Source organism: Musa acuminata, chromosome BXJ3-5 (assembly GCF_036884655.1).
Source record: "Musa acuminata AAA Group cultivar baxijiao chromosome BXJ3-5, Cavendish_Baxijiao_AAA, whole genome shotgun sequence".
Taxonomy (NCBI): domain Eukaryota; kingdom Viridiplantae; phylum Streptophyta; class Magnoliopsida; order Zingiberales; family Musaceae; genus Musa; species Musa acuminata.
In genome coordinates, this window is record NC_088353.1 from 694,022 (window position 1) to 815,917 (window position 121,896).

Below are 121,896 nucleotides of genomic sequence, written 5' to 3' on the forward strand. Positions count from 1 at the left end.
TGAGTCAAACTAGTCAAATTAACATTCATTGCATTTAACACAAAGTCAATCCAAATGCTAAGGCTTATTATTAAGTTGTGATTCAAACCTAATATATGTAACCCAACTCTTCCGATCCTTAACAATGTGGAATTATTCTCTCAATCATTTTCCAATCCCTATCTCTCTCACATGAATATTCCTTAACATTGACAACATCAATTTCCATTTCAGCACGAAGTTGAATGTTTTTAGATACAGACATTCAAGATTCTGCCGTCTCCACTGGCTTCACCTCGAAACAATGGCATTCAGACAGATGAGACCGCAAGTCATAGATTACAGTATATTAGTCATCGATTCAGTACTTATCCTGTCGTCTGTCGACAGAGGGTGGAAAAAGTTTTGATCTTTCTGTTCAACAAGAGGAAGAAACAACAAATCCACCTTACCTGAAGGGCATCCGCATCCGGCATGGCACGCTTCCGCCTCCTGTAAGTAATCAAACCCTCGCCAGGCGATTCTTCCGGCTTAAAGAACTTGCTGCCTTCCAAAGCCATAACCGACGCTTAAAATTTCCCCCCGTGGGCAACTAGGGTTTCGCTCGACTTCATCACCTCCCAGACGCCGGATCCAGCGACCAACCACACCACAGGTCGCCAAAGACCAAATTGAAGTTAGCAGAAATCAAGAAAGAGGGTCCGCCAACGGGTAAAAATGGGAAAGATAGGATCTTCCTGAGCTAGGGATCGACGACGACGGCAGGAAAGGGGGAAGAAGACGAAGAAGAGGGTTAGGACAAGAAGCCTATATTTTTGGGTTGGGTGGATTTGAATGTGGTAAACACGGGAGAGAGAGAGAGAGCAGGGAGTCAAAGACATGAGAAGCGGGCGGGTGGCCCCACCACGGCAACACAACCTCGAGTAGGGCGAAATATTTGGGTAACTCTTACAGTCTCTACAAGAAAGAATAAATAATCATGGCCATTTCGTCCCATCGGAGTTCCAATTCCATCATCATCAATTGTGACACACCAACATAAATCCATAGCACAAAGATTATGACCAAAGAATGTGCAATATTCATCTAATGATATCATAGTTTTCTTGATAACAACGTTTTAGGTGATATGATTCATATTTTAATTGGTGATTTGATCCATTTTCTATTTGCTAATGGATGGTTGATATGATAAAGATAATATCATAGTTCATATCAAAGTTAAAAGAAAAGCTTTTTTGAAGAAATAATTGTTGGCAATGTTAATAATGCCAGAGCAATTGTTATGGCTAATATTTCCTTTAAAAAGGACACATGTATACATAAAAGAGAAATAATGGTATGATATTTCAGTAATTTCATACATATATATATATATATATTTATTTATATTACATCAAGTTTATGGCTACCAAAGGAATGACAACGTGACAAATGAACACAATAATAAAAAAACACACATGAATATCTTCATTAGATGAAGGAATTCAAATTTGATCACCAAACTAAATTAGCACAAAAAATAATTAACTCTCTTATCAGTTCCTTGATCTTCGTTCACAAACAATTGAGAAAATATCAATGATTCCAAAAATAGGTGAATTCTAAAGCAAGAACTATACACAAAGTGTATAGTTTGCCAAGGAATCAGAAAAAATGAACACTATACAGAAATTGCATGATGAATGGCTCCTTCCACATTGCAAGTAGTTCTCAATAGAAATGCTCGCGGTTAGAGAAGCAAATTTGTGATCGCTGCTGCTGATCGAGATCGGGTAATCCTAATGCGTGACTAAGGTGGGATTGGATGTCAGATTCTGGGTTTGATACTTCATCATGAAACATAGCTTGCCCATTTAACAGCAGCATCATCTCCTTGGAGTAGTCTTTAAAACCTGCAGTCAAAGAAGCTCATGAAACAAGATAAACTTTGCAATCAGGAGTTTGGAATGGGATGTTTTGATAGCTCAACTTTAAAATGTCCAACTTAGTGAATCCACAGCTGTTTAGTAGCTTAAATGTTGTATTTGAAATGACTTCAATCCACAACTCAACCCCTTATAAACATAGCTAGCTACTATGTCTTTCCCAAGTTCAAGATACCCTTAAATTTGTGCTAGATATAAAGACAGATTACATATACATATTGTAGAATTTAGCTGGTAAGAATAAGATCATGAGCTCGGAAAAGGAATTGAGATCTTACAAGTGTTATGTGAGGTCAAATTCGATGAAGCCACCTTACACACAAGGAAGAAGCTATGATCATCCTTTCCACTTGATCACTATTAACTGCTACATCTTGTAAGATTGGCTTTGCCTGCAATTACATGGAGAAAATAAATAAGAGAACCAGAGTTGGATTATCTACAATAGGATTTACCAACAAAATGTATACTCAAATAGATATTACAAAGCTAAATGCAAAGTATTTCCAACAAAATATAATACTTGGAGCTTGAGAAGAACAACACCCAAAACATATACATCGACCTTTTCATTAACTTTGCCATATAAAATGTATTCAGGAGCTAAGTGAGGTTGTCACTTGGGATGTTGATCTAACATTTAGCAAATAAATCGATCTATTGCTGCACAAAGAGCACAGATCCAAAAGTCCCTGCAATGTCACTGCAAATTGGTCGTGATGTTGACGCTGATAACCATTTTGCCAATTCAAAGTCAGGCAACTGAAACATTTTGAAGAAGAAAAACATGACACACATATTTATAAGAGATGCGATGCAAGAAGCACATCATAGAAGAAACAGGAACTGCAGGCTGAAATCCTCAGAGAGAAGCATGTTTGAGGACTTTACATCACTATGGATCACAGGATCAATGCTATTGCCACCTTGAATCTTTCAGGCCAACTGAGAAAATGCTTGTTCTATTTGTCACCTAACAAATAAATATTAGGAGACGAGACATGACTTAGACAAAGTGAATCAAATGAATAGAAAAATTAGCAACTCATGTTTGCAAAATGCATACCATGGAGGATTTGTTCTAAGCTATCCCTTGATACATAGTCATAGACGAATATTAGACAGTTATTCTCAAAGCAAAACCTGAGCAGCGAAATAATGTTTTTGTGATGCAAGGGTAGTGGCAATCTCAATCTCTGAAACAGAACTCTTTTGTTGCATCTTCAGAGGGCTTCAAGATTTTTAAAGCCAATTCCTTGCCATCTGAAAGACTGGCATTATAAACACTGCTAATTCTTCCCTTCCCAATCAGAAACCGGCATTGCAAACTTGATTAACATAAGAAATGTTCATGAATTAAACGCGATTAGCATGACAAAATTTCAGAAATAACTGCGTGAGAAGTTGGTTGTTGCTCGTGTGAGTTCCATGCAGCTGAAAAATCTGCAAACAGATAAATGCTTCTAATGGAGAGACTTCAACTCATAAGACAGCCCCCTGTGGTGGTGAATCAGGTCCAACCGGAACAATGGCCCTGCTGATCTCTCCATATCGTTTTTGTGTAATACTTCGATCCAACTTCCTAGAATTGTAACCCATTGGACTAAAGAGATCTTGTGCTTCTCCATGGAAACAGTCTTCCTGCTTGTTAGGACCGGGCTTCTAAGAGAAGACCAACCAGGTTGAGATTCCGCCATATCATAGGCACAGAGCCATTCAGTGGAGCTTCACAGATTTCTCCAATGGCACCAAGGCCGATGACTCTTCGTCCTTCAACCTATTCAAGAGAGCAGAATCCGATTCAGGCGCAGGTATGGAACAGTTGCTTCTTAGCGAGCTGTTAACGACGGTGGGTGAGTTGTTCTCATCAGTTCCAAGTGCTACAACCATTCAACTCATTTCTTGGCAGAATAGTTAGCTACAGAGACCAACAAAGAAAGATCTGAAAGAGGCCGAAGTACCTCAAAATAGTGAATCTTTGGCAAAAGCAGTCTCCAGCACAGAACTTAGAGAAACCAGTGAAACATTCTACGGCGTAGCTGTTCTCAGCGACCCCAAGAACGAGTTTTGACACTGCGAAAGCTCTCCTCTCTCGCGTCAGAACCCTACGGACGGTGGAACGCTTGCAAAAAATTCAGCTTTAGGTCGATCAACCGGGGAAATCGACGAGATCGATGAAGGTCCGGCTTTGAGCATAAAGACTGGATTTTGAGGTGCGGGAAAGGGGCCTGCTGAAGGTCGCAGAAGCCCTCGTAGACGGCGAGCATGGCGCCCAAGTCCTTGGCGAGAGAGAACAAAGCGGGCGGCTGACCGCCAGAATCCTTGCACGCTGAAGCGCTGCCGCCGCAGCATGGCGACGAGGAGACAGGACGCGGACGACGACGACACTACCGCCAGGGTAGCGAGGACTTCTCGGCTCTGCGAGTCCACTCTAAGGCCGACCACCACTGCCTTCCCTCCTCCTCCTCCCCCTCCCCCTCAAAGCTCTCTCTCTCTCCGTCATCTAATCTTCGATCGTCGTCATCATCGCTTTCATCGTCCTTAGCTCTCATGTGTCATTCTTTTTTTCCTCTCTTCTCGTCTCATTAACTTTTTAATATAAAATATCTAAAATTTAAAGTAAATTTTAACTTATTAAAAATGATAAATTTATCAAAAGAACGAAGAATTTGTAGTGTCCTTTTGAGTTTTACTCATACAAACAATTGATCCATCCAACATGCTTTTCATATAACCAGATGAAATGAAGTCAGAACAATGGCTTCTGCATCTGTTCTCCTACACTTTTGTCATCATCTTTTCAGTAAGCAGACTAGTAATCTAAGAACATGAACAATAAATATTTTTTGAGAAAACCTTTAATTTCAGATACATCAAATAAAGAACCATTTTCCAACCTCTTTTCAGGTTTATAATTACCTATCATTTACAGCAGAAAAATGAGCTGTTCGTTCTCTATGAACTCCAACATTAATCTCTGCTTACGCATGACCTGTTGACGAGAGCGCCATGGATCTCTGCGTGTATGCTTCTCAGAATAAATGCAGTGTGTTGGTCAGCCAACATTGAACCTGTAATACGATTCAAAAGGACGATAATAATTGCCACAAGTGATAGCAATAAGTGAAGAGTGAGAAAGAGAGAGAGAGGAGAGGAAAGAACAACTCCAGTTATAAATGCCGTGTACGACGACGACTCACTGCCTGACTCGAGTCACGACCGCATGTCCATTGCTGGTCGTGGCTTAGATCGTGAGTAACTGCTTCTCCTTTCCATGGCCCAGCTTTTTTCTTTGTGAAGACATATTCAATTAATTAGATGTGGAGCCTAAGATATTGATTTCCCTAAGAAAAATAGAATTATCTTTACATAAATTATGAAAAAACTCACGGCCCAGATTATTGATCTAGAAGGTGTTAGATCAATAATATTGCATTAGAAATATATCCGATAAGATTACTTTGATATTTAAGTTAGTAGAGATAAAATAATTTAATTAAATATTGAGTCTATAAAAACAATAATTAGCTATAGAATTTTTAAAGCATGGTGTAATAGTCTAACCAACAATGAGATATGAAGTAACTATTTGTTGAGTCAATTTTCTCGTCTAACATTACATTATTTGTTTTGTGATATGTATATTTATATGATTTCAAATCCTTCATGAATTTTAATTATTAATTAGATAATTTATCGTAACACCTTCCGAATTACACAAACCTATATATTTGATAAATTCTCACGAAGTATTCTAATTTTAAAAAAATTATAAAATATCATTTATTATTTTAAAAAATAATTTTACTTCTAATCCCATCGATGTCTTCACCCTTACGCAAGGAAAGAAGGGTCGCAGAAGGTTTAGCTACTCTCGTATCTCTTATTTTCTCATGAGAGGGTCGTGAACAATGATATTAATCGTTTGTGTAATGAGCAAGATGATAAAGAAGCGATGAACACGATGATAAGTTTGATAGTACAGGAAAAACGATGATGGGCGAAGATAAAAGATAAAATTATGATCTAAACTCTTCGATAATTTCTTAAAGATAAGATATTTCTAAAAATATTATAGTACCGTAGTGACATTATTATGGCGTGAAGGTAGTAATAAAAAAAAAAAAAAAAAGATATATTATATATTCCTCTTACCTCAGTGAAGAAGCCATTACTTGGTATGTACGGGGAAGCCACGTGATGGGCCCCAAGCATCATCTCATCCATGTGATGCCTTCTCATGCATCACTAGGACGGATACAGTGGTCTCCTCCACGAGCCCCCTATGATGTTGATCTCGTACTTTAAATGTCGTACCATCTCATCAGCGACATCCTTAAAGCAAGGGATGTCAAGATCGTCTGTCTCAGTCGAGTTACGAGACACTAACACACCCTTTCCGAACTCCCTATGCTTTCCCTCTCCCTTTCGCGAGCGCTTAAACCAGAGGGCGGTTTCAGTACTTCCCCCGAAAGTTCCTTCCTTTACAAGCCCAGGATGGAAAGCTCGCCTCTTTATCTCCGTTTGCTCTCTCCCCATTCCCTCTCTCACCACTTGCCGATCTCCGATCTCTTCTTGTTGTTGTTCTTGTGGTGGTGGTGGTGGTTGTAGGGTGAGAGGAGGAGGAGGAGGAGGATATGGGGCGAGGGAAGATTGAGATCAAGCGGATCGAGAACTCAACCAACCGGCAGGTGACCTTCTCCAAGCGGCGCAACGGGATCATCAAGAAGGCCAGGGAGATCAGCATCCTGTGCGAGGCCCAGGTCTCCGTTGTCATCTTCTCCAGCTCCGGCAAGATGTCGGAGTACTGCAGCCCCGCTGCCACGTGAGCGTGTTTCTTCTCTTTCTCTCTCTCTCTCTCTCTCTCTATATATATTTTTTATCTTTGCCATTTTTCTTGTTGGATTTCGGGGTATTGACGGTGCTGCTGGTGAATCGGTGGAAGGTTGCCGAAAATCTTGGAGAGGTACCAGCAGAACTCCGGGAGGAAGCTCTGGGATGCCAAGCATGAGGTAGCGCCTCGCAAAATCTCCTCTTTCACGGTGCTTTGTCTTTAAAAACCTATGTTTCAAAGTGATTACAAGGCGGAGTTCTCCTATCGGAAATCTCGTCTTGCTCCCAGAAAAGCTTCTTCTTCTTTCCTTTTTGATGAAGACAAGTGATAAAAAATGGGAACTTTAGGGAGTTGCTCACCAGTTTACGGGTGTGTATGGCAGAGTCTGAGTGCTGAGATCGATCGGATTAAGAAAGAGAACGACAACATGCAGATCGAGTTGAGGTATGTTGTGCCATCTCATAGTTTCTCTCAATAGAAGAATTTTGTGGTTTTTTTTATTTTGGCTTTTGTTTGTGGATGATTAGGCATCTGAAGGGTGAGGATCTCAACTCACTCAACCCCAAGGAGCTGATCCCTATCGAAGATGCCCTCCAGATTGGGCTCACCAGCGTGAGGGATAAGCAAGTGAGATCCCTTATTTTTATTCAATTGACCTGTTCAACCGAGATGGTTGTTGTGATGCTACTGATGAGCTGTGTTCCTTTTGTAGATGGAGATCTGGAAGTTGCACAAGAAGAATGTAAAGTTTCATTGATCATTTGATTAATTTATGGACTTCCATTTCTCCTCCAATCCATAATTTCCACACTATGTGCAGGAAAGGTTGCTTGAGGAGGAGAACAAACAACTTACTTATATGTTGGTAATACTCTTATCAGATGATCTTTACGTTTCAGATACCATCTATCTATATATATATACATATGTCAGGATTTACTTTGAGATTTGGTTATCCACAAATCAACTCTGTGTGCTGGAATTCCATCATTCCATAACTCACTTTTTTTAGAGGCACGAGTACATTAGACCATGTTCGTCGATATGATTTAAACATACTGAGCTAAGAAAGTAAGGATGCATTTTTCTTGTAATCCTCCCAGATGCATAAATTATATTTAAGACATGGGACTTGAACCATCTCTGTTTATATAATTTGCTGAAGAAAAAGAAAATCTCTTGTTATATCTTGTGCAGTTCAATTTGGTGAAATATTTAGATATCAGAATGGTCCTGGTTACTGCAGCTTGGAACATTTTACTGATTTTGGGAATGAGCTTATTGCATTTTTCGGACTTCACTTGAAATTCATTGCATTTCATATGTGAAAATAATTCTCCTATTTCTCCTTGATCTTCATAAATTTAGCATCACCAGCAACTGGCGATGGATGGAAATGTCCGAGAACTGGAGATTGGGTATCACCAGAAAGGCAGGGAGTTTGCCCCCCACATGACGACGATGGCCTTTCATGTGCAACCGATCCAACCCAACTTGCAGGAAAATAAATGATGATAAGATCTAGTCATTTGTCAGTTGATCCTGTTGCTGCTATATTATCTGTAGAAGAACTATCTTTCCTTGTTTTCTTTAACATGGCCTCTTTCTCACTGTGTCCGAACTATTATGCTACCGAATGCTTGCCATAAAACTTTACCAGATAAAAGTTATTACTTTTTGATATGGCAATGTGGCTTATGTAACTCATCATGCTGCACTTTTGTTGATTCATGATGTTGTTTCTTGGTAATCTGGATATCTGCCTGATAGTATTTATTAGAAAGTAGAACTGAAACTTCTGTTTTCAGCTCTGTTAATCAAGATCCCTTGGTGAGCTTTTTTTGTGCTAATTTCTTTTTTATGCTTGTAGATCCTATCTGAGATCTGAACAGTTAAGGTGACAGTGATACATAACAGCTTGATATTGCTTTAAAGCAAAGGAGAGGAGAGATTAAACTAATTCTCTTTGCGCAATATAACCTTGAAGAAGGAACTAATTTTATGCAGACTCCACAATCAATATGATTCAAGCATGTTGGTGCCAAACCCCAACATCAAAATTTATGCTGAAAGGTTGTTATTGAGGGTGACATCTTTTGTGTGCCACAATTAAGAGACGTATGCCTTGAGAGTTCTCTCTTACCTGATATAATAAGCATGTGATGCTTGTGCACTTCAAGCTTTTTTTTAGATGAACAATGAATGTGGTGGAAGTCTCTCTCTCTCTGTGCCCTGAAAATGTTCATCCTGGAGACTGGCTCAAGATGATGAACACCCCAAATGCAACCAGCATCTTGGTGATGAAGATGGTTTTCAAAATTCTCTCCGATCAAGAAGGAAGTGAGCCTCCTGAGTAGCCATGGCTGCTGATGTGCTGCAACTAAGCGGAAATGCTGAGAAAAGTCATCCATGCCAGGTTTTTTCCAGCTGCTGCTGGAGCTGCTCCATAGCCAAAGCAGTCACCAGGCCAAGCAAAGAGACTGTAATTGTCCTGTGTGATCTCTGTGCCTTGATTCCTGTAAGAATTGAAGTGTCAGTTGTTTGTAGTCCATGAAGAATCCTGCCTTGATCTTTGTATATAACAGTATAATTTGTTACATAGCTTATGCACATGAATCTGCAGCTAATTCAACTTCATTTTCTGCACCAAGTGATGTCTGATGCTTTGCAGTATATCTTTCTGAGGCGAGCAAAATTGCATTCCCCTGCTAGTAGCAGGTGGTAGATTGCCTCACCGTTTGCCGAGTTACTTTATGCATCATCATCACCTTCATTTTGTTTTAGCAAAAGAGGGTGGCTTCCATCTCCATTCTACCTAACATCATCACTTGGACTCACAAAGAACACAAAGTACATTACTAGGAAATCAATATGGATCATACAAATATCAATTAATTGGACAACAATTATCCAAAATCACTAACAAGATGAATTCTTCTATAATTTGCCTATTTTGCAGACTAACAGGAACTAAACACATTGAAGGAGTGATTATAGAACAATTAGAGTAAGCTTAAGCTTTCGATAAAGAGTATAAATCAAGTTTTTTGCATCTAATAATTCAATATTGCAAAAGGTGTACTATAAAACCTAGAATTTGCCTTGTAGTTGCTACATGTCTTTCCTTGTATTGATCATAGAAATCTATGAATGCCATATACTTTTTGGGCGTCAGATGAAGTTGAGTGTTCTCATTGAATCGATGGGTAAATGTACTCCAATTCTTTGCAACATGTGCATTTCTATGGTGATCTCAAAATACATTTCCTACTAAAGATTCATTGGTGGTTTGCCAGGCAAATTTTCTCTTAGTTGACACATCAAAAGAAACCTGAGGATCCATCATTTAATGATGAAGAACCTGTTCTCAATACATTGAACTATTTTATTCACTGAGAAGAATGACACCCTAAGATAAGAAGGAAAAGAGCGTCATTTATCACATATTTATGGGGCATATAACTACATTTCAGTGCCAGCAATACAGTTCTTGTTTTACAGTGGATCATGCCCTGTGAATGGCTGTAACGTTGCTCAAGGTCTGTTCTTACACAGAGACAGAGGGAGAGAGAGAGAGAGAGAGAGCTTTCATGGTGCGCCTGTTGAAGGGAAGGCAGAGTATGCCGCCTTCATGGTGTGACTCCTTTTTCTTGTTTCTTTGAGATGCGTGCGTTGGCTTACTAGCTTCTTGTAGATTCGTGGCGGACGGTGGAAATCCGGCTCAACATGTCAGGCCCGAAGGCTTCTATGCCGGTCCAACCCAGTTCGCCTCGCGGTCCAGGCACGCATCGTAAAGCCTCGATGAATGGAAGCACTCATCTCAAAGCGTGACGGGCCTGCGCCCTTCATTTGTTTCCCCTTGTCGATCGTTCTCGCCCATGGCTTTCCAACCCGTAGAAACGAACTTGCAGTGAGAGGAGAGTGGTAGCGAGGAGGAGGAGGAGGCGGTGGGGATGTCGAAGAGCTTGGTGCAGCCCATTGGGCAGAAGCGGCTGACTGCCATCGCGATCGTCCGCCTCAAGAAGCACGGCGTCCGGTTCGAGATCGCCTGCTACAACAACAAGGTCCTTTCCGGGCGATCGAGGGTGTAAGCAACCTACTCTCCTCCCTAACAACGATCAAAAGGCCTAACTCAAGATTCAAGAATCGCCTCGTAGTTTGATTTTGTTGGCGCTCTATCTGCTGCTTAAATATTTTGGGAAGATTCCTGTTCTATTGATTCAATGTTTAGTCTTTAATATTCGCGTTCAAATCCTTGGTTATAAGAGAACTTCCATATGGGTTTGCTTGAGCTATTGTCTCTACCCAACTCAGTTAGATGTTTGCTTGAACCTCTATCTGTGTGTTAGCATTAGCACTTGGACGATGTTTGCTTGGGTGCTTGATGCAGAGAGAAGGATTTGGATGAATTGCTGCAGTCGCACACTGTTTATTCGAACGTGTCGAAAGGTTGGTTGCGGATTTTGGCGCTAATGACCGATCCAAAATATGCCTGGAGGTAAGCTTGGTGCTTATACTAGCTTGAGATTGTATCTTGTTTCCTTCTAATCGTGTTATAGGAAATGCAATTCTAAAAAATATCATACTTCTGTTAGTATAGTTTATTTTTTGTGGTAAGTTTTCCCTTTGTTTGGTATGAGAAATTATGCTTCACAAGTGATAGATCACTAGATTTTTTTCTACATGATGGAGATAGGCATGCTCGAAACCCATAAGCTCAAGATTCAAGACAATCCAATGACAAAAGAAATTTGTTTGTTCAATTGGCTCAGTATCTTGTCACTTCCACATACTTTTAGCTTTACTTAAGGTAGATATATCTACTGAACAACTACTTCTTTGTTCTTAAGTGAGTCCCTCTCTTTTTTAACCTTGCCTTGGCTAGAAAATGGTACGAGTTTTAGAGGCTTGACAGTAGGGTGGTAGTATGTTTAATGAAGCCTTCTTGATTTTGAATTATACTATGTGGGCAACCTCACCAAAAGGAAAATGGTGTGGATCATGTTGTTTTATTATTTTCTTGTATGCCTATCTCTACCCATATTATTGACATAAGATCTGCCTTTATTCTAAGCTCATTGAAAGCTATTGACTAAATGTTTTGGAAGGATAGGAACCATATTGTAAGATTCTTCCATTTAGTATTTTAAACTTTTCTTTTCTGACCTAGCTTTAGAAGTTACTAAAAGACAAATTTCTGGGCAAGGCGTTTACAGCGTCGACCTTGTTATTTACTACCTTTTGGTGGGTACAAGATAATCAACCTTCATAAAATCTTAATTTCATGTCAAATTTGCAAATTTCAATTCAATTATCTAGATTGTTAGCATAGGTTTTTGCTAATCCTAATGGATTCTTAGTGGATTTCTTTAGGTGATGGTAACTTCTCTGTGGATTTTCTTAGGTGATGATAATTTTTCTATTTCCCATCTGCAGATTTCAGTTAAATAAACATGATGCCTCCAAGTTTCTTGCTTCATTTCAGCCTCAAAATGTTTGATGGAAATTTCCAATTCCGTACCTTTTATATGTAGGATACTTATTTATGTGTATTAACCTGATCAGGCATAGAAATTCTAGCTTTTATGAATTGTGGCAGTTCTCACAGAGCTGTTAGGTTTCAGACAAAGGAGAGCTTCAAGTTGCTGGGAAGGAAAGAGAGTCTCAGCTATCAAGTTGGTTCTGGGATATTGCAAGTTTGCAACTATTGTAATGCAGAAAACTATCGATCCAGAAACTTAACGTCCTTATACAATCACCATGGTAGAATTACTCATGCATGACATACATATTATTGCAGATTCTAATAAAAGCTTGAAAAAACAGGTATGTACTTGTCATTAGAGAACTTGTTTTATAATGGTTCTAGTTTTTCTAGTCTGTTTTTTGGCAAATATGATGGGAGTTTCTGCTGTCTAAGTGTGTTTTACTGCTTTCTGTTCTGTGATGTTTAACAGCTGAGGATAAGTCTTATGCTTGCGTAAGATCTTTCTCCATAGCAATTACGTTTTGATCTAATAATGTTGTACCATAGTGGAAAAGATCCTTTCAGTGGTCCATTGCAGCAGAGCTGATATCATTTCTTAGCCAAACAACTAGATTAATTCTTTAAGAGCATCGAATCTCTTGTCTAGGTACTTAGTAGGTATAATAAAGAAAAACTTCGCGAGCTTTGAAAACATTTGAAAACTGTTAAAAAATGAGGAAAATTATGACATTTTCTAGGAAATAAAATTTTAGGATGTGTCATATCACCTGGATGTCAGATATGACAGAATTAAAATGAATAATTTTATTTCTTGTATAAGGAGCATGCCAATAATAGTTGGTGTGATAGCTGATAGTTTAATGAAAACACACACACACACACACACATAGACATGTGTATATGTATATGCACATATACATACACACACACACATATATATGTATATGTATATGTATACATATACATATATATATGTATATGTATATGTTGGTGAACAGAACTTTTACCCTCTTTTCCATTGCAGGCATTAGAAATTATAGGGGAGCTTCAAAAGCATTTCCCCACGAAGAGATCCCCTATGCAATTGCAGCTTATTGTACTTGAGAAAAATATTCCTATTCTTATCAAGAAACTCAATTGTTGTAATGCTAATATTACTTCAAAGGATGGTAGTCACCCACCCATTGTAAGTCTAAGTGTTGGAGAAATGCAAACCCATGATTAGGTTTGTATTTTTCTTTACAACTAAATTTATTTACACCAAATTTTCTTTGTAAAATGGAAAGCATAGCTCTCATTACTATGGGGTATAGGAAGGGGCAACGTATGAAGTTTTACCCTTTCAAGTTGAGAAATTGTTGTTTTTACTTGAATTTTGATCATGTAGTTTGTCAAGCACTCCTTCTCATGCTTTTCTAGATGTTAGACTCATGAATAAACTATTGCGGTGTTAAAATTAACCAAGATACCGAAGATCCGTTTGAAAGATGACTCATGATAGCAACAAGTCTTAAAAGTTTTTCATTGGAGCGGGAATTCTTATTTGTTTAGCAATGCTGCTTCTGCCACAGTAGATGTTGCATTTTCCTGTTTCATGATGTTCATGTTCTTCATACAATGAAACCCCCTTCTATTGAATGCATCCCATGTTTAAGCTGGCTCCATTTTTTTATTTGTTGATAAAGTTGGTAGCAGATTTAATGAGAAATCCTTGATTTGCATGAAAAGATATTTCTGGGAAGTGGAAGAATACCATCAGACTTATCACAAATAGAAATCAGTAACTGTTGCAAAAACAATATAAAAAAATTTGATCATATAAGTTAGGTTAAGGTTTATAATCAGAAGTATATACTAGCTATCAGATCTGGGATGCTGACGATATGTTAGATTAATTGTGTAGTTTTGAGATTGTTTCAAATGATGAGAATAGAATGGGCAGATAGACAAACATTGGTAGATGATGTTACATCAGATTTGGAAAAATCTTAACTTGGATGCTGCATTCAGGCCTCATGTTGAGTATAGCTTACAAAGCCAACCAACATAATTCAGTGAAGACTTTGTTAAACTTATTTGCGGCACATTATTGAGGACAACTAACCAAATCTTGAGCTTGCAATTGTAATATTCACCAATTGTTGTGCAGGCTTGTGAGATGGAACCAGGTCTTTCTCATGATTGTGATGCTGTCATGAGGAACTTGCATGGGAGGTTGAAAGTACTTGGTTGTTTCAGAGCATATGGACTAAACTTGCTGGACTAAACTCCTTTGTGTTTTCGAAGTTTATATGTATCATGAGAACAATTTCTTTGCTTGTAAATATTATTTTGACCTACATTGTTTCATCATATTACATTGCGCTTTAATATTGTTTTGGAGTGCTCTCTCTTTCAGTGAGCTCTTTGTTCGTCCTTGCGAATATAACAGGGGCAAAAAGCTGATCTCGTGATTGGGGCCACGCCATTGTATCGTAACTTCAATCGGGACGTGAGTCGCGGGTTTGAGGTTGGACTCGGGCTCACATGCATGGAGGACAGTGTCGGTCCCGCACGCATTGAGGAGGACGGTGTCGGTCGTGTTGTATTACTCACCTAATATGCTCAAGACAATGATTACTGATACGCCAACCCAACCTTAACCATGGTTAATAGTGGTTTTATCCAACCTACTTATTTTTAAACCATTATATATATATATATATATATATGTATATTCTTTCAACATTTCAAAGAATATATATATATATATATATATATATATATATATGTATATATATTTATTTATTTTTGACTGATACAAATATTGAAGGGGTCTTCTCCAAAACATCCCCCACATAATTCTAGTGATCACAGATCAAACTAATTTTGGTCGGTCTTGAAAGTAGTAAGCACAAGATTAAATCAAACCTCAATGCTTCATTCATATATGACAACTACAGACAAATCCCAGGGGGTTGTAATAACATCATCATCATCATCATCATCAAATCCTTGTGATTAGCTTACAGAAATCACAGGCAATAAAAATTGTACAAGGGAACAGAAAAAAGACCATAAGCGGATGCAGTTACCGTCTCACTGCACACTCTAACACCTGTTCTTCCATGGGGTGGTGATGCGTCTTCTCCGCGCTCACGGCGTCGTTCTTTGGAGGCTTCTCTCCGTTCATCTCTACCATCTTGCCATCGGCGTCGCCGCCTCCCTTGTTCTTCCTGTAGACCGCGTACAGCACCAGCTGCATCGCCCCCAACGCGCTGCCGCACCCATTCGGCACCTGTTCGACAGAATTCCCGAGCATGACGATGATAGCCGGATTCACTAACAGTCCTCCATGATCGAAGGAATTACCGTCACAAATGGATCATGGCCAAGCAATCCGTAGATGAACCACAATGTGCCGCACACGAACACGAACAAGGAGAGCAGGAATGGCATGTACTCCACGCTTTTGGTCCTGATCACCAATCTCTGCGCACGGAGTAAGAAGCCTAAACAACAGTGTCTACGGCATGGAGGAGGGAGGAGTAAAGGGACGCTTACTGACCATGATGGACAGGGGCGAGGCGTACATGCAGATGGAGAAGAAGGTGGCGGCGACGCCACAGAAGACCTTGCGGTCCTGGCCACGAAGGGCGAGCAGGGAGACGAGAGCGATGACGGCGAAGATGGAGAGCACCAACGCAAAGAGCCCCCCCATGCGAGCCCTCACCTTCTTGGGAGCAAACGCGAGGAAGATGATCACGTACACCGCCTCGATGGCTGCCCCGGTGCCGTTGATCGTCGACACCAGGATGTTGTTTGGTGACACGAATGGCAATCCATACCTTCACGGTAATGTCAGCCATGCTTACAAGCATCGAAGAAGAAGAAGATGATGATGAAGAAGAAGAGAATGCATACCAAGCAAAGAGGAGGCAATTGAGGAAGGTCACGTTGTAGGGAACACCTGAGAAGTCCTCGGTCGATCGTTTCCTGACGATCCTCCGGAACGTGACACTACAGGATAACATTTTGCCGAAGAATTCCTCATCAAATCTCAGCAATCACAAGGAGAAGGAAGAGAGAACAGAGGCGAGAACGCAAAGAACTCACACTGGAGATAAGAACAGGAAAAGAGCAGTGGCATTACCTGCTCAAATACCACAAAGAAATCACTCAGATGCATGATAATAGCAGTAGCAGAAAAGGAGTGAGAGAAACACAGAGGAAGCAGACCACCCACCAAAGATGCCAAACAGAAACTTCAACACCTCCATCTCCTGCAGAGAAACTACGCAGGAATCCTCCAAAGAGCAACTCAAATTACCCCTCGTCGAATGATCAAACACCTTCTACAGATCTATTAGGGCTGTCGTGGTGGGTGCTCGAGTGTGGTATATATAGGTAGAGTGTGCCATTTAGTTCTTTCTTATCTACTCACCACCTCAATAAACGCTTTGACTCTCTCTCACAGAAATCTTACGACAGTAATTGTAGATATCCGTGTTGGTGAAGAGGAGAAATGTTCACCTTCTGCACTGTTCAGAATGTGAGAGGACGAGCAAAGGTGGACAAACGCTGCCTACTGCAGGGAGCAAAAAAGTGCAGCTTTTGCCGTGACTACTTGTCGGCTACCAGCAACAAAAAGCGTGACCCAACAGCACAGAGCAGTGTGCAGCAACGAAGGCAAGCCATTGGGAATCCAACACGGTAGGGTTTTGCCAGTTTGGACGACAGCCATATATATCCATGGAGGAGCTCTCTCTCATGGCGGATTAATGTCCCTGTGCATGCATGAACCGAATATGGTGTCCCCAAAAGGCTTCACAAGGCATTCCTAATCCATCTCTTCACCATGACCGCTTCGCACTTGAGACAGCGGCTGGGACATAAAGCTGAAAGCTCACGGACCTTCCTGTATCAGAAGGTCACAGCCATGCAAGGGGAAAACGTGGGGTTTGCGGGGGCCGATCAAGGAAGGTGTGAGCAGCATGAGGATGCAAATGCTGCATCATTTAGCTTCTCTTTGCTGTGATGCTTTTTGGAAGTCACCTTCGTGTGCTGCTACAGCATGCAAGTTCTAACACCTCGTCGTGCAGCTGCAGAAAGATGTTGGGTCTCTTACATGCACAACCAGCAGCAGTTCAACAAGAGTATGAACTCTCAGCAAATTTGTGCTACCCTACAGCTCATGGTATGCATCACCGAAGCCATAACATCTCAATTACAGCTTCACGAACCAAGTTTCATTCGAGAGAATGAAATTGCAGCAAATTTGTGCTCATGGGAGCCATCAACAAAGCCATAACATGTCGATTACAGCTTCATGAACTACAAGTTTCATTCGAGAGAATGAAGTTGCAGCAAATTAATTTGTGCCACCCTACAGCTCGTGGTAGGCATCACCAAAGCCATCATATGTCAATTATTGATGTCCTTTCCAGCTCTCTCTTTAATGCTCTGTCCGATTTCGATGGTTTGGAGATTGTCACTGTGGAGGTCTCTGGTAGCTCCTACCATATGCCCCCATAACCCACCCTCTTTGGAATGGCCAACTGATTGCAACTTGATGATGGTCACTGTTGGTGATATCAGTCTCTTAATTCCAAAGAATTTTACTGTCATGGTATCTAATTGTAAGGTTGATCAGTATTTTTGGATTTTTGGAGTTAATATGTTTTAATGATACAGAACTCTTTAATTTAATGGGATGTGAGATTTTTGTATACTCCTAATTTTTTGTTAGTAGATCGACGAGATGACGAATGAAATTAATATAAAGAGATTTATTTCTGAATTTGGGTTAATTCAAAGAATTTATAATTTATTTTCTAGGTTTGCATTGTATCACTCATTCTCTAGATTGTTACTCGGATATCAAAGTCTTCTTCTCCTCATCCTATTAGGCATCAAATTGCTTGGAGAATTAGATTACTTAAATGACAAGAATTTGAAGTATAAAAATAAACCTTATATTATCGTTCAATCGTTCAATAAATAACTTATATATTTCAAGGATTTCATGAGGAAAAGAAAACTTGGGTTGACCTAATAAGATATGATCGACACCAGTTAAAACCAGTATAGAACCACATAATAGTCTTCACCAATCTTACTGTGAGCACTGCAATGTGTCAGCCGAGGTTTGAGATCGGCACGAGTCATACTTGTCTTTCTCTATCACCTTCAGCTAGGTTACATCTTACTAGCCATGCTTTGTAAAGAAGGCACATGTGTGCTTCTTCCCATCGACACAGAGTGCATGTTTCGATGTCATGCATTCGATCAATCGACGGGCGGAGCAGCATTTAGAGATTGAAGTGGAAGAAGACAAACTCGAACACAGAGTGCTACACGGTGGAAGAGCTTGAAGAGGAAGAGGTGCCATGACCGCATGCAATAGATAGACATCGAGCATCCAAGAACACTGTTTAGACATTCAGATTGCAATGTGTTTATTAGGATCCACGATGTACAAGTGTTTGCTACTTCAATCAATGGATGCAACATATGTATAATTATGAACGATCTCTTAAGATCATTTTTATGTACCTTGTTCCCTTGAGGGTGTTTTCATTCAGGAAATTAACATGATGAAGTGTTAATTTACTCTAATCATGTTACAGACATCAGTAAACTCAAGTTGTTGAGCAGACTATAACAAAGCCAAATGAACAGAAGCTCACAGCTCACTAACCCTTTGTCAGTTTAGCAACATTAGCAGTTGCATCAATCGATGATCATTTCAAAGGTTAATCTCATGTATCGCATAGTTACAGTGTTCACAAAACATAGGAGCTAACTGTGTCAAAATGAATTCTTATTGGAATCAAAATGAAGTGGCACATGAGCAAACATTGAAGGTGTTCAGATAGAAACCTAGAATTCCAACGCTATCAAACTTAAATGTTGCATGCTGTTTCAGAATACATTGCTCCGATATCAAGAAAACCAGACATGTAAGCATTGCAGATCAAGTTAGGATCCAAGAACAAGCATCCCAAAAGTAAATATCAGTGCGGCAAAGGCAAGTGAAGACAGTATTCAGCTAACTCTGCATTCACCAATGGCTTCCCTGACTCCCATCAAGAAATAAATGCTTGGTTTATTTTATTTGGATCATATTAAGTTATTAGCTTTTGTTTGAAAGAATGCTGATCTTGTGGTCCTTTAAGACAATGTGCAAGCTTGCTTCTCAGGAGGAAGAAGCTGATCTGAACTATCGAACCTGACTGATACTGCCATATGCTTCTTTAATTAATGAAATCTTCATTTATCTGGACTCGATTGCTTAACTATAAAAATAATTATTGGACTTTCAAAATATTCAAACAATCTTCTCATATGAAGAGAGAGAGAGAGAGAGAGAGAGAGAGAGAGAGAGAGAGAGAGAAGACACCTGGAGTTCTCACTCACAAAGTCTACCAGTTCAAACAATAAAATTCCCCACAAAAGAAGGTGGAGAACATGGAAAGCAATTTGAATAGAACTCATTTGGGTCAGAATAAAAACCTCTGCGTTTTACCAAGTTCTTAACATATTTTTCCTCCAACACTTAGGAATCACTTCTCACACACTCGTCTCTTTCTTAAGAGCTCCTACAAAGAAAACTTTGGAATGTTCTTCTCTTGAACCAATTTGGAGAGCAATGAAGATGGTGTCAACCTTTTCATGAGCAAAGCACAGCACTCAACAACTCCTTTCGAACCTCATCCAATGGCTTATGCATGAAATTGGAGTTTGTGCCCACTTCTCCTCTCCAACTTCTTCAACATTTTTACTTCACCGAGACAAATCAGTAGCTTGAATTGTAGGAATCGTTGGTCTGTCTCCTTGTAAGGACCCAGGATTTCGTTGCTCTGATCTGTTTTATGTACAAATAGTGAAGAACTTGATACTTATGATTCTGGTCATGGAAAAAGGATCAATTGATTGGATCTTGTTCCAAGTTAGAATCTTAGATCGCATTCAGTTTAGGATAACCATGACAAGGGTCTTCAATAGAATCTACAGATTGTCCCATCAACAATCCATTTTTGCTTTAATCATTTGACAATTACCTGGCTGTTTTCCTTTCCTCTTACTTTCAGGAAAGTTACTGAAAACTTGCTGCAATGCACTTTAATTCAATCACAAAATAGGATATAGCACACTTTTTTCCTTTGTAAGCAATCAAGCTCAGTTTTTCCATGCATGTACTGCATTATTTGTAATTTTTATGTTTCATCATCATCATCATCATCTTCTACACTTCTCTAGAGTAGAGCCTCCTGTTTCAGATACCATTTAAGGAGTAGGTGAACAATATGTGAATATTTTTGTATGATAGACTAGTTTGATGACTGCATTCTGTCAGCAAGCATCTCTTTCATTGTTTATGACTGGTGTGCTAAATGGGGGAATCCACCAGCTGATGAAACAATGAATCTGCTACTCTGCAGCTGCACAAGTAATAATGTCCAGGGTAGGTAATATGTAGTATAGTGACACATTTATGAAGCACTAAACTGTATAACATATTCAACTAAGTGGTGAAGACAGAATTTAATCTCAAGACTTTATTTTCTGTAGTTAAACTTTATCATATTAAGAGGATCTATTGTATTACTACTAAATTAATGTTTTAAATATAAATTTATCATATTTTGGAATCATCCTAAATCCTAGTAAGAGTATCCAAATTTGATTTAAGCATGTTGAGAAACTCTTTTTAGAATCATTCTTAACCCAGAAGTTGGAAAGAGCTTTTTTTAGGTCAAGATTGCATTGGTTTGTGTTTGAATTCTTCATTGAAATGCTGGGGATTACTGACTCTTGAAGAGGACATGACACCTTGCAGTTCCCAAAGGAAACTAGAAAAGAGTATCCTCACCTGAGCTAAGTGACACCAGACCTCAACTTTCCAACCCTTTGCTGATCCAAAGTCTCTTTCTATAGTCACATCTGTCTTTGCAGCTTTTCTTCCTCTTCCTCCAAACATGTCTTCTTTTTATTGAGGGAGAAGTCAACTGAAACCTACTCTCCTTGGCATATCAAGAAGGGTGCTGAGGTAGAACCTATCTCAAGGGAAGACACCTACTCAAGCCATGATTTCATTACTACAATGTTGTCATTGAGCACTCCAAGCTGGTCATCATCATCCATCCCCAATTGTCTCACCTCATTTGAGAAACTTTTGATTTGTTGAATGCATTGGCCACTTTATGTACTACGAAATATATTTGTTTTCCTTATAAATTAGTTCAAATGAATGCTCTTAAAATTTTATCAAAATTAATAGTTGAAATGTTAAATTATTTTTTATTAAGGTATAATCTGATGAGATAACTAACTCATATCTTGATAAACCTATATTACTAATCAAAATTACTTTAATCTAAGTTAATAATAATAAATCCGTCTAACAATATACATATATATAAACAAACTAGAAGCTTTTATCATCTTTTTGAAGCTAGATCATGATACCACAATCTCTCTAACTTGACTTAGAGATTAAGATATCCTATATATTACAAACTTAAAATTTATCATCTTCGCTTAGAATCATATTCTTATATGATGCACATACGATGTTACTTATGATATCATCACGCTATCTGTCTATCTAATACTATGTTTGCTTTCATCTCTAAGAAAGAGTGACATATCGAATGTAATATTATCACGTGGGCTACACGTCATTGACGGGTCAATTGTCAAATAACACAAGGATTACACGTGACCAACAGGAAATGGTCGGATCGTGAGACACGTACTTATCATGAAGTGATATGAGATCGAATGATCGATCGTCCAAACTCATGATTGGTGCGACTAGCCTAGGCAAGCGCTAGATTGAATTCAAGAATTGACTTGATTGTCAAAGGATCATTAATCAGGAATGCTTTCCGCTTAGTTTTATAAGTTTGACACTCTTAGATCGAGACTAATTTAAAATAAATTTCAATTGGATCCGAATTACCATCCTAACTCAAACAATCGGTAACAGATCACATCAATACCCTTGATATATTGATCTTTCAACTTTTTGTTACGAAGCATAATATTGAAAAGATGAAACATATCGAGTTTTTTCTTCGAAATCTACGTCAAAACAACGTAAAGATTCTTTCTGAAACCTTATCTTTTTACGAGTAATATGTTACAAGTAAATAGCATAGATTAAATATATGATTTTTTATCGATGCAAATGATGGTAAAAAAATCCTGAGTAATTCATATTATTATTATAATTATAATGTATATGAAATATTTATATAAGAATAATAAATAATAATAATATTCTCTTTTTCAAAGCATATATATAAGTATATATTATTCCAAAAATGGCACCACTTTTTTTTTTAAAATAATTTGAAAAGAAAGGGGGTAATAAAATTGATGACAATTTGGCCCTAAAACTATCATATCAATTTAGCATACCAAAAGTGAAAATTACACATTAATGAAGTCAATAAATTCAAAACAAACTCCGTCTACATAATTACCAACTTCCAAAATGTGTCACGTTTTCAAAATTTACCAAATTACCCTTCTACTTGTCAGCTATTTAATCTCCGTCCCTTCGCCACCATCCTCGGAGCGCGGCCTCTCCACTCCGCCACATTCCTCTCTTTTCGCTGCCACCGGCGCGAGATCTCGAGCTAGAGTTGGCGTTTCCGTTAACGAGAAGTGGCATGGGCGGTTGAAGGGGGTGTATCGTGAGGAGGATCGGGTTTGATTTCTGTGTCTCTCCCCTCTCGATCCTTTGTCCTCTGTAAATTTTGTCGCCCGGTGTAGAAATCGGACCTTCTGTGCTCAAAATCGGATTTTGACTCACGTATCGTCCAGTTCACGGCTCTGGGATGGTGGAAAATGGGTTTTTGTTGCTCGTCGGGATTGGGTTGGGATCAAGAACCGGCGGTTTCGTCGCCTGTTGGCTGATCTTGGGTGGAACCGACCGATCCCTCAGTTCTTGAGGTCGATTTGATCTTCGTTGGAAGATAGGGTGGTTCTTCGATCTTTCTGCAGCTGCGATGCGATGGTGAACGGTACTTTTAGCAGGAGTGCTTCGGCTAGACTTACGCCTCGGAGTGTGGGCAGTCCTAGGGTTTCGGCTCATCGGAAATGGTGGGTGGCGCCAGGGCCATCCTTCAGTTACCTGGCAGTGATCTTCTGTTTGGCCTCGGTGCTACTTGTCGTTGGATGTGTTATTTATCTCTATGCTTTCCGATACCCCAGTCGTGGGAGGTTGGTTGCAGGGTTCTATGATGAGTCCGATGTCTGTGATGTCTTTGACGGTAGCTGGGTTCCAGATAGCTCATATCCGCTGTACAATGGCACGGAATGCCCATTTGCCGAGAGGGGGTTCAATTGCTTGGCAAATGGGAGACAAGATAAAAACTATCTTAAGTGGAGGTGGAAGCCTCGACACTGTGATATTCCCAAGTTTGACGTACATGAAATCTTGCAACGGCTCAGAGGGAAGCGAGTTGTCTTTGTGGGTGATTCGATGAGTCGCACACAGTGGGAGTCTCTCATATGCATGCTTATGACCGGGGTGCAGGATCCCAAAACTGTTTATGAAGTGAATGGAAATAAGATCTCGAAAACAATTCGATTCTTGGGTGTTAAGTTCCAAACATTCAACCTGAGTGTAGAGTTCTTCCGCTCAGTGTTCCTAGTGCAGCAGGGCTTGCCACCGACAAATGGGCCGAGGAGGATCCATATGACACTCAAACTGGACAAGATGGATGAGATTAATCAGAGGTGGATTGATTCAGATGTTCTGATCTTCAACTCAGGTCATTGGTGGACTCCAAGTAAACTCTTTGATGTGTAAGTTTTTGCATTTGGCTCTTAGGTTTTTCCCCTAGTTTCCTTAATGTTGTTTAAAAGCTCGATCATAGTAGTCTCCTGTTGGACATGATCTTATATTTTATTTGAAAATTTGTTCTATAAATCTCTTTGTAAAGAACTCGGGATGAGGTCTTTGTCTTATACATTCCAAATTACAAGCGGTGTAGGACAAGAATCATTCTAAATGGAGATAGGTCTACGGACTCAACAATCTTCAATGGCTCTGTGAAGAGTTTCAACTATATGAAACAAGTCGGGAGGAAAAATTCCTGACTGAAAAGCCACTCGATGAACACAGCCTGAGCATCAAGAAGCCTATAACACTTGGGGCCTAGAATCAGTAGATGAAAGCAGGTCATGTAGTTGCCGACTTGCTACAGATTGGAACAAATATGTTAAATTGCAGATGTTACCAAGTATCTTACTGATCTATCTTTTTGAGAAATATGTCATCCTATCATAACTCGTAGAAGAAATTTTTTCAGGAGAGAAAAACTTGTGAAGGGATTACCATCGTTAAGAGTGTACAGTATGTCAACTTCTTAATCAAAAATCTAATTTTCAACTAGTAGAGTGAGCAGTGTGTAAAGCCACTTGCATGAAGAGTCCACCATGGTTCAACATTGTATGAGAACCCTTTGTATTTTAAAAATGAGATTTAGTGAGGAACGCTTTGAACTGATTTACTAATTTTTTTTATATTGTGATAGTGGTAGAAAGCTGATGGGTTTGAGGTGTTGAAAGGCAATAGAAGTCCCCTTCCAGGATGATGATGTATTATGGTGCAAAATAAGTTCTTTAGCTTATAATTGTGTGAATCGTAGGACGTAGATAAGAGTGAAAAGAATGGGAGACTGTGCAAGTTTGGGTGATGAACAGTTGCATGCATGTCATTGAAGTATACTAGAACATATTAAGTACTGGACTCTCGCCCTCAACAGCTATTAATCAGAAAAATAATGCCTCAGATTCCTACTAGGATCAAAATAAAATTTGAATATATGTGCATCCTAAGCAGCAATAATGAATATAGACTTTTTCCCACTTTTATTTCCCATCAAGAGCCAAAGGCACCCGTGATAGAAGTCCTAATGAGCCTTCTTTTCTTATTACCTAACATAATGCATTTACAGTTTTGGTTACTTGAAATTAATTTAATGAGAAAGAATATCAACAGCCTTAAAACCATCATATCATGACCCAAAGCCCAAGATTTTTTTGTCAGTAGATCCTGACCAAGCTCATGAGGATTCTGCCAATATAAAGCAGCCAGATTTTGTAGATGGAGTAAGTCATGCTACAGTCACCTTCAGAGCATGAACTGTTCTTGCTAGGATCTCAGCTGACAATTTAGTTGGATAAGACCCGAATCACTTGCTATTCCAGTAGTATCATACTTGTACTGTGAACCATTTTGGTTTTATTAATATGTCCTGAAGCTATGGTCTAGCTCTGCTGTTATAATCTTCAAAGCCTGCAGATCAGATAACAATCATCGTTTGTCCTGAGGAGAACAACATGATGTTGAAATGTTGATAGCTTCAAGAGTGATCTGAAGATTAACATATCAGGCATATTAGTTTTCAACAATCTCAAGCTATATTATTTATCATTTTATATGCAACTTTGCAATCAGAACTTAAGATATTTAAGTAGTTTTCACTAAAAACAAATCCTAAATGATCTGCTCTGCAGGGGTTGTTATTTCCAGGTTGGAGGAGTATTGAAGCTCGGAAAGTCCATCAGTTCTGCCTTCAGGATGGCCTTGGACACCTGGGCAACATGGGTTGAAACAATGGTTAACACAAACAGAACTCATGTCTTCTTCCGAACATTCGAACCTTCCCACTGGAGGTATTTATTTCATACCAATATGTTGAACTTCTAATTAGAGAGGTGTTAGTTATTCCTAGTTTTAAAATTTTAGATTGTATACTTTACTGGTTTACAAGTGGCATTTTCTGAACTAAACTAAATTAGGTAAATATGACATCTAAGTACCTTTAATATTTCATTTGTTACACGTTTTGTGTAGACAGATCTTTTACAGCCTGAATTTTATTTTAGCTCATATTACTTACATTGTTCTCATTGCCCCCATAGCTACTACATTTTCAAGAATACAATGATATAGACCATAGGTTTCTGTAATAACCAAGTTGGATGTGGATCACCTGATCAATAGTTGTCTCGGTCAAAGCCAATCCAATTTCGACCAATCTTTCAGCTTTATAAACAGATTGATCGGAACTTGTCAGAATCAGATTATAAACTGATCAGGCTTGGTTAGAGTTGGCAAATTTCGATCAGTTCCGGAAAAATATTCAACCTCAAACAAAAGAAGAGATAGAAGGTTGACTGCTGCAACAGGTGTCAGCCTTTAAAGAAGATGAAAGCAGAGGAAGACTAGGAATTGTGATAAAAAAATATGAATATTATTGTGAAGCAGAGGATGTGGCATCTTTGTTTAGCAATTGCCACCATTGCATTTGTCACTATTTCAATGGTCGTCATCCAACAATGTGTGAATAGAGAGGTAGGAGTACAGGCAAATAGAAGTGAAATAGTAGTTCTTAGCTGAATACATATGTTATGACAAGGAAGAGAGATATTATGGCATTTGAGATCTCGATCTCATCTATCTGATCCAACCATTCTCATTCATCGTGATTTTGTTCCAACCAATTTTGCTGTTCCTGATTTTTTTGCCCCCAGTCTGTCTGGATCACGGTCTCAATCCTAATCTTGCTAACCATGATATTGATAGAAAGGCCACCTAGAATTCAATATGATCTTTTTTTAGTATAAATTCATCCATTGCTTAGACTTGATTTATTATTGCATATCTGTCTCGATTTTCATTTGAAAGGGTCAATTTAGACTAAATGTTATCTAAGAGTTATTGAGGTGTCTAATCCGGGGTCTTTGTTTTCTTCAAGGTTATACTAGAAATATAACTTGTTCACGTTGCTTATGTTCTCCTATCTTCTAGAGTCCTGGATGAACACCTGCTGGTTGTAAATAAAGCTTCCAGCTTTTCTATATCATCCTTTTTCGTTATGTGTTGTCCTTTACTCTTTTATCTGAGTTCCTTCTAGAAACTAAATCTGACTCGAAGATGGATGAATGCATCCCTGATCTAGGCTACATTTAGCTACTAGAACAGAATTAGATGGGTTTGTAGTCTAAATTAGAAATCAGTGTCTTGGTTCTGTTTAGATATCTAAGCATGCTAATTGAATTAGAAAATTTTCACTCTTATTGAACTGGTTATTTGACCGCAAAGAACTTGTACTGAAGTGCTCTGATCTTTTGGTAGCCAGTTTTTCTATTACTATTTTTGATTTTATATGCCGTAGGCAGAGAGAAGAAAAAGAAAACAAATTATCTTCTATCCTATTTCAACAGAAACCATCCTAACAGTGGTCTTGATGGATGCTTACCCTGTTGGAGGGTTAACTTCTTAACAAGGTTACATCATATGAACATATATGAGAATTTCATTTCAAGATGTGTTTTTCTATGTAAAGTAGATATTAGTGCACCAAAACTAAGTCTATATGGAAACTTTTGCACTATATTAGACCCGATTCTCACAATCATTCCACAGTGACCAATTCTGGACTGTTGAAATGCCAAGGCAATGTGATAATCTTTCTCTTACCCTGTAATTCAATCAGCAATTGTGCACACAACTGTGAACGAGTAGTTGTTCTGGTATCCTCAAAGTGAGAGTAATGGGTCTACCTAGTATGGAAAACAAGCTAGCTAAGATACTCACATGTGAAGGCAGGTTCATCGAATAATTGAGATTCTTCTAAAGCTATCGCTTGGAATCTAAATTGTTCCTAATATTCATCTACTTAAAAGTGTCGAGCGATATTCTTACAGTTTTAAGAGACAACCACTTTGCTACGAAGAGTTAGTGCTGATGCCTGCATCTGTCAACTAATTAGGCTTATAAGATGTTTCTCTGTGTCTTCGGACATCCATGTAAGAGGAAATCATGTGGGTTGGCAGAATTGGTTACTTTTGTTGATTTGCCGCACACATTCTTTTTATGTCACTGTCCAATGCAAGACACATTCTGTGCTCATGTTTGACCTGCTTGCCACTTGGTTAATTTTCATTTGTTCTGTTAAAAGTATAGGATTAACTCCTCGTAACATTACTTGTATGGATTATGGTGTTTCAGTGGCTTAAACCAAAAGGCCTGTGAGGTAACCGAGCAACCTCTCGCCGTGGCCAAAGCTAATGACAGGAGTGAGTTTGCTGATATATTAGCTGAGGTAGTTGCAAATATGACAGTTCCTGTTACCGTCCTCAATGTAACATTAATGGGTGCGTCTAGGAGCGACGCCCACATCGGCACTTGGAGCCACCCATCTTCCATTCTTGATTGCAGCCACTGGTGTCTTCCTGGAGTCCCCGATGCTTGGAACGAGCTTGTATTCTCTTATCTTCTGACGAATGGTGAGTCTCCGTTATTGTCTCCACTATGCAGTACACTTGCAGCCACAAAGCTTGCATTAATACTTCCCAATTCATCTCCGGATAAGGAAACAAAACAATTGATCATATTAGAACATACTAATGTGAGTAGTGAATCTTAATTTCCATGTCATGCATAACGAGACATCCCTTTTCCTATCTGCAGGGTGGAAACAGATAGGTAGATGACACTGAGGAATGATGGCCTTTTATTTTTCACATATTATAGATTCTTTCTGGTTTCGCCTCACAGGGGATGCTGAAAGGGGAAGAGTTGTCTCTAACACAGACGCATTTTGTTAGGGGAAATCAGTTCACATCCATTCTTTTGAATAATTCTTTGTCTTTTTTGGTCCTGTGACGAGCTTTTGGAGTAACACCAAGCCGTAGAATCTTATATTTCTTTTTGATTTGTTTTTGTTCCTTTTTGAACCTCAGTAATTGCAGAAATGAATGTAATGATGACATGGTTAACATTTACAAATGAAAATATCAATTTTGTTTTTTTGTTTGTTTTTGTTTTGTTGTTTTACGCTAGAGATATGTCTGATAAATTGTGGGTTTGAAGGTCAGTGGTTGGTTGCATTGCTTGATTCATTTTCCAAAATTTAAGTTTCTGATGTATATTTATACCTTAATGGATGTTTACCTTTTATAAATCCTTGCAACAAATCCTTGCTATGAGATAATCCGACCTGGTCCTGATTTGAAACTCAAATCTTGAGGTAAGACAAATCTCGTGTTTTCAAGGTAAATTATAGGGAGAAGAGAAAGATCCCCATGTTATATTTGTTGGAATGATACTTGTTTATAATTTGGATTATGGTGAGAAGAGAGATCCTCAACTCATGGTCGGAATGATACTACTTATTTATAATTCGGATCTCAAACTGTATCATTCTTGATATGAAGAATATTTTGGGTCACCATTTGTAATGACATGACAGATTTAATCAGCTTGTAATTCTATGGTGACAAATATTGACCATAAATAGGTGTTAAGCATGAGATTGCATCCAGTTTCATCATGTTCTTCCTTGCACATATTGTAACTGCTGCAATAAATAGAGTTACCAACCTGATCCATGGGAAGTTGCCAGTCTATGTCCAAGTCTTCATGGTTTCTCCTGTGCTTGTCCAGAGAAGAAGGAAATCTCTCAGCAGCTCATAAACTTGAGGCAGTTCCTGTCATCACCAACATCTACTGAAGACTGAGCTGAACTACTCCAAGAAGTGCACTGTTTTCTCTTTTCTGTCAGAGGCTGGTCAAGATAAAATTATTGTTGGTCCACTAACAGCTTAACTCTCTCTCTCTCTCTCTCTCTCTCTCTCTCTCTCTCTCTCTCTCTCTCTCTCTCTGTGAAACTTTCTTGCAATAAATTAGGAACATTGCATCAATTCTTCCTAGTCAGCAAGCTTCAAGCTCCTGATAGAAAAATATCACTCTTCAACACTAATCTTTCACTGCCAATATCTGCAATCTTTTAATCTAATTTACATGTAAAATGTTTTCAAAGTGTAATTATTAAGCAAAAATCTTTGTACATTTATATAAAGGATATGACTTCCAAATACAAATTACACTTTATGTGAAACTTAGAGTAGTCATGTTATTGGGAACTTATCCATCCCTGATCAAGTTATTGGAATCTCATTATTGATTACATAAATACCTCTAATTAAATAAATAATTTATTAAAATTATTTTAGGGTTTTCATTATCTCTCTTTAGATCACTACTCATAATTATCAGTAATTAATGAATTTTTTTTCTATAATTTACCAGCATTAGCACCTAATTGACCATAAATAAATAAATTAGTCGACCCTAACTAATTAGACTTTATGTTTGAAGTGCAAAGCACAAGAACATGAAACCCTTTTAATTTCTTTAATCGGTTCAAAAATAAACTATAATCCGATTCTACTTTCAAATATCAAAAATTGGTTCGAAATCATCAAATCGATTACTTGATTCACTTTTGATTTTTATTCGAGTCATACTCGAATTAAACATTGTCACAAATCGAAACTTGCAAATTCCATTTTTCTATTTCAATTTGATTCAGATTCAGATTAAAATTAAAATTAAACGCTAAACCGGGATGAGGAGTATCATCACCTCTAAATCCAAAGTACACACAGAGTATACTGATGTATCACTGCATAAAGTCCACCTGATCCTCACGTGCCATTCATGTGTCTTCACGTACTACTGCTGCTGCATGTACACCATCGGTCATTACCGATAAGTACACTGATACATCAGTGGGTAACATTCACTTGTCACTCATGTGGGCAATCTGAGCACTCTCATGGAATCATGCATGCATGCATGCCATGCCGTGCCGTGCCATGTAAAAGAGGCCAACTCAAACAGCCGGAGATGATAAGCTAACAGTAGAGAAGACAGTGGTGACGGAATGTTTGGGTTCACGAGGCCATGCAGATGCAGGTGGGATGTGTCTACAGCCAGGAGGGATCGCCACCCGTGGAGTTCGCCAGTGTACGTGACTCTCTCTCTCTCTCTCTCTCTCTCTCTCTCTCTCTGCTGCTTCCTTCTCTTTTTATATTTGGTAGTTTTCTTTGATTTCAGCAGCGGGGGAAGACAGATCTCGGGAGGATCCGATTACAGATGGAAATAATTTATTGCATGATTCGTTGTGGCTGATCTGAATTTAATGTTCTGCAACTTGTTTCGTCACTGTCATTCTGCATCCCTCTCTCTCTCTCTTTATCTATCTATCTATCTATCTATCTATCTATCTGTCTGTCTTTTTGTTTGTGTGAGTGCGTGCATGGATGCATTAGAAAAGAGATCATACATTAAGTACATTGAGAAAGATGCTTGCAAAGTTGTATAGACATTAAAATTACATGTTAAATACAAATGTTATGTAGAAATAGAATCTCATGTTATATGTGCTAAATTACTTTGCAGGAATAAGTTTGAAGCTTAATTATATTATTTTGGGATGAATATATGGTTCTTTTATCACTATTCAATTTAGTAAAATATTATTATACCTTTATTTAATTCAAGAATACTTATATCCATCTTATTTTCTTATAAACTTCACACATCCATCCGTATATTGTTTCGAGTCAACAACATCCATCCGTATTTAGTCAATAAAAGGGTATTCGATAATCATACAAACTCTTCGTTTCGTGCCCATTTAATCATTTTATTTTTATTTTATGAATAATATTTTCATCAAAATCGATTCAACGTACCTAAAAGTGCTTTTAAGAATTTTAATTTTTTTTGTTCGACTATGAGAATACAGAATTATGCATAATGAAGATGAAATAGTTTCTTTAAAGAAAGAATTTGATGAGCACAGAAATAGAGAGAGATTTAATACATAGATTGTACATATAATCAGATTTTAGTCTTCAAAGATGAATGTAAATCATTTCATTAGAGATGAAATGATTTGTGGAACAGAAAAAGGATTACAGATGGAGGATATTCTATTGATATTCATGTGTATGCATGCAATCACACTCATAGGACAATTATATGTAGTCATATCCATCATATAACATCAATATCATCAGATATAAAGATGGTGTCTCAAGTACCTATGCAAATTGACTTGTAGTGGGAAGACAAAAGATGATTGATTTGATTCTGAGTCACTACGATTCCCATGTTTCTGATATGTATGTGACCCATACTTGTAAGTCATATATGGTTTTCTTCAAAAGGTTATACACAGACCACACACATATATATTATATCTCATTTTCGATGTATGCTTTTGATGTGTTCTCTTTTTATCCTTTTTCTTTCTTATATGTTGGGATAAACTCATCACCTTCTTCTTTCCCACCGAAGAAACTCTCCCCAACTGACTTCCAACATAGCAATCATGAGTTGTAACATCAAACGATTCATATGATAATGTGCATATATATATATATATATATATTCTTCTTATATGATGTATTATAGCACATGAAAGGAATCATACACACTTACGTGAGCCAAAGGAAAGCTGTGTCATGATAAAGGCCATGGAGTCAACCAAATTGTAGCAAGATGGTATCTATCGTATGATCAACACACATGATATGATCGATTAGCCAAATAGGTGGGGGGGGGTTGTATGTACACCGACGACACTTATGTGTTATGCTTTAGATCCTTTTAGCTACACCATCAAATGGGATATTTATGCGCTATGCTTAGCTATGAATCACCTGTTGAAGCTCAGTGCATTGGCTCGAGGCCAAACCCTAATGCGGGAGGAGCTGCCATGGCGGAGGAGGAAGAGGAGGAGGAGGAGGCGGCGGCGGCGGCGGGTGCTGCAGCTTGTGGCTGGGCTGGGGTGGGCTGCAGCTCCTGCACCTGTCTCTTGAGGAACTTGACGTAGCGGATGGCCTCGTCGAGCATGGAGGCGGTGTCCATCTTGGTGCCGCCGGGGACGAGGCGCTGCAGGATGCGGATCCGCTCGCTGATGCGCTCCCGCCGGTGCCGCGCCGCTACGCTCTGCGGGTCGTCGCTGATCCGCACGTTGCGCCGCCGAGGCTTCTTGATGGTGGAGGGGTCGACGTCCACCGGCTGCATGGCCGCCATCCTGTACATCATCTCCTTCATGGCCCCTAAAGCTTCTTCCTCCGCCTCTTCTCCTTCCACCTCTCTCTGTGCGCTCATGTGGGTGCCTGGGAAGGTCGGCGAATGGACATGAGCAAGGAATGGGTCTGTGGGCTGAAACAACTCGGAGGGGATGTGATCCGAAAGAAACTGATTCCCCATGCTCATCTCAAGATCCCAAGAGCTACTACTGTTGTTGCTGGTGTTATCCATAAAGAGAAGCTATTGGTATGGGCCTTCTGCAAAGAGAGAGAGAGTGTGTTTGCTGATGATCGGAGAGCCCTAACAAAGAAGAGGTTATATAAGCCAAAAGAGGTCGACCAAAGAGATGATGGTGGTAATTGGGTGGAAGTTAAGGTTAGGGGAAGAGAGAGGGGGATAGGGATGATCACACTCAAGACTTATGACATGTTTGGCTTGCTGAATTGGGTCCGGTGAGGACAATAAAATAATGGGGTGGGAGAGAGAAAGTTAGAGAAGGCACCAAATGATCAACCCTACAGCTGTGCTCCTCGTGAAGCATTGCAGGCTTTTACACATCCCTAGAGTTCCTCTCTCTCTCTCTCTCTCTCTCACAAATTCTTCTTTTCCATCAATGACGAATGCAAGCAATTAATGCCAAGGTATCTTTCTATATATTATGTGGCATCAGCTGCATTGGGTCAAATGCTTAGACCTTTTTCGTTCTGTTGGGCAATGCATTCTGTTGGGAAATGTTCCTGTGGAGTGTGAAGATTACAGATCGATACAGACTAATTGAGAGATTTAGCACTCAGTGTTCGATTTCAATGACAACTAATACTGCTTTAGGCCATCAAAGAGTATTGTAATATACATAATCTGAATCCAGGAAACAATTCCTAATGTTTGTTTGTGCATTATAATTCCAATTCGACACCATAGATTCTGCCAATATAAAGGACCTTCTCATAAAGCCAACAGCTCTTCTAGCTTTTTTTTTTTGTTCTTATGACAAAATTGTTCTCTTTAAAGACATTCTTTTTATCTTCTTTTCAGAAATGCTCGAGACATATCATCGATCATCAATGAGATTTTTACTGCACGAGTACAAGTAAATTGTATAGTCCTGGCATTAATATCAAATGGCATTGCAGCAATACTTGCATTAGCAGCAGTACAAGTAGATCATCCTTGACAAAACAAAGCAATTGAACTAAAACAATTTGATAGCTGAATCAGAAACTCCGGGCTAGTAGGCAATGTCAACAACAATCTTTCCGTGAGCTCACCATTCGAATTGCTGAGCATGATTGAGACTGACAATTATTGACAGTGGCTGATGTTGATGTCGGTGGTGGCAGACTCAAAGTCGTTGACGAGTTCGACTTGGCTTAAATTTGACTTGTGAGATCAATATCGAGTGGGATTGGGATTCTCGATACGATTCCTTCGATGTTTAAATTAATTTTTTAAAATAAGTTAAATTATGAAAAGCAGAAAAGGTCAAGCCTTATTAACAGTGCTTATGTTCGTCGTTTATAGTCGATCTTCACTAATAATAAGTGATAAGAAAAATATTTCTTGCGCCTAAAAATATTCAGAGAATATTTTCTATTGAGATTTTGGTTGATGTGTCACATTTGCATAGTTTTGCTTTGTCATTTTCTGCTGACTGAGATGCGAGTTTTGGGTGGAGACGAATATTTTTTCTATCAATTATAAGGATGATTATGATAATATATATAATTAATTAATTTAAATGCTATGATCAACCTGATATTTTGAAAGCATAGCCCCAAGTTATTAGCTGACTACATGGATAAATATTGTCTTGTTTATGGAAATAAACCTTTTATAATGTCAGAGAGAAAGAATCTTTGACAATAAGAATATTATTGGATTGATGTTATAGCATCATCCATGAGAGAAAGAAGTAATGACTAGGAGAAGAAATGTGACATCATTTATAGCAGCAACTCACAGCATTTTGCAAGCTTCATTATCACGAGTTAGACATCCAATTCAATGTCTTGGAAGTCACAACTTCAAGCTTAAGTTGATACTGTGGCACACTCTTATGTATGCAAAGCTTAATTGTGTCTTAGGTTAGGTCAAGTTACCAAAAACTAATGCAGCAAAAGTCAATAGATTCATGTAATAGTGCAGTAAGTAGTGTAGATAACAAACACCTCATATATGTTGGTCATGGACACTAGCCTGGATGAAAAGAAAAAGTATATTTCTGTAGCTTAGAATTAGATAAGGTTTAATATCAAAATCTAACGCAATTAAACAGTGAAAACAACTGGTATATATATATATATATATATATATATATATATATATGTATGTTCATGCCACATTCTCAGCTTAATTGCTAGGATTTACAGCTTGTGATAGAGTTCTTCCTGAAGCTGTAGAAACTCTACATGCATCTAAATATGCCAATAAAACCCTAATCTTTCATGCACGGCAAGTCAATAAACTTGACATGATTTGGAATATGAAAATAAAGATACTGTGTTCTAGTTGTTCATGGGTTTTGTTCTGAAACCATTTGACTGAATCATTCTTTTCTTCCTTCATTGAACATTAGGGTTAGGTAGCAAGTCCATGTCTTCTTCATTGAACACTAAAGCAGTGTCTTAGCTTTATATTGGGTGCATGCATATCTCTGCTTGCCCTAATCTTCCACACACACGCACTCAGAGATTTAGAGAGAGAGAGAGAGAGAGAGAGAGGATATAAAGAGGAGATCATGGAATGCAAGCCATTCACACTGAAGAATAAAGGGAAGATAAGATCATGTCAGAATAATTTCCAAGAACGTGCATTCGAGGCCTAGGCATGGTCCATAGTCTAGGCAGAGAGGTGGATGCTCCAACAGTGTGTTCAGCAAGAAATCATTCATCTGATCTGACAATGTTGGAGTGGAAAACCTCCCCCGACATTTCTTCTTCACCCTCCCTCCCTCCCTCCCTCTCTACTCATCCCTCTGATATATTACATATGCTTTCATGCATTAGGATTGATTTGCAATGCGAGAAACCTTCATGGTTGTTCAACATGGTGTGTTCAAATGTGTGTGTGAGAGAGAGAGAGAGAGAGAGAGATGTTGGTAAAAAAGAGCTGCCTCAAGTCTTCCACTTTGTCACAGTCTTTACTAGTAAAGGAAAGACAAGTTCCAAGGTGGATTGGACAAAATCTCACCACAGGAGAGGAAAAAGAAGTGAAGTAGGTATTTGATGGTGAAAGGGGAAGGGAAGGAAAACACGCACGCATCGAATTTAATGTTCCCATAGAGTTCCTGAAGAATGGAGTTTCTGATTAGTGTAGCTTTCAACTCGCCTAATTATTGGAAGTAAGGAAAAAGAGAGGTAATTTGAGGGTGGCAATGGGACAAATGGCTGATGACAGCAGCAATGAATCCAACAAGGGGAAGAAGAGTAAGGGTTAAGATTCCCAGGTACACTGTACATCTTTTAAAGCTTATCATCATTCTTAGGGTTCACAATGTCTCTTCTTTATTCTTTTTTCTTCTTTTTTATGTCTCTACAAAAGTCTATCAATGAACATGATCATCATACTAACATGTTTAATCTGTGATTATAAGAGACATTGTTATTCTGTAATTAGAATAAATATCAGCATCAATGTTTTTAAGGTAATTAGCAACATCACAAGCTACCACCAATACGCTAATGATGTTTATCATGTCAACATCAAATCTTAATGGGAATATTATTAGAATAAGATGTTATACATCAAATCTTCTCTGATATTAGGACGAAAGGAGTTCTCCAAGATTTTCTTTCTCTTTCACAAAACACACACACACATGTATCTGAAATTTTTTTTCCAATATTTCATGAAAAATGTATCTGAAATAAGTCTTTTCCTAATGAGAGAAAGTACAGGAAATATGACTTGATAACTCTCACATCAACTGCTTCAGCTGCCACACTATTAGCCTACTTAAGATTAATGATATCCTCAAGAATAGGAACACAGCGCTTGCCTTCAAACCTCTTATGCTAAAGCAAAGATATCACTGTTGCAGAATAAATGTATTTTGTGCACATAAATACTGGTAATGTATGTGTTCTTTTTTGTCTATGTCGTTTAGAAGTTATTGGGCAATATGTGTTGTTACTTCATGTGAATTTTCATCAGCCAATTTTTTTCTCAGCATTTAATTCATATTAAGAGTTGGAAATTCATCTTTATATATTTAGCCTATTTAATCAAATTAAAAGAATATATGTATGTATATAAAGTTACTAGTGGCATGTCAACACCACAAACACTACTAGTGTTGTCTCTTATGCTCATTAAAATATAAATTAACATTGTGTCTCATCTAATTTATCCATGTCACACATAAAAAAAAAAATCTTCTATTAATTTTCATGTGTTGGTCATACATCACTCTCAGTATTAGGAATATATTTTAAGATTATGTCTTATCTACCGGCCATTTTCAGGCACACTTTTGAAGGGCATTTATGCTGACTACTTACTTATTCATGGAAACAATGAAAGATGATCCACAAATATAAGAATCATAGTTATAAACCCTATGAGGCATGTGTTATATGGAACTGTGCTTTCCACCAAGTCTTGGGGTTGCAATACATATTTGAACATTGCAAAACCTCTCTCTCTCTCTCTCTCTCTCTCTCTCTCTCTCTCTCTCTCTCAGAGGGACTAGTAAGTACATTCCACCACTACTTATACAAGGCTCAATACTCTAGAAAGCTAAATAGAGAAGAGATGATGTAGATTGTAAGCAGGGTATAATGGCCCTCGTTGTTTCACGGGCCTCATAAATCCCAGTAGGATTCTTGTGTTAATACGAATATTCATATATGAGAGAAATTAAAATTTCAAAAAATAATTTTGTATTAATGGATTAAAAGAGTCGAATCGCATATATTGGATTTGGTTCATAATTTAATAAATTTAAAATTTTATATTAATTGTGACAAATATTATATTATGTTATCCTAGTCAATTTGATCTAGGCTCGATAAACTTAAACATCTCAAAAGAATAATAAAAGGGTTAGAATTAATCGATGACAAAGAATATAGGTCTAGTTATATTTTTGACTTTTTATTACGAATAAGGGGTCCGATAATTGAATCAAAATGTTAAAAAAATATTTATGTACGAGAGATATAGAAAGAATAGGCTTGCATTCAAATAGTCGACTAGTTTTAATATGCCCGATCTCACATATTTTGACTATGAATCAGCTTGTCTTTGACTTAGGAATCTAAACAAATCAAAGGCGGAGTAAGATTTTGGCAATCTTCATTTCATTCGGCTGGATTTGATTGAAGATAACAACATCCATCTTTGCCTTTGAGATGATGGAGAGAAAGACGAGTTCAAAATTAGTTTCATTCACATTGCTACGTAGTTCTCATTTTTTAGATTATATTGGTGCAAAGGATTCCATCCGAACTAGAATTCTAGAAGACATAAACATAACAATTCCTTGAGAGTTCACAGCACAACTGTTTGGCTGTTCGTGACACTTTTGACTAGTTCATGGGGAGGGATTGGTAAGTTTGGATAAGGATTTTGAAGGAGTTTTAATTATATTTTAACTACTTAGGAAGAGTATTAATTAGATTCAAATTTATCGTAGGATTTGGATTTGGATTTAGACTAGGAATTCAAATAGAAAAAGTACTAGGAATTCAAATTTTTTTGTTATTGAACTCTGGATTTTTCTTTTGCTTGTGAGGTCTCTCTTTAATCTTTTTCGACGAAAACAAAATTCAAGCATAGAATCTTATAATAAATTATTAAATATTTTTATTAATTAAATTAATAAAAATAAATTATTATATATATATATATATATATATATATATATATATATATATATATATATATATATATATATATATATATATATATATATATATATATATCAGATAAGATTTGATAACGAAAGAAGCATACGAGTGGCTGCCATTCTTTTCATTATGATGATTTCTTATCGTAGGGTAAAGGATTAGGTGTTGGATTAGATGCATTTTTAAACAGTGCATGGATCCTTTTTCTTTCGATTAATTCATCGATAAATAAGTGCACGTGATACATTCGATCATTTATATCATCGCACATGTGAGACACGTGATTAAATAGTCAAATCATTGTCGGACACGGGTCGTCTCAGGGGTCAATCGAGACTCCCTACTTCAAACATCGTCGTTAGTTGGAGTTGTTGGTTGATCTTCTTAGATAGATGTCACTTCATTTTAAGACGAGCTTCTTCTAAAAACATATCGAGTTTGCGATCAAAATGGTGGATCCTAATATTAAGCAACAATGAATTGGCAATCTTCGACAAATTGGCTAACGTTGACCGTCACGATGAGAGGGGGTCAATAACCTATTTTTGGAAAGACTGACAACAGGTCAACATCCCCGTTGTCGGTGGGATTTGATACCAATAACATAACGAGAGAAACTCTCCTCCTCTCGTCGTCGCTCTGTTGACAGACACATCCATCCCTCACCTCAAAGCAAGCAAGACGCAACGCTTGGAGAGTCTGCAAGCACGGGACGACTCCTCCACCACGATCTCCTTTGGGGGACCTAACCTTCGTCTCCCCCTCTCTACCTTCCCTCTTATCATACTTCCGTTCCTTCTTCCTTCTCTCCGCCTCTCTCGATGGCTTCCTCCTCTGCCCTCCATCTCCTGGTCGCTGTCGTCCTCCTGCTCTCCACCCCCTCCTCCGCCGCCCATAGCCGCCACCCTCACGCCCATCACCACAAGCACAAGGCCAACGCCACATCCCCTTCTACGCCCATCCACCAGGCTTGCCGTGCCGCCCTCTCCCCGGACGTCTGCGAGTCCGTCCTCTCCCAGCTATCTATCTCCCTCCCTCCCGATCCCTCCGGCTCTGACGTCGCCCTCGCCGCTCTTTCCGCCGCCTCCCGTGGCCACCAGACCGCCCGGAGCAACGCCCAGTCCATCCTCGACGCCGCCGGATCCGACCGCAACCGCTCCACCGCCGCCCGCAATTGCCTCGAGCTACTCTCCCTCTCCGACCACCGCATTTCCGCAGCTATCAAGGCCCTCCCCGCCGGCGCCCTCGCCGACTCCCGTACCTTCTCTGGCGCCGCCGAGCTCTACCAGTACGCCTGCCGGGCCGGCCTTACGAAGGTCAACGACACCCAGATAGTGGTCGACGCCATGGCCTTCCTGGAGAGGCTCACCAACCTCACTACCAGCGCAACCGCCATGGTAGCCGCGCTGCAGCGCTACGGCCCCGACACCTCGCGCTGGGGCCCGCCGCAGACGGAGCGGGACGGGTACTGGCCGGACGCGGCCGCGGCCGGGTCTGGGTCCGGAGGAGGAAAAGCCCGGAAGAGTTTCCCGCGGCCGGGAGCGCCGGCGGACGCGACGGTGTGCAAGGGCAGCGAGTGCCGGTACCGGTCGGTTCAAGCGGCGGTGGACGCGGCGCCGGAGAACTCGACGAGGCCGTTCGTCATCCACATAAAGGAAGGGGTCTACGAGGAGACGGTTCGAGTGCCGTTCGAGAAGACCAACTTGGTATTTTTTGGGGACGGCATGGGCAAAACGGTCATTACGGGCTCCCTCAGTGCCGACATGGTCGGCGTCTCCACGTACAACACGGCCACCGTCGGTGAGGACCATAATTCGCATCTCTTTCTATCTCCATTTGCAAACGCCATAGTTCGCGACGTGTCCTTTAATATGTCCTGATCAACGACATGCACCGCGAGGCAATGCACGTATCAATGGTGTCAGCTCACGGAGATCTCGACTTCTCTGCACATGGAAGAGAACGTGACATGTCGGGTTGCGTCGTTGACAGGTGTGACGGGCGATGGATTCATGGCGAGGGACCTGACGATGGCCAACACGGCCGGGCCGGACGCCCACCAGGCCGTGGCCTACCGGTCCGACAGCGACCTCTCGGTGCTGGAGCACGTCGAGTTCTTGGGCCACCAGGACACCTTATACGCCTCCTCCCTCCGCCAGTTCTACCAGTCCTGCCGCGTCTCCGGCACCGTCGATTTCATCTTCGGCAACGCCGCCGCCGTCTTCCGCGACTGCAGCATCCTCGTGGTCCCCCGCCAGCTCGACCCCGAGCACGGGGAGACCAACACGGTCACCGCGCACGGCCGCTCCGACCCCGCCCAGTCCACCGGCTTCGTGTTCGACCGCTGCGTCGTCAACGGGAGCGACGAGTACCTCGCACTCTACAAGTCGAACCCGGCGGTCCACCTGACGTACCTGGGGAGGCCATGGAAGGAGTACTCGAGAACGGTGTTCATCGACTGCTCCATGGGGGAGATCGTGAGGCCGGAGGGGTGGACGCCGTGGAGCGGGGACTTCGCGCTGCCGACGCTGTACTTTGGGGAGTCTGGGAGCTCGGGGCCCGGCGGTAAGGCGACGGCGAGGGTGCCGTGGAGCAGCAAGATACCGGCAGAGCACTTGGGGGCGTACTCTTTGGAAAGCTTCATACAGGGAGATCAGTGGATACCCGATGACTCAGAGCACAAAAACTGATGATTTCTACTGCAATTTGAGCGAGGAAAACGATGAAGATGTCCGCATATTGTGATCGCATGCTGTGACCAAATCTACTTCGCTAAAATGCTCATCACACTGTTCCTTGGTCTGAATTGATCGGTAGCCACTGTTATGTTCTTAAACGAGGGGAATAGAAAAGAGCAATCTTATTATATGATGTTGAAATATTGTTGAAATAAAAATATGATGTTGTAGTGTGTTTTCGTATTGTCGAAAACATCGTGATGCAGTATAATAACGAATTTACCTTATGGATGATCGGTCCATAGAGATATAAAAGAAAAATGATAGGTGACTAAGAGAATTTCAAGTAGTAGGTAAAAAAATAAAGTGATGTTGGAAAATTCTAGAAACACAGGGCAATATCCGTAAAAAAAAAAAATCCTAATATTTATGGAAGATGACTTGGGAAATTAATATACGACAACAAATGTAATTTGTCAACTTCAGTTTATAATGTGAGTAGATTTGTTGACATTATTTGTCACGGTCAACTGACCAACTCTTGGAGACAAAGGCACCATCGAAAACACTAAAAGAAATATACGACAACAACTGCCTGCCAATTTTGAAGTCTCTAACAATCCTCTTTGCCTTCCGACGAATGCACGCCATCGTCGTTAGAAGCCAAACGACTCTATTAAACCAGACGACGTATTATGCCTTCCACCCCATTCTTCTCACCCTACCCCTTCCTCATGGCTTCTCGTCCATCTAATCCTTCCCCTTCTCTCCTATTCCTCTTCCTCTTCATGATCAGCAGCGGAATTGCAGCTCAGAAGACGACCCACCTCCACTTCTACTTCCACGAGACCGTACGTGGCCCCGACGCGACATCCATCGTCGTGGCGAGCCTCCACAAGAACTCCTCCACCTTCGGCGACATACACGTGTTCGACAACGCCCTCCGAGAGAGCGCCGACCCGAGCTCGAAGCTCATCGGGCGAGCGCAGGGCCTCGCCACCAGCTCATCCCTCACGGACCTGTCGGCGCTGACGGCCATCAACTTGGTGTTCACGGCGGGGGAACTCAACGGGAGCACGCTGTCGCTGTTCGGGAGGGTGGAGGGCGTCACAGGCCCGGATGACCGGAGCATCGTCGGCGGCAGCGGGCTGTTCCGCCTTGCACGGGGCTTCGCGCTCAGCAGAACCGTCAATATTTCGTCCACGGGATACATCGTCGAGTTCGACGTTTATGTCAAGCATTATTACTAGGTTGAGTTCTACTTGTAAGCTGTGGTGTGGATGCGTCGTGGACGAATAATATGGCTGTTCTAAGCCATCAAATTGGAGAAGATGCTGCAGCAAAGTCTGCATCTTTGACTAGTATTTGTCGTCTCTGTGAATTCCACGCCATGGCGGAGAAGTCTGCGTCTTCGATTGACTAGAATCATCCATGGATAATATTTGCTGTATCACTTCTGATCTTGTTCAGAGTTTCTACTTCCAGCTTTGAGCAGTTGGTGTGCTGTCATCGAAAGATTTTTTGGTTTTTTCCTGCTAAATTGATCTTGCGTCACGTAAAAGTCAAAGAACAATATTCAATTCAACAGCCGGACACAAAATCATTTTCCACTTTTAAAGATATCATATTATATGGGGCCCAATTTCCAAAAAATCTATCTTTTTTGTTTTTTTTTCTTAGAGAAGCCCACATTTTCAGAATTTTCGAATAATATTTTTTAACCTAATACCTGAAATGTTATATATATATATATATAGTGGGGGAGAGAGAGAGATTATAAACGCCACCTAACCCCAATTAGTTACACACTTTTGACTAGTCAAACCATGAATGACGTAATGGTAGCTCAGCAATCAATTCTTCACCTGTCTCAATTCTACCACCTAACTCAGAAAGAACAGTGTTTGTTCTTCTTGTTGACTCTACTCGCAATCCAACTTTGACGGGACTTCGTGAGCTTCTCTGCAGCCAAAGAAAACAAACATACGGCATGCCTTAACAGTATAAAGCGTATGGGCCATGTGGTAGCTTTGCCTCGTCTCCACTAAGTGCAATGGCCTCAGCTACGACCAACTCCTGCCTCTTCTTCTTCCTTCTCGTCCTCGTCTCGGCAGTGGCTGCCTCCGCCGATGACAAGTTCACCCACCTGCACTTCTACTTCCACGAGACGGACAGCGGGCCCAACGCAACGCTGGTGACGGCGGTGGAGCCTCCGAAGAACTCGACCACCTCATTCGGCAGCATCGTGGTGTACGACAACGTCCTCAGGGAGGGGGCCGACCCCGCCTCGGCGCTCATCGGCAGGGCCCAGGGGATCGGGGCCATCTCGGCGCTCGACGGCGGGAGCGGGCTGGCGGCGATGAACCTGGTGTTCACGACGGGGGAGTACAACGGGAGCACGCTGGCGTTGCTGGGGCGGTTCGTGGCCGGGGCCGTGTCAGAGCGCGGCATCGTCGGCGGAAGCGGGCGCTTCCGCCTCGCTCGGGGCTTCTCGTTGAGCAAGGTCGTCAGCTCCACCGCCACAACGGCGGTTGCCGAGTTTGACGTTTACGTCACGCATTATTATTGAGTTAGCTCAAGTCTCGCCATCACCATACGTATTATGAATTACAAATCTTCTTTTTTTTTATGTGAACTTGTAATAAATTGCTCATAAAAGATGAACGACTCCGAGTTAAGCTGATGTATTGGACACCAATTAAACTCGGAACCTTAGATTCATCCAGTTATGAGTTAATTCAACATATATCATATTTACTCCATTCAATCAGTTGCGGGAGGGAAGAAAAATTAATAATCAGATATTGATAATCAAAATAATAATATCAAAAAATTGATATAAAATTTAATATAATTCAATAAATTTTACTTGTATCCATGAAGAAAAACTATTTTTTTATGACATAAGATCAATTACAAGATCTTAAGTTATCCTCATTCAAACATTACTTCTTTATATATGCTCATACATCAAATTTAAAAAATTAGATAATTTTCTTTTATTCTCTTTATAAACTTAAGAGTACTTTCTATAGATTCTCTAAAAAAAACTCTCAATGCTAAAATTAATCCTTTAATCTTTAACTATCGAACATTTAGGCTCTTATACTACTTATTGGGGTGGGAGAGAGAAAAACTAAAAACTAAAAAAGAAATCTATTGAAGATTAACAATCAACAGAATATATTAGAAAGCTATAAGATATTTATAGAAGAATCAAATTCTAATCACCAGAGTTTCTTTCTTGTACAATTGGCATCGATTACTTTGATACGAATCATTTTTATAGTGAATTGAATTAGAAAAAACATTTGGCTGTATGGACTGGAGTATTATTTTAGTATTTTATGTTAAGCTTGATGTCTATATGATTTTATTATTTTTTGTATTTTAATGAAATTATTTATATAAAATTGTAAAATAATTAATCAAGCAGGGAATGGTGCACCTCTATTCCACTCGAGGTTATCGTCAAAGGTCATGTCACCCGTGGAAACTTTCACGGACGATTTAGCCCAGCACCTTTGAATCTCGTTCTCACACGTCACCCGTGAAAACGTTTCAGGGGTGATCTAGTCCGCCCAAGCAACCCCTTTTTTGTGTGCGTTTTGCGGGTACCGGGACGACTCGTCAATATCCGAGAGCGCAGGCGCCGAAAGCAAGAGCGCAGATCACCTGTCCTACCCAACGCAGGAAACGTGATTACCCTCTTGCAAAAACCAGTCTTTATGTTGGGACCCACAGCTCCAGGATTCATGACTTCGTCTCAGGAATCTCCGTGTTCCCTCCCTATCTTTCCATTTCCAGTCCGAAATCCGCCTCGCCTTGTTCCTGCGGCCTCAGCGAACGGTGGGCCACCGTTCTCTGCTTGCTGTCTCGGGTCATTTAAGACACACCATTCCCCGACCCCACAGCATGCAGTCATCAGAAGCCATCTCACACGTGTACCACAACACCAAGATCGAGCGAGGGAGAGAATGGCCGCATTGTTGAAAGCATGTCAGATACACTCTCTGGTGCTCTTTAAAATAGCTCGAGGTGATGGACGAAGAGTGCTGCTTCCGCTTCCAGCCATCTTTGACGGAGGAGAGCAGAGGTTTTGTGTTCTTCGTGCAAGAAGGGAGGAGATGGACATGGCGGATGACGACGGTCGCATTAGAACTGGTCTGTCCTTAATTCTTACCTCCGAGCATGCCAACTCTGTTGGTTCCGTAGATTTCATTCATTATGTGCTGCCCAACGGAACACAGACATGAATCTGTTCGACCTTGCTAATAGCCGAAACCATGGATTTATTCTCCGTTTCGATCTGCTCTTTCTCTCTATCTTCGTTCTTCCTGTTATTATCCATCTGCCAAAAAGATTCTATTACTCTTTACTGCCTTTTTCTATCTTCTTTCTTGAATACATATGTATTGCATGACCATGGAACACAGACTGCGTCATATATATCATGTACTTGGGAATATGAATTGCTGGATCTTTGGGCCCTTGAGACTTTTGATTTGGTCATTGCATCATGAACCCTAATCATTTTAGTGCAAAAGGCTCATGGATTTGAGAACCATCTAGTGTTTAATCTTTGGCACTCGAGACTACCTTTTGCATTGTAGCTTGCATATCTTTCAAGATCTCATTATTGCACAAAGCGACACAAAGAAAGGGTACTTTTGCTCATGAGTTAATTTGGCATGCATGTAGTTCACAAGACCAAATAAGAATTCAGAGGATGCCAAAACATCCTAACATGAGAAGCAGGTCAATGAGAAGCTGCTCCTGCTTTGATTCTGGAGGCAACAACCATGATTCTTCAGATTTCTCAATGTTCAAGGCCTCTAAGCTTTCCAAGAAAATTGATGGAACTCACAAGTGCTTTGAGTGGACCCTCCACCTCTGAGGAATCTTCTTTGCATCATAATTTAATTGCTTTACTGAAACTGAAACCAGCAACGATTCGATGTGTGGGTGCAAATGGTGGTCCATGATTTCTGAATCACTGATGGTGTCTGCTTGGTGGAATCCATCGTATTCGAGAGTGATGGTGGGGTTTGATCAGTAGTGATTTAGCATAAAATAGACTCACTTTTCGCTACTTCAACCATTAACAGTAACTCTGCTTTATCATCCAATAGGCTCCTTTAAGTGTGCCTTATAATGCTTATCATTTACCTTTATATGCGATGCTTTAGCTTGGCATTTGTTTATGGTCGCTTTCCTGAAACTTTGATATTAGATTAAGAATGCACTTATGTAGTGGATTGGCTGGTGCAACACAGCTGGGCTCGGATTGTGTTTCGGTCTTAGATGATGTCTATTATTGGGTTCTCTGATACCAACAAAATTCAAGCCTCTCAGCTTATGGTTAAACATGGAATTGGACAATGAGACTTTGTGGATCACTTACCTAAATAAACGGAATCAAAATGGACCCAACTAGTGACCCAACTTGTTGAAGTGACATTAAAGTCTTAGGGTTATTAAAGCATGTGAACTAATTTGGTTGGTGAAGCACTATTAATATGGATGAACATTGGGTCCATCCAGTTAGTGAAGATGAGATGGATACAATTAATATGGATGATCAGTTTGTTTGGTGGAGTTGTTGCGGAATTCTCTAATGAATAACAAAGAAAACAGATTAGTATAAAGAGATCAAAATCTTCAAATTTCTCCCCGTCCTTATCGTTTAACCAAAAATATAGTAAAATGAAGTTATTAATTCTTGTCGAATTATTTCAAGACATTTCCTCAAAGGAACAGAGATCTTAAAGGACCAAAACATTCAGATTTCGCTGCATTCGCTGTGACCATTTCATTTGTTCTGATCTTTTACAATTCTATCTAGGGACGGTGTGGACTGCCACAACACATGCTATTACCGCAGTCATCGGATCTGGAGTGCTTGCATTACCTTGGAGTGTTGCTCAGATGGGATGGATCATGGGCCCTATTGCTCTCGCTGCATGTGCCTATGTAACTTACTACACTGCCATTCTACTCACTGATTGCTACAGGACCCCTGATCCAGTGAAGGGCAGGAGGAACTACACATACATGGATGTCGTTCGATCATGTCTCGGTAGTTATCAGGAAGATGAGTTGATGCATTTGGTATAACCACTGAAAGTTTACTGTTCCTCTTTTTTCTTTTCCTAAATGGTTTATGGAACTTATTTTAGGACCCAGAGATGTATTCATTTGCGGCGTTACACAATACGTGATGCTATGGGGAACTATGATCGGGTACACTATCACAGCTGCAACAAGCATGATGTGAGTCGTTTCACTTGCATGGTAAATTCAATAAAACAGACAATTAATGATTTACTATTATCTCTTCTAGGTTTCATTATGTCTGAATATTGTAGGTTTTCATTTATAAGTAGTCGATAATTCATTCGTGATTTTCTTTTCTTGTGCAGAAAAGTTTAGATTGATTTTTTAGTTGCATATGATTATTTTTATTGAATTATTGGTTTTAGGATATTGAACAGCTTTGATCGACATTAACAGGGCAGTTGTGCGCTCAAACTGCTACCATTACAAGGGCCATAATGCAAGTTGTAGTTCATCAGGAACCTTGTACATGATCATATTCGGCATACTCGAAATAGTGTTGTCACAGTTCCCAAACTTGGAGAAGATAACACTGATATCGGTTGTGGCTGCAGTAATGTCGTTTGCCTACTCGTTCATCGGGTTGTTCTTGTGCATCATGAAGTTTGCTTCACACCATTCAATCGGAGGGACAATTCTCGGAGTTAAGGTCGGGGTTGATAGTGTTTCTGCATCGACCAAAGCCTGGCACTCTTTGCAGGCTCTTGGAAATATATCATTTGCATACACTTATGCCATGCTTTTGATAGAAATCCAGGTACTATGTTTCTGAGCAATATCAGTATTATTTTTTGGCATCAAGCATTTTTGCAATGATTTGTGCGACTCAATTTTCAAGTGTCTGTCACAATTTATAAGGATACACTTAAATCACCTCCACCGGAGAACCAGACAATGAAGAGAGCTACCTTTTATGGAATTGGCATAACAACAGTCTTCTATGTTTCACTTGGTTGCATTGGATATGCTGCTTTCGGAAACGATGCTCCCGGGAACGTCCTCACTGGATTCCAAGAACCCTTTTGGCTTGTCGACATAGCTAACATTGCAGTCCTCATTCATTTAATTGGAGCTTACCAGGTACTGAAAATTTTCATCTACTTGGAGTGTATCGATTCGTATGTACTGCCATGAATTTGCAAATTAGTGTAGGCTACTAACTCCATGCGTTGGATCGATTCAGGTGTATGGGCAACCAATCTATGCCAAGTATGAGGGCTGGCTTGCTAAGAAGTGGCCAGAATCAGTTTTCTTCCACCATGTATACACATTGCAGCTTCCTTTACTCAAAGGCCAAGCTCTCCAGTTTACGCCGTGCAGGCTCGTTTTCCGCACAGTCTTTGTCGTCGTAACAACAGTGATATCTCTCATGCTACCATTCTTCAATGCAATTCTGGGACTGCTAGGAGCAGTTGCATTCTGGCCACTGACGGTGTACTACCCAGTGACAGTGTACATGGCACAGGCCAAGATCAAAAGAGGAGAGTGGACATGGGTGATCCTCCAGTGCTTAAGCATGGCAGCACTGGTGGTTTCTCTGTTGGCCGCTATCGGCTCGGTCGCCGACATTGCACAACGTTTCAAGCACGTGACCATCTTCAAGATCGAGCTTTAGGCGGTATCGTCACAGTGCTATCTATTACCACAAAATTTGGAGACTCAAGTCTCAGATTTGTTGCTGCATTATGAAGGTATAGAATGTCACTTTTCATCAACAATAAATGGCACTTGCAGGATTATAGTCCTCAACAAAGCTCATCGGGAGGAGAATTGGGACCTTGAGCTTGTTGTTCTGCTGAAGTTGACGTTCTTGGTTGTTTAGCTCAGTTGATGGCATTATGATATGGTCATCATCATCATCTCTGTTGGTGTTTTCATTTGCAAGTTGGAAGACATTAGATGTAAATGATTTGGACCTTCATCTTCTTGTTGCTCTAAAGTGGTTGCTAGCGCATCATGTTGCGAGTAGAATTCATGAAGCTTACTTGGTCAACTCACCATGTAGCTGTGAACAAGGACAAGTGCTAGTGCTGATGGCTGTGGCATCCAACTTGATTCATGGTGGGGTGGCCAAAAGGTAGAAGACAGAGTGGTCGTTCACATCACATGGATTGTGGATTGGGTGACCACAAGGCAGATGGATGTGTCACCCCTGTAGGGTTTCAGAGATGATGTGGTCTCTGATCGAGGAAAAGAACATCATTTTGGTACAATCAGATTGAGGATCGAAAATGATATATTATATTAATTATAATAAATATAATTAACACTTATTATTATTATTTTTTTTCCAAACTTGACACATTTTCACTAATTTTATTAAGAATAAAAGAAAAAAAAAGAACCAATGAGAAAGAATGTAGTTTTTGTGGGATGATCAATCACATAACCCTTTCAAAAATGCTGCAAGTCCGAGAAAAATAAGTCAAAAAAGAAAGAGAAAAAGTAATGCGTGGGATATATCTGTGCTGCGTTTTCTATCACGCAGATTACATAAAGCTCGGCGCACGTGACAACGCCCTGCGTCCGCCGCCCGGCTCGGACCGGGACTCGACCCGGTCGGCGCAGGCCGCGACGGCCCGTTCCAGGGCCCCGACCACTTCCCCCATGGTCGGCCGGTCCTGCCCCTCCGCCCGCACGCATTCCGCCGCCACGTACGCCACGTACGCCACCGCCTCCAGCTCCTCCGCAGACGCCGGCGGCATTCTCCTGTCCATCACCACCGCCACGTCGTCCGCCTCGATGTACGGCACCGCCATCTCCACCACGTTCCGCGGCGTCGTGCTGCCTTCCCCACCTTCCACCTCCTGGGCCCGGTGGATGGCCTTGAACCCCGTCACCAACTCGAGCAACACCACCCCGAAGCTGTAGACATCGCTCTTCTCCGTCAGCCGCCGCAGCCGGTAGTACTCGGGGTCCATGTAGCCCACCGTGCCGGCGGCGACGCTCCCCTCGTTGTCGGGGCTCGTCAGCGACACCCCGAAGTCCGCCACCTTGGCCGTCCACACCCCGTCGAGCAGGATGTTGGTGGACTTGATGTCGCGGTGGATGATGGCCGGCACGGCGTAGGCGTGCAGGTATTCGATCCCTCGCGCGGCGTCCAGCGCCAGCCGCAGCCGCGCGGCCCACGAGCTCAGCGGCGACGACGGGACTATCGGCCGCCGGTGGAGGTGGTCGTGCAAGGTGCCGTTGGCCATGTACTCGTACACCAGCACGCGCTCCCCGCGCTCCCGGCAGAAGCCCAGCAGCAGGACCAGGTTCCTGTGGTTGATGCGCGACAGCAGAGCCAGCTCGGAGTGGAAGGCACGCTCCCGCTGCTCCTCGCTCCACCGCCGCAGTTGCTCGTGCCGCCGCGACGCGGACGGCGCCGCGGCCGCATGGACGTCGGCGCGCTTGATCGCTACCTCGCGCCCGCCCGGCAGCGTCGCGCGGTAGACCGCGCCGAAGCTACCGGATCCGATCTTGTGCGCCTCGGCAAAGTTGTCGGTGATCTCGTACAGAGACTGTAGCGAGAACTCTTCGACGGTCCCGCCTCCGAGCCGGCTGTCGAGAGGCAGCTCCGCCAGGGAAGGCGGTGCCGCCGGATGCCGCCTCCATCGTCTCCACCACACCGTGCGGTGAACCGGACCACTTCTCTGGCTCTTGAGAGCGAGATAGACAAGGAAGCTCGATAAGGCCAACAAGCCCAAGCCGAGTCCCACCGTGCCTAGCACCAACAACAGTGTTCTCCTTTTGCTACCACTGCTTGCTTGTTGCGATGATGGCGAGCTATTGGAGGAGTTGGAGCTGAGTTGGAACTTGCAGGACTGGCAGATGCCCTCGTCGGAGGGGCACATGGTGCCGGAGCCCGGCAGCACCCCGCAGCCACAGCTCGAGATAGGCGAGCAGGTCCCGGGCAGGACGCTGCGGTAGATGGTGTGGTTCCGCCGGAACAGCTCGTTCCCCCAGCAAACCACCGAGAAGTTGATCGCCAAAATGCCGCAGATGGCGTCGCCCCTGCCCTGGATTGCGACGAATTGCTCGCCGGCGAGGGAGTCCGGCGGCCGGGAGCCCTCCCCCCAGCACAGGACTGTTCCGTTTGACTGCAGGACGCAGGTCTTGCTCTCCCCCAAAGCCATGGAGACGATGTCGAGGGTGAGATTCGAATCCACTTGCGGCGCCTCCTCGCCCCAGCAGGTCAGCTGGCGGCCGTCGGAGGAGGCGCCGCAGGCGTGTCGGGTCCCTGCGGCGACCATGCTGAAGCTCCCGTTCGGCTCCCTCCCGACGACTGCCGTGTCGTTCCCGAAGCAGCGGATCGCCCCGCAGCCGAGTCGCCCGCAGACGAAGTCCCGCCCGACGGCGATCTCGGAGAGGTTCACCCCTTCGGGGATGACCAAATCGCCCCACCGCCAGCAATGCGGCCGGTGCGCGTTGCCGATCAGGGCGCAGACGTGCGTGTCGCCGGAGGCGAGCGCCGCGAGCGGGGGCCCCCGGTAGATCTGCTTCTCGTAGTCCTCGTATCCATGGGCGGGGAGCGCCCACCACCGCATGGTAGCGTTGGAGCGGTGGGCTGGCAGGGTGAGGCCGCAGAGGAAGCCATTGCCCGCGGCGACCGCGGCGTAAGGCGTGCGGCCGGCCGGGTACCACCGCTGCTCCCGGGTGCAGGCGCTGGTGCAATTCAGTTCGTACCGGTAGGCCACGGGCGACGGCACGAGCGCGCAGACGATGGTGACATTGGACGACTGCGAGATGGCGACGGTGGAGAAAGGTGAAGCGGCGGCCGGGAGGCACAGAAGGACTAGACGCAGGAGGAAGAAGAAGGGTTCGGTGGCATTTGAAGGAGACATTGATGGGTGGCAGAGGATCTCATGGTAACTTGCGTGTGAGAGAGAGAGAGATGGGAGGAGGAGAAGACTCAGATTGAGTGCATGATGAACTGAGACACCTGTAGCTGGTTGAAAGAGCAAGGGAAGCTTATGAACACTTGGATTTGTCTTCCTTTGGTGAGATCCATGAGGACTCAAGGATTTGTCAGCTCCACCAAAGTCTCTACATTAGATCCTGGCAAAATCTGCAGCAGCAACAGACAAAGAGGATCAGAATTTGAGGAGTAGCTTTACTCGATCTAAGCATTTGCAACCAATGTTGGGAAGTGCCAAGTGAGTTCAGGCCATGAAGTTTCGTTGACTATTCGAAGGCCGGTGGTTTTCTTTTCTTTTCTTTTCTTTTTTTTCCCTACATTTTCTTTTTCTACTATTTTCTTTTGAAACTTTACATTTTACTATAATTATCGGATTGCACCGTCATGTTCTTTTATTATTATTATTATTATTATTATTATTATTATTATCTAGGAGTGGTTTTTTTTTATTTGGACGAAAATACTCTCAGTCTTTTACTGAAAAAATCAAAAATTAATAATTTTTATTTTATAAAATAAAAAATGATATTAATCATCTTAGAATCATTAGTACTATTTTTTTATTTTTTTAAAATATATTAACAATATCAAAATTATATTAACAATATATTTTTGAATTGATTCAAAAGTCAATTTATATATTTTTTTAGATAATTGTTACTCAAATAATATGTCACAGTATTTTTTTTATATTATTTTATTAGTTTTGTTATGTATACATAGATAAAATTTTATATTTAAAATATTTATATAAAAGAGAAATGTGAACACACATCTTATCCAATATCTATCTTTACTCTAAACTATTCAATGAATCTATGCCCTTTAATAAATATTCTAGTGTTCAATATGCTTATGAATGCATCTTTTATATCGTTTAATATAATAATTAAAATTATCTCTATTAAAATATTTTAATTGATTATTGTATTATTTCACAAAGTGATAAGTGGTATGTTCAAATCCATGTATAAGTATCATATACGTAATTTAATCGAATAAAAATATTTTTTTTTATTTTTTAGTAAAAATATATAATAAATATAATAATTAAAAAAAAGTTATCTACCATAAATTTTTATTTATTGCAAGTTGTGGCAAAATCACTCCACTATCTTTTTTTCCCATGTTTTTGTCCTTTAACTGATTTCTTTATTATTTGTAAACATTTTTATGCAAGCATAAAAATAATATTACAATGGCTGCTGTTTTCTACTTTAAAATCAATTTCTAGTAAAAATATTACTATATTAAACATGCTAATCGAATACTAACTTAGAAGACCAGTCTCGGCCGTTCATCTTGCCACGTGTACATATACACAGACACACGATCTCTAGGGTTCCCCATGCCGTTGATCGGAACACAGAACACCAATCGACGCCGTCCATTTCACTATATCTACACGAAGCTCCAGGGTTTTCCATGCGGGCTGATCGAAACATAGGACGCCTAATCTCGGCCGTCCATTTTCCTTTATATTTCGTTCGTTTCGGTAGGGTTTCAGTCGGCCGTTTTTGTTTCGCGTGCTCCTCTCTTTACGATCTCTGGCGATCGAGGTAATATCCTCCCGTTTCTTGCCCGATTCAGATCTGGCCTCTCGAATCTCTCCTGCTTGGTCGTTTCTCCTCGCAAATCTGTATTTTGCGCGGTGCTCTTCGATCGTAATTATTTTTTCTGGAATTAAATAGAACTTTAACAGTTTTGTGGTATGATTTATAAAGCGTTCGCGGTTCATCGATCTGATCATATAAGCTTTAATGGTATGCTATTTACCGGTTTTGTTTGATTAATAAAGCTCTTTTGTTTTTTTCTTTGTTTATATATTGTTTACAATCATTATGTTTTATCATTATAATCTTGGTTTCTTGTTTATTTTTAGTATGATTTACATATATTATTTACTTCATGATGGAGCAAAGTGAGATGCCAATTAAATTCTTCTTAGTTGTGATTTATTATCATGTTAACGAAAAAAGTAATCTTGTTTTGATGCTGTCATAGTTGATTTATTTACTATTTGTTTCAGTAATCATTTGATTTAATGTGTCATGGATGCTTGGGGCATTCCTGTGATTTTGTGGGTAACATGCATGATGGCCTTCTGTGGAGCATTAGTATACCTCCACTTCTGGTATTGGCAAGATTAGTCCCCCAAAAACAACGCTATATTGAATCAAGGTCGGAGTCTCTTAAGAGCTCTTTCTGCCAAAACCCATTGTGGGGAATTGGAAAGGCATACCAGAGAGCATGAGAATTGGCATATATCAGTGCCATAGGCCTTTGGTTGCGGGGGATTATTATGCCATGTTACTTGAGCTGGTGGTTCTCACTGATGCTTTTCAGTTAAGGTTACTCTGCTAGTTACTCATAGACAATTCCCTAACTAACATTTATGTCTATGTAACATGTAAATATCTTTGCATAATGTTGTTGAGTACGCAAAAATGATGGTTTCAGAATATTTGCAAATGCTAAAACTGTATTTTTAAATAAAATTTTCTCTTTCTAGGTTAAGTTCAGGCAAAAACTTTTTCCCTCAGTTTCATCCTGTTTGCTTATGTAATCCTACTTTCTTGAATCTTGCATTATGCAATTGTGACTATTTTATTATTGTTAGTTGCTTGTTTTTAGCTTGCTGGCTTCTATGATATCTGTCTTGTTTTCCAATTGATCTTAATGCTAATTCTTAGTAAGAGTTGGATTGTTTATAATTCTTTTGTTTGTTTAAATGCTACATTTTTTAACTTTTGTTTGTTTAAATGCTATATATATATATATATATATATAGAGTTCTTTTAGTTTAGTGAACTTATGCTCCATTTGTTATATATTTTATTTGGCATTAAAATGTGTAAGTTCTCATGAAAAGATACTTGAATTGTTATAGTTGCATAGTTGTGAAGGACTAAAGACACAATGTCTCATCGCAAATTTGAGCATCCGCGTCATGGTTCTCTTGGGTTCCTTCCTAGAAAAAGAGCCTCCCGTCACAGAGGAAAAGGTTTCAGCTTATAATTCAAGTTTCTTCAAATTTCTTGTCTTAAGCATTCATGCTCCAAAGGAGCAGTCCATTTGATTTGTATGATTCTTTGTGTTAGTACATCTTGTCTCTTTGTAGTTTGATGTTTATTTTTATTTTTCGCAATATGCTATCAATAAGATGCAAATGCTTGTGGTTCACTTTGTCATGCTCTCAATATGCTTCCTCAGGGTACATTTTTTATTTGATTGGTCACAGATTGTGTGTAAATAATCTTCATTGACATAATGTTTTTAGTTGTTAATCATAGTGTCCAAACTGATGTTGTAGACCCTTCGACAGCTGAGTTGGTTATATGTTTAAAGTAGTCTGCCATATTGAATCGTACTGCCCTGCACGGTACGGGCGGTATGTACCGGTTTGACAGGCCAGCGGTATGTCGACCGACCGTCCGACTGTCGCAGTACACTGTAGTAATGCACTCTAGTGGCAGCAGTGCAGTACACTGTTGCAATGTACTGTAATACTGTAACAGTATAGTTACTGTTGCAATACACTGTTATAAGAGCAGTACATTGTGTCAGTACACTATAGTAATGCACTGTAGCAGTGCTACACCGCTCGGTACACCGTACTGTACTGGTACCGAGCCTAGATCGAAATGCAGATACGGTACGGTATTACGAACCTTGGTTTAAACAAGACGTGATCATCAAATTTTGTATCATTCCCTTTATCATGTAACTAATTGTGCAAGTGGCTGTAACCAATAAACCCTTCATCATATACCAGACTTCAGGTTTTGATATATTTTTTTTGTTGCCGTATATTTGATGCAGTGAAGTCATTCCCAAAGGATGACCCAAGCAAGCTGCCCGGGCCAACTGCCTTTGTAGCATACAAGTCTGGGATGACTCACATAGTCCGGGAGGTTGATAAGCCTGGATCCAGTAAGTTGCTTTTTGTTTTTTTTAATACTGATGCCTTACAATACACAATGACACTGAAAGGACGCATTTCTTTTTTCTTTTAATAAATGCATGCTCTATTATGCTTCCGCTGGTGTAATAATAAAAATTAATATCATTGGAACTGAATAATCTAGTACTTCTGATAGTATGTCCTTGACTTGAATCTAGGTTCACTTCATATTTTAATTTCCCTTGGCTTAGATTACAAAGTATGTATTCAGTGTCATGTATCATCTCCTTGGATTTGTTAGTGGTAAAGTTTAGAAAAGTAATAAGCTACACATCAACCACTAAAATTGAAGGTAGTTAAAACTTTTTTTATATAGCATAACTACACATCAACAACTATCAAGAAAGGCTGCAGCAGCACTTATTTGGCATTTCTCTGATCATGGTACATGAAGTTGTATAGTTAAGTTTCCATTGTCTTTTATATCAAGGTATGCATTTTATTAATACATTTGGCCTACTAACTTACATTAGGAAGAGAATACATTTGATCTTTGCAAATTGTGTTGTTGTGTTTGGAACAATTTTTCCACCATTTTTTGTAATTCCATTTGTCTATGCAGAGCTTCATAAGAAGGAGACTTGTGAAGCAGTGACAATCATTGAAGCACCCCCAATGGTTGTAGTTGGCGTTGTTGCTTATGTGAAGACTCCCCGTGGCCTCCGGTCATTGAACACTGTTTGGGCTCAGCATCTTAGTGAGGAAGTGAAAAGGAGATTTTACAAAAACTGGTCCAAGTCAAAGAAGAAGGCGTTTGTTAAGTACTCAAAGAAGTATGAAACTGAGGAAGGCAAAAAAGAAATCCAGGCACAGCTGGAGAAGATGAAGAAGTATGCCTCTGTAATTCGTGTTTTGGCTCACACACAGGTATTGATATATGCTTATCCTTTTCTTCCTTGTATCACTCTTTTTGTTGGTTACCTGGTGGGTCCAACCAGTAAAGCAAAGATATGCCTACTGATGTTGTTATGTTTTGTATCACCAATTTTCTATTCTTATAAGTTAAAAAATATTGTTTCCTATGAAACTTTTGCTAGACTGTGATTAATCTTTGCTGTGACCTACTGACTGCATCAACTGGATTCATGATATTTATGTCTAAAATTTCACCAACAATTTTAGAATACAGACATCCATCTTATTCTGTCTTTGTCCACATTGTTAAATAATATTTTAATGTGATTATTGTGGTGCTCTATGTTGGTGCATAGAATTTGTATTTGCAATATAACCTGTTTATCCATTTGGGCCATGATCAGTTAGTTCAAGATCTTCATTTTGGTCTTTCTTTCTGTTCTTCTCAGTTTGCATACTGAAACTTGCCTGAAGCGACTTGTGTTTTTGTTTACAGATTAGAAAACTAAAAGGGTTGAAGCAGAAGAAGGCTCACCTGATGGAGATCCAGGTTAATGGAGGAGATATTGCTGCAAAGGTTGACTATGCTTACAAATTCTTCGAGAAACAGATTCCTGTGGATGCTGTCTTTCAGAAGGATGAGATGATTGACATCATAGGAGTCACAAAGGGTAAGGGCTATGAGGGTGTGGTTACTCGTTGGGGTGTCACTCGTCTCCCTCGGAAGACCCATCGTGGCCTGCGCAAGGTGGCTTGTATCGGTGCATGGCACCCAGCTAGGGTCTCATACACAGTTGCCAGGGCTGGCCAGAATGGTTACCACCATCGTACCGAGATGAATAAGAAGATATATAAGCTTGGAAAGGCTGGTGAGGAGTCTCACTTGGCAACCACAGAGTTTGACAGGTTAACGCCATGCTGTACTTTGGACTTGCTGCATCTTTCTCTTATAGTTTATATATCTATGGATAGCAATCATAAATTCCAGAAAAGATTGATCTGTTTAATTTAGAATTGTATTAAGTAGTTTCTGGGGTGCTCTGATTAAGTATTTAATATTCTTCATGCTTTATGTTCATCCTTCTGTTGGCGGATGTTGATGGTTCTTGTAGGACTGAGAAGGGGATAACACCAATGGGAGGGTTTCCACATTATGGAGTGGTCAAGGATGATTACCTTCTGATCAAGGGATGCTGTGTTGGTCCTAAGAAGAGGGTAGTGACCCTGAGGCAGTCGTTGCTGAAGCAGACATCAAGAGTCGCAATGGAAGAGATCAAGCTCAAGTTCGTTGACACGTCTTCCAAGTTTGGGCACGGCCGCTTCCAGACCACCGAAGAGAAGGCAAAGTTTTACGGAAAGCTCAAAGCTTGAAGACACAGAATGTTGCTTGAAACGTCAGATGAACAGTTTTTTTTTCTGTAGAATTGTGGATCTCCACATCGGTTTCTTGATGAATTTGCCAGAGTTTGATTCTATTCAAAGTAGTTCTTTTGTGTTTGGTCAAGTTTCTATTGCTTTATCAAATCTTTGATGTTTTGAATTGTTGTCATGTGGAAGTTTGTTTGTGATGCTTGAAATTGTTCTCTCTAAAAATATTTGAAGACAAAAATTAAGGTCCCAACATGCTTTAAATTGTTTGGTCCCATAACTTATCTAAAATATTTATCTTAGGTTTCATTTTAATAGGTAATTTTTTAATAATTAAGATCCTAAAGGATGAAATAGAATAAAACTAATGTATTCATTGCTTTTTCATTTTTTTAAAACAAAAAAAGAGCTGAATTACACTTGTTTGGTTAACACTTGTTTTATTTTTTTTGTTTTAGGACTCGTCTACAAATGCGAGATTCCCATCACCCTTCATTTCATATTTGATATCCGGAATAAATTAACATCCCATCGACAAGTATGTTCCATCACTTGCTTGACCTCTTAACCTTAGCACATATCAAACACCTCCTTGTACATCAAATGATCCAATGAGACATATAAATTACCCGACTTATATCATTATATTTGATTATATCGTAAAAATTATTTTTATTATATATATAATTTATTTATTTTTTTAAAACAATATCGATCTTAAGTTTAGATGAAAAGTTTTATTAGGTCACTAACAATCAAAATAAAAATATATTAAATCTCATAAAATTTATCGATCATAAATGGTTTGGACTCATGATTTTATTATTGTTATCGTTATAATTTAGATGGCCAAACAAAGGCAAAGGCTAATATAATAAATCGGGTTTCGAAAGCGTGTCTTAGTAATAATATTTCTATTTAATATATATATTAAAATTATAAATATAGCTTTCATAGCTCAGTTGGTTAGAGCACCCGTTTAGTAAGCGGGAGGTCTTGAGTTCAAATCTCAATGAAAGCAATTTAAGTTGTTTTTATTATAACTTCAGCTCCAACAAAAAGATTTGTGATGCAATTGATGGCATCCAGTCAAAGTTCCAACAGTCGTCTCGATCCGTTCTCTTTATGCATAGAGAAGGATGAACAGAATAAAAGATCTCCATCTCCATCTCCATCTGCGCAGGTGGTCAACAATGGGGACCAGAGAGGAGAAGAGCATGTGGCCACGCTCGTCTCTGCCCACGTTAACCTGCATCGCCTCGCTTCTAATGCCTGTGGAGCTCGTGCTTCGACAACCGAGCTCCCCGGTGTCGTGATGCGGTGCCACTAACACCTCGCGCATTTCCACAAACACCTATCACTGCGCTCTGCGACTCCACCGACGATTTCCGTCACGAATCATCGGGTGGTGCGTTAAGTCGGTGCCGATGGTGTGGGGGCCGTTCACGCGTCATTACTTGGCGCCCTCTGCTCGGATTTGTATTCCGGTCACGTCTGTTCGAGCAGATTGGCATGCATGAAAATAGTACAAATAATTGATTTGGTGATCGACTTTATCTTATACATTTCAAATCTCAATCTACACATTTTTAGTACGCCTAAATAATTGATCTAATAATGAATGTACTCGATTTCATTAGTTGCTCAATCAAATCCTCATTCCACAAATCTTAGCTACTTAAAATATATATATATATATATATATATATATATATATATATATATATAATTTGGTGATAATATATATACCTTATCCATCTAATCTTAGTGTTAATCCAGATTCTGATCATTTAACGTGTTTATCATCTTCTCATATTATATAAATAACGAATCAAATTTTATCTTCGCCATCTTATTATTTGGATTATATAATAATAATAATAATAATCATCATCATCATCATCATCACCATCTGGCCTAAAATTTAAGATCATCGATCGATCGATCGATCAAGTTTATGCACGCATCTTAAAGCAAAACGATGCAGATCCATCATTCCACACGCGCGCGCGCACATGTCTGTGTATAGATTGACCGCCGTGTTTCCAAGCAAAACGATGCGACTCGGTCCATCTCTCGGTTTTATAACCCAGAGTCGTCGACTGCACGTTCCACTCTCCCACATTTCCTACTCCAAACCACCATCACTCTTTCCTCATCCCCACACTTTTGCACCACCCAAAACGCCACTGCCACTTCCACCAGATCTATGACGACTGTTCCTGCTCCACTTCCATGTCTCCTCTGACCGTCTTCCACCACACTGTGATTTGAAGCCACAACATCACTCCTTGCAGCGAGCGACATGGGTGGATACTCCAGGATGGGAGTGGTCACGGGCTCCACGGCCAAGTCAAGATCCATGGAGTTCTCAGATCCCACCTTCTTCTCTCCCCCACCGAAAGAAGCCCCAGAGCCTCAACAAAAAGAAGCTGCTGATGTCATCAAGCCTGTCGACCACTTCTCGTGGCTGCAGCAGCAGGAGGAGGAGGAGGAGGAGGAGGAGGAGGAGGAAGGCGGGCAGAGGTTTGGGGTGATACTCAGCAGGACCTGCTCCTCTGCCTCTCAGAGGTTCTCTAATGGCTCCACCGGCCTTCAGAGTGCGGTCATGAGGGCCTTCTCCATGAGGAGGTCCTCCTCGGTCAGAGAGGGCTACTGGAGGATCCATGACACTGGTGACGAAGATGGCGGTGCTGACTTAATGGAGGAGGAGGAGCAGCAGATGAGGTATTCCAGGAAGAAGAAGAAGAACAAGGGAAAGTTCCTAAGGGCATGCAAGAGGCTCCTTGGATTCTAATGGTGTCGTGTTTCTTGCATCATCTTACTATATACTCTCTCTATCTGCTTCCTTCTTTCCTTCCTTCCTTCCCTCCCCAACTCTCGCTCATAGGAATTTGCAGTTTCATCTGGACCTAATGGGTTTGCATCGACCCACTTTTTTCGGTTTTGGGCTCTCATGTCTCTGAGCAAATGAGAGTCATATTATAATACTATCTTGTCTCGTCTGCAGGTTTCTCGCTAAAGTGTTTTCGTATATGCCAAGTTCTAAACAATTCAGCTGTTGTCTTTTGTTCCTCTTTTCTTTGGCTTTCAGGTTCAGATGGACTTTTGGGTTGTCATGTTGACGACCTCTGGCACATCGTGAGCCACTTTTTCCCTTTGATGACAGACATCCTTATGTAACTTCTCAAAAGCCTAAAAAAACCAAGAACACAAGACTTTTCCAAAGGATTAGAGTCTTCTGCTTGAGGCGAGAGTGAAAGGAGATGGTCCCTCTTGGAATATTATCGCAGATGTCTCTCTCTTTTTACTCCATCGGTCGAGAAAATTTTGGTTTGTATCACACGTTTTGTTTGACCTTTGGAGTTGAAAATGAAGCGATGGCTTCATCTTTGCCCTTTCGGGCCTTCTGAGCCAGTGATATAAGCAACGTTAAGAAGGTTCCTCCTCGTTGATTTCATGTAGAGTTAGTTCCTCGATTAATTGGTAGCATCACTTGTCTGTGATGTGTTTAGGGAACAAATCTGCAATGAAGATTAAATTATATCAAAAGAATAACGTAAATTATGTTTATATATATATATATATATATATATATATATATATATATATATAATCATGTGCTACTTTTATCTATAATTATCAACTGAATTATTCGAAACCTTTGAATTTTGAGAAAAGATAAGTAACTTAAAAAAAATGTTATGGAATGAGAGATGGCAGCTAAAAGAAAAATGTAAATTTAGAGATAAGATGGGGAAGGACGACACACAATCAAGTTTGGATCGATCTTAATTTGTGGGTTATGTCTTATCTGTCTCCGACCTTATAATGCACATAAGATTAGGAGCCCATGAATTTTGTAGGCAAGCAATTGCTATTGCTATTGCTTGCAATGATGGAGAAAATAATTGGAGCTATTAAGATTCCTATTGTCGTAGTATCACCAAAATTGAGAACCTGTTTATCTCCGATTTGGATTGGCCCATCAAATCATTATAAATATAATATAATAAAGTTAATTATAATCAATTATGCAAGTCTATTATACCACTAATATTATGATAACAAGAACTCAAAATATCCTAATTATTCAATGTTCTATGATATAAAATATAAACAATCGCCAATGTCTCCTATCAATAAAAATGTTATACCATAATAATAATAATAATAATAATAACATATTATCATAAAATATTAATATGTTATCAAATGTTTTAGATATTTAAAATCTAAAGTGAGATTTATATATTTTTTTTATGGGTTGGTATGGGAAGTGAACAGCTCAAATTGAGGCCTTGTAAGAACTCAAGTAATAATTTTTGTGTATGGAAATAGAACAAGTCAAATTTAAGACTTATATCACTATTATGAATCACATATATCACTATTATGCTAGTGTTTTAGACATAAAGTTTTGGGCAATTTTTCTAGAAAATATCTATATTGTAGGTTTTTCTTAATTGATATTTTTTTTAAAAATAAATATCCTTAATTAAAAAAAAAACTTAAATTATCCCTCAAATTTTTTTTTCGCTTTTTACAATGCTTTTGTTTGTTATATAGTGTTTTTGACTATCATAATAAAAATACTATAAAATTTACTCAAAAACATTATAAATGATCTAAATGGACTCCTAATCTCAATCAAACTAACTATAAACCTAAAAATATAGTATTATAATGCTCAATGAGCAATGACAATAAAAAAGCATGATATAATATCACATACAGTTTTTTTCAATATCATTTATAATATTTTTAAGATATAAATAAAATACTATAAATATTATAAAAATATGATAAAAGATTTTATTAGTTTTTATTTTTGATATGCTATATATAAATTCAAAGGAATAAATATAAATATAATTTCATCATTTAAGAAAATTGCATGGAAAGTCACTCCAGCGAACGACCAAATCGCGGGCGGAAGCCAATCCGTTCTGTTGCCTCATAGTTTGCTACGGGACAAATCCCCTTCAAGAAGCAGGTTTGGCGCCATGGCAGATTCCTCGAGCTTGTCATCATCCCATCATTTCCAGCTTGTAGCAATCCAAATTATCCAATTCTTTAGTCGATGATGGCTCCATAACGCCATTAAATATCGGAGCTTGATGCAGATGACCAGCCCTACAAGAGCACACCAGCCGAGCGCCGGAGAAAGGAGAAGATGGGCGAACTCGGCTCGCATCCCGAAAGACTCCTCCGCCCGCTTTCTCGACGGGATTTAGTGGAAAATTTTGGAGTATTTTCTTCTAATTTTTGAAGATTTGTTCTTGTTCTTTTGCTATTTGTTGCAGGTTCTTGAAGGATTCCTTGTGAGGATAGCATCGAGATCGAATATTTTTGGTTACATATCAACGTTTTTTCGTGGAATTCCGTGTTGTTTATGCTTTCCTTCTTCGGAACCGAGACACCAATCTCGCTTCTTTGACCTAGCAATTCCTATTTCGATTTGTTCTCATCGGTCAACACATCCTAATTCTTGGCTAATAGTCGTTGGAATTGGGGGAAACGAGTACATGGGGAATGGATTGGCTTGCATGCCAAAGAAAGACCTCAGAGGCGGCATCGGGTCTCGTAGCAGAAGGGGTTCCAACTCGAGATCACAGAGGAAGACGGCGGCATCCGAGGAGGAGCTATTGCACCACCGGGCCCTAGCGATGGCAATTCACCAGCACCAGTTGTCTCAACGCTTCGATGGATCGATGTCTCGCAGGATTGGTTCCGCGAGTTCTCGAAGAAGGGACCTTCCTGATTCTGTCACAAATGGAAAGCTGGTAATCCTACACTGCATCTTTCTCGTTTTTTTTCCCCGGATTTTTATGTCAATTTAATAGTAGTAGGATTTTTTTTGCTGCTGTGTTCTTAGCAATAGTTGGAGAAGTAGAATTTGATTTTAGTGTTGCATGTGTGCATGATTTTGAACCTCAATTAACAAGTATAGAGTGAATTGCTAACCTTTCCCATCTGAATAATATCACAAAAAAAATACCTGAGAGCATCACACAAAATTTTAGTGATGACTGTATCATCACTAAAAACAGATGGATGCATTTTGAAGCATAAAAGACTGTATTATCACTAAAACTGACTATGTTTTTGTGAAGTTGTAACTAGTTTTTAACTCATAATTGAACATTAATCTCTTGATGACCTAATCCCAACTCTGTGAGTACATGTTGATATCTTTCTACGTTTTGATGCTCAAAGTGAAATTCACCATTGAATTGGTACATTTTTTAAATTTCACCAAACTCCTTAATGACAACATAGGAAACTTTTTTGATGCGGTTACTGACTCCTTGGTTAAAGTTGACTACAAGTGAAGTAGTGCTCTTAAATCTCAGCCTATTAGTCGTATGTGATGAATAATACACTAGTTAAATCATTGGCTTATACTTACCAAAGGCAGACCCTTCCTATCTTGGTCATGGTACACACTAATGGTTATCGAGATACTATCACCGATCTATAACTCTGCTCTTACACTACTAGGAATCTAAAGGTCTTAACCTTTCAAGATGAAATTGCTGCATCGATCTAAAAAACATAAAATGGTATTCCACCTCTTTACTTATCCTTTATGCTTCTTCCAGTATCAGTTTAAGCAAGCTGGAAAATGCATTTTTCTTTGAATTGCTGAATATAAGAGATGCTTCTTTTGCTTTTGAGTCATTATAGACTCTCTTACATGGTTGCTGCTTGATGCCTCCCCCTCTTGTCAAATACATGTCAAAATGTGATGAAAGTGATAAATATAATTTTTTTAATACTTTTTTTATTAACTATACTTTCAGCCTCCTGCTTTTCTAGAGAATCTTGAGACAAGGAAAATTATTCTAGTACATGGAGAAGGATTTGGGGCATGGTGTTGGTACAAGACCATGTCTCTTTTGGAGGAATCAGGACTACTTCCTGTTGCTTTAGATCTCACAGGTTCTGGCATAGATCAAACAGATATCAATAGCATCACATCCTTAGAGGATTATGCAAGGCCCCTCGTCACTTGCCTTCAAAGCCTTCCAGACGATGAGAAGGTGAAAAGTTGGCATGGAATACATTTGTCTGTGTGTTTTTTGAATGTGAGAATTGATAGTTCGCCATGTACGTTTGTGCAGGTTATTTTGGTTGGTCATAGTTGTGGAGGTGCGATTGTTTCATATGCTCTAGAAAGCTATCCAAGAAAGGTATCAAAAGCAGTATATGTGTGTGCCACAATGGTATCGAATGGGCAGAAACCTTTCGATGTATTTTCGGAGGAAGTAAGTACATACTTGTAGAAGTTTGCAAAAAATGAATATGATGGATGTATGCATTTTGGAGCATATTTTTCTAAGTCACACTTGAGATACTTTGTTTGGCATGTTCGACAGCTAGCATCTGCGGATCTTTTTTTGCAAGAGTCACAATTTCTAGTGTATGGAAATGGAAGAGATAAACCTCCTACCAGCATCATGTTTGACAAACAACAAATCAGGGCACTATATTTCAACCAGAGTCCACCAAAGGTCAGAATTGATGCTAACACTTGAAAAATTATTCCCCTTAATGTTGGTAATACCTTTGCTTTTAGATTCTATCTCTCTGCAATGTTTCAGAATATTTTATTTGAAAGCCAAGGTATCCAAATGGTCATGTTGCTATTCATACTCATTGATTTTTTTTATTTTTTTTCATTAACTTTGTGTGTGCTAAGTAATTTAGTTGGTAAAGACTTTAACAGTTGATTACAAGGTGTTCGAATCCCACATTCATCACTTACTTTTTGTGAAAAATAAAAATATTGTGTCTGATCACTTTTAGCTTAGATTAGATCAATTTAAATAATTACATATGACCTTCAAAGGCTTCAAATTCAAGTGAATAGTTTTCCATCTTCCTAAGTGTTGTTGACACTCGAAAGATACATTATTTCACCTATCTGTTTGTGGATGTGAAATAGAGGACTACATCCAAGAGGTAGCCAATATATGAAATCTCAGATTAGTATCAAACATTGAGTTAGCTTATCTGTATCCCTTCTGCATAGATGTGCTTCATCAAAGAAGCTTATATAATCATAAGAACATCTAGAGATTCTATAATAATGTTATTTTTCCAATGAGTTTGAAGAATAAGAAGTTTATTCTCAGGTGTTGGATCTTGTTATAGCTTCTGAAAGCTTATATACTAGTGGTCTTTCCATAGGTTGTGGATAATGGAACGGTGTTTGTGACAAAGATATACATCTACAACCTAATTCTGGACTCCTATCTCATGCATTCATCTTTTTTCATACAGTAAAACTAAAAATGTCATCTTACTCTTGCATGTCATGCAATATATAAGCTGGTTGACACTCAATTCAATATCATCATTTCATAATCCAGTAATATCGATTGACAGAAGACTAGCTTTCATATTAAGACATTTTGAAGAGATTTAGTGTTCATTGTAACTGTTTGACATTTATATATACAAGCAATATCACCATTTCTAGTTTAATGGCTTCAAGTTAATTAGCATGATGATTACTGCAGGATGTTGCTTTGGCCACGGTATCAATGAGACCCATCCCGCTGGCTCCAATCATGGAGAAGCTCTCCCTCACCACAGAGAACTACGGCACGGTCCGACGATACTTCATCCAGACGCTCGACGATCGCATTCTCTCGCTCGATGTCCAAGAGAGATTGGTCCGCGAAAACCCCCCTCATGGCATGTACAAGATCAAAGGCAGCGACCATTGCCCCTTCTTCTCAAAGCCACAGACACTGAACAAGATTTTGATCGAAATTGTGCAGATCCCTTTGGAAAACGCCCTCAATGATCCTTCATGAGGTTACATTACAAAGTGATGAGGTGAAACCACAGAGTAAAAGCCATACTGGAAATGACAAACGTTTTGCACAGGATTCTTAGTTCAGCATTCATTGTCGATGCTAAGGTTTTCATCTTTCACCATAAATTACAAGTTTATCGACCACAGGCATACTTTCGATGGAGTTGGTAAAGACAACGTTTAAGACACGGGACTTGTGGATGTGGATCCGACCCATATAATTAGTGGATTGGGTTGGTTTGGATCGAATTAGCAGGTCGTAGAATGTATCCTTGTTCGGAATCCAACCCGTTAACATGAACGGATCATCCTAAACGGGTCGCATCCCGTCGGGTCGACCTTTTGTTCTTGTAACTAACATTCCTCTCTCTCTCTCTCTCTCTCTCTCTCTCTCTCTATATATATATATATATATATATATATATATATATATAGGAGGGAGGGGAGAGAGAGAGAAGGCGATCTTTGTAACTAACATTCCTTCTCCATATATAGGGTGAGAGATGGGGATGGCGATCGAGATCGCAGCCGATCCAAGAATTTGATCCCGATGGAAGCCTCCGCTTCATCCCACCCTGATTTCTACGATTTCGTCCCTCTCGGATGTGGCAATCGGTCGCCCGGATCTCTTTTGCTCCATCAAAAGGTTATTTCTGATATCTTCGGCTCCATCATATTGAGATCATGTTTCTTTTGGTGATTCTTTGGTCAATCTTGGTCGTGAGACGTAAGTTTGATGATATTTGTGTTGGGTTCTCGACGCGGTGTTGTTGTTTTCTTTGCATTTGATTTCTAGGTTTTTAATCTCTGGATCTATTTTCTTTAAGTGTTTGAAGGCTCTTTGGCGATTTCTGTTGTGGGCAAATCCTTAATATGGGACTGGGTTTATGCTCCATCACATTGAGATCATGTCTCTTTATATAGATTCTTTGGTTAATCTTGGTCGGTGAATCATAAGTTCAATGGTACTTGTGTAGGTTCTTCGATGTGGTGTCGTTGTGTTGTTTTGTAGGTTCTTGGTCTCTAGATATGTTTTCATGAATTGACCGAACGTTCTTTGTCGATTTCTGTTTTTTGAAATTGTTAATATGGGACGGGGTTTGATCGATGAACTTGGAATTGGATGATACCGGTTGTGCTTCTTGGAAGTGGTGTCATTCGTTTCTTGGCTTTCCCTTGGATTCTAGGGTGTTGATCTCTGGATCTGTATCTTCCGAAGCTTCGGCGTTCTCTCCCGCTCGGAACTCCTTAATTTAGGATTAGGTTTGATCGGTGAATCGTGAAATCGGTGATACAAGTTGTGGTTCTTAGCAGTGGTGTCGTCGGTTTCTTGGTTTGTCTTTTTCTTATTTATAGTCTTATCTCTGGATCGGTTTTTTCTTGAATTGCTTGAAGATTTTGGCGATTTCTCGCCTTCGGAATTCCTTGATTCGAGGCTGGGTTTAGTCCGTGAACCTGCAATTTGATGATGGCGGTTATGATGTGGTTGGTTTCTCGAACGGGTTTAGTCATAAACCTACAATTTGATTTCTAGAATTTTGAACTCTAGATCTATTTTCCTTTGATTGCTTGAAGGCTTTGGCGGTTTCTCCCACACAAGTCCTTGATTCGGTGGTACTGAATCTAGTCGGTGAATAGTGTAGTCATGACATTGGTTTCTTGTTCTTTCTTTTGATTTATAGGGTCTTGATCTTTAAATCTATTTTCTCCTATTCACACTAATTTGTTAGACTATTTTGTTATGATCAATTTTCTCTTAATCTCCAATTGGGCAAAGGTTGTGTTTCCTCCGTTTCTTGAATTTATTTAGGTTTCTAAAGGTTTTGATCTATTTACATGAATTGTTGGAAGGTTGTGGTGACCTCTTGTTACATTCACGATTCCCCAAGTCGAGATTCCATGTCTTTAATTTTTTTCTGGTGATATTTTGGTCAATATTAGGCTTTAATCTAAGCAACATCAGCTCCTTGATATATTATTTCTGGATGCTCTCTTGGATGTTTATCTGTAGGCCTGTTTTCTTGGAGTCTTTGGTGTGACTTCTCCTGTTGCAAATTCTTATATGTTGTAATTCGATAATTCATGATGCCTCGTGATTTTTTTTCCCCTCTTTGTTCACTGTGAGTGATCAGAATGTTTAGAGGATTTTAACTTTTTTAATCGTATTTTTTATTACGAGAATTTATTATGGATGATCTTGTTTGAACTCGTCATCAAGCTGTTGATATTGTTTTGTATGCTGTATATGGAATTTTATTGTCCATTATTTTCATGAGGATTCACCGTTGTTTTTCCTTTTTAAATTTTTATTAAACGTGGCCCGTCCCTTTTCGTTTCATCGGGCATCAACAAACTTAGAGCTTTATTCAAGATAATTTGGTGCGAAATCATTTTGTTGGATATTTAGTTTTATAATTATAATCTCTGTCATCCCGATTGGTATGCATTTGAAACCATCTTGTTTGGTAAAAATACCATAATATAATCTCTGTCTACACAATTTCTCAGATCATAAACATAATTATGTAAGGACCAGGGGAATTTTAAAGCAATTGATGATATTTCTAACCTACGTGCTTAGTTTATTGTATTATATATGGCAGTCAATCTTTCTTACTACTTTTATAATCGATTGTTGCAACAATAACAACTAACATTGATGGCGTGCAATTTTATTTCTATAAAATGGTTCTATTTCTTTCTTACTCCGAATTTTCTTTTCTTTTTAAACTCTTTATGATATTTAATTGTTGTTGCGCGTGTTTCTTAATTTCAATTTTGATCGTCGTCGATGCAATGACTGAAAACTCTCTATGAAGCAATGACTTGAACTTTTCAAATATCTGTTTCACTTCGTACAGACCCTCGTTTCTTGACCTTTTGTCAAATTTTTACTTTTATCGCATTGATCGATTTGAAAAGTCTGTTGCCGACTCAAATTTACTGTAAAATAATTTATATTCGAAAGGCACAAAATATTTTTTGATTTTGTGTTTATTTTCTTATAAGCTCTCTCCACTCGATTTGAAACGATAAAGCAAAAAAGATGAAGCTGCAAGCCTGCCGAATTAGTTAGCAGCGCCGGTAGCTGCCATGAGTAGTCACCACGACGAGGTCCTACAGACACTGAAGTCGGCTTCATCATCAGCTTGCAGATGCTCAATAAAGCTTGCAACAAACAATGCAGAGGATGCGTTCATGTTGTTATGAAAAAATAAAATCTAGATTTACTGTACCAGCTTTATGCTTGGCATTATTTTCGAAACCATGTTAAAAGATTTTAAATTCTTTCGATCCAATGTCAAATTTTACCCCTAGATTTTTTGTTGCCTGCCGACCAGGCCAGGTTTTCTAACGAACAAAGACTTTCAAACTACAATAATTAATAGCCAAAGAACAAACAACACTTTCAGTTAGGATCAAGTTTTGTGAGAATTTCCAAACGACAAGCAATTTGTTTCCAAAAAATAAAATTGCTTTTATTTTAAATTTCAAAAATACAACATTAAACCCAAGGAATTTCCAAAAAAATAAACAACACTAGGATCGAGCTTCCCAGACCACCCAAGTAATTCGTTAACACTAACCATATTTTCATGCATGAAAAAATTTATCCAACTCTTGCATTAACACTACCATTTCAAAAATATTTGACAAAAGCCACGTTAACTGGATTTAATCTGCCAAAATGTCAAATTTTGTAGGATTATTAACAAGTGCAAGCACATGTAACTCCATTTGTAAACCTTTGAGCATCACAACTATCATATTAGCACATTCATCAGTAAACCTATAAATAGTACCACCTATCAAACAAAAAATAAAATTAATACACTCTATACATCATATTCAGTGAAAACATCAACCTACGATAAACAGAAACTATAAGAATCCATATTAATATATAACAGGATCTAATGCTATTTCCTTCCCTATGTGGTAAGCCTTAAATTATGGCCTCTCTATTGGGAGCATGTATGAATTTTTAGATTGAGGCAACAGACACTTTAGAAGAATTACACACGTCAAATCTGGTTAAGCAGTTTAGGAGAACATATAACCTGGACAAACATTTGCAACTGATCAAGATATGACAAAAGTACTTGGACAGTGAAAAAGGTCTGAGAGTGGAGTTAGAGAAATCAGTCAAGAAAATCCATGAATATTTTTTTTACTGCAAGAGTATAAGAAAAAGCTACAACTAGCATCAACTTCAACTTCTAACAGATATACTGCAGAAAAGCAACTGATGATTCAAATTTCTAAAATAAAGCCACGGACCATTAATGTGATATATATCCTTGTCTTCATAGACTCATTTTAACCATACTACCAAAGGAAACTATATGAACAAAAAATTCCATATGCTACCCATCTTATTAGCATATAAGCAGCATACAAAAAAAGTTGCATGCGAACAAAAAAAAAGGACCAGCCAGAGAAACCAGAGTTACAAATCATGAAACACACTACTATCTTATATTTCCACATTTGGTCGACCAAAGCACTTTACAAGAAACAGTCATGTCCTCCTGCAGTCACATTAGATCAAAGCTGACAACAACCATGATGATACTTGTGAACTGCAAGTGAGTGCATGTCCACAGGTAACCAACAAGGACAGTTTAATTATGAGAGCACGAAGGAGAATCTGTAGAAAGCTACATCTAGAGGAGTCACTACTTGTTATCTGATAACAAGAAAATACGACCAAATAAAAACAAGAAAGATTAGTAGGATGGATACACGATTGGATGTGTCCCACCCCATCGATTAACATTGTTCAACATAGCCCCAAATACACGCCTTGTATATTCATAGTTGCCACTGCCGATACCTTGGCTTACTAAGCCATTAGATGTTGCTGAAAGAAGTTGCCAAAACAAGAATGAACCCAATCAAAATTTACCTTCAGGGTAAATGGGAGAAGAATGTACACTGCCTGAAACCCTGTAATAAACTAGTGACTGTGAATACTCTCGGGAGGCACCTATTTCTCGTGTATGTACCGAAGTTGGCTTCAGTATAGGTGGAGAATTTGGCTTAGGTGTCTTTGGTGTTCTGTTGTTCTGAGAGGATTTATCTTGCCCAGATATCTGTTCAATATGTAGAGATTAAGTAAAACTACACTTCATGCAAGATATGTGACTGGTAATTATTGAGAAGTAGTTGTGCAGTACCAGGAGCTAATTTAATGTACCTACTCAGTCTGAGATCAGATCAACTAACAGATCATGACTTTGCTATATTGATCCAATTTTTATGGAACTCAAAGGAAATTGTCAGAAGTTCAATATACCGGACAGTTTAACTTCTTGTCTTCCATATAGGGTGGCGAATTTGGCTTAGGTGCCATTTGTTTTCTGGTGTTCTGAGAGGATTTTTCTTGCCCAGATATCTGTTCGATATGTAGAGACCAAGTAAAACTGCACTCTAAGAAGATACATGCCGGGTATTTATCCATAACCACTTGTGCATTCCCAGAAACTAATTTAATGCATGTAATCACTATGATATCAGACTCTTCCAATAGAACATGACTTCGCCTTTGCACACTGATGCAAAGTTTCAACTCAAATAACCAGATAATCTAGCTTCTCCATCAACCAATGATTGATGAAGAACTTGTGTTAGTTTGACCAAGAGACATATCTATGCTAGCACCAATAAGGTAACTGACATTAACAAGCCGGTCTGGAAATTACTTGGTAATAAGAGAGACCCAAAGTAGTTCTACCTTATTCCTTAATTATGGTATTTTTTTCCTAATAAATCTTCCAAGAACATTATATAACAAGTTTTAAACATGGATCCCAAAATATGTTTATATCAATTATAGCCATGTATCCTCCTTTAAGTTTCTGAGGTGCATAAAATAAGTATGTCATGAGATAAAACCAAGGTAAGAAAAGACAACGCACCGCAAATTTAAGTGTTTTATTATGGAGACGAACAAGGCCAGAAAAGAGTCTAACAGCATAGTCTGCAATCTCCTCAGATTCATATTCCGCAAAAGCATATCCCTTGTGGCGATTAGTTTCCTTATCCCGAGGAATATACAGGTCCACTACACGACCTACCTGAATCAGTATCTCATACAAGACTCGCTCGCTCACCTTTTCATCCAAATTACCTATTGAAACAATAGGAATCACAAAATAAAATGGCTGTCCAAAACTATAAGAATGTAGATAATATAGTAAATCTTCACAAATCAATAAAAAGGTTATTAAATGAAAGGATCAAAGAAAAACCAAAGAAAGAAATTAAAAGCTGAAATATAAAAAACAAATAAACCAGTACAAAAGGGAAGAAAAGCAGCTCAATACTTGCACGTTGCATAAAGTAACAAAAGAAAGAATCACATAATCAAAGTAAATAAAACCTATCAAAATGATCACGCTCATACTCCTATGCACTATAAAATAATAATTTAAAATAAATAATATATGTAGCGTTTAATTTTAGATTTTGAAAAAAATGTACTCATCTAAAATCTATGATCAAAATAAGTAAAAGGCATAGCAGGTGCAATAAAGAAAGAGCTACCAGAAGGGGCCCCACTTAGAAGATGTTGGGCCAAAAATGATGGAACATTACACTGTTCATAAAGTATGCTTACTTAGAAGGATCAAATAATAACAGTTAGCCAACAAAAAATATAATGATATTCATCAAAATACCTTACGTGGCCACTAAAAATGGTATAATCTACATGTGCGAAGAAGAAAAATAGTCAACCCAAAAATGCTTAAGAACCATCAAGAAAAGCCTGAAAACACCAAAAGAGTACAAACACCAGGATAGAAATCAGTGATTTGCTAACTGAAAATGAACACGAATGCAATTTGACGACCATCAGAAGGAACAAGTACGAACCAATATTTCTCGCCAGTAGAATACCACACAAACTAACTGAAATAACTAAGCTTGCAAATTAAGAGCATGATTTTCAAGAAAATCAATTGGCAATTACCAAATATCACTCTAAAAAAAAAGGAACTGTATAAACAGTGTCTTATATGCCAAATGATACCAATGAAACTAACATTTCCCTACTGCATAGTAGGGCATGAAATTGTAAGCATAATTTATGCACAGACTACAACCAAATAAAAAAATAGTAAAATCCTCATGGAAAATATATACAAATAATGAAGCTCATACTACAGAACCAGAAACAGATCTGAACAAACTAAACAATCAATTTGAATAATTCTCATCAAATAAACAATGAAATACAACAGTAGAATCCATTGAATCCTATATACCCTAAAAGGATTATTGACAAACCCCTAGAATGACTTGGAAAGAAACTAAAGGAAGCTGTACCAAATTAAATTTTCTTCTAACAAGGCAAACCTTGTAATTGTCGACAACTTAAAAAGGCAAAAATTGATAAATTAATATGCAGACAGACCCTAAATAACTGACAGATCAGTAATATCAGCAGCAAGGATGACAAATAGGGCTTCGTTCCACTACCGTGTATAGGAGATTCCTTCCAACACAAGTTATCAGTATATGTTACTAGAATATTAATTTACATATTGGCTACAATCACATCAAGAAATAAAAACCCTAATACCTTAAAATAAAGACCATCATTCGGAGCTTAGACCCTGAAACGGATCTAAACTATGACAACAAAACACCCTGCAGTTAAAAAAAACCTAAGATGCTATCTAGCATGATCTGATTCGGAAACAAACACAAAAATACGCTAAAAAAACTAACAACATCTACAGCGATTAAGATTTCATTCAAAGAACTCAAAGATCAGAGCGAAATCCATAATTGGGGATCTAAAACTGGAATAACATGGAAATACATCAAGAAGAAAGAAACCTTGATAGCATACTAGAAAGTCCATAATAAGGAGCGTAGACCCTGAAACAGATCGAAACAAAATAAACAACCACCTCCTGATAGTTCCACCCCAGATGACGACAACCAAAGACTGCAGCTACAAACCTTCAGATCCTAGATACCACGACCTCACTCGCCGATAAATACCGGAATCGCCTAGAATACCTAACAGCCTTCACAGCGATTAAAATTGTATGCAAAGAGCTCATGGATCACACAGCGAAATCTAAGATTGATAATCCAAACCTTAAACACTATGGAGCCACATCAAGAAAAAAGAAACCCTAAAAGCATACAAGAAAGACCATTATACCGAGAATAGACCCTGAAACAGATCTAAACAAAATAGACAAACAGATCTAGAAGAAGACGACGACGACGACGATAACATAAGACTCTTCAGCCATACATCTTCAAATCCTATCTACCATGACCTGATTGGCCAAAAAAAATACCAGAATCACCTAGAAAAACTTTCAGCCTCTACAGAGATCAAAGATTCAAGCAAAGAACTCATAAATCACAAGCGCAATCTTAATTGGGATCCGAAAATTAAATAACATGGAATCGGTAACTTTCACACTTAATCGCCAGATCTTCAACGTCAAACGCAGAAACCAGGAATTCAAGAAAGAAAACAGGGGGGGATCGGAAAAGATCGAACCTATGTACACCGTTTTAGCCGGATCTCGCGACATGTTCTCGCACAAAGGAAGGATCGATGGATTTCTTGAGGCGCGGCCTCGATCGCCGCCTTCAGATCGATGAAATGAGGGTAGGAAGAAGAACAGACGGCGAGCACGAGAAACCCTTGACGGAGCCGTTCGGCCTTTTATAGGGGAGCCTCAAGCTGCGCTTACGTCCGTATAGAAACCATTATGCGTGTCAATATTAACCGTCCGATGCAGTGTCGTGCAATTTTCAAAGCAGTGGTTTAGAGTGTACCATGCGGCTCTACATGTATAAGTTTGTTCGGGCTTCCAAAGACTCGTCGAACTCCGTTTTCTTCCTCCGTTAGGCTAAACGAGAAGAGTCCGACCCGGATACGGAAGAGATTAGTGATGTCGACTATTACACGTGTCGCAAGGGTGGGATCACACACCGCCCTCAGTTACGTTATATATAATCTTCTCCACAATGATAACAATAATAATAATAATAATAATAATAATAATAATAATAATAATAATAATAAATAACAGCTGTTCTGACGCAGAGCCAAGCTTTCCCACCACGAGCTTGTGTTTTGCATACCCACACGCAAGGGGTTGCTGCGCAGAGAAGATGGAATTGACCATTTCGGCTCTGTGGCTGCACAGATTAGTTTTATGGTGGGTGGCTGTGCCTCCTCCCGCCGCTGTTGCCGTGAAGTCTTCCAAATGCATGCGTGCAAGCCACGATCATCAGACCCTACTCCGTCAACCCCTTCATCTTATCCCAATAACAACCAGACTTTCTATCCTACCTTATCGTCGAATCTTCTTCTTCTTCTTCTTCTTCTTCTTCGTTGTGGTGTTTCCTGCTTCAAGATTCCAGTGACTTCAACTCTATAAGACGTGGTGGTGTTCGTCTGCTGCAAGTGATCGAGCCATCATGGACGATGAGTTGTTGGTGGAGATCCTGACGAGGCTCCCCTTGAAGTCCTTGTTCAGGTTCACGTGCGTCTGCAAAGCATGGTGCAGACTCATCTCCAACGACGACTACCTCCGGCGAAAACTCCCCCTGATCACGTCCGCCATCTTCTACACATTGGAGCCCGACCTGATGGAGGAGCCGAGGTACGCATGCACGTCCTCGGACGGCGGTCTCGGCGGCTGCAGTCTTACCTTCTTCCCCTTCCATCAGAGCTCGACCATCGTCGACGTCTGCAACGGGTTGCTCCTTTGCTACTCGAGCCTCCTCTCCGCGTTCCATGTCCTCAGCCCAGCTACAAGACGGTGGAGGGAGCTCCCCAAGCCATCCAAGAGAAGCCAGCGCTCGATCATGGCGTTCGATCCCTGCAACTCCTCCGAATTCAAGGTCGTCTCCTTCACCGGCTGGGTAGAGCAGGGGGCGGAGCTGGAGGTATTCGCGTCGGACACCGGGAACTGGGTCGAGCACCAGGTGCACTGGGGGATCCATTCCGACGCCATGTCCACCACCATGTGCTTCTTCGATACCACCCTCTACATCCTCGCTCATCCAAACTACGTCGTCGGCATCGACGTCACCAGCTTCGATACCTGCTCTAAGATCGAGCTGCCGGAACCGATCAAGCACGAAGCACGTATCGGTAAATCCGGTGGTTGTCTTTGCTACACCCACAGGGACGGAGATCAGCTAAAGATATGGAAGCTTAGAGACTCGAATGGAGGTACGTGGGTGGTAAGAGGTGTTATCAGCATTCCACGGATGGTGGAACGGAGTCACCGTCGCTCCACTTCTTTTCCTTGTCTGCCACTGCAGTGCAAGTTCATGGCGTTCCATCCGCATAGGGAGGTGGTTTACCTGTGGCTGAGGGGGAAGATGGTGGGTTATGATGTGAACGAGGGTTCGGTGGAGGAGGCGTATGAGCTTGGGAAGGAGATGGGGAGAGCTCATTTCTTCCAGATCTGGTTGTTCCCCTTCTCCTGCTACATGTCGAATTGCTTAGCGGACGTACAAGGCAGCAGCCACTGTGCGTGATACAAGTGTACGTGACAATAGCCTGTTGTTTAATTTCATACGTCGCATTCTCCGATTACTTGTACTGATTAAGGTCATATCTAATGTCACATTGGTAGGAGAGTTTCGAAAAATCTAAGGGCATGAGAGGCGTTACCAACTTACTTCGTGGCCGTTAAGATATGGGTAAACGGTAGTGATGCGTTCGACACGGAGGCTATTGCAAAGAGACTTGCAGATAAGCCGAAACCGACAGATGGCGATCAGGAAACCGATGGAAGGCAAACGTTCGCTTCCTTTAGAGAGGAATCCGTCCGACATTACGTTTCGTGTTAGTTCACCATCCACACCCACCTCACATGTTAATGGGTCCCACAAATGAGAGGAGAGGAAAAGAGCGTCGAGCGGGCCCCGTAGGAAGTCCCGGTCGCGTTTTTTATTCGTGTCCCGCGACGACCGTTTCGACTCGGCCCTCCTTTTCTCTCATTGACCGACTCGGGTAGCGAAACGGAGGCGATTGCCAGAGACCCGAGTCCACTAACTCCGCCTCTCTCTCCCCATTATTAGTTCCTAGTGCGTCCTCTGACCCATGAATCTGTTGCGTTGGATCGATCTGACAGCTTCGGGGCAAAGGCAAGATTTGCTGCTGGGAAGATAGTTTCTGTTGCTCCCAAGGTGAACTCTTTTTCGTTTTTTCCGTGATTTAATCCCCACTTTTCAGCGCTTTGGTTCGGATTTTCCCTCCTTTATCTGTTCCCCTTTCTTCAGATCCATGTAAATTTTTTTGCTTTGCTGGAGGAGTGAGATTTGCTTCGTGTCGGATTTGGTGCAAAATCTGAGCTTTTTTCTGGTTTGGAGTGGTCCGGAAATATGGGGATGATTTCTGTAGGCTCCGATTTGGATTTCTGTCTTGTTTGGAGTTTCCGATTTCTTCTCGAAGCAGTTTGTTTGATCAAGATCACATTTTTCTGATAGGGAGTCTCCAATTATAGTGAGAGAAAGGGAGAAGAAAGACGTGGGATGAGATGAAACCGAGGCCTCAGGCAGATCAAGAGGAGGTGGATTACTTCCCCACGACGCCGAGGAAGGACCAGTCGATCAGATGGCTGGTGAAGCTCGTGACGTTTCTAGTCGTGTTCATGGCCGGCGTCGTGCTGGGCTTGTCGGTATCAGCACACTACACTCGGCACTACAACTCGCGGACCGAGCTCTTCTTCCCGAGGGCAACGTACGCGGGGAACTGCGACAAAGAGAGTTTGAGCATCAAGAGGTTCGTGCAGCCAACCTGTTCGATGCATGGCATGAGTGACGACGAGCTCTTCTGGAGGGCGACGGTGGTGCCAATAATGGCGGAGTATCCGTTTGAGAGGGTGCCGAAGGTGGCATTCTTGTTCATGACGAAGGGACCTCTGCCTTTTGTGCCGCTATGGGACAGGTTTTTCAAAGGCCACAGAGGGCTGTACTCCATTTACGTGCACACGCTTCCAGATTACAAGCTCAGTGTCCCTGAGACTTCTGTTTTCTATGGCAGGCAGATCCCGGGCCAGGTTAGATCTTTAGACGCACAGCTCATTCTTACCCAATCCTTCTTCATTAGATAGCATTATCATATCATCTCAGTGAAGTTGCGGCTAATCTAATTCTAGGTTCACTAGTGGCTTTACTCAGTATCATACCATCGTCTTCATGTCGTTGATGTGTCTGAGTCAAACCAGTCACTCTGTTGGCTTAAGTTTGCTAAGTTGTCGGTCTAATTCAGTATGTGTCCGACTCTCTCAATTTCTTACCAATGTAGGATTATTTTTCAGCCCTCTTTCAATGTTCATTGTTCACACATAAATATTCTTTTAACATTTCCCCCTTATTATCTTCTATACTGAGACATACCATGAGACCAACAATTTGATTTGAGATCTCGTTATTAACCTCTTGACCTAAATAATGTAATCTTTCTCGATGAAGTCAGGTTGATTAGGACAAAATTGGTTCCTTTAGGAACTATACGTGCACCTTTGGATGCATACAGTTCAAAAAATTGCGAAAAAAGAATCAATGTGTCGATTCCAGTTCTTTTTTTTTTTTCTGTAATAGGTTTTTGTTTTTCTAATAAAGCTTCCATTATTTAAAAGACATGAGATGAGTTTTGGCTTCCTTACCTATAAAAAAAGAATTTACTGAACTTATTGAAATTGAACAAATCTCTCTCATTGATGTATTTTTTCATCGACATTCAAATCACGATGTAATTTTCTTGTTTCTGAATGGGCCTTTTCAATTCTTTTAGGTTCATGTTCTACTCCGGGAAAAGATCAGTCCGAATTCCATTTGTTCTTACCAATGTGGGATTATTTTTCAGCCCTCTTTCAATGTTCATTGCTCACACATAAACATTCTTTTAACATTTCCCCCTTATTCGCAAGGATAGGTCAAATCATGATTAGACCTATTACTATTGTCATTTAATTGCGGCCAATATCAAGCTCTTCTTTTTTTTTTTTGTCTAATTTTGTTTACTAGCTCGTTTTTATATTTTAACATTGGCTTGGATATCGTGTTGGGAAAATCATCAACCATTCGTAGACTAAACTAAACAAGAGGATAGAAGAAGAGGGATAAGGTAGAGAAGGAGCTGTAAGGTAGTTTATTCTTTCTCTCTTGATTTATGCGCAATGCATAAATATTGCCCCCTATTCCTTTAGGAGTCAAACTAAGAGTCTTAATGGACTCTTCGATTACGCAAACGATATCTAATCTCAAACCAAACATCCTATCATCTCAAACTATCCTCAAGACTATCTCTTTATCAAAGACTCACATTTCCAATTAAATTTAAATTATTTATCTAACACTTGATATGCGGGATTCTGGGGAAGTTTTCTACTTTGGAAGATAAGTAACCTTAGAACAGCATGTTTGATAGGTAATCATAAATTGAGATGAGTTTTTGTTGCAAACAGCGATCTGCTTATATGGTGAAAAATCCTTGTCTCTTTAGGAAAACTTAACCACTTGATAGCAAAGCAAAAAAGAAGTAAATAAGAAGTTGGCATTTAATTAAAACAATTCTGCATGCAATTGCATCTAATGTCCTTGCCCTTTCTCATATGCTTGCAGGAGGTCTCATGGGGATCAATAACACTTTTAGATGCTGAGAAGCGACTCCTGGCGAATGCCTTGTTGGATTTCTCCAACGAGCGCTTTGTTTTGCTCTCTGAGAGTTGCATTCCAGTATATAGTTTCCCTACCGTCTATGAATACCTCGTGAATTCTGCCCACAGCTTTGTTGACTCCTACGACAAAGACATACAACAGGCCCGCGGCCGCTATAACTGGCGCATGAGTCCCAAGATCAAGCTGTCCCAGTGGAGGAAAGGTTCAGAGTGGTTCGAGCTCAACCGTGGATTGGCCATCGATATAGTTGCAGAGCACACATACTACTCCCTTTTCAGGAAGTACTGCAAGCCTTCCTGCTACCCCGACGAGCACTATATTCCAACTTATCTGAACATGTTCCATGGGTCTCTGAATGCGAACCGGAGTGTGACTTGGGTTGATTGGTCCAGGGGAGGATCTCATCCGGCACGGTATGGTGCTGCAAACATCACCGCGGAGTTCATCCAATCAATCAGAAACAATGGTACCTCCTGCATGTACAACTCAAGGTCGACGTCTGTTTGCTTCCTCTTTGCAAGGAAGTTTGCTCCGAGTGCCTTGGCCCCCTTGCTCAACGTTTCATCAACAGTTATGGGATTCTGAAGTCATGCCATCTACTCCGCAATCTGTAGAAGTGATCAGTGTTACTCCAAGGCAACTTCTCCTCCAAGGGCTGGGATCGAGGTGGCTCATGGAAGAGCTTTACTGGCTGTTGGTTCTAAGAATTGCTTATAGAAGATCTTTATTCAGTTGTTCCTCCTACGTTGCGGTCTCCCCCCAACCACCCCTCAATCTCTGGAGATGATCTGTGTTACTTCAAGGCGATTTGTCTCCGAGGATGGAAGGCTATTACTGGTAGAAGGTTTGCAGACCAAGATGATCATTCTTCCAACTCTCTTACTTACTTGCATAAAGATAACCAAAGGGACCTGCAGTGCCATTCAAGGTTTTGTATGGAAGATTTTAGTCGATTTGTTTATACACGGAGTTGTTAGTGTCAACTCATTACACACTTCATTATAAGTGCAAGTGGGATTCAAACTCTATGATTTGCAGCGATTATAGTGCTTGACGAACAAATTCATTTTGGAAGTTCAAATTATATGTTGAAAGATGGGTTACGTATCAAACAACCTCGGTAAGTCTGCATACATTCAATGAAAACCCAAACCCACCAATTGTTTATTCTAGTTTGTCGGTCATCTTTAATTAATTACGGTGCTCTTATTATCCATTCATTTGCAATCATATAAAAAAGTATCACCATGTAAAACATAACCTAAACCTTCAACCATTTCAGATAGGGAGAGAGTCATCACAGTTTGAATAGGGAGACATCGTTCGTACTTTAGTTTAAACCAATCCTGAGTGCTCGCATCCGTCTAATTAATTTAGGAGAAAGGATCTGAACTTGTAGCTTTATTTATCATACTAAAAAATCATAGAAATGCAAAATGGATATTTCAGAGCTACGGATCAATAGAGTCATATTTGACTTTATCAATGGCCATCCAAATGTAATTATTATTATTATTATTATTGGATATCCAATAAAATTAACATGAAAGAAAAAAAAAATTAACATAAAATATTACTACGTGGTCGGCAGGATTCGAACCTGCGCGGGCATATAAGTTATGGAGGTATTAACTATACCATATGATTCAAAACCTATCAAATTAGTGGGCTATATATATCTAAATCGTCAAGAACTAATTGTAAGAATCCGACAACTCAGTGTTTAATCACACATGAGACTAGTGAACTAATATTATATGGAAAAGAAACTAAACAAAACCAACAAGCATCCATCCTTCTCGCCCTTCCTATGACATTTCAAATTTAGTGTCATGCTTCTCATAATTAGTTTTAATTGGGCATCAATATATGCCTTTTAGAGAACATATTCCCAAACCAAACCACAGCAGCAATATGGGTGTATAGCATCATGCTTCTCGTCACTATGCACGTATCCAATGCATGAAACTTCCGCTACCAATGTAGTTTTAATCGAGCATCAATATGCTCAGATCGATACCCGCTCATTAGCGAACTTCATCCCTGTCTGATATAATCTCAAAAGACAATGTCCTAATGATACACAATCTCATCTTCACGCGAATGTGTTAGTCGACCAAGTATGTAATGATAAACAGCATTTTTCCATGTTTACAGAGTTACAGTTCATGGAGAGCATTGATGACTTGACCCATACGAACGAAGCTTAGACAGTGAAGAAGATGCACCATTTGAAATTTAATTACAGAGCATGAAAACATGAGTTTTTGGAGAAGCATATGTTTTCAGTACTAGTGAATCGTTTCCATCTGCATTCATATCATTGAAGGCCGACCATGGACCGCCGGGTCACGCCGGCAGCAGGTAGCGAAGCTCTTATGATGGGAACACGCCTTACGACCGTGAAAGCTTTGTTGAGACGGGCTGCATGAATCTTCAACTGGGATGCCTTCTGCAGAACACATTATTGAACCACATGAGAAAGAGAATCTTTGATATTCCAACTAACAGTATAGCTGGCATATATTGAGATTATATGTGCCACAGAAGTAGAGAAGTAGCATCAGAGGATTAGAAAATGCGGCAGTTTCGAGGAGAATGCCATATCAGAAACCTTTGATCAAATTCTCCTTTGGTCATCATCTCCATGGCACCTGAAATATGAATCTATACTGGTCCATTAACAGGTTGTGCTTCGACATTCCAAAACCATCTTAAAATTTCTTTATATACTATATAGATGTTGCACTTATTGACAAAGATTAAATTAGAATTAATCGGACCAGAGTTAGATGCAGATAATGCAATCACAACTTACACAAATTCTTTATGAATAATTGTGTGGTAATTATTGAGAAATGGTTGCCTTGATTCGAATGTCATAGTCTTGTACAGAGCTCAGTGACAAGAAAAGATGCATGCAGCTGACCATAAAGTAACAACCTTTTCTTCAGGAACTAATAGCCAGATGGCGGTCATATATTTAGGTTAATTTACAAGCTAAAATGCTCTATGACAAGGAAACTTAACAATTCATAAGCATTGCAAGGTTAAATCACTTTAAGTTGATGGATTTCTGTAGTCACAGAACATTGGCGCACACATTGGTTGAGTCTTGATATGCAATTTTAAGTTGAAGGATTTCTGCGAGTTGTCACAGAACATTGGTACACACATGGATTGAGTATTGATATGCAATTTCAGCTGACACAAACAACTGTTTCACAAATAGGACAAGAATCTGTATGGCTCTGCAACATTGCTAACAAAAAGAACATACAATTTGCAGGGTAGTAGGTCCATATACTACATAAAACATCTCACGCAGAATAGGACTGAACTTACAGGCATCAAGCCTCCATTACAAGATATGCTTGTAAGCATATTTTGGCAACAAAATATGTAGGACAAAAAAAAAAAAAAAAATCAAATCTTCAGCATGACACCAAAACAAGCAATACATTGCTACTTATGAAACTTGAAAAACATGACAACCTTGGAAATATACAGTCTATAGTTTTGAAGCATATCTAGGTTAAGATCCTTGTTAAAGCACTCCTAACAAGTATAAAATGTTCAAGCGACTGAAACACAGGCAGACTCTAAAATGAAGATAATGGACAAACATCATTAACTCGTTGGGATCTTAACATAAAAATATATAAAGCCAAAATTAATTCAAGTGACTAGGATGGCTCACATATATGCAAAGAGATCTAGATTGCATCATTCAGCAAAGCACACAATTTTATATGCTAAATGATAAATAAGACTCGAACGGGCATATCTACATGCTATTGCACTATCTGTAAGTGCAGGTCCAGCAGAAATTGTTCCAAGTCCCAGTGTTTCACTTCACTAAAACCTACTATTCATGGAGAACAATGAAACTAATTAACCAAGGAACATATTGGAAATAAATGGATGAACATATAGTCATTAATTAAGCAAGGAAACAGATAGCAGAATTCTACCTTCTCATCCAGGCAAAGATTCAAAGGAATACTTGTAGGCTTTTGTCTAATCCTATAAAACCTCTTCCTTAACATCAAAAACCCCAATATCGCGGCAACGATAGAGATGGACCAAACTGGCTTCGCCCTGAAAGCACAGAATTTTAGGAGCTCAAAGGGGAGCTTCCACCAAACCACCCTTCTCTTCTCTTCCCCACTAGCCAACACGTTATCCGACCCAATGTTCCCATCATCCGTCATCTTCCCTTGTTCACCACAACCCTCTTCGCCAGGCTTCTCGCATCCCGTCTCTCTCCCTTCGATCTCCCAGGTGTCCTCCAGACCCACTTCTTTCTCGCCCACCACGTCTCCCTCAGCCCTCTCTCCGAACTCTAAACCTCCGTCGTCACCAAGTCCCTCCTTTTCGCTACCAAGATGCGATCTTTGCTCGTCCGACGTCGCATCGGACCAGAACTCACCTAAATCCTTGATCGGGAACTCGACTCCGGGGAAGCCTACCTCCCCCTTGGGCCGGTCGAGGAACCCGGAGTCCGATTCCGGATCAACCCAACTAGGGTTATCCGAATCAACCTGTTGCTCCACCTCGTGGTGCGGCGTGCGGGCATCGAGCGCGAAGTAGTCGGATTTGATGCCGCCGTCCATGGAGCCATCATCCGACGCTTCCAAGAGCTTCAAATCCTCTCCGGCGATCTCTGGGCCGACAAGGATCTCCCAATCGTGATAGTACTCGTGCCCTTCCATCGCAGCGGACCCGACCACGGGGCGTGGAGAGGGAGTGGCAGAGGGATCCGGCATCAGGGCAGGGAAGCCATGGACGCCATCTCTTTGTTGGGCATCCACGCTTAATATTGGGAATCAGGTAAATAACAATAATAATAATAATAATAATAAAATTAAATAAACATAAAAAAATCTTCGATTTCGATACGAATGTCCGTGAGAGTCGTAACTGATGCCGACCTGCGCAGGTGAACCGTCCATCAGGGATGTGCACGACTCTCGATGAAAACGGACGGCACCAGGACTGTTTAATATTCCGTGTGTTTCTGTCAGGGAAGGATCCGATTCTGTTTATTTCTACCCACAAAACACACGGTCGAAGCCATCACCGACGATGAGCGACGCTCCGTGAAATGAATGGTTGGGATGCGAGTTGCAGGAAGCCCAGCCGCAACCAAAGAGTGGATGGAATCCGCTGCTGAGATCATCTCACATCAAATACATATACAGACTATTGATGAGGACAAGAATATTGGAAGCAGTGTCGAAGCAAAGTAGGAGGAGGCGTGATAGCGTACGCGCGCGCGTATATTTTAGGCAGTTGGATGCTCGCCGTTGTCAGTTGGAAAGAGGCGAACGTTCCTGTGGTCGTCAATGGGTCACGGAATATGGCGATGACGTCGAAGGTGGGTCCCAATCGCAAGGCAGGTACGTGAGCGGGTGCACGAAGAACGGGTGTAAAAAATCATGTCTTTCAACTATTAACTCTGTTCAAATAATAATAATAATAGTAATTTCGTTTACCCACTCGACCGCCGGGTTTGCGGTCAGAGGTAGCGATGTCGTTGCATGTGGGTCCCATTCTAAAAACACCTACACCAACATCAGCTGGCGCACCACGCACCGATTCCTTTTCACCCGTCATCACGGTTTGCCAACACGCCTTGCCATCAGATAGGGATGCCGTCACAGGTGGGTCCCACACACAACGCAGGTACGGCGGCGGGTGTTCGACGCATCGGTTAAAAATCGTTTTGTCTTCCATCTATTAACACTCTTCGTATATGTGTAATTACAAATATTTATTTCTTTAGCCGCTCGTCTACCCGACGTGCGGTCAAAGGCAGCGATGCCCCAGTCTAAAAAAGGTACAGGAGCCGGTGAACCGCGCACTCATCGACATACCTACCTTGCTGTCAGAGGGGGCGTTCCAGTCGCAGGTGGGTCCTAGTCAAGGTACGTCTGTGGTAGAACATGTCTAACATAACCAGAAGTTGTATCGAATATTTATTTCTTTCAAATATTATATATATATATATATATATATATATATCTCGAAATTAATTATGAAAACTGAGATGGAATTAAAAATATTAAATATTTACAACATTCTCAAACAGAAACTTCAGAACAATCAGTACCTGTAACCTAAATAGACACTAGTGTGTGTGTGGGAAACGTTTAAGGTCAGAATCAGAAGACTCAAAAATAGATAGAACAAGTATTGTGCCCATCGTTTAGCTTTCACATTCATCTCCACATTGATCTTATTAAAGTTGCCAACTTGCCCACAGCTTTCAGTCTCAAGCATTGAAAACATCGGAGCAGCATGATTGGTATGACAATTCCAAATTGGGCCATTAAAACCTCTAAAGGTCCACATAATCTAGAGACAAAGCGACACACAATTTCCATATCAGTGGGCCACTCATATACCTTCATAGCACACAAGTTCAGGGTGTTTGGCAGGGTACTAAAGATATTAACCAGTCGCCAGATTTATAGCACACAAGTTTCAAGTGTTTTGTGGGAGGCGAAAACAAATGGTTGAGAGTCGGGTTGGCAACCACCACAAAGATGCTTTTCTTTCATTTTTGTTGTTGTTTACAGAAGGTTAGCAACTATCCATTGAAACCAAGGATGGCAGTTGACACACAGATTCTTGCTATACCAAATTTTAACTTTGACAAGTGGATCCAACAAAATTACCAACTGAAATAAAAAATAAAAAAACATATGAATGAATATAATCCATCAATCCGAAATCATCAACTACTTGACTTGCAAGTGCTAAATTACTAGATGACCAAATTAAAGCTAGGAAATTGCATAGATGCATTAGATCACTACTCCATGGACATAAGCATAAAATTGCATGGATAAGCCTAGAATCAAGTAGCTGAGCTGACTAAGGTTGAGAAGCATTGGCTCGTAATAAGCTCACAGATAAAAACATATGTATAGAACAGATCAATCACCATGGAAACCAATTCTTTAACAAATTACTAGTATCACAAAAAGCGAGAACAAATGCAGTTAACGGGCCGCAACACCAAGAAAATATCACATGTTAAACTCAAGTATTCATATTCATAGAAATGTGGCTGCGAGCTTCTAGGGACAAAACTAGACATCTCAGGCGAGAGTTCATTGCCTGGGCAATGAGACTGAAGAAACTTATAAAGAATATACCGTAGGAAACTGCTAGTTAGAAGAAGGATAATGTTATGGTCTTATTGGCAGAAAAATAATTTTGTTTCAGCATGGAAGGGAAAAATAGAACCCTCAAGCTGTTGATTGTTTGAGATAAGAAATAAGATCTGCACGCTCTTGTGGCTTCTTCAGACCAGGAAAAACCATCTTAGTACCAGGAATATACTGCAATAAACAAGAAAACTCCATTAGAGACAATCATGGTCGTGATGCCATCTTTAGTAGTAATGTGACAACCCTACAGCCTATTAATTTGTTCACGACTGTGCCTAGGAAGTTAGGTACATAAGCACTCCTAAGGTGCAAAACTATTTGCTTATATATGCAACAACATAAATATGATACCCTATTAGTTTTGGAGCGAACAAGAACATCAATTGTAAATCTGATATATGCTTTATCTAAAGAGGAAAACATATACATAAAAAATGTGTTTTGTATATTTAACAACCATGAAAAACTGTCACCTTAGAGTTCATGCAACCATTCAGTCAATAACTCCCAAATTATACTATTTTTATAAGAAAACAGCAAGTTAATCAAAAGAAAAACTGTCTTTTCCGTGTGAAGACTTCGATAAATTTTACAATGCCATGAAATAAATATCCGACAGAACAAGTATACACTAGTAAACCAGCTAAAACTTGCACCATCAGCATCACAGATCAAGCACCCATTATTTTGCACATAGTTAGAACTTATTTATTTACTTTTTTATCAACAATGTGCCATCACCAACCACTAAAACTCTCATATTGACCTGCCATTCAACCATTTTGGATCCGTCTCCAAAATGGTTGCTATTTATTCTTAGCAAATAAGTTATGGCCTAAAAAATCTCTAAATTAAATCTGGAGGAGAATACAGACTCTAAGCAATAATAAAGAAACCTGATTTATAACACCTTAAGATGAAAATTGAAAAATAAAGATTTCTAGAACTATATATTTTAGAAATGAGTATATCGCCGTTCCAGAGTTTTCAATACTAAAGAAAATTTTTTCAAAGATAACAAAACATCTTGTTAAACAGTTACATATTATTTTCTCTCAGTTTCTCTTTTTCTCCTCCACTCTTTTCGTATCTCATTTCCTTATTAAGCAATGGTGAAAATGCATACGAATTACTTGCACAGGACTCAATTTGAAAACCCATGAATCACCGAACCCCTTCCCCTCCTCTCTCTCCCCCATCTAGGTCCCCATGCCCTCCCTCTGTGGCAAGGTTATGACTAGAACAAGGTAAGAACATGAGGACAAGCAGGGAACAAAAATAATGACAGAGAGTGACAACGCTGATGTCAACTAAAGTCCCAACAAGGTACTCTTCTCCTATAATGTTTTCTTCTTATGTAGTGAGGGGTTGATCACCACTTGCTGCTAATTCTTCATCGTCAGTGAAGGACCAATAGGAATGATCAATAGATTGATCAAGATTGACTGATTTTGGCCAAGTTAGACCAACTTTGGCGGGTTCTAACCAAGTCCAACCAACATCTGGCGGCTACACCTGTGATGTGTCATACCGACACACAATGTAGTCGGATATTCACTAAAAACGGAAGCCCAAGCATCAGAAGTTCTAATTGAGTTATCTATTGGATCTTTGTTCATGTATGGCATTAATGCCATATTAATCCATGTCATAGATATGCATCTACTTGATCCAACCCCCACCCCACAGATAAAGCATACAAAGACTAGTGTGGAGGATGGTCTTGGCATAAAAATCGATAGCCGAAAGCATGCAAAACAATACACAGCCACAAGTAACGGGTCGAAGGTCGATACCTTCTTAGGGTTAAGCAAGTAATCATACAAAGTTGTCTCCTCCCACACCACAGCCATGTTCTTGTTTGCAGCAGAGTAGGAGTAACCTGCCGTCGTTCCAGATTGCCTCCCGAAAAGACCGTTCAAATTGGGTCCTGTGTGCAATCAAATCACCTTTGTCCTCAATATGAAGTAATAAAACAAAACAAAAATCGAAAAACGGAATCAAATCAATCGATTACAACCATATCAATAAAGGAGAAGGGAAAACACGATCAAAAATGAATTCTAGCCACAGCAAGAACTACAAAAGACACTCCAAGATTTGCAGGTTTGTATAAGATCAAAGTAAAGCTGCATATTCCGTCTTCATGAAAAGGGTGAAAAGGGTTGGAGACGAAAGGACGTGGAGAGAGAGAGTTCAATCAACCTTGCTTGTGGCCGGCGCCCTTGTCGACGGTGTGGCACTGGGCGCACTTGGTCTTGAAGATCTTCTCCCCGGCCTTGGGATCGCCCGGAGGAGCTTCCGCGAACGACGACATCGATCGCTCTCCGACGAGTTCCTCGCTCTCGATGCAAAGCTGGTGTTAGGGTTTCGGACTTGGTTCCCCCACGCGCCGACGGGTCCTCTATATAGATTCGTTCGCAAGGAGTTGCCTAAATTACCCTTTAATGAACTCTTCTCGTCCGTCGTCCTGGCAAGTCTTCCACGGTGAATAACATATATAATAGGGGTATTTTAGTCATAAAAATGAAGGAGAAAATATTGTTTCTTTCTTTAATGAAAGGCCTCTTATCATTATCGAACTCTGTTAAAAATAAAATAAAAAAATAAAAAAACCATTAATAATATTAAATATATTTAATTTTATATTCATAATTTCTGTTAAAATATTTTTGAATCTCCCTTAATTTAGACAAATTAACATATGAGAGTAAGCTAAAACCCTCTCTTCCGATGCTTAAATTTGAGATAGGATAAGCTAGAAAAATAGAACGTCTAACTCCATGCATCAATGTTTAATTGGTGGATGACTTACTTTTCCAAGTCAGTCAACTACTAACCATATGCAAATTGCCTAATGGGGCCAGTCAACCTATAATTGCTGACTATAAATGTCTCCTACCAATTTGACTTTGGTTGAAATCCTCCCATGCGATAAATTTTCCAATGACATGCGGCTAGAGTTCCTTGAAGAGACTACTTCACTCGTAACCAAGTCCCAACACAATTCTTTACTTCACACATTTTATTCATTGAACAGATCTGATGACTTAGATTATGACAACCTCAGTTGCTCGAAAAACCTATCAACCTCTGTTTCTGTGATGCACATCATCAGGAATAAAGTCAGGTAAAAAGAAAATTAAAACATTGTGATGCATTAGATGAGACAGATTTAAATAAACTGCAAGTGATTGTATATGCATCACAACAATGGGGATCAAACCAGCGAAACAAAATACCAACTTGTACACTCGTATATTTAAAGCATCCAACAAGAATTAACATCAATCAGCATTTCAAGTAGAAAACTCAGTGTCAACTCACACACATACATATATTGAAAGCAACTACCGATAATTATGATCATTTAGCCAATACATGATTAGCAGCCCATGCAATTTCATCCCCAAATTACTGCAAGAGAGAAGCACTTGTTTTAAATTAACATGCAGATTGAAAACTTTGCTAAAATGCTGATCCATGTAAATGAACATGCATGCATCCAACTCCATCCCAAGATTTACAGTAACGCAAACGATGGAGAATTAACTGCAAGTTAAAAGCATTGCTCAGATGCTGATCCCTGTAAATGAATGCCAATCTATCTTAGGTACATTGATGAAATTGCAATAGAGAAATGTGCACATCATAAATTTCCCCCACAAGTAGTAGTTGACAAAAGACGCGGTTAGGTCGAACCAAACTAAATTCAGGTATTGAATCCATACAGAACCAGAAAGTGAAGCAAGAAAAAGAGAAACTGAATTAAAGGCAAAAGTGCTTTTATCTAAAACAAGAAGGCATGAATGAATTTGAAGAGAAATGTCGAAGACAAAATATAAATATGTTAAAAAATGGAACAACTGCAACAAACATTGATGCGTAACAAATCAAAAGATGAACCAAAATAACCAACCACCTTGAGTCGGGGATTCCTACATCTACATGAAAACAGTATCCCTTGCCTGCATTAGGAGACCATGGCAGAAGCCATTCAAGTAGAATCTTATGACCTCTTCTTCAAATCTGCTTTCAACAGACACCAGCTAGCATATGGGATCAGAAGGAAGTTAACGAAACAAAAAAAGAAAATGCAATGTGGGCACAACTAATTTGATAGTAAAATCAGAATTATACATTGAACTGAAGCCTGAACAGACCATCTAGCAACAGGGAACAGATGACATCAGCATTTCCAACCAGGAGATGCTAACTAGCAACAGGGGACAACAAAAAAATTGATGAAAGAAATCATTCAATGATATCACTTCGTGAGTAATGAAGTTAGCATTTCCAGGAGATGCTAGGAATTGACAGTAAGATACAGGTACCATTAAGTGGCAGCAGAAAATAGTTAACACTATTCAGCACACAAGCATGGGCAAATCTATCATAAAATTAAACTAGTGCAACTCCAGTAGTGCACCATCATCCCTACTAGTTTCACATTCCAGCCCGGGCTGTACATAGAGCTCAGCTGATGTAATCAACATTTACCATGTTCCGAAAAGGTGCCCAACCACAAAACACCACCAATCAAAATTTAAATTGTAACACCATAAAACAGAATTCAGTAGAGTTAACAACATAGGAGACGTATGTGGACTTGCAGTTTCTTCCTAGTATCTGGGGACTTCTCTAAGAGGGAGCATGGGCCTTGCAGGCGTTGAAGAAGAAACTGAAGGCGAACCAATATGAAGAGCACCATGAAAGGACAAGTTCGTCTCGTCACTGATATCCAAATCAGGGGTGTCATCTCTGATCATTGTGCGAAAAGATATGGACCCACGCATTGTGGAGACATCAGAACTCCTCCTAGTGTCATGACGGCTCTGGTTGGCCACAAGTGAAGCACTGTCATTGAAATAATCATCATAGGGCATCCCTTCCACCTCTCTTTCCTCTAGCTTTCTCAGGGCCATTAAATCTGCCACTGGGAAGTAGACCAAGACAAGGATACCAATCACAGTGCAAAACAACATGACCAGAAAGGCTAAGAAAACAATCAGCTCATAAGCCAAGTTGCCCGGTTGAGGTAGGACAGAGAAACCCAGGAGGAGAACCCTTACTGGAAGAGAAAAGATAACTGAGGATACCAACCAATAGAGCCTTTGGAGCAGCTGTTTGTTGATCACTGACAGGAATACATGCATTCCAATGTACGATACATAACTAATCAGAACAGCATGAAAAAGCCCAAGAAGAATGGTGCTAAAGAGAGGATAAGTGCATACACACTCATCTCCAATCAAGACACTAGCTTTTGTGAAGTAGTTGAGCTTCTTTGCTCTCCCGTCATTCTTAGCTTCGCTGAAAAACCTGGGTCCAGCAAAATCCACAAAAATTTGCATGACAAAAATTGGAATGCAGTAAAGGAAGACATAACTGATGGTTCTTTTGTTCCATCCTTGGCTTAGAGTGCCCAACTCCCTCCTCCGCAAGGAGGCCCGTAGTAGGAACACAAGCGTGAGAAACACAGAAGGTTCTGAAAACCCAAGATTGAAAAGGATGTAGATCTTGCAAAAATTTTGCTGCCATGTTATGCTGGAGAAGATCCTTCCTTTTAAAAAACTAAGCCTAGCAATTTCACTTAGGCTCCACCAAATTGCAACTATAACTAGAAAAATGCGTGTAATCCAGGGCCCATTGAAGTAACCAAGCTGAAGAAAATCACGTCGATGGATCCGTACTTGTAAATAGACAACTTGGTATATGCATCGTATAGCCAAGACATGAAAAAGAATGACGAGCGAAATGGTTACCACACCAAATGCATCGGAACTGAATCTGGTCAGGGGCATCACACGGAACACAGATTCCACGCATGCTCTCCCCGAGCATCGGTACCTAAGAGCTCGGGCCCACAAGTATGACGAACAGTGACACCTCCACAGAGGTCTAGTGCTGCAGACGCACTGCACTCTTTAAGATGACCAAAACTGATCTAATGTCAATGAGAAGGAATCTTGAGCTTTTACCAAAACCTCACAAATTGGATCTTCCAATGCAAATTAAAACCCTTGCCAACAATTGAAACTTGAACATTTGAACAACTTATAGAGTCCAGTCAGGCAACCCAATACCATGCCCCTTCATGTTCATGCCACCTATAAAAAGTTAATGATTTTAGGTAAGCAGCAGTTGCAAAGAGTTATCATAATCATCATAAAAATATAAATGAAAAAAAAAATCTGACCCTGCTGGGATCAATCCTATCGTCCACAATTGAGAATCCAAACATTGACAAGAAAAAAATTTCAAACACTTTAAATGATGGCCGTATGTTATGCTCCTTCAGCATAACATATAATCTTAGTGTTCCATGACAAAATCATGGAGATGCTCAGTGATACTAACAGAAACTTGGTATCAAGTCATTCTTGGTATAAGCAAGAAACAACTAGCATTTCGCTAGCTACACAACCAAATCATACAACTAATCCAGCATGATAGCCAATAGAACCAAGAAATCTAACTCTACTAACCTCGGGCAAGACATCAAACAAAAGATCAGGAGGAATGGGATCACATTACGTATAAGAAAGTTGGTTAATTAGACAGTGACAAACACTAAAGCTACAGCCTGCAATCCACATTACCTATATCAACAGAATAACCCTTTCTACACTTCTCTCAACACATACGCACCCTTTCACCACCATCTTGCAAACTTCTATACCAGGAGGAACATACTTAGTTAACTTTTAATTCAAGAGTACTTATGAACTACAATTTTGGAAACATAGCATTTAAGAAGCTCAATATCTCATAATGCTGCAACACAGAACTATATAAACAGCCCCAAAACTAATTATGATGATAACAGACTTATTGCAATTATTCCCAACCCAAAAAAGCGGAAAAATCATCCTTTTACAATGTAAGAACAAAAATGTTAGAACGAAATCTAACAAAAGGTACGAAATTTGCGCTTAAATCGAATAGCATACATAAATCAAGCTACTAAAACACGCCAACACCCGGATAACGCGAGGCGAACGAAAGAAGAGATTAAAAAAGGACGAACCTGGAGCCGGATCAGAGAGACTCCGAGCGATCCATGAAGAGCGAGGGAAGACCCTAAACCGCGTCTCCGGGAGGCAAATACCGGACAAGATATCGAGACGCGGAGCTTGAAGGAGAGCTCTCCGAGGGAAGAAACCCGATCCGGCGAGCAGAGGAAGCGATTCGGACGGGGCCGAGGGCGAAACCCTAGTTGGTCGAGATCGAGATCGAGAGAGAGAGAGAGAGAGAGAGAGCCGGAGAGGAGTACGAAGACGAAGACAAGAGGCCGAGGGGAGAGAGACGGTGGCTTTGTTGGCTACGAGTTGCTGACAGGCTGTCCCCAGCTGTCAGACGGCTCGGTGGCCGAAGCAGTTGCTCGGGCGGGACACCGAGCCGACGTGGCATGATCCCACCATGGTTCTCGTCGTGTGACGGCGGCGACAACGTCTCACGCATGTCGCCGCGCAAATCTTATTGCTTAGCTGTCGTCCGTCCTGCTTTACGATTCGTGTAAATGCACCTGTGGGAGCCTCGTCTACGGGAGGATTTCCTCCCATCAAACCATGATCGTCATATCAAAATCCGACGGTCCAAATTTGCTATCGGATGGAATTGAGGGCTAATATTCGACTCACGGTTTTACAAGCATATCCTTGTACAACATAAAAATAGAATATGTTCCTTTTTTATAATATATATTACTCCAAATATTAACATCTTAATAGGCTGAACCTTTTTATAATGTAATATTATAAGCCAATCAATTTTTTTTGTTATTTTTAGAAAAAAATTTCTCGAGTTTTATGCTATCTTTCCTCGCAAGATTAATCTTAATCTTAATTTTTTAATACATCTATGTCATCTTAGCTGATTTATTTTTATTTTATTTTTCATACCATCTAAGGATTCAAAATAATTCTTACTAAATCTTTTCTATCAACTCTACATTTCCACCTTATATTCCTTTTTAAACATTCATCCAAAAAAAATTAGTGAAGTGATTAGCTTAAATTAAAAAAATAAATTATACAATACATATTACTGAAAAAACTACTAAATTTATTATTCTTGAGGTTCTATGAAATATGAGGTGAAACAACTGTCCTATGATATCATTGTATCATTGGTGGCAAAAATGAACATTCAATACATATGGTTTATATATATATATATATATATATATATATATATATATATATATATATATATATATATATATATATATATATATATATAATCTTTCAATGGTTTTATAGTTGAAACTTTAATTGATATTTGTACCTGTTAAACTCCTAGAATTATAGGTATTATATGTGTATATTTAATTAAAATTAATAGTGACCATCGTTAATCATAATTAAGCTAAATATTTTGGATACTTATTAATGAGAGAGTGATGTATCTGTAGATATCCCTATAAATAATCTTAGTAAGGATAAATTTGTAAGGACAAGAAAAAGATGCGATTCCTTCGTTCTTTTTGCAGGGTTTGACTGTGAGACTTTTTGACTCCATCGTAACGGCGGAATTCTCGGCAAATTCTTGGCGTTGATGCGACGCCCGGAAACGGCATTGGCGTGAGGAAAATTTGGATCGACACAAATCCAATTGCTGTATTGTTCGATTGGTTGCCTCCATTAAAATATATGAAATCCTTTTGGAATATTTTTATTTTTGTGTCGGTTCATTTTTTTCTATTTCTTTCTCCACCTTTGATGTCATCAAACGATTACATATTATTATTTTTATTAGAAGTTAATTTTTTAATAAAAAATTAAATCTTAATTTTATATTATTTTTTTAACAAAAAATAAATGACGAAAATGAGATTTGAGTCCAAGATTCATGATGATACGTGACATTCTTAATCGTTAATGATCAAAGCCTATCTAAGACCCTCGTAATTATATATTTCGGGTCCGGTCGGACATATCAACATGATAGATCATATATTTTTATTTTGAATTATACTTTGACTTCGACTTTTTGATGACTTAACTCTCAAGTACTTGATAGGATATATTATGGATTTCACCACGTGGATATTGTTGGTGAACAAATATGTCGTGGCTAGTGAGTCAGCACGATCTGGTCCATGGGTCGATGTCGGGAGTCTTCTGTTGATCGAGCTGGATGTCAAGGTCGACCGAGCCCTCGCGACGATGTCTTGATCAGTGTCTCTCGGTTCGGGTACTGGTTGATGGCTCGCCTTGGGAACGTTGGTCGACGACTTCCAAGGCTGAGACACTCGCGAGTTGTGGGTGGTCGCTTTCTTGCAAAAATGATATTCGTCGGGTGATTCCCGACTTTGGCTCCTCCGATGAGCAAGTCGGTTATGGGTTGAATTATTTTTTTCTCCCCCTTGACTGGATGCCGACCAGGGGCTTTTATATTATTGTACGAGGATTGGTCGCACGTGGGTTCGGCATGGTAGTCGATCCTTGGGGACGAGACAATCCTGTGCAACCGCTGTCTCGGGACACGCAAGACGATGTCAGACGGTATCGCCCCGAGCTTCTGGGATGGGACATGCTAACTAGTGCCTCGGTACGGATTCTATCTTAGCATGTGGGGGGTGCTCCCCTTGCTGACCTAGATGCTGTGGCTGGTGTCGGTTGTGATGTGTTTTGAACTCAAAATATACCCTATCAGACATGACCCCCAACCATGCCAGCGCAAGCATGAAATCTCGGGAGGAAGACACGATGCCATGTTGGATGTGCCACCAGGAATTCGGGACGATGGTCGTTCCCCTCCTGCGTCGTCAAGGACCACATTGGGAAGCTCGCGGTGGGGCTGTATGGCGTCGTTTCGCACATACCGAGCGACGATCGTCCGAAGGTACGAACTCGTCGTTCGGAGAGTCAGTCGTCGTGCGAAGGTCGCATTCGACCAACCCTCATGCACCAGAATAAAAGCCCCCTACCAACATCTGGCAAGAGGCAAAGGATCTTTGGCAAAAAAATTCTACTAACTTAATTTTTGAAGGGGCTTAAGTCGGGATTCCCCTCCCCATCCCAACCAAGACCGGTATGCAAGAATCTGACGGTGAAAAAGACGGACGAGCTCACTGAAATGGTGCATCCCCAATTGACCCGGAGCTCAACCTGACCATGCAAAGATCTTTTCCCCGAGACGATTATAGACATTGCCAATCGGACCAAGCTGTACAGACTCCTTTGTCAAGGCATAAGGTTCACGAATAGTAACCATGTCCTGAACACCTATGGTGCGAGGGATCCGTTAGGAGGTATTCATCTTGATGAACTCCAGTTGTTTTAGTTTTAGTTTCTTGCTTGATTGCCTGCTTAATCTGCCAGTTAATCGTGTTCATTTTAATTGACTAGATTTCAGCTGGAAATGCTGATTAATTTAGATTCTTCAATACTTCTCAACATTGCTGGGGTTTGGAGTTTTCATATGTTTGCAGTGAGTATCGATACTGATAAGGGTTTTGGATGCATACTGATTTTTCAGATAGTTCTAATGGACTTTTGGATTTGGCTGCATTGGTATCCTCCATATGATTGTTAGCAGCAATTTGGAGATTGGATTTTAGCTGCATCATTTAGCAGTGCTGCATTGATTTCAAATACCGGACTCTCTTGGACTATAAGCTGAGGAAATTGGATAGCTCCGAGGAAACTGGACATGTGAGAATGTTGGAAGATCACATGAAGCTGTGGAAATTGGATAGCTCTTAGTTATGCATTGAGAGTACCAAAGTAGTCACATGAAGTGATTGCATCCATTTGACTCTTCTCTCTATCCCTCTCTAAGACTGCATACATCCTTCAACGTGCTGCTAATTTGGTTCCAAGTTTAGGTTGGCAAGCTGCTGAATGTTCATGGGAAACACAGCATTTGTGTTGCCATCGTAGGCCTTCCTTGCCAATATGATGTTCACAGCCGCTGTAGGGTGGAAAGCATCCCAAAACACATACTGATCCCTGTTTGCACAAGGAGTCTGGAAGGGGAGGCATGTAATCTGCCCGCTGTTTCGTCCGATTCCGCAGCAACCGCGATTGATCACACTAAATCCTAACAAAAGGAAACACATGACTTCAACTACAATCGCAAGCATTTCAGATTCTGACAGCAATCGAGATGAGAAGCACTCACTCACTCACCATATGCTCCGGGGTTGCTGAGGATGTCCATGAACATGTGGTAGGTATCCACGTATATGAACTTGGAATGAGGAAGATTCACATTGAGGGCGTTGATCATGGCCTTGACATTGTTGTTGAATGGCATCACAAGCTTGTCAACTTCCGGTGAGCAATGACTCAAAAGATTCTGTGCAAGTATGCTCGGAATGCATCCCATCGATCCAACTCCAGTGATCACAAACTTTCTGGCTCCAAGGTTGTATAGACTCTACAAGACAGAATCAAATATATCAATGCAGAGAGAGATCTCTTGCGAAATGATCCACGAGCTCGTTTTCCTACCGTGAGCTGGTGAGTGTAATCTTGGACCAAAAGATCAGCAAACTGTTCTCCAGTGTACTGACTCCTGGTGTTGTAGTTTGGCATGAGATAGTTGTTCAAGTAGTCATTGCTCCCCATCCCCACGAAGAAGATGCAGTGAGCAATGGCATTGGCAACGGCATCTGCACCCAAATTGCCAGCGATCTGATCAAGGGTTGACTCAAAATTCTTGATCTGTTGGTTGAATGGTATTCTCCCCACCTGCACGAGGAGTATAATGTCAGTCATAGGAGCCTGCAACGTGCATGATGCTGTTGATGTATATAAAAGTTGCAGAGAAGTATGTAAGAGTGTTTGGCTCACAAAATTCCGGCCAGTGATGTCCAAAATCCCTGCTGCAGCTGAAGCATAGTTGACACCATGAAGAGCTGCCTCGCCAGATGCTTGGGAGTAAGGTGGAATGAGCGGTAGTCCAAGTAGCTCAGCTGCAGTTAAAAGAGATAAATATCCATACAATTACAACTCAACTAAAAGCTTCAGCTGGTAGATGTGACAGATCTTAAATATACTTACAATTGTAATCTTCCTGCAAGGCTAAAGCATTTATAAACATGAGAGAATGCAATTAATGCGAAGGTGAAAGGTAATGAAGCATTGAAAGTAACTTCAAACTTCCTCTTTTTCTGCTCGCTAGCATATTTTGACAAATGCTGAAAATTAGCTTGTTTAAGCCATTTATAATATCAAGCAGATTAAACTATGAACAGATTTAAGAGCATCTACAAGTGCTTGCCATGGTGTGGCAAACATGCATGTCACTGACCATGGCTCGTAAGGATGTGTTATGCTCACCTATCTCATCCACAATGTTGTAGCCATTGGAGAACCTTCCTGTTGGGCCTCCAGCAAAGTCAATGCCATAAGGGTAATAGTTAGCCTTGGCAAAGGAAGCTAAGCCATTGTTGTTTCCGTTGTCAATGAGGGAGTCTCCGAACACAAACATAGCAGGCACCGACTCCTTCTGACCACCGCTGCTGTCTCCAACTTCTGCTCCTCCTCGTGCTGTAGAAACCATGAAGAGTGATGACACAACCAAAAATGCAGAGAGGAGAAACACAGGGTAGCTAAAGGTGGCCATGAGGAGGAAGGAGGAGTGAGTTGAGCGAGAGGGAGAGGGAGTGCATGGGTTTATATAGGGTCAAAGAGGGGTAGGGGGCAGATGGATGATAGTTAATGATCTGCAACTGTGACCTTACAAGGAGTAAATGGTCTTCTGGAAAGGAGTGCAGCGAAACCCTGGTGAAAAAGATCTGACTCAAACCACTTTCATGAAAGAGAGTGAAGGGTTTGAATGCATTCCTCCTGCTTTAGATGGTGTTCAAAAGCTTGCTAAAACTGTATCCTATGTTGAATAGGTATCCTGGAGAGAAGAACACATCATCCAACTGTTAATGGTGGTGCCATAATGATTCTACCTTGCTGTGTCACTTATTTCCAGTTCCCTATTTTATTGTCTTTCTCTCTGCCTTGCAGATGGAGGTATCAGGGAAGGGTTGAAGGAAAGCAACAAATTAAAGAGTACCATTAGAGAGATTGTCATGCATACATATGACAGTAACAAGGGTTAATTATTCCTGTTCGATAAGCTAATTAAGGAAAGATTTGAGCCAAATAAACATACTGTGGGCTAACCTGAAATCTAGAGAAGATGTTAAAACCTCTTATGGTGTTTCATATTGTTAGATTCCTAAACTCATAGTTTTACACAATTTAACAAGTAACTTAGAATGGACATGATGACATGAGTAAAAAACTTGACATCCCAAATTGATCATAGATCATAACTATCATGATCAGCTCACCCTCAATCAAGAAATAGCCAATGTAAGTTACCAATCACATTGTAAGGTAATTAAGACATGAAGCTTCCGAAGAGTGAGCTTTGGTTGGATGAATAGAATCCTATTAGTAGCTCACCTCAACCAAGAAATAGGCAATATAAGTTACTGATCACAATGTAGGGTAACATAATCAAACCAAGACATGAAACCTTCAGAGAGTTGATTAAGATCATGACACAGTTCTTGGAATACAACAAATCATTAACATCAACATCAAATAAATGTACTTAATAGCCTGGTTGAGGGATCACCGCAATACAGTAGCGCGCACACACATACACTGTTCACAAATCCCTCAAACCTTGTTATCATCAGAAAGGGAAGCAGTTGTTGAACTGGTTTTGCTTGGTTAATGGATTTGGAATGTCAGCAGCTGTTAATGAGACTACATCAAAATGCCCATTTTTCTGTGCTGTCACCGTGGCTGCATCAAGAAACCCATTTTGCTCCACAATCTGCATCATCAGATAACAAGGAGAGAGAAGAAAAAAAAACTCATATCAATCTTTTGATTCTGAGAATTATCTTAGTCTCTATTATACCTTCCCTCGAAGAAACTTATCGGTGGCCTTCAATATGCCCTCCTGCATAATAATGGATCGACAAGTCTCGGTGCAAAACCCAAGAGTTTCTCTAGTAACGAAGGGATATGTGATGATGCATGTTCAAGAAGACTACTCATAGCATTAAATGTAGAGAAATGCAAGAAAACTTGAATCCCAAACAGATTATACCCCAAAAAATGCTTCTTCGAGAGATCAAACACAAACTCGAAAAGAAGTACCTTGTTCTTCAGGTACTGAATCTCCTGGAACATGATCTGCATCTGGAATAGAAGGCTAAGATTACCGAAAAGTTCAGCATAGCAGATATTTGTAATTATATTTCATCTGCTGTTTGGATTTAATGAAGAAAACCTTCATAGTGCGAAGGTGTTCCATCCAAATCTGAAGGTGCCTTTCTAATCTAGACAATTCTTCCCTTCTCCAAACATGCACCTGCCTCAGTGATAATTATGCAAACCTTAGTGCAGTAAAATATTTTCAAGCTTAGTTCTACAACATTTTTTGATTATTCAAAATCTGAATAATTTATATTTTTTATTTTATAATATTTTTATTCCTATGATGATTTTATGAAATATTTTTTCTTTAACATTTAAACTTCTATGCCTCTAAGCTATGATAAAATTTTGGTTAAAAAAAGTTGACTTCTTTTATTATGATTAGATTCTAAAATAAAAAAATCAACATGAAAGAATAGCTCAAATATTATGAAATTTTTAGAAAACTTTTAATTACAAACATATGGATCTCTATAATTATTTTTTTTTATATTTTCTTAATTTTTAAAAATTTGAATAGTATATTGTTTTTCCTTTTTTATTTTTTTTATTTTCTCCAATATCATTTGAACTTCTAAGTATAACCCTAAGGATTAAAAGTTAAATTTCTTTATATATATATATATATTTGATACATGTCCATAATCTTTGTTAATTGATTATAATTTAAATTTTTAAATAAATACCCAAGGTTCTTAATATTTAAAAATATATATGATAAATATTTTTATTATAAAAATGTACAATAATATAATTATAAAATTCATAAATAAAAAAGGAAAAAAAGAAGAAGGTCATTTTACAACATGGGATCCAACGTCTCTCTCTCTCTCTCTCTCACACACACACACACACACACACGCGCGCGCATGTCTTACCGTGTGGAGAGTTTGCCTACCTATACCTTCTTTTCACACGCACAAACGCGTCTTACAGTGGAGCGTGTTTGCCTTCCCATACCCACTCTTCACTCGATATATCTGAAAGTTGCCTTTGATCTTCCCTTCTGCATTTGGTCTCAGCGGGAGAGAAATCTCTGCAAGGATGGGAATGGCGGAGGGAGGCGGTGACGCGTCGGCGGCTGCGAGCGAGATGAAGCTGGAGTTCACTCCCACATGGATCGTTGCCGCGGTCTGCTCCCTCATTGTCTTCATCTCCCTCGTCGTCGAGCGCCTCCTCCACCGCCTCGGAAAGGTCCCTCTTTTGCCTTCGTCGCATTCTTTCCCCTTCGGAAACGCCCTGCATTGCTAGGTTTTGCTGATCGTTTCAGGTTCTCAAGCGGAAGAACCAGAAGCCGCTCTTCGAAGCCCTCCAGAAGGTGAAAGAAGGTGCCCTTCGCCCCTATTCCCTTCTTGTCTCTCTAGATTTGTTCGGTTCATCGTATTCGATCATCAAGTAAGAATCTTGGCGGTTTTGTGCGCAGAGTTGATGCTTCTGGGGTTCATTTCGCTGCTGCTCACGGTGTTTCAAGGGGCGATCCAGAGGATCTGCATTCCTAAAGGATGGACCCTTCACATGCTCCCCTGCAAGAAGGAGGAGCCCGATGACGCACATGGTGCTGCCGCCGAAGCACATTTCCAGGCCGCTTTTTCTGCTGGCCTTTTTGGAGGTCGTCGACTTCTCTCTGAGAGTGGATCTGGCGCAGCACATTGCTTGATCAAGGTTTGTTCGAGGCAATTCCACGTTTGCTTCTGCAAAGTTTGTTAGTTTGTGGAGTTTTTAGGAAACCTAATGGATTGTTGTTCTTTGAGATCTTTCTGTGGCTGCCTGTAACATAACCACATAAGCCTTTGAATTCAGGTCTTACTATTTGGCAATAGATTGATTGATGTCGTTGATGCATTTTGTATCTCGACAAGTTAGTTCCAGAGACTCCTAATGCGGTCTGGTGCAAAATTGTTGGTTAGTGTCAATTGATAAATTTTGAATTTTTTGCATGATCAATGGCATTTTTCTTTATAATATTCAATTTTAGGAAAATAAAATGAAGAAATGGAAATATAGTTGAGACAGATATTGATAAAATTTTGGCAAGGAAAGAAAATGTATTTTGGCATCTTGGATATATATATCATCAGGAGGAAGCAGATATTGAAAAATACATTGCTAATAGTATGTTGATATTCAGCTAAATACTGTACAATTGTTAAGTCGCACTATATATATATATATGTGTGTGTGTGTGTGTGTGTTAATAAAGTAGTGTAGCTGAGATGTCATTGAACATATAAAGTTTGCTGTTGGATGTTAATAAAGTAGTGTAGCTGAGATGTCATTGAACATATAAAGTTTGCTGTTGGATGTTAATAAAGTAGTGTAGCTGAGATGTCATTGAACATACAAAGTTTGCTGTTGGTATGAATCCAGTATAACTTGTGATCGCATGCATCTAAAATCTGGATTTTATTGATTTATGATAAAATGGGTGCTTGCTTATTTTGTAGTTCTTTGTACATATCCAGAAAAGAGATGTATATGCACCAGAGCATTTCAGATTATAAGTATTGTGACAGTTAGTGGAAGACCAAGTCTCTCTTGGACCAATTATTTGGTGATTTTTTGCCTTCAGCGCCAAATAGTTGGGAACATCTGCTTAAATGTTGTTGTTTCTTTCAGATGCTCAAGTTGTAGATGACCTATCCTACCTTAACATGACTTTTCAGGATGGTAAACCATATGACATTTTGCATAACAATAACCTATTCCACCGTCAAATCGACTCTTTACTTATAAACTATGTCACACTTGCTACTTGCTTTTTTAATTCCTACTGATATGTTTTTTTTTCTTTTTGTACAGGGAAAAGTCCCACTGTTGTCACTTGAGGCTATACATCAATTGCATATCTTTATTTTTGTCCTTGCAATCACTCACGTTGCTTTCAGTGTCCTAACTATCCTTTTAGGAGGAGCAAAGGTACATGCCAATATCAATCTGCTTGTCAGTCGTTCTATGGATATTCTTAGTACCAATCTGTACTGTACCTGGTACCACACCTGTTTGTTTTTCAGATACATCAGTGGAAACACTGGGAAGACTCAATTCAGAAACAAATTACAGGAGATGGTATGGAATTAAATTATAGCTTTTAAATGGCTTACTTTATCATTATAGTCAGTGATCTGGAATATTTATCTAAAAGAAAATTTTACTTAATTCATTTAGTTAGCTTGACACTGTGCTAACATTAATAAACCATTAGGCACAGCTCCAAAACAGGTAACCCGTGTGCATCAGTTTGAATTTATCAGGGACCGCTTCAGAGGCATCGGTGCAATATCTGTTATCATAAGTTGGTTGGTAAGCAATACAGCCATGAGAATACTCATTAATGTTGATACTGAATCCAATGCACTTGTCATATAAGTTAACTATGGACTAATTTTAACATTTTGTCCCGGTCAAACAAGAAATTTTGATGAATACAGAACAGGAAGCTTCGATACTGATAAATGCATTGAACATGTATTTGGTTTGTAATCTTTGCTTCAAACGTTGTTAAAGTATCTAATAATATATGTCTTCAAGATACTGGATTCTGTTCACTACCAATGATATATTTTTTCATTCTAGAAATCTCGTGTACAATGTTGGCCATATCTGTAGAGAATCTAACTGTGTAGCTAACTGGCTAGCCATATGAGCTAGATTGCTCAATGCTAACCTTACCTGGGAGTTGAGGTTTTTTAAGAATTGTTCAGTATTGTGGACTCAGATAGAGTTAATTGTGATATTTTTTGTTTAATGAAGTTATCTCCTTTTGGGGAAATCATGCATGCCATATATAAAAATGCATCATTGACCAAGCTAACTCTGCCTAACCTTCAGCCTTATGCATCCAATTATATTCCCTTTTTTGATGAGCTAAATATCTGTCTCATAGAAATTTATGAGATAAAAGATACTTTTACCCATCTTTTGATAATACAGTAAACCACAAAAAGAAAAGAAAGAAGAAAAAAAGGAGGAACATTTAAGACTGTCAGGACACCTTTAATATTTAACTACTTGAATTTTCTTGTGTTCGTGTCTTGACTCTTTCCTCTGAGTTCCACGATAATATGGGGGAGTCAGGATCTTCTTTGAGCAGATACTGCTACTAATTTTTATTTAAAACTTTCTATATGAGATTTTTCTTAATGAATCTGTGCTTTTTTTTGGTGTCATTTGTTATAGTTATTATTCAACTCAATAATGGTACAAGCAATTACCATTAATTTGATAGGCAAGGTTCTGCTCCCTTCACCAGCAGTATTACTGACAAATTTGAGGTAATGATGCCATTTGCAACAATTTTTCCAGGGACCTGTAATTTAGGAGGGAAACCTTTCTTGCATCCATCATTCTTATCGATCTCCTCATACATCGAGTTGAGTTGATTCCGTCAAGGGGGGAACTAAAGTGACACAGAAGCTGTCATTTAACAGAGTTGTGATGATTCATTTTTTTTCTTGAATCGTCATATTATCTAGATAACCAAGATTTATTTTGTTTCACGTATTTAATTTATATTTCAGGTACAATTTTTTTTTGCAGTTATTATTAGTCTTTAAGGAAAGTTCTAGAAATTTACATTTTTACACCAAAGTTGCAGTGGCCAAATTTTGGTTCTCTACGTATTCATTGTATTTTTTGATATAAGCTTATTTTTTCTGTCGAATCTCTAGCATCTAACTAGAATTTTTTTCAGCTAAAGTTGTTCTTTTCGTCTTTGTTTAATGTAAGATCTGTTTTGTTCAGCATTCTTTTGTCAAACAGTTCTTCGGGTCTGTGACTAAATCAGATTATACGACAATGAGACTTGGTTTCATCATGGTAAGAGATTTTCAGGAAATCCAATATAAAATGCCTTTTTCTCTTTTTGTCTTCTTAAGAATCACATTGAAGTGTTTTGCTAACTGAAAATTTTCATGAAATAGTTAGTCTTATTTTGAGATCATCTGACTGCTTAATCCTAATTTTTTTTACTTAAGCTTGAAATCCTTCCAATTTTAGACTCATTGCAAAGGAAATCCAAAATTTGACTTCCACAAGTATATGATCCGTGCACTTGAAGCTGATTTCAAGAAAGTTGTTGGTATAAGGTAACTATATGCTTATGGATGCTGAATTCTGTAATTTGTTTGCTGATAAGAATTAAACCATTTTTCACAACAGTCTGGTGCTGGTTAAGAAAATAACATTTTGATAATTAATCATGCTTGTTTCTATGATCTTGGTCCTTAAATTTGATCTTTCATTCCAGTTGGTATCTTTGGGTGTTTGTCGTCATTTTTTTGTTGCTGAATGTCAACGGTAAGTTATGATCTAATACTTTTTTCGCAAGTCATTGATATTGAGTTGTTTCTTCATTTCTCCTGCTTTTTTAGGCTTCATAAATTGGAATTCCAAGATTGTACAAATTCATTAATTTTCTTTTACAGTTAGTAACATTAAGTCCTCTTTAGTCAGCTTAAGTTTATATGGTAGAGGCACTTGACACTGTTTTGCTTTCCTTGTGCCAAAAGGAAATAAATTTGTTTAGATATTCTGATATTTTCTCAACATGAAATTTTTTTGCTGAAAGAAACATGTGAAGATATAGGACAAATGAACATATGTAGATGTTTGAATCAGGTTAGCCATAAAAGACAAGAATCAATTTGTTCAGCTTCTCTATTCAAGAAATGGGCTATAGGACAAGACTCTACTTTGATATCGTCATTTTAGAGCATAATTGTTTGAGCTAACCAGTATTATTCTAAATATTTTGTGCCAGATACATCAAGCACTCTTGCTTCATTTTTCATGTGCCACATCTTAGACATATCTTATCTAGAGAGATAAACAATTAATGTTGCTTATAATTGGATGGAACAGCTTCATTGGAAGAAAAATATTTTATACTCAAAGAATTTATATGGTTCTCTGATGCCATTCTGAGAAACAGCATTTTCTGTTGAAAAGAAAACTTGTAGCACTTTGCCTTTTGCCTATTTATATATTAATTGTTTGCCTTCTCACTAATGCTTCTATAAAGTAATGATGAGAAGAATTTGTTTTTACTCGTGCAGGATGGCACACGTACTTTTGGATAGCATTTATTCCTCTCATTGTAAGTATTTCATTAAAAGTAGCTAAATAGATGTGGTATATATGACCTTTGTGCTTTTCTGGTTATTCTTAATAACAAGGTCTTAAGTTTTAGGTCTCTGCACTGTTATGAAACAGTTGATATGGTGCGGTATGCCTTAGTACATGGATTAAAAAATTGCTAAAACATTACATAATATGTCGGGTTAGTATATTTAAATATGACAGCATGGATGTTACCACTATATCTGAAACATTAATAATATCAGTCATGTTGATGGTACCGGGGAATGACTAAGACCATAAACAAGTGAGGTGCCTTCAGGATCATGTTCATATATGCTGGTGGTTCATGGCAAGACATTGACATTTTTGGTAAAGTTAACTTCTCAAACTTATATTAGTATTAAAAATAATAGGACCTGTAAATTTTTTATGAAGATCCCTAAAGAATTTAAGAATCCAATCTTGTAGCAGAGGTGACTATTCAGAATTTAGAAACACATTCGAAGTTGCCTATTACCTTTAGATAGCATGTATGAAGTTAATTCTTTAGCACAAGGAGATCAACAACACTTTCTTGGAAATATATTTGCAAATATTTTGTGCTTTCATGTTTGATCTATTTTTTGTTTCTTATATGCCCTGTGAGAGTATCTGATCTGAAATTTGGGTTTGGAGAAGCTTAGAGGTTTTCCTTGTAGCTTTATAATATAGACCTACCACATTTTGTGGTTCATGTGCTTCATTCCTGACAAGTTATTTGCCGATGCCAAAGGCATTTAAAGTTGTAAAAAGAATTGGAACACTTGGCATGACCAAACGGAAGAAAGTAATGCATTTTTTTCTTTTTTTTTTCTATGGCATTGTTGTGAAGTTGTAAATTCAAATGAAAACCAATATATTTCTATATTAATTACTAAGATTTCTTCATGTTGGTCTGTTTCCAAGTTTCTTGACCAAAATAATAATGAACATATCTACCAGTTTGTTTTACATTTTTACCGGTATTTGAGCCCATTAAGAAAGCAATGAGGCTGACATCATTCCTAGTGGTTCTATCTCAAATCAGTGGATACAAATCCAGTTCCCAATTTGTCAGAACCATATATATGACTGGGAGTAATTAGTTTTAGTTTTCTCCCCAACTATTATTGCAATCTTGACTTGTTTGGCTTCTGCAGCTTCTGCTTGCTCTTGGCACTAAATTGGAGCATGTCATTACTCAGCTGGCCCAAGAAGTTGCTGAAAAACATACTGCAATTGAAGGCGATTTGGTGGTTAAGCCATCGGATGATCACTTCTGGTTCCATCGGCCTCAAATTGTCCTTTACTTGATTCACTTTATCCTGTTTCAGAATGCTTTCGAGATTGCATTTTTTTTCTGGATCTTCGTAAGTAGCTTAGAACCATTCACTTTTCTTTAATGTAATTATTGCCTAAATCTACACAGTGGGTGGAATTAGGCAGTTCACTTTTACATATGGTTTTCCTTAGAGAAGGTTGTGGTTGTACATATTTTTCATATATGCCCCTCATGAGTTTGCTTACTTGTGACTAATAGTCCATGTTGCAGTAATTTGAACTGAAGGATTTCTCTTTTTATGCAGACCACATATGGCTACAATTCTTGCATCATGGATCATGTCTGTTTTATCATCCCAAGACTTGTGATTGGGTAATTAGCAGCTTGTCACCATTTTTATCTATGGACACTCAAGTTGGTTTTTTTGTTCTGAAGCCATTTTATTTGTGCTGTATAGAGTCACAATTCAGCTTCTCTGCAGTTACAGCACTCTACCACTCTATGCCATTGTCACCCAGGTAAAAAGTCACACAAGCAACCGTTATTTCAATCTGTTCAAGTGATGTTAATGGGCTTTTCTTTGTGATGAAGATGGGGAGTTACTTCAAGAAAGCCATATTTGATGAGCATGTCCAAGAAGGCCTTGTGGGTTGGGCTGAGAAGGTAAAGAAGCGAAAAGGTCTAAGGATCGGCAATGGGCTCCCAACAAGCCATGCACAGAACGAAACTACAACGAAGGTCGAGCTGCCGAAGATGTTTGTGCAGATGACACCTGCCATGGAGGAGGGAAGATCTGGCACTGGAGAAATTGCATCAAGACCAGCCACCTGATCCATTCTCTAGCTGGAAACTGTGTGGAATTACATGGCCTTAGATAATGCTGGTGGTGTTGTGTGGTAGTATTACTTGTATGAGAAGAAGTTAGAGATATGTTGAGTTGTATCTGCCAAGTTTGAGGAGAGTGTTCCTTTTGTGATTGATGGCAGTAAGATGGCTCAGGTTGTGCTTAAGTTTATGAAGGTAGGAAGGGAAAGTTTATGGGAGGGAAAGGAATTACATGTATGTGAGATCACCTGTACGAGGGAGTATCCCAGTTAGGTCTACACTACTTGTATGAATCTCATCCTTGTTTTATCTCTTACATGCATGCACTTTTGTTTAACATTACTTCCATGACTACAATTATCTTTTTCTTTTCTTTTTTTCTTCAAGTTTGACAATGTTATGTGTATCATTGTTTGACCTATTTCTCCTTGTATGACTTCCACTTGTTTCTCTCTCTCTCTCTCTCTCTCTCTCCTCAGTGTTACAAAAATATACAATAATAAGGCCATAATATCCCAATTATTTGGAGTCCATTTGAATTTTGATTTGTTCTATTTGTATTGATCTAAGCTAGTACAAAAGTTAAAAAAAAACACAGTTATTTTAAAGATAATCAATTTGAAAATGGAGTCTATTTGCTGATCTCTTTATAAATTAAGAAATATATATATATATATATATATATATATATATATATATTATTTTAGTGCTAGAGAATTATTAAATCCTTAAAATAACTATGGTAAAATATATAAGTTGTCTCTAATATTTTATAAAAATACATAAATTCCAAAATGTCAGTTTGTTATAATCAATGGCCTAAATTTATGTTAATTTATCTAACATATCCTGATGTCATGATAATAAAAGTTTAACCTATTAATTACAATATATCTAATTTTGGAGACTAAACTTTGGCAATATTTCAGGATATATATATATATATATATATATATATATATATATATATATATATTATAAGCAATTTATTTAATTAACTAACAAGACTATCTTGGGTTTTAATTCTCCCCCATCACAAACCGTCCATGCCCTCATTCTAACATTTCAACCGTTCATCTTTGCGTTGGCCCGGCACCAATGGACGGCGGAGATTCGAGGATAAGAGAGATGGACGATATGATGGAAGAATTCTGACCGTTCGATTCTCCTTCGCCATTGCCGCATGGCACGCTATAAATTGCATCGCGTCCTTCCAACTGCAACTCATCAACGCATCTCTCGCTTGTTGTGTTGCGTTCCGCCTCTTATTCTTCCTCCACTCCGCCTCCTCCTCGTCTTCCTTCCGATCTGTACAAGAGCAGTTGGTGGTCTCGACAGCCCTGCCCATCGAGCTACAGCAAATCCGAGGAACAAGAGGCATGGCGGAGCGAGGCGACGGCGGCGAGAGGGGAGGAATGGAAGAGGTGGATGACGCAAAGCTCGAGTTCACTCCCACATGGATTGTCGCTGGCGTTTGCTCCGTCATCATCTTCATTTCCCTCGTCGCCGAGCGCTACCTCCATTACCTCGGAAAGGTCCCTCCTTTTGCTCCCCTTCCCAAACTTTCTGCAGTTGCTAAATCTGCTATCTTTCAGGTTCTCAAGAGGAAGAATCAGAAGCCACTCTTCAATGCCCTACAGAAGGTGAAAGAAGGTGCCTTTCGACTTGATCCCTCACTCTTTTCTCTCTAGATTGGTCGATTTGGCGTTTTTCATTTAAGGCGGGGGAATCTTGTGGCGTCTCGGGAACAGAATTGATGCTCTTGGGGTTCATATCGCTGCTGCTCACGGTGTTCCAAGAGGGAATCCAAAACATCTGCATCCCCAAGAGGTGGACCCTTTACATGCTCCCCTGCAACCCTGAGAAAGCCCCCCGCCACCACCACCACCACCACCACCACCACCACCGTGTATATTCTGCTGAAATTCCTGGTGGTGGCGGTGAGAGAAGGCTGCTCGCTGAGGGCGTGGCTCATTGCATGAGCAAGGTGTGTTTGAGGCAATTCCCCAATGATTGCTAAAAATTTTGTCTTTGTTGAGTTTGTCTTTTCCAAAATGTTACGTAGAGAAAATTTTCTGCATGATCCAGATGCATTTTCTTATGTTTACATGAAAGTTTACTGAAGGCCAACTCAAATGAACAGTTTTCTGTGGAAAAATAACTGAAACTAATAGTTAAGATATCTCAAGACAAGACCATTTTGCCATTTTAGGAAAGAGAACATTGAAAGTTAGTATAAGGTATATGAAATGGGGAAAGATGTCTGATTTTTGTTGGCACTTAACAAGGGAATTCATGAAAACTTAGGACAGTATCAATCAAGAATGGAATGTGGATATATTATTTGTGGCAACATAGACAAGTTGAAAAAGACATGTAGTTGCACCGATGAACCACAGGTTAGAAGTCCTGAGAAAAGCAAATCAAGATAAAAAAATGATTTGGTTAAAAACAGTGATATATAGGGAAATAAACACAACTCCTAATAGGGTTCAAAACAGTACTTTGTTTATATGTTTCTCAGTGATCGTAGAAATCCATAATGCAAATCCCTACCTTATTTGATTAGTGTTTGGAATGATATGATTATTAAAGAGAGTTCTCCTACTAGTGATATATGAGTGATGACTCTATCTCTTTTTTTGTGGAAATTGTGTGACATGGGACTAGTGCCATGTATATAGAGATGTTTCTGCAACCAACCATACCTATTGAAGTGCGTGTATCAAGTTCACTTCAATAACAAGATTTATTATTTTATAGTATCTGATTCTTGTGTAATTCTGCTTGAAAGGAGGAATAGCCTAGATAGCTGGGAACAATGGCCTATTTCTTGAAGCTGCTGCTACAAGATGATTAGAACTTATGGAATACATGACCCTACTGTATATTATGATTTCTTTTTGGGAAAAAAATGCTAGAAAAATCCTGAGCAAATAAGTATACCATTTGAGGCAACATTATAATACAATTATTTGAATTCATAAATGTTCAAATGAAAGGTAGTACCTGCCTTCAATCTTAAGTGGATGGTATAGACCTGCTTCGAAGTTGTGCAGTTAGAGAAACTTGTTTGATAAATCTAATTCCATCGTTACTGTTTCCATGGACCTGGAAGCATATCTGACATAATCAAAGGGCATATTCAACTTTCTGGTTTTGAAGTGAGTAATAGTATTTTGAAAATTTTAACTTGTTAATCCTCTACTTTAATCTTTTGAGGACAGTTTTGGCCGATGGCAGACAGATTGCTTTCAAATTGGCTCTTGAATTTTAAGTGGAATTGGTATTTTTGTTTTGTTATAGCAGATTATTTTTCTAATTTTTCTTATCTCTTGTTCTTTTTGTACAGGGTGAAGTCCCATTGTTGTCTGTTGAGGCAATACATCAATTGCATATCTTCATATTTGTCCTTGCAGTCACTCATGTTCTTTTTAGTGCATTCATTGTGCTTTTGGGCGGAGCAAAGGTAAATAATCACATTGTTTTGCTTATTAAATAGACATGCTACCTAGTACTAAACCTTCTCTTTAATTAATCAGATAAGTCAGTGGAAGCACTGGGAGGATTCAATCCAGCAAGAAATTAGAGGAGTTGGTACGAATACAATTATGAAACTTAGTACCTGGGATGATTGTCTCAGACCAATTATTATCATTAATGGAGCTAAAGATCCATCATTTTTTCACTAAAATCCTTTTATTTATCCTAAATTATGCTGATGCAATCAATATACTATGTGCAGCCCCAACAAACAATGCGCATCTACATCAGTTTCAGTTTATCATGGAGCGTGTTAAGACCATTGAAAGAGATTCAGTAGATGTAACTTGGTTGGTAAGTGATTAACAGAATTAGAAATTTCACTGCATTAACACAAGTTTATACTAGCCTCAAGACTTGGTCAAACAAGAAATTTCCAGTGAATTTCAGAGGATGGGCTGTTGCATAGTAATAAAGGCAAGGTCTTACTTGGATTGAAAACCTAGCATGAATCTGATTCTGTAAGCTGAAAATAAAACTCATTATTGATTGAACTTACTGAAACTGCAGCGTTATGTGTGTCACTATTTTTTCCTGATTTCATTTTAGCAATAATTTCTACGTAGAAACTGAAGTAAACAACCACCAGTTTTATTTAAATCAGAGTTGCATAAAAATGGAAATGAACAAAAGCTGTGTTTGGGAACATATTTACATTTTTAATATGCATTTAGAGAAGGGAGCTTGAGCAAATGTACAATTGTGGAATGTCTTAAGTGTTTGGTAAATAATAGATGAAAACTGCATTTTAAATATATTGACATAAGTGTTATTTGGTAAAATTATATTTTAAAAGTAAATTGAATATTATATGATAAATTTACCCTTCTAATATTTTAAATATTTATTCAAAAATAAATATATTTTTTGTTTTAATTAATAGGTATATATATATATATATATATATATATATGTAATCAAAGAAAATATTTTGTATGGCCCAGATATATAATAAATAAAAATATAATCATATAAATGAATGCAAAATAATCTTTTGAAATAAATAAATAAAATTTTACTTTATAAAAGATATAAATCATATTGACAATATTGTAATTTTAGATAATATTATAGCGTACTTTAGGAATTTAAAAAATTATATTAACATCCTACAAATGCTGAAATGCCAATGCTACATTAAGGTAACATAAGTATATGAGCATTTGCAACATCCAGACCAAATGTGATTTGAAAGCATTTACCAAACACAAATTCACAATTGAAATACGCATTAAAGGGAAATATGCATTGAGCCCTCAATGTACATTTCAAATGTGTTCACAAATGCATCCATAAAAAAAAACACTCAGCTGTTATGATTTGGTTATTGCATGTGCATGAAATTTTTAGATACTTTCACCTTATTTCATTGTGTGCATTGGGAAGTTGGATTTCCAATGCTTTGTTTGGAGCACCTATTCATACTTTCATTTAAATTGTCTGAACCATGAGTTGGTAATAGGGGTTCGTAACACTCATCAAGTGTCAACTTTGAAGGTTAGTAATACTGGTATTCAACTCCATTGGACAAACAAGTACTCATCTAATAATCTAGGTTGTGCTTCTGCTGCAATATCCTCTCAGAGCAATTATGACTGGCATGCTTAAGAAAAATGTTGACTTTTATTTAGAAAACAATGAAATACTTTGAGATATCTCTCTCTATCCATCTCTCTTTCTTCTACATTATATCATCATTATCAATATGAATCCTCGTGTATACAACTGGTTGGACACTTGGAGTTGGCTTAACTGTCTTACATTTCTCTTCCTTTTAAGTTATTTGAAAATATATGTTGTAAATAGCAACTTAAATTAATAGTCAGAATAAGCTACAAGACAATTTCCTGCTATTTTAAAATAATATGGTACCTGTGGCAATAAAACTTGGTTTTTTCTTGAATGGTTGCAAAATCTACGGAAACAACTATGACAAAAACAATATGCGTCAAAGTCTGGAAATTGCAATATCTTAAGAGGTTTGGTATATATCCACAATACATTACTGTTTGTGGTTATTAATCAATTTTCTGGGGGAAATTATGTTTTCAAATGGAATCATATATTTAGATCAAGGTACTCATTTTCTAAATCTTAGTTTCAAGCTCTCAGTGTTCCCTGCATTCTTAATTATGCACAAGGATGCTCTATCGTGTACCGGACCGATACTAGTCATAGGCCAGGTATGTATCGGTTGGTATCGGTGCAGTGATACATGGTACACCTGTATGTATTAATGTTTTGAAGACGAAGAATGAGAAGGAGAAGAGGAACATGCAGTGGAGAAGAGGAGGAAGGATGAAGAGGAAGGAAAAAACTTAGTTTAAGTTTTGTTTTTTTATTTTTTTATTGGACTGGATTGGACTGTCCAACACAGGGGCGGTCCACATACTGGTCCACTCTCGGACCTGTGCATACTGCCCATTTTGAACTGGTCCAGGCGAAATGAAGAACTTCGATTATGCATACATATGGGCTTTTGTTTTCTTTTAAAAATTCTGGCAGACAACAAAAATATTGTTCAACTGAATATGTACATGTCAAGGAATATCATTTTAGTATTTGTATTTGTTTAAGCATCTTTGTTGACTCTTTCTAAAATCTACTGTCAATTAACATGATAAGATACCTAAGAACCTACACTAACTGGTACTTCTTTTGCTTTCTTCAGCATTCGTTTTTCAAACAATTCTTTTTGTCTGTGACAAAATCAGACTACGTCACTTTAAGACTTATCTTCATCATGGTAAGCAATGTTCTCGAGATCAAAACAATTTTTTTGCTTGTTTTTTACCTTTTTTCCCTGAAATTTAGTTTTCTTCCTTGATTCTATAATTATTTTGCATATCAAAACTTTTCATGGAAAGTCAATAGTCAAATCTGATTTTGGATTCATATGTTTTGTTACCTAAGATTTAAATACTTCTACTGTAGACTCATTGCAAGGGACACCCAAAATTTGACTTCCACAAGTATATGATCCGAGCATTTGAATCTGATTTCAAGAAAGTTGTTGGTATAAGGTAATGACACTCTTAGAAAATCTATATGTGCTTAAGTCTTTAAATGGAGTCACTAATCAGATTTAACAACTTAAATTTATCGTATTACACAATGATACAGTATGACATTTATTGTTAGTCACCCTAGTCCTCACATTTTACCGTCTTTCTTCAGTTGGCATCTTTGGGCTTATGTGATCATTTTCTTGTTGCTGAATATCAATGGTAAGCTGTTATCTCAAATCTTTCACAGGCCATCGATATCATATATTTTCATGTTTTCAATTTATTTGTTAAACCAAGAAATTGGAGTTATATATAGTGTGAATTTTTGTAAAAGTTCTGTATTTCCACATGGTAAATTCATTTTTCTTTAATCAATTGATATAGGATACTAGAATCAGTAGAATAATTTTTATGCCAAAGGAAAAAGCTTGTTTGGATATATCTGCTGCTTTTCCAACATAGTTGCAGTATTCCATTTCTATATTCTGAATAAAAAAAAAAGAGTATTTGTTGGACAAATGGACATCTGTAGATGTTTAAATTTAGTTATCGACCTTACAAAATAAGACAAACTGGTTTGGTTCATTTTAACCATTTCAAATTTTTTGTCATAGATATCAGGCATTTATGTTTCCTTTTTCATGTTTCAGCTCTGTTGCTAATTGTAGCTAAAGAAATAAATGTTTATATATACCGTACAATTGGATAAATCAGTTTCATTGGAACCACAACGCCTTGTCCATGATGGCTTTTCAAATAAATTCAGAGTAGTCATTTGTTTGCTTATCAAGTGTAATCAGAAAAGAATATTATCAAATAGGAAGCCTACTAAAAGGCATTTGTTATTAATGTGTCATGTTTAAATGGGCTATCTTTGTGCATGAGGTAGTGATCAACATATACAGCTTTGCCTCATAAGCGAATGTTGTTTATGGAACTTGAACCAATGACACTTAGGAAGCAGAGAAGAAACATTACTGTGGTTCTGTGGTTCACCCTATTTTGTGTACTAAGTTTCATATAATTATGAAAGATTTGCAAAATGAGGTAACCATGTACACTTTGTTACTTGTCTATGGAAGTCTAAAAACTCTAAATTACTCTCCCCCAATGGTGACATCTTTTCCTATTAGAGACACGACTTCTAGCACTTTGACTATTGCCCCTTTATTGCTCATTCAAATTATTTTATCTTTCAGATGGGTGCTTCTGCATGGTAGTGTCTTTAATACTATTTCTTCCTCTGCAGGTTGGCACACGTACTTCTGGATAGCATTCGTTCCTCTGATTGTAAGTATCCCTATGTAATCAGCTAAGAGATGCCGTATAAACAGTGAGCAGTAGTCTTACTCTGAAGGTACACGGTCCTTTGGCTACTAGAAATCTGTCATCTGTGGGGAAACTGTTCTCTAGCAGCAGAAGTGATGTCCATGTTGATAAAACTTATCATGCTTAGTTTGTTATTGACAAATGTTAAAGAATTGTGATTTTTCATGAATAAACTATAAAGAAGCTCACTGCCCCATGTTGCAGCAGAAAGAGATTCTCAGGCTAAAATTTCATTTGGATGCCTAAGTGGAATTAATTATAAACTTAAGCTATGGAGGCAATCCCTAGAAACTAAAGGTTTTAGATTAAGTAGGACTAAAACTGAACATAGGAGATGCAATTTTAGTAATTCTAGAAATAAACGAGATAATATAGTTAATTTGAATGGATAAGAAATTCCTTTAAGGCTTTAGATATCTTGGATCAATTATTCAACAAGATAGAGAAATCAATGAAGATATTATTCATAAAGTAAAATCAGGATTGTTAAAATGATGAGGGCATCATGAGTTTTGTGTGATCATCAGATACCTTTGAGATTAATAGAAAAATTTTATAAGATAATTGTTAGACCAACAATGCTTTATGGATCTGATTATTGGACAGTTAAGAAACAATATATACAAAAAGTTTGTATTGTCCGAGATGAGAATGTTGATATGAATATATGTTGTTACCATGAAAGATGAGAAAAGAAATACTTTTATTCATGAACAACTAGGTATCATCTTGATAAAGGATAAAATGAGATAAAATCATTTAAGATGGTATGGACATATGCTTAAGAGACGTCCGGATGTGATAGTCAAAAGATATGAAATGATTAATGTTAATGGTATGGGAAGAGATAGAGAAAGGTCTAAAAAGACTTTAATAGAAACTATAGATAAAGATTAGGTACTCTAAACTTAAACTAACATATGATTTTTATAGATCTCAATGGTATCATAAGCTCCATGTAGTTGACTCTAAATAGTTGGAAGTTACGGTTTTATTGTTATTGTTATAACCTGTGTGAAATTTTGTTCTTAGTACAATTACACAAATGATTCTCTAAATATCAGTTATATTTGAAAATTGTATGTGGTCTTTAGGTTTGACCTATTTTCCACTGCTTATATGGTTCTTCTGAGGAAAGCATATGAAATGTCTAATCTGACCATTGGTTTAGGAGAAACTTTAGGTATTTGTCCTGAGACTGCCACATCTAGGGTTCCTGTCATGGTTGAATTAACTTATTCTTTTTTATACTGTAGGCACAAATGTAGGGGAAAATACTAATTGGCATGATCAAACAATAAGCACATGTGTCAGTTTTCAAATTTTTGCATGAGCTTGATGTGGACTCGAAATCCAAACCCAAAGACTGTAAGATATACTTCTGTACATTATCCATAAAGCTCAGAGATTGTCAAGTGCTTGGTCAGTTCCAAGTTCCATAGCAAAGATAAAGATTTGCTATCTTCCTTTTTCTTTCACTCTAGACTTTGTAATAAATTAGTGAAGCTGACACTTCTCTTATTGAGGCTATACCATGATGTATGAAGCCTTAAACCAGCTCATAAATAAAATATACTCATCATTTATACATCATGGTGGCACCATATCTGTGTGACCTGGGTCTTGGTTGTCATTGTGTTCTCAAATGTCATAAAGGGCATAATCAGTGCACGAGATTCCTGCCAATGTTGGGTCTTGGTTGTCATTGTGTTCTTAAATGTCATGAAGCAATGAATTGATCTTGCCTTATTTTCGTTCTTGCAGCTTCTTCTTTCTGTTGGAACTAAATTGGAGCATGTCATTACTGAGATAGCTCATAACGTTGCTGAAAAGTATTTTGCAATTGGAGGAGATTTGATCGTTATGCCATCAGATGATTACTTCTGGTTTCACCGACCCAGGATTCTCCTTTTCTTGATCCATTTGATCTTGTTCCAGAATGCCTTTGACATCGCATTTATCTTCTGGCTATTTGTAAGCTGCTTAGAAAATTAAATTTCGTATTTAGATTTCTGCTCTCTACACCTCAACTTAAGCACTCTACTTTTGACTATATTCTTATCTACGGTTCGCTCGATCATGGATGATTCTCCTTAGGATTTAGCTCATTCCTTTGCAGTAACTAAAACCCAATTAAGTTTCTAATAGATTGATATTTTATGCAGACTCCATATGGTCTCGATTCCTGCATCACCGATCACTTTGGTTTTGCTGTCCCGAGGCTCGTGATTGGGTAGCCATCATCTTCTCCTTATATTTTGTTTTGAATACCCAATTCAGTTTTTGTTCTTAAGCCACATGGTTCTGTGCCCTGTAGAATCATTGTTCAGCTTCTCTGCAGCTACAGCACACTACCGCTCTATGCCATTGTCACCCAGGTAACAATGATCCTTGAGCAGTTGTTCTTAGAAAATTCTTTTGTTGCTGGCACTAACTTCTCCTTTTGATTAAGATGGGGACTCACTTCAAGAAAACTGTATTCGATGACAACGTGAGAGGGGGCCTTGTGGACTGGGCTCAGAAGGCAAAGAAGCGGTTAAGTCTCAAGGAGGACAATGAGCTTGGAGGTTCAAGCAATGGCCGAAATGAATCTCCGAAGACAATGGAGATGACAAAGCTCATTATGCAGTCAGAATTGATGATGGAACAAGGAAAAAAGACATGAACAATGGAGAGCAGATACATCTAATCGAACCACCTCGTCAACTTCAATTTACTAGCTAGAGATTGTGTTGCCAACATGGAAGTGTCCCCGAGATCAGATGTCAGATCGTTTCCCAATCCTCTAGCTTTCTCTCAGAGATTATATATGCACTCATATATACTATTACTTACGTGAGTGGAACACCAAAGTTCGTGTTTGAATTTTTGCATGTTCATGTATGTATCGCTTTTGTGATCGAGGGAGGTAGAAAGATGCCTCAAGTTGGACCTAATTCCAAATTAATACATTAATTTGATGGTTTTCTTCAAGACTTTCTCATGAATGGTGGGAAAAATGTGTGTTGCAAACTTCTTTTCATCTTGAATATGAAAGACAAATTGAAATTTCCATTATAATCCAAAGAAGTCTG

General features: G+C 39.2%; 23 protein-coding genes, 1 long non-coding RNA gene and 1 other non-coding gene across 46 annotated transcripts in view; 15 read left to right on the forward strand and 10 right to left on the reverse strand.

Annotated features, from left to right (window-relative positions):
- Positions 1-825, reverse strand: part of LOC135638805 (PHD finger protein EHD3-like) — a 10,119-nt gene extending 9,294 nt beyond the window's left edge. For 2 of the 3 annotated variants that reach the window (XM_065152230.1, XM_065152228.1), the window contains exon 1: positions 432-824. In XM_065152230.1, coding sequence (XP_065008302.1) covers positions 432-539 — 108 coding nt within the window. In that variant the 5' untranslated portion in view covers positions 540-824. Of the gene's footprint in view, positions 1-431 lie in introns of all 3 variants that reach the window. The other variant, XM_065152229.1, reaches the window with a different exon arrangement.
- A 655-nt stretch (positions 826-1,480) lies between these two features.
- LOC135638526 (uncharacterized) lies at positions 1,481-4,816 on the reverse strand. 2 transcript variants are annotated; one of them, XR_010496625.1, is made up of 3 exons: positions 3,869-4,816; positions 2,186-3,684; positions 1,481-1,874 (listed from the first exon to the last, which is right to left on the reverse strand). It is a non-coding gene; the product is annotated as an uncharacterized LOC135638526 (long non-coding RNA). The 2 variants fall into 2 exon arrangements; XR_010496624.1 differs by having other exon boundaries at positions 2,186-2,880; positions 2,974-4,816.
- A 1,483-nt stretch (positions 4,817-6,299) lies between these two features.
- Positions 6,300-8,424, forward strand: LOC135638357 (agamous-like MADS-box protein MADS9). Of its 2 annotated transcripts, none has more exons than XM_065151472.1 (7): positions 6,300-6,732; positions 6,853-6,919; positions 7,124-7,185; positions 7,269-7,368; positions 7,454-7,483; positions 7,562-7,606; positions 8,119-8,424. In XM_065151472.1, the coding sequence occupies exons 1-7, from the start codon at positions 6,545-6,547 to the stop codon at positions 8,251-8,253; spliced, it is 627 nt and encodes a 208-aa protein (XP_065007544.1). In that variant the 5' UTR covers positions 6,300-6,544; the 3' UTR covers positions 8,254-8,424. The 2 variants fall into 2 exon arrangements, with proteins under 2 accessions (XP_065007544.1, XP_065007543.1); XM_065151471.1 differs by having other exon boundaries at positions 6,313-6,732; positions 8,110-8,424.
- A 2,175-nt stretch (positions 8,425-10,599) lies between these two features.
- LOC103983638 (uncharacterized) lies at positions 10,600-14,626 on the forward strand. 10 transcript variants are annotated; one of them, XR_010496518.1, is made up of 4 exons: positions 10,600-10,828; positions 11,091-11,239; positions 12,307-12,567; positions 14,379-14,626. XR_010496518.1 is itself a non-coding variant. In XM_065151099.1 (4 exons), exons 1-3 carry the CDS (start codon positions 10,695-10,697, stop codon positions 12,522-12,524), a joined length of 417 nt encoding a protein of 138 aa, XP_065007171.1. In that variant the 5' UTR covers positions 10,608-10,694; the 3' UTR covers positions 12,525-12,567; positions 14,379-14,626. The 10 variants fall into 10 exon arrangements, 6 of the variants coding, with proteins under 6 accessions (XP_065007171.1, XP_018681468.1, XP_018681466.2 ...); XM_065151099.1 differs by having other exon boundaries at positions 10,608-10,828; positions 11,132-11,239; positions 12,350-12,567; XM_018825921.2 differs by having other exon boundaries at positions 10,610-10,828; positions 11,132-11,239; positions 12,341-12,567.
- A 502-nt stretch (positions 14,627-15,128) lies between these two features.
- LOC135637675 (bidirectional sugar transporter SWEET1a-like) lies at positions 15,129-16,607 on the reverse strand. The gene is made up of 6 exons (XM_065150369.1): positions 16,455-16,607; positions 16,325-16,361; positions 16,133-16,228; positions 15,777-16,056; positions 15,581-15,700; positions 15,129-15,506 (listed from the first exon to the last, which is right to left on the reverse strand). Exons 1-6 carry the CDS (start codon positions 16,486-16,488, stop codon positions 15,300-15,302), a joined length of 774 nt encoding a protein of 257 aa, XP_065006441.1. The 5' UTR covers positions 16,489-16,607; the 3' UTR covers positions 15,129-15,299.
- Positions 16,608-22,802: 6,195 nt separating this feature from the next.
- On the forward strand, positions 22,803-29,060 carry LOC135638160 (protein trichome berefringence-like 7). 3 transcript variants are annotated; one of them, XM_065151137.1, is made up of 5 exons: positions 22,803-24,031; positions 25,748-25,906; positions 28,248-28,315; positions 28,404-28,525; positions 28,710-29,060. In XM_065151137.1, exons 1-4 carry the CDS (start codon positions 23,235-23,237, stop codon positions 28,517-28,519), a joined length of 1,140 nt encoding a protein of 379 aa, XP_065007209.1. In that variant the 5' UTR covers positions 22,803-23,234; the 3' UTR covers positions 28,520-28,525; positions 28,710-29,060. The 3 variants fall into 3 exon arrangements, with proteins under 3 accessions (XP_065007209.1, XP_065007208.1, XP_065007210.1); XM_065151136.1 differs by having other exon boundaries at positions 28,248-28,525; XM_065151138.1 differs by lacking the exon at positions 28,710-29,060 and having other exon boundaries at positions 23,084-24,031; positions 28,248-28,341; positions 28,404-28,526.
- Positions 29,061-32,568: 3,508 nt separating this feature from the next.
- LOC135638246 (transcription factor HEC3-like) lies at positions 32,569-33,457 on the reverse strand. Its single transcript, XM_065151284.1, has one exon. The coding sequence runs from the start codon at positions 33,357-33,359 to the stop codon at positions 32,763-32,765; it is 597 nt and encodes a 198-aa protein (XP_065007356.1). The 5' UTR covers positions 33,360-33,457; the 3' UTR covers positions 32,569-32,762.
- Positions 33,458-39,603: 6,146 nt separating this feature from the next.
- On the forward strand, positions 39,604-41,848 carry LOC135637705 (probable pectinesterase/pectinesterase inhibitor 51). Its single transcript, XM_065150437.1, has 2 exons — positions 39,604-40,777; positions 40,970-41,848. The coding sequence occupies exons 1-2, from the start codon at positions 39,799-39,801 to the stop codon at positions 41,665-41,667; spliced, it is 1,677 nt and encodes a 558-aa protein (XP_065006509.1). The 5' UTR covers positions 39,604-39,798; the 3' UTR covers positions 41,668-41,848.
- Positions 41,849-42,283: 435 nt separating this feature from the next.
- LOC135639150 (dirigent protein 2-like) lies at positions 42,284-42,985 on the forward strand. Its single transcript, XM_065152939.1, has one exon. It carries the CDS (start codon positions 42,351-42,353, stop codon positions 42,903-42,905), a length of 555 nt encoding a protein of 184 aa, XP_065009011.1. The 5' UTR covers positions 42,284-42,350; the 3' UTR covers positions 42,906-42,985.
- A 654-nt stretch (positions 42,986-43,639) lies between these two features.
- LOC103983633 (dirigent protein 2-like) lies at positions 43,640-44,425 on the forward strand. Its single transcript, XM_009400883.3, has one exon. The coding sequence runs from the start codon at positions 43,709-43,711 to the stop codon at positions 44,222-44,224; it is 516 nt and encodes a 171-aa protein (XP_009399158.2). The 5' UTR covers positions 43,640-43,708; the 3' UTR covers positions 44,225-44,425.
- A 1,171-nt stretch (positions 44,426-45,596) lies between these two features.
- On the forward strand, positions 45,597-49,743 carry LOC135637846 (amino acid permease 8-like). Its single transcript, XM_065150679.1, has 6 exons — positions 45,597-45,819; positions 47,501-47,734; positions 47,835-47,928; positions 48,169-48,529; positions 48,631-48,852; positions 48,956-49,743. Exons 1-6 carry the CDS (start codon positions 45,633-45,635, stop codon positions 49,385-49,387), a joined length of 1,530 nt encoding a protein of 509 aa, XP_065006751.1. The 5' UTR covers positions 45,597-45,632; the 3' UTR covers positions 49,388-49,743.
- A 67-nt stretch (positions 49,744-49,810) lies between these two features.
- On the reverse strand, positions 49,811-53,363 carry LOC135637845 (serine/threonine-protein kinase-like protein CCR4). Its single transcript, XM_065150678.1, has one exon. It carries the CDS (start codon positions 52,596-52,598, stop codon positions 50,262-50,264), a length of 2,337 nt encoding a protein of 778 aa, XP_065006750.1. The 5' UTR covers positions 52,599-53,363; the 3' UTR covers positions 49,811-50,261.
- Positions 53,364-54,107: 744 nt separating this feature from the next.
- Positions 54,108-58,995, forward strand: LOC135639052 (large ribosomal subunit protein uL3-like). The gene is made up of 6 exons (XM_065152775.1): positions 54,108-54,231; positions 55,563-55,676; positions 56,495-56,605; positions 57,199-57,503; positions 57,988-58,397; positions 58,604-58,995. Exons 2-6 carry the CDS (start codon positions 55,592-55,594, stop codon positions 58,860-58,862), a joined length of 1,170 nt encoding a protein of 389 aa, XP_065008847.1. The 5' UTR covers positions 54,108-54,231; positions 55,563-55,591; the 3' UTR covers positions 58,863-58,995.
- Positions 58,996-59,806: 811 nt separating this feature from the next.
- Positions 59,807-59,880, forward strand: TRNAT-AGU (transfer RNA threonine (anticodon AGU)). The gene has a single exon. It is a non-coding gene; the product is annotated as a tRNA-Thr (tRNA).
- A 1,066-nt stretch (positions 59,881-60,946) lies between these two features.
- Positions 60,947-61,928, forward strand: LOC135638261 (uncharacterized). The gene has a single exon (XM_065151308.1). It carries the CDS (start codon positions 61,165-61,167, stop codon positions 61,654-61,656), a length of 492 nt encoding a protein of 163 aa, XP_065007380.1. The 5' UTR covers positions 60,947-61,164; the 3' UTR covers positions 61,657-61,928.
- Positions 61,929-63,757: 1,829 nt separating this feature from the next.
- LOC135638910 (putative methylesterase 14, chloroplastic) lies at positions 63,758-71,006 on the forward strand. Of its 3 annotated transcripts, none has more exons than XM_065152482.1 (7): positions 63,758-63,855; positions 63,986-64,645; positions 65,666-65,905; positions 65,987-66,130; positions 66,242-66,376; positions 67,388-68,335; positions 70,699-71,006. In XM_065152482.1, exons 2-6 carry the CDS (start codon positions 64,388-64,390, stop codon positions 67,685-67,687), a joined length of 1,077 nt encoding a protein of 358 aa, XP_065008554.1. In that variant the 5' UTR covers positions 63,758-63,855; positions 63,986-64,387; the 3' UTR covers positions 67,688-68,335; positions 70,699-71,006. The 3 variants fall into 3 exon arrangements, with proteins under 3 accessions (XP_065008554.1, XP_065008555.1, XP_065008553.1); XM_065152483.1 differs by having other exon boundaries at positions 63,821-64,645; positions 67,388-67,794; positions 68,185-68,335; XM_065152481.1 differs by having other exon boundaries at positions 63,821-64,645.
- A 1,133-nt stretch (positions 71,007-72,139) lies between these two features.
- Positions 72,140-76,377, reverse strand: LOC135638912 (uncharacterized). The gene is made up of 4 exons (XM_065152486.1): positions 76,223-76,377; positions 73,611-73,822; positions 72,599-72,785; positions 72,140-72,553 (listed from the first exon to the last, which is right to left on the reverse strand). Exons 1-4 carry the CDS (start codon positions 76,254-76,256, stop codon positions 72,420-72,422), a joined length of 567 nt encoding a protein of 188 aa, XP_065008558.1. The 5' UTR covers positions 76,257-76,377; the 3' UTR covers positions 72,140-72,419.
- A 375-nt stretch (positions 76,378-76,752) lies between these two features.
- Positions 76,753-78,286, forward strand: LOC135638911 (F-box protein At5g49610-like). Of its 2 annotated transcripts, XM_065152485.1 has the most exons (2): positions 76,753-77,336; positions 77,404-78,286. In XM_065152485.1, the coding sequence occupies exons 1-2, from the start codon at positions 77,232-77,234 to the stop codon at positions 78,220-78,222; spliced, it is 924 nt and encodes a 307-aa protein (XP_065008557.1). In that variant the 5' UTR covers positions 76,753-77,231; the 3' UTR covers positions 78,223-78,286. The 2 variants fall into 2 exon arrangements, with proteins under 2 accessions (XP_065008557.1, XP_065008556.1); XM_065152484.1 differs by having other exon boundaries at positions 76,773-78,286.
- On the forward strand, positions 78,092-82,400 carry LOC135638909 (glycosyltransferase BC10-like). 3 transcript variants are annotated; one of them, XM_065152478.1, is made up of 4 exons: positions 78,318-78,876; positions 78,970-79,086; positions 79,177-79,748; positions 81,316-82,400. In XM_065152478.1, exons 3-4 carry the CDS (start codon positions 79,227-79,229, stop codon positions 81,955-81,957), a joined length of 1,164 nt encoding a protein of 387 aa, XP_065008550.1. In that variant the 5' UTR covers positions 78,318-78,876; positions 78,970-79,086; positions 79,177-79,226; the 3' UTR covers positions 81,958-82,400. The 3 variants fall into 3 exon arrangements, with proteins under 3 accessions (XP_065008552.1, XP_065008550.1, XP_065008549.1); XM_065152480.1 differs by lacking the exons at positions 78,318-78,876; positions 78,970-79,086 and adding an exon at positions 78,092-78,229; XM_065152477.1 differs by lacking the exon at positions 78,970-79,086 and having other exon boundaries at positions 78,320-78,876.
- A 1,066-nt stretch (positions 82,401-83,466) lies between these two features.
- On the reverse strand, positions 83,467-86,183 carry LOC135638960 (ATG8-interacting protein 2-like). The gene is made up of 2 exons (XM_065152586.1): positions 85,347-86,183; positions 83,467-83,824 (listed from the first exon to the last, which is right to left on the reverse strand). Exons 1-2 carry the CDS (start codon positions 86,139-86,141, stop codon positions 83,693-83,695), a joined length of 927 nt encoding a protein of 308 aa, XP_065008658.1. The 5' UTR covers positions 86,142-86,183; the 3' UTR covers positions 83,467-83,692.
- A 2,231-nt stretch (positions 86,184-88,414) lies between these two features.
- Positions 88,415-90,938, reverse strand: LOC135638859 (cytochrome c-like). The gene is made up of 3 exons (XM_065152358.1): positions 90,759-90,938; positions 90,350-90,483; positions 88,415-88,724 (listed from the first exon to the last, which is right to left on the reverse strand). The coding sequence occupies exons 1-3, from the start codon at positions 90,868-90,870 to the stop codon at positions 88,632-88,634; spliced, it is 339 nt and encodes a 112-aa protein (XP_065008430.1). The 5' UTR covers positions 90,871-90,938; the 3' UTR covers positions 88,415-88,631.
- Positions 90,939-92,934: 1,996 nt separating this feature from the next.
- LOC103983620 (uncharacterized) lies at positions 92,935-95,845 on the reverse strand. The gene is made up of 2 exons (XM_009400869.3): positions 95,584-95,845; positions 92,935-94,663 (listed from the first exon to the last, which is right to left on the reverse strand). Exon 2 carries the CDS (start codon positions 94,355-94,357, stop codon positions 93,176-93,178), a length of 1,182 nt encoding a protein of 393 aa, XP_009399144.2. The 5' UTR covers positions 94,358-94,663; positions 95,584-95,845; the 3' UTR covers positions 92,935-93,175.
- Positions 95,846-99,166: 3,321 nt separating this feature from the next.
- LOC135638003 (GDSL esterase/lipase At1g71691-like) lies at positions 99,167-101,123 on the reverse strand. The gene is made up of 5 exons (XM_065150925.1): positions 100,847-101,123; positions 100,358-100,479; positions 100,016-100,255; positions 99,692-99,941; positions 99,167-99,602 (listed from the first exon to the last, which is right to left on the reverse strand). Exons 1-5 carry the CDS (start codon positions 101,067-101,069, stop codon positions 99,367-99,369), a joined length of 1,071 nt encoding a protein of 356 aa, XP_065006997.1. The 5' UTR covers positions 101,070-101,123; the 3' UTR covers positions 99,167-99,366.
- Positions 101,124-103,663: 2,540 nt separating this feature from the next.
- LOC135638193 (MLO-like protein 1) lies at positions 103,664-111,285 on the forward strand. The gene is made up of 14 exons (XM_065151209.1): positions 103,664-103,933; positions 104,010-104,067; positions 104,163-104,401; positions 105,539-105,655; positions 105,751-105,805; positions 105,942-106,039; positions 107,480-107,554; positions 107,735-107,823; positions 107,985-108,034; positions 108,793-108,833; positions 109,996-110,205; positions 110,422-110,489; positions 110,575-110,635; positions 110,709-111,285. The coding sequence occupies exons 1-14, from the start codon at positions 103,784-103,786 to the stop codon at positions 110,946-110,948; spliced, it is 1,551 nt and encodes a 516-aa protein (XP_065007281.1). The 5' UTR covers positions 103,664-103,783; the 3' UTR covers positions 110,949-111,285.
- Positions 111,286-112,179: 894 nt separating this feature from the next.
- Positions 112,180-121,633, forward strand: LOC135637711 (MLO-like protein 1). 2 transcript variants are annotated; one of them, XM_065150448.1, is made up of 14 exons: positions 112,180-112,477; positions 112,538-112,595; positions 112,694-112,929; positions 114,295-114,411; positions 114,485-114,539; positions 114,688-114,779; positions 117,157-117,231; positions 117,420-117,508; positions 117,663-117,712; positions 118,743-118,783; positions 120,587-120,796; positions 120,988-121,055; positions 121,140-121,200; positions 121,275-121,633. In XM_065150448.1, exons 1-14 carry the CDS (start codon positions 112,322-112,324, stop codon positions 121,485-121,487), a joined length of 1,521 nt encoding a protein of 506 aa, XP_065006520.1. In that variant the 5' UTR covers positions 112,180-112,321; the 3' UTR covers positions 121,488-121,633. The 2 variants fall into 2 exon arrangements, with proteins under 2 accessions (XP_065006520.1, XP_065006521.1); XM_065150449.1 differs by lacking the exon at positions 117,157-117,231.
- Positions 121,634-121,896: the final 263 nt, after the last annotated feature.

Coding starts and splice junctions, on each gene's coding strand:
- LOC135638357 (XM_065151471.1), top strand. CDS start 6,545: ATGGGGCGAGGGAAGATTGAGATCAAGCGGATCGAGAACTCAACCAAC. Junction 6,733..6,852: donor TACTGCAGCCCCGCTGCCAC/GTGAGCGTGTTT, acceptor AATCGGTGGAAG/GTTGCCGAAAATCTTGGAGA. Junction 7,186..7,268: donor AACATGCAGATCGAGTTGAG/GTATGTTGTGCC, acceptor GTGGATGATTAG/GCATCTGAAGGGTGAGGATC.
- LOC103983638 (XM_018825921.2), top strand. CDS start 10,695: ATGTCGAAGAGCTTGGTGCAGCCCATTGGGCAGAAGCGGCTGACTGCC. Junction 10,829..11,131: donor CTTTCCGGGCGATCGAGGGT/GTAAGCAACCTA, acceptor TGCTTGATGCAG/AGAGAAGGATTTGGATGAAT. Junction 11,240..12,340: donor GATCCAAAATATGCCTGGAG/GTAAGCTTGGTG, acceptor GAATTGTGGCAG/TTCTCACAGAGCTGTTAGGT.
- LOC135637675 (XM_065150369.1), bottom strand. CDS start 16,488: ATGGAGGTGTTGAAGTTTCTGTTTGGCATCTTTG. Junction 16,229..16,324: donor TTCCTGTTCTTATCTCCAGT/GTGAGTTCTTTG, acceptor GTTATCCTGTAG/TGTCACGTTCCGGAGGATCG. Junction 16,057..16,132: donor AATTGCCTCCTCTTTGCTTG/GTATGCATTCTC, acceptor ATTACCGTGAAG/GTATGGATTGCCATTCGTGT.
- LOC135638160 (XM_065151136.1), top strand. CDS start 23,235: ATGGTGAACGGTACTTTTAGCAGGAGTGCTTCGGCTAGACTTACGCCT. Junction 24,032..25,747: donor CCAAGTAAACTCTTTGATGT/GTAAGTTTTTGC, acceptor TCTGCTCTGCAG/GGGTTGTTATTTCCAGGTTG. Junction 28,526..28,709: donor CTCTTATCTTCTGACGAATG/GTGAGTCTCCGT, acceptor TCCTATCTGCAG/GGTGGAAACAGATAGGTAGA.
- LOC135638246 (XM_065151284.1), bottom strand. CDS start 33,359: ATGGATAACACCAGCAACAACAGTAGTAGCTCTTGGGATCTTGAGATG.
- LOC135637705 (XM_065150437.1), top strand. CDS start 39,799: ATGGCTTCCTCCTCTGCCCTCCATCTCCTGGTCGCTGTCGTCCTCCTG. Junction 40,778..40,969: donor GTACAACACGGCCACCGTCG/GTGAGGACCATA, acceptor CGTCGTTGACAG/GTGTGACGGGCGATGGATTC.
- LOC135639150 (XM_065152939.1), top strand. CDS start 42,351: ATGCCTTCCACCCCATTCTTCTCACCCTACCCCTTCCTCATGGCTTCT.
- LOC103983633 (XM_009400883.3), top strand. CDS start 43,709: ATGGCCTCAGCTACGACCAACTCCTGCCTCTTCTTCTTCCTTCTCGTC.
- LOC135637846 (XM_065150679.1), top strand. CDS start 45,633: ATGGCCGCATTGTTGAAAGCATGTCAGATACACTCTCTGGTGCTCTTT. Junction 47,735..47,834: donor TGTCGTTCGATCATGTCTCG/GTAGTTATCAGG, acceptor AACTTATTTTAG/GACCCAGAGATGTATTCATT. Junction 47,929..48,168: donor ACAGCTGCAACAAGCATGAT/GTGAGTCGTTTC, acceptor CGACATTAACAG/GGCAGTTGTGCGCTCAAACT.
- LOC135637845 (XM_065150678.1), bottom strand. CDS start 52,598: ATGTCTCCTTCAAATGCCACCGAACCCTTCTTCTTCCTCCTGCGTCTA.
- LOC135639052 (XM_065152775.1), top strand. CDS start 55,592: ATGTCTCATCGCAAATTTGAGCATCCGCGTCATGGTTCTCTTGGGTTC. Junction 56,606..57,198: donor GGTTGATAAGCCTGGATCCA/GTAAGTTGCTTT, acceptor TTGTCTATGCAG/AGCTTCATAAGAAGGAGACT. Junction 57,504..57,987: donor GTGTTTTGGCTCACACACAG/GTATTGATATAT, acceptor TTTTGTTTACAG/ATTAGAAAACTAAAAGGGTT.
- LOC135638261 (XM_065151308.1), top strand. CDS start 61,165: ATGGGTGGATACTCCAGGATGGGAGTGGTCACGGGCTCCACGGCCAAG.
- LOC135638910 (XM_065152482.1), top strand. CDS start 64,388: ATGGGGAATGGATTGGCTTGCATGCCAAAGAAAGACCTCAGAGGCGGC. Junction 64,646..65,665: donor CTGTCACAAATGGAAAGCTG/GTAATCCTACAC, acceptor CTATACTTTCAG/CCTCCTGCTTTTCTAGAGAA. Junction 66,377..67,387: donor TCAACCAGAGTCCACCAAAG/GTCAGAATTGAT, acceptor TGATTACTGCAG/GATGTTGCTTTGGCCACGGT.
- LOC135638912 (XM_065152486.1), bottom strand. CDS start 76,256: ATGTCGCGAGATCCGGCTAAAACGGTGTACATAG. Junction 73,823..76,222: donor GGCTAAAACGGTGTACATAG/GTTCGATCTTTT, acceptor TTGTTTCAATAG/GTAATTTGGATGAAAAGGTG. Junction 72,554..72,598: donor TTCTCCCATTTACCCTGAAG/GTAAATTTTGAT, acceptor AACTTCTTTCAG/CAACATCTAATGGCTTAGTA.
- LOC135638911 (XM_065152484.1), top strand. CDS start 77,152: ATGGACGATGAGTTGTTGGTGGAGATCCTGACGAGGCTCCCCTTGAAG.
- LOC135638909 (XM_065152480.1), top strand. CDS start 79,227: ATGAAACCGAGGCCTCAGGCAGATCAAGAGGAGGTGGATTACTTCCCC. Junction 79,749..81,315: donor GCAGGCAGATCCCGGGCCAG/GTTAGATCTTTA, acceptor ATATGCTTGCAG/GAGGTCTCATGGGGATCAAT.
- LOC135638960 (XM_065152586.1), bottom strand. CDS start 86,141: ATGCCGGATCCCTCTGCCACTCCCTCTCCACGCCCCGTGGTCGGGTCC. Junction 83,825..85,346: donor ATCTTTGCCTGGATGAGAAG/GTAGAATTCTGC, acceptor TGTGTTCTGCAG/AAGGCATCCCAGTTGAAGAT.
- LOC135638859 (XM_065152358.1), bottom strand. CDS start 90,870: ATGTCGTCGTTCGCGGAAGCTCCTCCGGGCGATCCCAAGGCCGGGGAG. Junction 90,484..90,758: donor GGGCGCCGGCCACAAGCAAG/GTTGATTGAACT, acceptor GATTGCACACAG/GACCCAATTTGAACGGTCTT. Junction 88,725..90,349: donor ACTTGCTTAACCCTAAGAAG/GTATCGACCTTC, acceptor TGTTTATTGCAG/TATATTCCTGGTACTAAGAT.
- LOC103983620 (XM_009400869.3), bottom strand. CDS start 94,357: ATGCCCCTGACCAGATTCAGTTCCGATGCATTTGGTGTGGTAACCATT.
- LOC135638003 (XM_065150925.1), bottom strand. CDS start 101,069: ATGGTTTCTACAGCACGAGGAGGAGCAGAAGTTGGAGACAGCAGCGGT. Junction 100,256..100,357: donor ACATCACTGGCCGGAATTTT/GTGAGCCAAACA, acceptor CTCCTCGTGCAG/GTGGGGAGAATACCATTCAA. Junction 99,603..99,691: donor CAGCAACCCCGGAGCATATG/GTGAGTGAGTGA, acceptor TCCTTTTGTTAG/GATTTAGTGTGATCAATCGC.
- LOC135638193 (XM_065151209.1), top strand. CDS start 103,784: ATGGGAATGGCGGAGGGAGGCGGTGACGCGTCGGCGGCTGCGAGCGAG. Junction 105,656..105,750: donor TCCTTTTAGGAGGAGCAAAG/GTACATGCCAAT, acceptor TTTGTTTTTCAG/ATACATCAGTGGAAACACTG. Junction 107,555..107,734: donor TGAGACTTGGTTTCATCATG/GTAAGAGATTTT, acceptor TTCCAATTTTAG/ACTCATTGCAAAGGAAATCC.
- LOC135637711 (XM_065150448.1), top strand. CDS start 112,322: ATGGCGGAGCGAGGCGACGGCGGCGAGAGGGGAGGAATGGAAGAGGTG. Junction 112,478..112,537: donor ACCTCCATTACCTCGGAAAG/GTCCCTCCTTTT, acceptor GCTATCTTTCAG/GTTCTCAAGAGGAAGAATCA. Junction 117,509..117,662: donor AAGAAAGTTGTTGGTATAAG/GTAATGACACTC, acceptor GTCTTTCTTCAG/TTGGCATCTTTGGGCTTATG.